General features: G+C 42.9%; 4 protein-coding genes and 3 pseudogenes across 4 annotated transcripts in view; 4 read left to right on the top strand and 3 right to left on the bottom strand.

Annotated features, from left to right (window-relative positions):
• Nucleotides 1-6939: 6939 nt before the first annotated feature.
• On the top strand, nt 6940-11110 carry LOC128046926 (GTPase IMAP family member 4-like). The gene is made up of 2 exons (XM_052639118.1): nt 6940-6979; nt 10254-11110. The coding sequence occupies exons 1-2, from the start codon at nt 6940-6942 to the stop codon at nt 11108-11110; spliced, it is 897 nt and encodes a 298-aa protein (XP_052495078.1).
• Nucleotides 11111-35372: 24262 nt separating this feature from the next.
• LOC128047008 (GTPase IMAP family member 6-like) lies at nt 35373-40555 on the bottom strand. The gene is made up of 3 exons (XM_052639193.1): nt 40394-40555; nt 38353-38437; nt 35373-36022 (listed from the first exon to the last, which is right to left on the bottom strand). Exons 1-3 carry the CDS (start codon nt 40553-40555, stop codon nt 35373-35375), a joined length of 897 nt encoding a protein of 298 aa, XP_052495153.1.
• A 4036-nt stretch (nt 40556-44591) lies between these two features.
• Nucleotides 44592-50324, top strand: LOC128046355 (GTPase IMAP family member 7-like; annotated as a pseudogene).
• Nucleotides 50325-74118: 23794 nt separating this feature from the next.
• On the bottom strand, nt 74119-90170 carry LOC128046354 (uncharacterized; annotated as a pseudogene).
• Nucleotides 90171-105864: 15694 nt separating this feature from the next.
• LOC128046560 (GTPase IMAP family member 4-like) lies at nt 105865-110841 on the top strand. The gene is given in 4 exon segments (XM_052638685.1): nt 105865-105889; nt 105892-105954; nt 107262-107315; nt 109922-110841. Coding segments are annotated over 4 exon segments (1062 nt in total).
• A 20613-nt stretch (nt 110842-131454) lies between these two features.
• Nucleotides 131455-132699, top strand: LOC128046352 (asparagine synthetase domain-containing protein 1-like; annotated as a pseudogene).
• A 2884-nt stretch (nt 132700-135583) lies between these two features.
• LOC128046351 (GTPase IMAP family member 8-like) overlaps nt 135584-144179 on the bottom strand; it is a 13520-nt gene continuing 4924 nt past the window's right edge. Inside the window, exons 4-6 of the mRNA XM_052638432.1 lie at nt 141875-142526; nt 139403-139442; nt 135584-135592 (exon numbers count right to left, since the gene is read on the bottom strand). Of these exons, the coding sequence (XP_052494392.1) occupies nt 135584-135592; nt 139403-139442; nt 141875-142526 (701 nt within the window). The remainder of the gene's footprint in view (nt 135593-139402; nt 139443-141874; nt 142527-144179) is intronic.

Below are 144179 nucleotides of genomic sequence, written 5' to 3'. Positions count from 1 at the left end.
GATGCTTGCTATGGGTTTGTCATTGTTGTCATTTAGTCACTAAGTCATGTCCAACTCTTTTGGGACCCTGAAGACTGTAGCTATCAGGCTCTTCTGTCTGTGGGACTTACCAGGCAAGAATACCAGAGTGGGTAGCCATTCCCTTCTCCAAAAGATCTTCCCCACACAGAGATCAAACCCACATCTCTTGCATAGGCAGGCAGTCTCTTTCCCACTGAGCCACCAGGGAAGCCCATGGGTTTGTCATTTATGACCTTTATTGTGTTGAGCTAAGTTCCCTTTGTGGCCCCTTTCTGCAGATTTTTTATTATAAATGAATGCTGAATTTTATCAAAAACTTTTTCTACATCTATTTAGATAATTGGATTTTTTTTTTTATTCTTCAATTTGTTAACATGGTATGTCACACTGATTGGTTTGCAGAAATCGAAAAATCCTCATATCCCTGGGATAAATCCCACTTGGTCATGGTATATGACCCTTTTAACATATTATTAGATTTGTTTGCAATTTTTTAAAATTTTACTATTCATAAGACTGAAGAGAAAGAGCAAATATTGGTTACAAACAATGAACAAAAGACAAATACAAACAGTAGCTAACATTTCTGAATTTCTAGACTTAAGTTCTAAAAGGATATCAACACTCAGGACACTATGACATATAATCATGATGTCAATCCCCTCAAAACAGAAATCTAGCTCATGAGAATTTTTTTAATAACAGAAAGGCATTTTAATAACAGAAGGGTATTTTTCATGATGGGCAGAGCTCTGCCAAAAGAAATGCAACAGTTGCTATTTATGGAGCCAACAAGAAAGATATTTCAAAAATGTCCCACTCCTTAATCAGCTATACTCCAATACAAAATATAAACATTTTTTTTAAAGTATTCCACTCCGATAGATGCTCTACTCATAAGTTTTGCTTTTCATAGATACTTTAACTTTTTAGAATGTTGCTGTTGTTCAATAGTGGTGTCTGTCCCTTTGCAACCCTATGGACTGCAGCATGCCAGGCTTCCCTGTCCATCACCCACTCCCAGAGCTTGCTCAAACTCATGTACATTGAGTTGGTGATGCCACCCAACCATCTCATCCTCTCTCTTCCCCTTCTCCTCCTGCTTTCAATCTTTTCCAGCATCCGGGTCTTTCTCAATGAGTTAGCTCTTTGCATCAGGTAGCCAAAGTATTGGAACTTCAGCCTCAGTATCAGTATGTCTCATAACTATTCAGAATTGATTTCTTTTAGGACTGACTTGTTTGATCTTGCAGTCCAAGGAACTCTCAAGAGTCTTCTCTAACACTACAGCTCAAAAACATCAGTTCTTTGGCACTCAGCCTTCTTTATGGTCCAGCTCTCACATCTGTACATGACTACTGGAAAAACCAGTAGTCATTTTAGAATGAGAGTGGGTTAAAAATGATTTTGCATTTTTGCTATTTTTATCTCATTTGTTTAAAATAATATGCTACTTATTTTCACATAAACTAGTTTCCTAGTCCTAAGTTTGGAAAATCTGTTTATTTCCTTTATCCATAAAAGTCCAGATACAGAACTTTAAGCTTCCAATGTTGGACATACTTGTTTTTGAAGAGGAAATATTACTATGCCACAAACTGTGATCAGCTATCATAAATAATTCACCAACAGAATCTGGGTTGTATGAATGTAATGTTTCTAAATCCTCTTGCATAGTAGTTTTAGATGATCCAAAGAGCCTGTAATGCAGGAGACCTGAGTTCTATCCCTGGGTTGGACATCTTCCACCATAGCGGGACTGAGGGGTTAAGGTGGTGTGGGCAGAGGCACTCACCTCCAGGCCAGCGTCCCTTTAACCTATCGACCCCTTGCCCACCCATTTCCTGGCCCCTGTAAGAGGAGGGCCCAGCCAGACAGGGCAGGGGAGTGGCACACAGGCACTGTCTGGGAGGTACAGAGTGAAAGCCCAGCATGGTTTGTCAATATTTTGTTGAGGACTTTTGCATATGTTTGTCACTGATATTGGCCTTACTTTTATTTTTTGTGTTATCTTTTCTGATTTTGATATCAGAGTGATGCTGGCCTCATACAATGAGTTCAGAAGTATTTCTTTCTCTGCAAATTTTTGAAATCATTTGAGAAGGATAGCTGTTAACATTTTAATAAATGTTTGGTAGAATTCACTTGTGAAGCCCTCTGGTTCTGGACTTTTCTTTCTTGGACAAATAACACATTTAGTTTCATGACTAGTTATTGTGAAAGCAAAAGTCGCTATGTGTCCACCTCTTTGTGAGCCCATGGACTATACAGTCCATGGAATTCTCCAGACCAGAATACTGGAGTGGGTAGCCTTTCCTGTCTCCAGGAGATCTTCTCGACCCAGGGATTGAACCCAGGTCTCCTGCATTGCAGGTGGATTCCTTACCAGTCTCCCCACCTGTCAAGGGGGAGACTAGGTTAGATTTCCCAATGGGAAGACTATACAACTGGTTATTGGTCTATTCATATATTTGATTTTTTCCTGGTTCACTGTTGGGAGATTGTACCTTTCTAAGAATTTGTCCACATTTTCTTTGTTGTTCATTTTATTACCAAGATTGTTTTGGCTATCCACAGTAATTTGTGTCCCCATAAAAATAGTAAAATGTTGTGTTCTAATTCTGTGAGAAATGCTATTGGTTATTTGATAGAAATTGCATACAGTCTGTAGATTAGCTTGGATAGTATAGAAAAATATCATGTCAGACATTTTCACTATATTGATTCTTCCAATCCAAGAATATATATATATATATGTGTGTATATATATATATATGTGTGTGTGTGTGTGTGTATATATATATATGTGTGTGTGTATATATATATATATATGTATATATATACAGTTGCCTTGTGCCTTTCTGAGCAGCTCTCCAAGATCACCAAGTGGGTATCCCTCAGGCACTTGTCTTATCACTGTTTCTGGTTCGGAACTCAGCATGTGAGAATTTCTCCATGCCCCGTTAAGGTGCGGTTTCTGATTCCCAAGCCTTCTTACTCACACATGTAGGCCCTGTAGCCTTCAGAGTCACATGTCTTCAGGCTTCTCAGGTGGCTCAGTCATAAAGACAATGCCTGCAATGCAGAACACCTGTGTTCTATTCCTGAATGAGGAAGATCAACTACAGAAGGCAATGGTTACCCACTAGAGTATTCTGGCCTGAAAAATCCTATGCACAGAGGAGACAGGCCGGATACAGTCCATGGGGTTAAAAGGAGACAGAAAAAAGAGCATCAACAAAAGAAAGTCAGATATTTTGCCTGTATGCTAAGTAGGGATTCTTAATAGCACAGCTTTAGGACCCCTGCAATCCGAAACCTCGGATTCCGGGGGTTCTGGAGAACAAATTCAAGAACAGATGGAGGAAATGAATTTGTATGAAAACAATAGGTGATGAGGAAGAGAAACAATCAATAAAAAGGAAAAACAAGAGCCAGAAGGATGATGGAAGTCAAGAACAGATCTTTCTCACTCGACCAACTGCACCCTTGGTCGAGCCCCCTCCTTTCAATCCTGAAACACCTTGGGATGATGGAGTTGCTTTTAAACCACAGATACCTGTGCCTAATAAAACGTCGCCTGTACAAAAGGGAGTTCTATGGTAGAGTTGCAGGGGGATGAAGACCCTGTTTCTTCCTGTGGCTGTAATTCAAATCCCACCAGATCCTCAATTCTCCTGAGGAGGAATGCACTATGATTATAATGCCATACCTTTTAAAACCATAGAGGGAGACGAAACAGGCATGTACCCAATATGGAACTAACCCACCTTATAGCATGGGACTAGCTCAGGGACTTTCACAAGCTCAACGGTTAATTCCTTGTGATTGGGAAATGATAGCCAGAACCTGGTATCCACCTCAGAATTTTTACAATTTAGGACCTGGTGGCAGGATGAGGCAAATCAACAAACTCACAGAAATGCGACAGCCAACCCGCCAGTTGATATAACACTTGATCAATTGACGGGTAGCGGGGCACATTTTGGCATTCAAGCTCAGTAACAATTTGATCATCAATTACTCACTCAAGTGAGAATGATATGTTTAAAAGCCTGGGAGAGAATAAATCCACCCGGACAAGCCTCGATTTCATTTAGCCAAATTAATCAATCAAATGGGGAACCTTATGTAGGTTTCTTTGCCTGGCTACGGCAAAATTTAAATAACACAGTTTCACGATCTGGGTTGAGAGGTTTGCTGATGCCAGTTCCTGCTTATGACAGTGCTACCTCACAGTGTAAAAAGGTGATTCGGCCTCTCAGAGCTCAGGGGGCCCCTCTAGAAGAATATCTTAAACTTTGCCAGGATAGTGGGTCAGAACCATATAAAATGCAACCTCTGGCTCAAGCATTGTCTAAAAGCTAGTAGAAAGACTTTTACCTTTTGGTGAGACGTCACCAATGTGGAAAACTAGGACACATTGAAATAGGCTGTAAAGGAAGAAGAAGGTAGTCAGCTGATAAATTATACTATTGGCTCTGATGCCGCTCCTATTTGTATTGGTCTTGGAAGTATACGTCTTAAAACAGGATATCAGAAATGGCCGTCAGCTGTCAAGGAATCAAATGAGGATAAGACTGCCCTCTATCTGTTAACTGGTCTTACGTTTTTAGAAAAAGAGGAACCTTCCAGCATGATGAAACCACCTGACCTTCCTGGTTGTGTTGCTGAATTTAGCCATGGTATTGAAAATTGGTTAAGATGGGAGTTATGTAAAGGATCAGAAGGTCACTTACTATTAAATGTTGCAGAAGGCCCCATTTTTGACTGGGGACCCTGAGGAACCCCTAAACTTATAGACTCTAAAGTGTGTTTCCCACGGGTATAGCATGACAAGGCAATTAGTACTTATGGTAGTCAACCCCTCATATGGCATGGGGTGGGGGTAGCTCCTCTGTGCCTCGTTTAGATCATTATCTTGTTCATGATGACACACGGAAAATGCCCATGGCATTGAAAGAACCAATCGCTTGGAAGGGACGATATACTGACTATATTTTAAGCGACCCAAAAGCTACCTTTAATTTTACAAAAAAACTCTACCCACACTATTCAGACTTGTGTAAGAATTCCTTTGGTTTTCATGATCGGAACAGCAAAATATGACCCCAATTTGGGATTAGCAACATGTATTCACTGTTCATTTTATACATGGGTAAATAATTCCATTCCTCTTGATGAAAGTTGGCAGAGTATTTACGTTCTTAAAACCAGAATGATTCCAGTTGAATGGGTTCCAGTTGATTCACGACGACCTTGGCAAGAAAGCCCTACATCATATGTTATTGAAGCAATACTGAAAAATCTTAAACGTGTTAAACGCTTTCGGGCGTTGTTCATTGCTGCCACCTTAGGCATGATCGCTATTGCCACTACAGCAGCTGTGGCCAGAATGGCTCTTCATAAATCTATACAAAGAGTTCATTTTGTACAAGAATGGCATACAGATGCCGATGTCTTTGGACCACTCCAGAAAAAAACTGATGGAAAGGTGGCCTCCCAAGTGGCCGACCTTCAACAATCTTTATTTTATGAGGAGATCCATTAGTCAGTTTACACAAACGGGTGAGACCAAGATGTGATTGGAACTGTACTTCCTTTTGTGTAATGGCTTTCAGATATAAGGAGACACAATTCAATTGGGATAAAGTTAAACGCCACCTATTGAACCCAGGTAATATTTCTGTAGATTTTCATGACCTACAACAAGATATACTGAAAGGTTTTAATAAACATCTTGATGTAATTTCTGGATCAGACTTTCTTGATACTGTTGCTGATCATCTTTCTTCTCTTAATCCCTTAAAACAGATCAAGACATTTGGGTACAGAATTGCTCTGGTTGTGGGAGTGCTATTAATTTTGCGTTTGTGCTTCTCTATAGTCTGGAGAAGAACGGTCAAGAGACAACGAAGCCAACAACAGCAACTAGCATTTCTCACCATTTCTCATCACGTGCAAAATCAGAAAGGGCACGATGTAGGAGCCGGGGAGACTGAAAGAAAAGCAGGCCCTGGCAAGGGCCGCAAGAGAAATTTATAACTATTGATAAACTGGATGCTATAAGGCGTGAGACTCTTGGAACAAGTCCAGAGGGAACGGTTCTTGTTCTTGAAACAGGAAGGAGGTGGGCAGGTGTTCAAGTGGGAGTGAACATGGGGTACCTATGACTTATTCATGTTGATGTTTGATAGAAACCAATAGAATACTGTGAAGTAATTATCCTTGAAGTATAAATTTTATAAAAGCATCTGACTCTTGAGGAGAGGAATGATTGAATATACAGTATCATTTGGGAGCCTACTACATTGCAATGAAATGATAGTGGTTTGGATTCACATGGAGATGGGGAGAAATGGATAATTTTTCATTTAGGAAACTAAAATCTATAGTATTTAGTAATGGACTGAGAACAAGTGAGGCAGAAGTGTTTTAGAGATGACCCCAAGATTCTCCATGAGCCATTTCATGATGTCATTTACTGAAATGAGAAGCAGGCTGGGAATGGTTGTCAGGGTTTCATTTTGTCCAAATCAGTTTGAGGTGCCCACAAAATTGCCAGTTGGAGAATTTGAGTGGGATAGAACAGGTTGGAACTCTGAGAACAGTCCAGGCTGCAGACTACATATAAATGGCATTCAAAGCAACAATTCACTGAATAGAAGCGGGAAGGGCACCCAGAACCAGTGCCAAGGAATCACTTGAAGCACTTACATCTGTGTAAAGAAAACTGACAGTCTGAAAATGAGACTGAGAGCAGAATTAAGAACTATTGAGAAAGAGAGGAGAGATCAGGTAGCAAGTTTATGAAGAAAGGGAAAGTGTTGTTTACAGGAGGACAATGTTTCCAGTTTATTCTGCATGTCCCTGTAATAACATAGTTCTGTCTCTTTATTCTCAGGAATCCAAACCACAATGGCTGCCCAGTACCACAGCAAACCCAGGACCAGCCACAGTGAGAGGCTGCTTGGGGAGGGCTGCCAGGATTGGGGGGAGGCCTGGGACTCTCCTGCCCTGTCATCCAGCCAACCTGTACAAGAGCAAAACATCTTCAACCACATTTCTCAGTTTTCCTTCATTTGCTCTGCTCTCTCATTCTCTCCAGCCTCTCTGCATCCTCCTTGTGATACAGTTTAACAGCAAGCAGGAGGAGAGTTCCAATACCCTGACTGCTCCCGGGCTTGATGAGGTTTCTTCTTTGCTACTTCCTAACATGTGGTTCAGAGAAGACAATGGCAACCCACTCCAGTACTCTTGCCTGGAAAATCCCATGGACGGAGGAGCCTGGTAGGCTGCAGCCCATGGGGTCGCGAAGAGTCAGACACGACTAAGCAACTTCACGTTCACTTCTCATTTTCATGCACTGGAGAACGAAATGGCAACCCACTCCAGTGTTCTTGCCTGGAGAATCTCAGGGACGGTGAAGCCTGGTGGGCTGCCATCTATGGGGTCGCACAGAGTCAGCCACAACTGAAGCAACTTAGCAGCAGCAGCAACAACAACATGTGGCCACACCGGATCAGGGGTTGTGGCCTCCCAGGTGGTTTCTCTGCCTGTCTTTTCAGCCCGAGAGGACTGGAAAGGAGGAACATGGGGGTGATCAATGCCTCATTCAGGCCCCTAATTTCCCTGCTCCCAGTGCCCTCACTCTAAGCAATACACTCAACAGATTGATCACTCCGTTTCCCATATAACTCTCCCTCTACCCCTTTATCCTAGGAATAGATTCTATCATTTGAGCTTTTGCTGGTTTATCAAAATACCCCACAATTTAGGAACCTAAAACAGCAACCATTTAGGTGGCTCTTAATTTTGAGGGTCACTCACTTGGGCCGTGCTTGGGTCTGGACCAACCTGGCTAATCTCAGCCAGACTGACTCATGTGTGGGTGCTCAGCTGGTGGTTCAGGATGCAACACAATAATCTTGGATAGCCTCACAGACGTGTCTAGTGGTCAGCAAGCTCTGGGTCAACCAGGCAGACAGAGATAAGAGGGCCTTGTGTCCCTCAAGTAGGCTAGTCCAGGGCAGGTGTAGGGTTCCAAAAATCAGAAAGAGAAGGCAAAGCACAATGTGTCAGTCCTTTTGGATTCTCTGCTTAACCAAGTTTTCATGACCCTATGATCCAAAGCAAGTCACATGGCCCAGTCAGACTGAAGGGTTGGAGAAACAGACCCAGCATCCTGATGAGAGGAGCTGAGAATCCACCTTCCCAAGAGACATGAGTGCAGAGATGGACTCCTTCATGTCTATGGCTGCCATCTTCAGAGGTTGCCATCCATTCATTATCAGCATTGGCCAATAGTTGCTGTGTTGGCACTGGCCTTGGTGCCTTTTTACTGCTGGGCCATGAATTTCCTACAGCCTGTCTCTAAAGCCAACCAATGCCCTGGGATCTCCTTAGGTTGGAGCTTCTATTGTGAGGCCAACTATTAAGAATACTCTGAATTCTTATGTATATTTTTTCTTAGATAAATCTTAGCCATCCCATATCCAGTATTTGTAGCACTGGGAAATTTATTTCTTTTATCCTGGGATTCTGGTTCTCAAATGAGGAAAACTCTGCCTCAGGGATTCAGGGATCAGCAAACACTTCACCAGAAAGTGTGTGGGAGATGGAGGATAACTACAGATTTTATGGACATCATAGGAGGGGTTTCTGCAAGTTCGTGGTTCTGTTCGATTGACATTTTTTAAAGATTAGCCCACCTCACAGAATAGACTGAAAGGGACAAATAAGAAGTGGAGACACCTGTTAGGAGACTGCTGAGGCAGGGGTGGTGATGGAATCTGGACTGGAATGATGATCTTCAAAACAGAGACAGGCGAACAGATTTGGAGCCAAGAGAATATGCTGATGGGTTGGGTCTGGAAAGTGGGGAAAGAGAGGAGTCAAGGGCGACTCCTAGCTTTCTAGTCTGAGGACCTGGGTGAATGGTGATGGCTCTGAAAATAACCTGGAGTTGGTAACAGTGTCTATGATGTTGTACGTGGGATAATGTAGGCATTGTCTCAAAGCAGAAATGGGTAGATATAACATAGGATTCCTGATGCAGGAATCAGACCCTTAAGCTCAAGGGTCACCCAGCAAGGTCTGCCTTCTCAGAAAACAGGCTTACACTTGTGATTGTCAATTGCCTTCCCTCTGGTCCTGGGTCTATGCTTGACAAATCCAGAGGACTTTGACTTTATAGACACATTACAGAGATATGCAGAGACTTGCGGAATACCAGCACAGAAAGAGCTGGTAGATGATTTGATGTTTAAATTCAGGTTTCAATTGTTGTGCTCTACTGCTCTGATATTAACTTTCAGCTTTCCTAGGAAGTTGAATATGCATAGTCAATTTTGTGTTACCTCCTATCTTATGAAGAACAGCTATTGGTAGCAACCTAGCGTCTTCTTCTGAATCACATTGTTTCCTCCTCTATGAGCTGTTTGCTTCCACAAGGTCAGAGTAAAAAGCTGAAAGGGATCCTGAAAAATATCTGTTGTTATTGTTGTTCAGTTGCTAAGTCATGCCCATGGAGTGCAGCTTGCCAGGTTCCTCTGTCCTCCACTCTCTCCTGGAGTTTGTGCAAATTCATGCCCATTGAAGAATTGATGCTTTTGACGTGTGGTGTTGGAGAAGACTCTTGAGAGTCCCTTGGACTGCAAGGAGATCCAACCAGTCCATTCTGAAGATCAGCCCTGGGATTTCTTTGGAAGGAATGATGCTAAAGCTGAAACTCCAGTACTTTGGCCAACTCATGTGAAGAGTTGACTCATTGGAAAAGACTCTGATGCTGGGAGGGATTGGGGGCAGGAGGAGAAGGGGACAACAGAGGATGAGATGGCTGGATGGCATCACTGACTCAATGGATGTGAGCCTGAATGAACTCCGGGAGTTGGTGATGGACAGGGAGGCCTGACATGCTGCAATTCATGGGGTCACAAAGAGTCGGACATGACTGAGCAACTGAACTGAACTGAACTGATGTTGTGATGCTGTCTAGCCATTTTATTCTCTGCCACCCCCTTCTTTTGCCTTCAACCTTTCCCAGCATCAGAATCTTCTCCAGTGAGTCTGCTCTTTGCATCAAGGTGGCCAAAGTATTGGAGCTTCAGCCTCAGCATCAGTCCTTCCAATGAATATTCAGGGTTGAATACTTATTCAGTGGGTGGGAGCATTGCAGGGAAGACAGCTGAAGTTCATTCTAACACTGGGTCTTCTGTTTCCTGATGTTCCAGGGCTTGCAAACCCTGGAGATTCCCAGCTGAGACTTGTCTTAGTGGGTAAGACTGGGGCAGGAAAAAGCGCAACAGGAAACAGCTTCCTCAGAGAGAAAGTGTTTCTGTCTAGCTTTTCAGCTGTATCCATCACCAAGCACTGTAACAAAGGAAGCAGCACTTGGAAGGGGAGAGATGTTGTCATCGTGGACTCACCTGGCCTCTTTGACATGAAGGTCTCAGATGCTGAGACTCACAAGGAGATTACCCGCTGCATGGTGCTGACCTCCCCGGGGCTTCACGCTCTGCTCCTGGTCATCCCACTCGTCCGTTACGTGCCCAAAGACCAGAAAGCCACAGAGAAGATCGTGGCAATGTTTGGAGAGAGAGCTAAGGAACACATGATTGCCTTATTCAAAGATGACTTAGCCGGCATGGATTTCCGTGATTACTTAAAGCATGCTGCTACAACCATCCGAGAGCTGATTCGTGAGTTCAGAGATCGCTACTGTGTTGTCAACAACAAGGCCACAGGAGCTGAGCAGGAAAACCAGAGGGAGCAGCTGCTGGCCCTGGCCCAGGATGTGGTGAACAAGTGCAAGGGGAGATACTACACAAATAGCCTGTATCAGAAGACCGAGGAGGAGATTCAGGAACAAACCCAAGCATTACAAGAAAATTACAGAGAAGAGCTCGAAAGAGCAAAAGCTCAAATAAAACAGGAGTTCAAAGAGGAAATCAGAAAGCTGAAGGATGAACTAGAACAGCAAGAGCAGAAGGCGGAAATGGAAAGGCGATTGGCAGCAATGGAGGCTCACCGGGTTTCAAGGCAGCAAACAGCCAGGGATGATGTTTTGAGTCAGAATAAGATACTTTAAATCATCTTCATCTTGTTAGAGGCTGCTTCCTTTGTCTTCTCTCTGTTTAAGGATTAAACGTCATGAGAATCTGTCTATATTCCCTGCATATTTTGGGGTGGTCCTTCCCCATGTAACTCAGAGCATTCTCCTTTTTCTCTGAGACTCTCAGGGCTAAGGAGAGTAAGTTCACTATTGATAATTGGTATATGTTTGATTGATTTAACAGGGAAGGGATAAATTCTCAACTTGTGAAACTCCAAAGCAGAAAGTATTAGGGAGCAGAAAGATGCTCCCTAATTTGTGAATTCTTTCTCAGAGACACCAAGACAGGGAATGCAGGAGACCAAAGAAGATGACCCCGAGCTTTCTCTCTTTATCCCTAGACGAGATTTCTCCTCTAGATTCTTTCTAGATTGGTGGGTGATCTTCCCCTACAGTTTTTTCTCACTTATTTTGTCTTTAGATGGCACTGATCATCTTACCCTTATAGTTTATTAGAAAGATCAATTCTTTCCATTAGTTAAGCTTACAGGAGATACTGATAGAAATCTTTCTAGATGAATGGAAATTTGTTCACTTATAATTTTACTGAAGGCCTCAAATTTTTTCTTATCAACTGACCATTATGAACAAAGAGTTCTGTGACAAATAGATCTTTCAGAACTCAACTACCTAAAATGCCAAAAGGCACAAAAGATATTCAACAGATAAGAGAATAATGCTTGGTGAATTCTGATGTATCTGTAGGAAATCTTTGACCAGTAACAACCAGTTTGCTGAATAACCAGTTCTCTCTCTCCTTTTCCTGTGAAACTAATAGCTGCCCCATGCAGATGAATTGTTTGTTTATTGTTATTTTATTAAAACTTTTCTGTTTTCTCATATTTGTGCAAATTGAAATCTGTTATCCCCCCGCCCGCCCCCCCCCCCCCGCCCCCCAGCTTGGAAAGCACCACTACTCCTTCTAAGAACACAGGGATGAATTTCAGTTTTTTGAAAAAGTTCAAGATGATTTTGGTGTAGACTTGGTCCACCGTCTATACATCTCCCATTCCCTTTTTCCCCCGGAAGGTTTGAGCCACATTCTCAACCCCTCTGTCAATCAAAGTCTACATTCTTTTTGGATTCATCATTATGTACTGGTAGAAATTATGTGTAACTGAGGTTTCTGAGACCTTTGTGGCTTTCCTGCTGCAAAAATTCTTTAAAATCTATGGATGAAAATAGAGACATCCCTGTCCATTTTCTCCTCTTTTAATGGGTCCTCTTCACCTAGTAATGTGTAGGCTTTCACCAAGCACATTCCCATGTTCTTCCAACAAGGTCTGGAGGTCACATGTGACCTATGCCAACTCTCCTTGCTTGGTCATCTTAAAATCATCTTCTCCAGGCCCTAACCCATTCTGTCCGAAAGAGGATATATGTTTTGCCCTGATCTTCCCCAAAAACACAGGACTGTACCTTTAACACAGCTGCTATCTATTTATAGCTGACTCACGTGGTTCAGATGGTAAAGCGTCTGCCTGCAATGCGGGAGACCCGGGTTTGATTCCTGGGTCGGGAAGATCCCCTGGAGAAGGAAATGACAATCCACTGCAGCACTCTTGCCTGAAAAATCCCATGGACGGAGAAGCCTGATAGGCTACAGTCCATGGGGTCGCAAAAAAGTGAAAGTGAATTCGTCCAGTCATGTCCAACTCTTTGCGACCCCATGGACTGTAGCCTACCACACTCCTCTGTCCATGGGATTTTCCAGGCAAGAGTACTGGAATGGGTTGCCATTTCCTTCCCCAGAGGATCTTCTCGACCCAGGGATCGAACCCAGGACTCCCACATTGTAGGCAGACACTTTACCATCTGAGCCACCAGGGAAGTTAGCAAAGGCTCAAGAATATGAGAAGCACCTGGCAAAGAAGCACAGGACTCCAGCAGAGGTGATCACTCTGAGCAGACAGATTCAGTTTCACTCTGCAGAATGTGGGAGGACTTGGTCTCTATGGTTTTCATCATCAGCGTCTCAGTCAAAATTCTTAGGTATGAATTTAACATGCTATTGTATTACAATTTATTGTATTACAATAGATACAATATTGCATTATTAATAATATAATATTATAATGTAAATTATAATTGTAAATTAATTATAGAATATTGTATTTATTTTGTTACAATACAACACAAGCAAATATTCAACCAAAGAACCACATATACCCTTCAAAGAAAATTAAATTCATGCTTGAGATGAAAAAAGAAAAAGAAACAAGCTAGCTGCAGTGGTAATTTTCAGTATAAATACATTCAATTATTCTTTTTCTTTCATCCTAGGTTAATGCTGTAGATGAGACAAAGAAAATCATTCTGCTATTAATTTCCCATCTCATTACTTTAATCATTTCATGAAAATAATCTAAACATGGGTACATGAATACTTGGTTTGTTATAAGAATGTGCAGTTTAAAAGTCCCTGAGACACATCCAAGAATGGATTGGCATGTATTCAATGTAATTATTCACCATACTTTGTTACTGGCTCTCTTTGGGATTGGAATGAAAACTGACCTTTCCCAATCCTGTGGCGATTGCTGAGTTTTCCAGATTTGCTGGCCCACTGAGTGCAGCACTTTAACACCATCATCTTTCAGGATTTTAAAGAGTTCAGCTGGAATTCCATCCCCTTCACTAGCTTTACTAATTACCAGGGACTTGGCTCCCTTCCCTGATACTTAAAGAATGTGACTTTTAAAAAAGATATGCATGATATATATATAGACATATATAATATATGTATAATAATATTTACAGTTTTCCATGCTGGGTTTACAAAAAGCAGAGAAACCAGATATCAAATGGCCAACCTCCGTTGGATCATAGAGAAAGCAAGGGAATTCAAGAAAAACATCTAATTCTGCTTCATTGACTATGGTGAAGCCTTTGACTGTGTGGATCATAACAAACTGTGATCTTCAAGAGATGGGAATATCAGATGTCCTCACCTGTCTCCTGAGAAATCTGTTTGCGGGTCAAGAAGCAGCAGTTAGAACCTTGCATGGAATAATAGACTGGTTCAAAATTGGAAAAGGAGTACGACAAGGCTGTATATTGTCACCTTGTTTACTTAACTTATATGCAGAGTATATCATGAGGAATGCCAGGCTGGATGAAGCTGGAATCAAGACTGCCAGGAAAATATCAATCACCTCAGATACGCAGATGATGCCACCCTTTTGCCAGAAATTGAACAGGAACTAAAGAGCCTCTTGATGAGGGTAAAAGAGGAGAGTGAAAAACCTGGCTTAAAATTCAACATTCAAAAACAAAGGTCATGGCATCTGGTTCCATCACTTCATTGCAAGCAGAAAGGGAAAAAGTAGTAACAGTGACAGATTTTCTTTTCTTGGGCTCCAAAATTACTGTGGATGATGACTGCAGCCGTGAAATTAGAAGATGCTTGCTCCATGGAAGGAAAGGTATGACAAATCTAGACAGTGTATTAAACAGCAAAGATATTGCTTTGCCAACAAAGGTCTGTATACTGAAAGCTATGGGTTTTCCAGTAATCATGTGTGGATGTGAGAGTTGGACTATAAAGAAGGCTGATCACTGAAGAATTGATGCTTTTGAGCTGTGGTGTTATAGAAGACTCTTGAGAGACCCTTGGGCTACACAGAGATCACATCAGTAAAACCTTAAGGAAAACAGCCTGAATATTCTTTGGAAAGACTGATGCTGAAGCTGAAGGCCAATAATTTGGTCACCTGTTGTGAAGATCTGACTCATTAGAAAAGACCCTGATGCTGGGAAAGTTTGAAGGCAGGAGGAGAAGGGAACAACAAAGAATGAGATGGTTGAATGGCATCACTCACTCAATGGACATGAGTTTGAGCAAGCTCTAGGAGAAGGTGAAGGACAGGGAAGCCTGGCGTGCTGCAGTCCATGGGGTGGCAAAGAGTCGGACATGATTGAGTGACTGAACAACTAAATACACACACACACACACACACACACACACACACACACATATGTGCTTAGTTGCTCAGTCATGTCTGACTCCTTGGGACCCTATAGCCCATCAGCTCCTCTGTCCATGAAGATTTTTCTGGCAAGAATACTAGAGTGGGTGGCCATGGCCCTCTCCAATATATACAAACACACATATATAAATATATAAATATAAATATAATAATATGTATATTATTAATGCTGCAAAAGAGTCTCTCTCTCAAGTGTCCGGTTTTTTGTTTCGTTTTGTTTCACCAATTTACTGATGCTCTGTAGTAAGTCATTTCCAGAATATAAAGAAGTCATTCAACCTGGTCAGCTCAGTTCAGTTGCTCAGTCATCTCCAACTATTTGCAATCCCATGGACTGCAGCATGTCAAGTTTCCCTGTTCATCACCAACCTCTGAAGTTTGCCCAAACTCATGTCCATAGAGTCGGTAATGCCATCCAACCATCTCATCCTCTGTCGTCTTCTTCTTCATCTGCCTTCAATCTTTCCCAGCAACAGGGTCTTTTCCAATGAGTCAGTTCTTCGCTGACTCAGGTGGCCAAGGTATTCGAGTTTCAGCTTTAGCATCAGGTGTTCCAATGAATATTCAGGACTGATTTCCTTTAGGTTGGACTCGTTGGATCTCCTTGCAGTCCAAGAGACTCTCAAGAGACTTCTCCAACACCACAGTTCAAAAACATCAATTCTTCAGCACTCAGCTTTCTTTACAGTCCAACTCTCACATCCATACATGACTACTTGAAAAACCAAAGCTTTCACTAGATGGACATTTGTCGGCAAAGTAATGTCTCTGCTTTTTAATATGCCATCCAGGTTGGTCATAACTTTTCTTCCAAGGAGCAAGCATCTCTTAATTTCATGGCTACAGTCACCATCTGCAATGATTTTGGAGCCCCAAAATAAAGTCTGTCACTCTTTCCATTGTTTCCCCATCTATTTGCCTGAACTGATGGGACTGGATGCAATGATCTTAGTTTTCTGAATGGTAAGTTTAGGCCAACTTTTTCACTCTCCTCTTTCACTTTCATCAAGAGGCTCTTTAGTTCTTCACTTTGGGCCATAAATGTGGTGTCATCTGCATATCTGAAGTTATTGATATTTCTCCCAGAAATCTTGATTCCAGCCTGTGCTTCATCCAGCCCAGAATTTCTCATGATGTACTCTGCATAGAAGTTAAATAAGCGCAGTGACAGTATACATCCTTGAGGTACTTCTTTTCCTATTTGGAACCAGTCTATTGTTCCATGCCCAGTTCTAGATTTCAAGAGGCAGGTTAGGTGGTCTGGCATTCCCATTTCTTGGAGAATTTTCCACAGTTTGTTCTGATCCACACAATCAAAGACTTTGGTGTAGTCAATAGGGTAGAAGTAGATGTTTTTCTGGAACCCTCTTGCTCTTTTGATGATCTGATGAATGTTGGCAATTTGATCTCTTGTTCCTCTGCCTTTTCTAAAGCTAGCTTGAACATCTGGAAGTTCACAGTTCGCATACTGTTGAAGCCTCACTTGGAGGATTTTGAGCATTACTTTACTAGCATGTGAGATAAGTGCAATTGTGCAGTACTGTGAACATTCTTTGGCATCACCTCTCTTTGGGATTGGGATGAAAATCGACTTTTTCCATCCTGTGACCACTGCTGAGTTTTCCAAATTTGCTGACATATTGAGTGTAGCACTTTCAAAGCATTATCTTTTAGGAGTTGAAATAGCTCAACTGAAATCCCATCACCTCCAAAGCAAAAACACATAATTGTGGATGTGACTGGTGATGGAAGTAAAGTCCGATGCTGTAAAGAGCAATATTTCATAGGAACGTGGAATGTTAGATCCATGAATCAAGAAATATTAGAAGTGGTCAAACAGGAGATTGCAACAGAGAACATCGACATTTTAGGAATCACTGAACCAAAATGGCCTGGAATGGGTGAATTTAACTCAGATGACCATTATAACTACTAATGTGGACAAGAATCCCTAGAAGAAATGGAGTAGCCATCATAGCCAAAAAAAAAAAAAAAAAGAGTCCAAAATGCAGTACTTGGATGCCATCTCAAAAATGACAGAATGATCTGTTTGTTTCCTTAACAAACCATTCAATATCACAGTAATCCAAGTCTATGCTCCGACCAGTAACACTGAAGAAGCTGAAGTTGAATGGTTCTATGAAGACCTCCAAGACCTTCTAGAATTAACACCCCAGAAAGATGTCATTTTCATTATAGGGGACTGGAATGCAAAAGTAGTAAGTCAAAAGATAATTGGAGTAACAGGCAAATTTGGCCTTAGAATACAAAATGAAGCAGGTAAAGGCTAACAGAGTTGTTCCAAGAGTACACACTGGTCATAGCAAACACCCTCTTCCAACAACACAAGAGAAGACTCTACACATGGACGTCATGAAATGGTCAATCCTGAAATCAGATTGATTATATTCTTTGCAGCCAAAGATGGAGAAACTTTATACAGTCAGCAAAAACAAGACTGGGAGCTGACTGTGGCTCAGATCATGAACTCCTTATTGGCAAATTCAGGCTTAAATTGAAGAAAGTAGGGAAAACCACTAGAGACCATTCAGGCAGGTAAATAAGTTCTTTAAGTCCCAGGATGCCAGTTAGTAGAACAAGAACTGTAGAACTGGAAGCTCTCTAGAGAAGATGTCCAACCCCCTCATTTTGCAGCTCAAGTGACAGAGGCTTAAAGCAGTCATGACTTGCACAAGCATGGTTGGTTCTGCCCCTCTTACTTTAACCTCTGGCAAGTCCTTAACCACATCTGGATTTCTGATCCCTCCTCTGTAAAATGAACTTATGATCATCACAGCTAACAACTTCCAGCTGCTTGCTGTGTGCCCAACACTGTCCTGAATACTTTAAGTGCCTTTTCTAATTCTCCCAACTTTCCAGAAATTATTTATGAGCATTTACCTTCTAATATATAGAGGGGAATATCAAAACATAGAAAGCTTAAATAACTTGCCCAAGATAAGACAATTAGGACATTTTGCAAAGCTGATCTAGTAACCCAGGAAGAACTGCCTCCCAAATCCTCAAATTCCAATTCTTAAAGTTCTTCTAAGAAAACAGGTTGTGCTCTTGAGCATCACGGAGAAGAGGAGCCCATGTGACATATCCTGAGAGCAGTAGTGCCCATTGCCTCCCAGAGTAGAAGGCAGACAGATTAATACTATGCACTGTGATTAGTACAATAGAAGAATGAAGCTTATTCCTTCTCTCAAGAGTTTTGGAAGTTTGTGCCTGTTCATCTATTTATTGACATTGATTGGTTGTTTGCACTGGCTGGTAGATTTTATACCAGACACTGAGAATCTAGAGATAAGGAAAACAAACTCCCTTTTGAGACTGATGTCATTCTCTTAGCATAATGATTTGGGGAATCATTCAAGTTGTATGTGCCAAGAGCTTGTTCTCCTTTATTGCTGAGTAGTATTCCATCTTACGGATGTATCCCAGCTTCTCACTTCTCCTTCATTTATGATGTAGAAGGTGCCATGGTCCGGGTGTGGAATGGAAAAGAATTTCCAGACATGAGAAAGAATGAGAGGGAAATAAAGTTTATTAGAGTGGGAGACACTGTTAGAACAGCAGGCCAGCTCGAGGGAGAACTGATGTTAAACAGATGTCCTTAGTTTGCTTTTATACCCAGAGTGCAAGGGGTGGAATAGGGGTCTTGTGGGTCATTTGCTGACTGGATGAGTCAGGTATACTGGGTGGGGGGGAAGAGTAAGGCAAATGTCTTCTCCCCATGGGGTAGGAGGGGAGACAGGTTTTGGGGACTGCTGTCCCAAAATCCATTAATATTTACAACACAGGGGAGGGAAGGATGATAAGGGTCTGGTTTTTCTGTTCCTGCATTCCAAGACCCGCCTTGGTTTTATCTGCTCTGTTGTCCTTGGGTCACCACAGAAGGCTCAGCTTCTCTGTACACCAGTGCTGAGTCAAATCTTGGAGACAGAGTTTTGGGTAGAAAAGGAGCGTTTCATCGCTTTGCCAGGCAAAAGGGGACACAGCAGGCTCATGCCCTCAAAGCCCTCTATCCCCACTTGGGGAAGACAGTGAGAAGTTTTACTGTCCAAAGAGGGCATAATCAGCTCTTGGACAATCTTCTGATGGGTTGCAGGTGAGGTTAGCAGGAGTCAGCATCATCAACCTTCAGGTCCAACTGGTCTAGGGTCTACACGCTGTGGGCAGCATACCATGGTTAATCGTTAACTTCTGCCACCAGGAGGGGTTTCAGTATCTGTAAACAAGCACAAAGGCTTACTGCGTGTATCCTTTGATGGGGAAGCAAGACCTAACCCCAATGCTCCTCTTGACTATTTCTCTGGTTTCCCAATTCCTTCCTTCCCTAATTAACAGCCGCTTGAATCTGCCTTTTGGAGCTCAAGGAATGTCATGGAGGCTGAGTGAAGGCTGTTTCCTGTCATCAGAGAAAGAGGGGACACAAAGGCCTTGGGCCCAGGAGCCCCACAGAGCCATGCATGCCTCCATGTATTCTTATGCCCCTAATTGATTGCTTTTTGTTTGCTAAAACCTCCATTATAGTGTTGAATAGTAGTGGGTGGGAATGCTTGCTTTCTTCCTGGAAATATCTTCATTTGTGCATGCATGCATGTCCACTCAATTGAGACAGACTCTTTGAAACCCTATGGACTGCAGCCCACCAGGCTCCTCTGTCCATGGAATTTTCCAGGCAAGCACATTTTTGTGGGTTGTCATTTTCTACTCCAAAGGATCTTCCCGACCAAGGGATTGAACCCACCCTGAGTGTTTCCCCATTAGGCAAGTAAGATAGCAGCTGAACTACAGCAGGGTATTTCAAGTATGTGTGTGTGTGTGTGTGTGTGTGTGTGTGTGTGTGTGTGTGGTGTGAGAGCCAGCCGACGCGCTACGCGCGGCCGAGAGGAGCTACCCCACCTCCGAGGTCAGGGGCGGCCGGGAGGAGACACCCCGTGTCCGAGGTCAGGGGCGGTGACCCTGAGAAGTCACCACGAGCCCGACGCTAGGGGCGGCAGCTGGGAGGATCCACCCACGCCCAAGCCAGGGCCAGCGGCCAGGAGGAGCAACCTGAAGAGCTGTGGCTGTGCAGGTGCAGGAGGACCTAGAGGAGCTATCCCATGTTGAAGGTCAGGAATGGTGGTGGTGGGGAGATACCCCTCATCCAAGGTAAGGAGCAGCAGCTGTGCTTTGCTGGAGCGGCCGTGAAGAGATACCCCACGCCCAAGGTAAGAGAAACCCAAATAAGATGGTAGATGTTGCAAGAAAGTATCAGAGGGCAGACACACAGAAACCATAATCACAGAAAACTAGTCAATCTAATCACACTAGGACCACAGCCTTGTCTAACTCAAGGAAACCAAACCATGCCTGCGGGGCAAACCAAGACCAGGTGGTCATGGTGGAGAGGTCTGACAGAACGTGGTCCACTGGAGAAAGGAATGGCAAGCCACTTCAGTATTCTTGCCTTGAGAACCCCATGAGTAGTATGAAAAGGCAAAATGATAGAATACTGAAAGAGGAACTCCCCAGGTCGGTAGGTGCCCAATATGCTACTGGAGATCAGTGGAGAAATAACTCCAGAAAGAATGAAGGGATGGAGCCAAAGCAAAAACAATACCCAATTGTGGATGTGACTGGTGATAGAAGCAAGATCCAATGCTGTAAAGAGCAATATTGCATAGGAACCTGGAATGTCAGGTCCATGAATCAAGGCAAACTGGAAGTGGTCAAACAAGAGATGGCAAGGGTGAACGTCGACATTCTAGGAATCAGCAAACTAAAATGGACTGGAATGGGTGAATTTAACTCAGATGACCATTACATCTACTACTGCAGGCAGGAATCCCTCGGAAGAAATGGAGTAGCCATCATGGTCAACAAAAGAGTCCGAGATGCAGTACTTGGATGCAATCTCAAAAACGACAGAATGATCTCTGTTCATCTCCAAGGCAAACCATTCAGTGTCACAGTTATCCAAGTCTATGCCCCAACCAGTAACATTGAAGAAGCTGAAGTTGAATGGTTTTATGAAGACCTACAAGACCTTGTAGAACTAACACCCAAAAAAGATGTCCTTTTCATTATAGGGGACTGGAATGCTAAAGTAGGAAGTCAAGAAACACCTGGAGTAACAGGCAAATTTGGCCTTGGGATGTGGAATGAAGCAGAGCAAAGACTAATAGAGTTTTGCCAAGAAAATGCACTGGTCATAGCAAACACCCAGTTCCAACAACACAACAGAAGACTCTACACATGGACATCACCAGATGGTCAACACCGAAACCAGATTATCTTCTATGCAGCCAAAGATGGAGAAGCTCTATAAAGTCAACAAAAACAAGACCAGGAGCTGACTGTGGCTCAGATCATGAACTCCTTATTACCAAATTCAGACTTAAATTGAAGAAAGTAGGGAAAACTGATAGACCATTCAGGTATGACCTAAATCAAATCCCTTATGATTTTACAGTGGAAGTGAGAAATAGATTTAAGGGCCTAGATCTGAAAGAGTGCCTGATGAACTATGGAATGAGGTTCGTGACATTGTACAGGAGACAGGAATCAAGACCATCCCCATGGAAAAGAAATGCAAAAAAGCAAAATGGCTGTCTGGGGAGGCCTTACAAATAGCTGTGAAAAGAAGAGAGGCGGAAAGCAAAAGAGAAAAAGAAAGATATAAACATCTGAATGCAGAGTTCCACAGAATAGCAAGAAGAGATAAGAAAGCCTTCTTCAACTATCAATGCAAAGAAATAGAGGAAAAGAACAGAATGGGAAAGACTAGAGATCTCTTCAAGAACATTAGAGATACCAAGGGAAATTTCATGCAAAGATGGGCTCGATAAAGGACGGCAATGGTATGGACCTGATGGAAGCAGAAGATATTAAGAAGAGGTGGCAAGAATACACGGAAGAACCGTACAAAAAAGATCTTCACGACCCAGATAATCATGATGATATGATCACTAATCTAGAGCCAGACATCTTGGAATGTGAAGTCAAGTGGGCCTTAGCAAGCATCACTATGAACAAAGCTAATGGAGGTGATGGAATTCCAGTTGAGCTGTTTCAAATCCTGAAAGATCATGCTGTGAAAGTGCTGCACTCAATATGCCACCAAATTTGGAAAACTCAGCAGTGCCCACAGGACTGGAAAAGGTCAGTTTTCATTCCAGTCCCAAAGAAAGGCAATGCCAAAGAATGCTGAAACTACCACACAATTGCACTCATCTCACATGCTAGTAAAGTAATGCTCAAAATTCCCCAAGCCAGGCTTCAGCAATACGTGAACCATGAACTCCCTGATGTTCAAGCTGGTTTTAGAAAAGGCAGAGGAACCAGAGGCCAAATTGCCAACATCCACTGGATCATGGAGAAAGCAAGAGAGTTCCAGAAAAACATCTATTTCTGCTTTATTGACTATGCCAAAGCCTTTGACTGTGTGGATCACAATAAACTGTGGAAAATTCTGAAAAGATGGGAATACCAGACCACCTAACCTTCCTCTTGAGAAATCTGTATGCCAGTGAGGAAGCAACAGTTAGAACTGGACATGGAACAACAGACTGGTTCCAAATAGGAAAAGGAGTATGTCAAGGCTGTTCACTATCACCCTGCTTATCTAACTTATATGCAGAGTACATCATGTGAAATGTCAGGTTGGATGAAGCATAAGCTGGAATCAAGATTGCCAGGAGAAAAATCAATAATCTCAGATATGCAGATGACACCACCCTTATGGCAGAGAGTGAAGAGGAGCTAAAAAGCCTCTTGATGAAATTGAAAGAGGAGAGTGAAAAAGTTGGCTTACAGCTCAACATTCAGAAAACGAAGATCATGGCATCCAGTCCCATCACTTCATGGGAAATAGATGGGGAAACAGTAGAAGCAGTGTCAGACTTTATTTTTGGGGGGTCCAAAATCACTGCAGATGGTGACTGCAGCCTTGAAATTAAAAGACACTTACTCCTTTGAAGAAAAGTTTTGACCAACCTAGATAGTATATTCAAAAGCAGAGACATTACTTTGCTGACTAAGGTCCGTCTAGTCAAGGCTATGGTTTTTCCTGTGGTCATGTATGGATGTGAGAGTTGGACTGTGATGAAGGCTGAGCACCAAAGAATTTATGCTTTTGAACTGTGGTGTTGGAGAAGACTCTTGAGAGTCCCTTGGACTGCAAGGAGATCCAACCAGTCCATTCTGAAGGAGATCAACACTGGGATTTCTTTGGGAGGAATGATGCTGAAGCTGAAACTCCAGTACCTTGGCCACCTCATGCGAAGAGTTGACTCATTGGAAAAGACTCTGATGCTGGGAGGGATTCGGGGCAGGAGAAGAAGGGTATGACCGAGGATGAGATGCCTGGATGGCATCACTGACTCGATGGACGTGAGTCTGAGTGAACTCCGGGAGATGGTGATGAACAGGGAGTCCTGGCCTGCTGCTATTCATGGGGTGGCAAAGAGTCAGACACGACTGAGCGACTGAATGAATGAATGTGGTGTGTAATCATATTAAGCAAGTATACCCCAATCACTATTTTCTTGGGGGTTTTATCTTGAATGGCTATTAAGTTTTATTAAGAACTTAAAAAATCATCCATCAAAATAGTTGAATGAATGACATTAACAGATTTCCCAATATTCAACCAACCTCTTTGTTTTCTATCCCTCTTGGTCATGAAGTATCACATTCTTAATGGTAGTGTTGGCACCTATTTGCTAATACATAAAGTTTTGTCTTTTGTACTTGTTCAGTTCAGCTCAGTCACTCAGTCGTATCCGACTCTTTGCGACCCCATGAATTGCAGCACGCCAGGCCTCCCTGTCCATCACCAACTCCCAGAGTTTACTCACACTCACATCCATTGAGTCAGTGATACAATCCAGCCATCTCATCCTCTGTCGTCCCCTTCTCGTCCTGCCCTAATGAGTCAACTCTTCGCATGAGGTGGCCAAAGTACTGGAGTTTCAGCTTTAGCATCATTCCTTCCAATGAACACCCAGGACTGATCTCCTTTAGAATGGACTAGTTGGATCTCCTTGCAGTCCAAGGGACTCTCAAGAGTCTTCTCCAACACCACAGTTCAAAAGCATCAGTTCTTCGGTGCTCAGCTTTCTTCACAGTCTAACTCTCACATGCATACATGACTACTGGAAAAACCATAGTCTTGACTAGACCGACCTTTGTTGGCAAAGTAATGTCTCTGCTTTTCAATATGCTATCTAGGTTGATCATAACTTTGCACTTGTACTTGCTTTTAATTTACCTTACTTCACTTTTTCCAGTTTTTTTTTTTTTTTTAGTGAGATTGATTTTCCTTCTTTAGAAAGTGAAAGTGAAAGTAGCTCACTCATATCCAACTGTTTCCAACCCCATGGACTGTATAGCCCATGGAATTCTCCAGGCCAGAATACTGAAGTGAGTAGCCTTTCCCTTCTCCAGGGCATCTTCCCAACCCCGGGATTGAACCCAGGTCTCCCAACATTGCATGCAGATTCTTTACCAGCTGAGCCACTTTCTTTCACTTTTATTGAAAAAGATTTTGGCACAATGCATTTTACTCTGGTCACTACTTTCAGTGAAGCCTACAGCTTCTGATATTTAATGTTTTCATTATTATGATCTTTAAGAAACTCTAAAGACTCAGTTTGTATTTTTGTTTTCAACCAGAGTTGTTTAATACAATGCGCCATTTCAGTTTCCAGATGGAAGCACATTTTCCCAGAAGTAATTTCTGGTTTTATGTCATTATGATCAGAAAATAAAGAAGAACTAAAGAGCCTCTTGATGAAAAGTGAAAGAGGAAAGGAAAAAGGTTGGCTTAAAACTTAACCTCCTAAAAACTAAGATCATGGCAACCAGTCCCATCACTTCATGGCAAATAGGTGGGGAAACAGTGACAGACATTATTTTTAGGGGCTTCAAAATCACTGCAGATGGTGACTGCAGCCATGAAATTAAGAGACACTTGGTCCTTGGAAGAAAGGTTATGACCAACCTAGACAGTGTATTAAAAAGCAGAGACATTACTTTGCCAACAAAGGTCCGTCTAATCAAAGCTATGGTTTTTCCAGTAGTCATGTATGGATGTGAGATTTGGACTATAAAGAAAGCTGAGTGCCAAAGAATTGATGCTTTTGAACTGTAGTGTTGGAGAAGACTCTTGAGAGTCTCTTCAATTACAAGGAGATCAAACCAGTCAGTCCTAAAGAAAATCAGTCCTGAATATTCATTGGAAGGACTGGTGCTGAAGCTGAAATGCCAATACTTTGGCCACTTGATGCAAAGAATTGACTCGTTTGAAAGACCCTGATGGTGGGAAAAATTGAAGGCAGGAGGAGAAGGGGATGACAGAGGATGAGATGGTTGGATGGCATCATCAACTCGATGGACATGAGTTTGAGCAAACTTCAGGAGTTGGTGATGGACAGGGAAGCCTGGCATGCTACAGTCCATGGAGTCGCAAAGAGTTGGACACGACTGAGCAACTGAACTGAAATGAATTTTTCTTAAGCTTTGTATTGTTGATATAGGATTTGTGAGAAAAGATAATGATATGAGAAAATGTTGTTTATATTTAATTCCTCTTGAGGTAATAGTTACCTTTACAGACTTAAAGTTTTGAACAAGTGTACGGAAATGAGTCCTCTGAGACTATAAGTCAGTCACGCCCTACAGAACAATTTTGAATCCACTGGAAATGCCATCTGTGCCAAAATTAAACATGTACTACATTTAGGGAATAGAGAGAAAAGGTATATGTTTACATTGTCTAAAATTTCATAATCTTTCCTAGGTCTTATCCATTATTTCCAGAGAAAACTCAGAATTAAATGTCTGCTCTCATGTAAAAACCAGTCCAATCTGACGTGTTAAAGAGCCCCATTAGGGACTTCCCTGGTGGTCCAGTTGATAAGACTTTGCCTTCCAATGCAGGTGGTGCTGGTTTGATCCCTAGCCGCGACCTAAAGATCCCACATGACTTGCAGCCAAAAAATCAAAACATAAATGAAAAATGATACTGTAACAAATTCAGTTAAGACTTAGGGGGGAAAAAAAGAAAGAATCTCTTTAGATAGTGTTCAGTCTGCATGTAGGTGACTCAGACACTTTCTGCAACCGTTGTATTTATTTCCTCCCATGGACTTTGGATGCCTTACTGGACACTGGTTTCAGGAGAAAGATGGCTTTCTCCAGGCTTCCCAGGTGGTGCCGGTGTTAAAGAATCTGCCTGTCAATGCAGGAGACACAGATTCGATCCCTGGGTTGGGAAGATCCCCTGAAGAAGGAAATGGAAACCCACTCTAGTATTCTTACCTGGAAAATTCCATGGATGGAGGGCTACAGTCCACAGAGTCACAAAGAGTCGGACACAACTGAGCACGCACACATGCCGTACATATGGGGTCTCCAGCCTCAGCCTCTGTCTCCCCTACTTGCTGGGTGATGTCTCATGTCTGTCAAGCCTCTGAAGGCCGGCTATCCCCAACAAGAAAGTCGACAAGCTGGTGTAAAGGCACCGAGTGAGTTGATTTCTGATCCAGGAAGTGCCCTTTCAGGGGCTCCTCAACTGACTTGACCACAGCTTCAGATGGTCTACGTTCTCTGTGGCTGGTCAGGCAGTGGCTCTCATTCAGCCCTGGAATACCAGCTAGAGGGTGATATTTCACGTGGTTGCAGGAAATACAACTTCGCCAAAGTAGCTTAACAAAGGTTTCAATTTTAATACAAGGAGTTTACGGCTGGTACTCCAGAGCTGATGTAACTATCCAAAGAACTTGATTTTTTTCTTCCACCGGTTCTGGTATCTTTTTTCCCCAGAGTGGCAAGATGGCCGCTTCAGCTTCTGCCTCATGTCAGAATTGCAGGCAGAAAGAACAGACACAAGAAGGAAGACAGGATGGCACTTCTATTGCAAAAGCAAAGCCAACCCACAGGGCTTCTTCTACCACCTCTTGGTCATATGTTTACCTCACCTACAAGAAACAATTCATACTGAGTACAATCCAGTATTTCACACGGTTCCATTGCTGTGGTAAGCAAAACTGTAGTTTTGTTAGTAATGAGGAGGAGACAAATGCTAGTGAGCTGATGTCCAGCTGCACCTGCCATATGAGCTGGGGTGAATTTGCCGCACACTTCTCACTCTAGAGAGACCTCATTTTCAACAGTATGGTGAATTCTTTAGACAATTCCCAACCAAACTTATCTACAGTCCTAAACTCTTGCTCATTCTACACATGAACCAAGGAAAGGACAAGAAAATAGAACCACAGTGCTCGAGTCTGGTTCCAAAAATGAACAGAGTCTTGTCATGCAAGTGTATGTTCCTCGATTCTTTGTCTTATCACAACAATGATTTGGTTGACGGACATTAAAGCCCCCTTGGCATGTCACAGCTCTCAGGTCTTGGATAGACTGTGTTATAGCTCTCAGGTCTCCAATGGACCATGTTCTAGCTCTTAGACAAATCAGTGTTACAGCTCAGTGTTACAGCTCTATTTTATTTAGAAGATAGCAGGAAAATCCATCTTTGAGCCGTGAGGGCACATCAATCTAAAGACACAAGGAGAAGAGCGCCCCAACACGTGGGAGAGAGAGAGAGCTAGCTTTGGCTCCTTTATTTATATGTTTATCTCTCCCTGGGCCTGTCCTATGTAAATTGGGCCAGCCAGGAGTGTTGTTTGTTTTACCTGAGGTCCTCACTCCAGTCCTCTGACCTTCTTTTGTTCCATTTTCACAGGCTTTTCCCTTCCTTGTCTTGTAGCCACCACCATTTTGGACTCCTTTTCCCTGTTCTACCTACCTAACAGTCTTATAAGATATTAAATATCCTACCGATAAACTTTGGAATAAACTACAAAGAACAAATACTAGAAAGTACTGGGGAGCCACCAAAGCAGATAGAAACGGAAAGTATTTCCATCCTTGAAACAAGGACCACATAAAGTGACATCCATGTTTGAAAGGATTTTTTCCAGAGGGCACTCCCCAGACCAAAATGCAAGAAGTGACCAGAACTTCACTATCTAATATACCTCTTGTTTCCTGAACCTGGAGAGAAAAATTTAGGACCATATGTGATTGCTTTATTCTTCTGCCTTCTTGTTTCCCTTCCCCTAGGAGAGGAAAGACTGTTCTCAACTCTAATTAGCTGGACTACTACTGTGTAAAATGTTATTGTCTAGTGACTAAATCTTTTTCTGAAAATTGGAGAAGTGATAGGATATGGACAATCCATTGGTTGACAAGGCTGTCATCTTTTGAAAAAAATCTATTAATATTTTTTAAAATATTGGAATCTGACTATTCAGATTTTCCCATATTTTGTGAAGCATTAGCTTGCATCAGAGTCACCTGGAAGACTTGTTAACATACAAAGTTACTGAGTGAGTAGACCTGAGAATTTGCACTCCTAACAGTTCCCTGGCATTGCCAATGTGGCTGGTCCTAGACAGTGATTTGACAGTGATTACACTGGAGCAAATATCCTGTGTTTGACAAAGAAAAGGATAGTGGCTTCAATTTTTTCAGGGCATTTCCTCTGCTCCAAGTATTACCAGCTAGATCCAGGGTGCCAAAAACCCTTCTCCTTTCCAGGATTCTGAAGGAAAAGTATACACAGACAATTGAATCTAATAAAGCAAACCATCATATTGTTAACAGTATGCTAGGACTCCCTAGTAAAGATGAAGTGAAGACATAACAGGAACCAGAAACCACAGTTAGGAGTCCTCCTTCTCCTGGAAATGGAAGAGAGCCCCATCCAGTTCAGTTCTGCCACTCAGTCATGTCCAGCTCTTTGCAACCCCATGGACTGCAGCACACCAGGCATCCCTGTCCATCACCAATATCCAGAGTTTGCTCAAACTTATGTCCATTAAGTCTGTGATGCCATCCAACCATCTCATCTTCTGTCATCTCCTTCTCCTGCCTTCAATCTTTCCCAGCTTCAGGCTCTTTTCCAAAGAGTCAGTTCTTCACATCAGGTGGCCAAAATGTTGGAGTTTCAGCTTCAGGATCAGCCCTTCCAATGAACACCTAGGACTGATCTCCTTTAGGATGGACTGGTTGGATCTCCTTGCAGTCCAAGGGGCTCTCAAGAGTCTTCTCCAACACCACAGTTCAAAAGCATCAATTCTTTGGTGCTCAGCTTTCTTCATGGGCCAACTCTCACATCCATACATGACCACAGGAAAAACCATAGCTTTGACTAGATGGACCTTTGTTGGCAAAGTAATGTTTCTCCTTTTCAATATCCTATCTAGGTTGGTCATAACTTTTCTTCCAAGGAGTAAACGTCTTTTAATTTCATGGCTGCAGTCACCATCTGCAGTAATTTTGGAGCCCCAAAAAATAAAGTCTGTCACTGTTTCCACTGTTTCCCCATCTATTTGCCTTGAAGTTATGGGACCAGATGCCATGATCTTAGTTTTCTGAATGTTGAGCTTTAAGCCAACTTTTTCACTCTCCTCTTTCACTTTCATCAAGAGGCTCTTAAGTTCTTCGCTTTCTGCCTTAAGGTTGGTGTCATCTGCATATCTGAGGTTATTGATATTTCCCCTGGCAATCTTGAAGCAACAGTTAGAACTGGACATAGAACTACAGACTGGTTCCAAATTGGGAAAGGAGTACGTCAAGGCTGCCTATTTAACCTATATGCAGAGTACATCATGCGAAATGCTGGGAACTAAGCACAAGCTAAAAGAAGAGCTCATTGATGCAATCAGGCAAGAACTGAGCAAGTCAAATACTGCATAGAGAAGCAAACTAAGGAGAGATTGGACTTTCATCTGGGGAAAGAAGAAAAAAAAGAACCTACAAAGAACTACTCTTAACAACAACAAGACCCTTACATTTTGTGAGCTGTAAGAAGAAAATAGAGAGAGACATGCAGTTGGAAGGAGGGGAAAAGCAACATACTTTGAAACCCTTCAAACATTACTACTCTGGGGATAAACTATTTCCCTCCCAGTTTGCTGCTTTTTTCTGACATTTAAAACAGGATGGAGGATAGCCTATAGGAGTTCATGTATCAGTTATGCAGAAAATATTAAACCCATCAGGCAAGATCACCATACATTGAAAATATTTTCATGTCAAGAGAAAATCACACATTTCCACCCATTGCTAAAATAGGAGGGGAAAGGCTTTAAAAAATAAAGACATACTCAAAGTGTCATGTCTATTGTGTCTAAAGTCACAATTCTCATTAGGTCTAAAGAAAAAGAATTGCAATTTTTTAAATTTTAAGTCCATTAATCTTTGGTATTATTTTAAAAGTCTTTTCTCCTCTGGGCAATTATTTGGTAGAAGGTTTTTCACGTTTAGTATACATTAGAATTTTTAGTTTTTTCTTTAAACATTTACAAGAAAACTTTCCATAACCAAAGTAATAATATTGTCATCATCTCTCCAATTGAATTTTTTTTTAATCCAATAATCCAAGCTGTTTTATAGCTGGCCAAAGTTGCATGTCCTGAGTCTGTTAAAGATGTCCAGAGTGTTTTTTGTTGTCCATTCAATTCTGGCTTCCATTACTAGTTTTGTCAAGTCTGTTTTTGATGGCTAAGAGGAAACATTTTATCAAACCCTGTATGTATTTACTGAAAAGATCTCTAACACCTTTTTTGTTTGTTTCTTTTTTCTTGGTTTCATTGCACTGCAGCCCACTGCAATTACCATTCATCCTGAATGTTGTAAAACATCTTCCAGGCTTTTTCTCTCTTTTGTTCCAGTTTTAGTACCTGCTTTGTCATCTCCATTCATTCTGCATCAATATCATGCCTTCATTTTGAAGCTTAAATTTTCTCCATGCTTATTTTTAACTAAAACTTAATCTGAATCTATTATAAGTAAAATAATCACCAGGATTGAAATTTAATAACTAACTAAATGTAGCTCTGTATCACTGTCATCCATGCTGTCTAGATAAAGTATTCATAAAAGTACCACAACACTCATTAGGAAGATTGTTCAAAGGGAATCAGTCTTCGGACAGTGACTAAATCAGTGATGATGTGCTCATGTTCTGACACTAGAAACAATAAATGTGCCCAAGGTTTGCATTGCAATACAACAATAATATGTGATAAAACAGTTAGAGTGAAGTGTATTTCTACCCAAACAACAGAACTGTGTTTCATAGTAAAATATTTTACAGTGCCTCAGTGTTTAAATTTAAATTAAAACAAATTATCATGAAATAAAAGTTCAGTTTTCCAGGTATAGCTATATTTGAAAATGCTCAATAACCACATATGGTTAGTGTCTACCATATTGCATAGTGCAATTTTGAGAATATACTCAAATATTTGGAAATTAAATACATTCTCCATGAGTGAAAAGAGATATCACAAAGAAAATGCAAAATATAAACTGAGTGATAGTGAAAAGAGAACACACAAAACATTATGAGATGCAGAAAAACATGTGTTGAGGGAAGCTTTATAACTTTCTACCTTCATGTTAGAAAAAAAGAATTTTTAGTAGTTTACCAGATAGTCTCCATAGCATGTTGTAGAGACTCGGGATATTACTATGCTCTTCTGAAAGATCCTGGGTTTGCTCCAGCAGGCACTGAAATTACTGGCCCATGCCTTTGAACTTAACTTTGGAAGGCTTAATATCGTTCAGTTCAGCTCAGTTCAGTTCAGTTCAGTTCAGTTCAGTTCAGTCGCTCAGTCTTTGTGACCCCATGAATCGCAGCACGCCAGGCCTCCCTGTCCATCACCAACTCCGGAGTCTACTGAAACTCACATCCATTAAGTCGGTGATGCCATCCAGCCATCTCATCCTCTGTCATCCCCTTCTCATCCTGCCCCCAATCCCTCCCAGCATCAGGGTCTTTTCCAATGAGTCAACTCCTCTCATGAGGTGGCCAAAGTATTGGAATTTCAGCTCTAGCATCACTCCTTCCACTGATCCCCTTTAGGATGGACTGGTTGGACCCCCTTGCAGTCCAAGGGAATCTCAAGAGTCTTCGTTAGCAAGGAGCTGTTCCGGTTTTGCTCTTTCAGGGCAGGCCCCTTAGTCCTGAGGTAATCTTTACTCCCACTAGTATTTCAGTGGAATACTTGTGGACTAGAATCTAAAATTCTGTCTTTGCTGTTAAGGGCAACTCTGAAATCTCTGACCAGCTTATTCATCCTTCTAAGTTATTTCCCCTGGACCCTTTAGAGATCACAATTCCTGGGTCATCCAAAGATTTGAAGGGAGTTTTTATGCAGAATTTCTCATGCTCCCACCCATGCCCTCTGTGGGCATCTCCATCAATATCTACCCTCTCTGGCTGCTCCCAAACTCCATCCTCTTACTCTCAGGTCCCTGTGAATTTCTGCTTGAGTGACATCCTTGGATAAGCAGGTTGGAGACGTGCTCTCGGGGGGAAGCACATACATGGGACGGCCACGTGGCCCCTGAGTGAAGTGTCAAGTTCCCCATAGCCTCTCCCTGTACTTGGTCACTCTCACTGTCTTCCAACAGTTGTTTAAAAACTCTCATTCTTTTGAATTTTCTACAGAGTGTGTGAAAGTTATTACAGGAGAATTCAGAGCTGGAACACTTCCCTGAGGTTTCTAGCCACTGCTTTGACCCACCAAGGAGCAAGCAGCCAGTGGACTCACTGGTCACTTTGGATTCTCCAAATCTCTCTCGTGCTTTGCTCCAGTGTAGGGATTTTTTTTTTTTTGAGAATAATTAATTCCAAAGGTCACTATTTTCACAGCTTTGGCCAAGACAAACCCCTCTCCTCCCACTACCCATGACCTCATCCACAAAAGCTCTCTTTCTGGTACACAGACCATGGGACTTCCAGAATAAACTGACAACGCCTTCCCTGTTCTCTGATGCTCAAGAAGTGATGGTGTGAAGCAACAACTCCCCTTCCTTTTGAAATGTCATGGGAGGGATTTTCCTTGATTTTTAGAAATAAAGGAGAGAAAACCCCATATTCTGTAAAATTTTAAGCAATTCCTTTAGAATTTTTAATGAATGATGTGACTTGCCATTTGCCGTTTAGTGACTTGACGTTTGTGAGTGACAGTGCCTGTCATTTGGTCAATACTTGTATTTTCTAGGAAGAGATCAATTAAGCCAACAGGGTTAAAATGAAAGTACCTTAGTTAAGGATATTTATCTTCTTATCTTAAAGGAAATGTGAATGATTTTACCTGTTAATTCAGTGGCTATGAAGTAATGGGTCTATTCACTTAGAAACCAAATGAGCTTACTTCACTTATCCTTGAAGCATTTACAGAGTCTCCCAGTTATTTTTTTTTTTAATGTTTCAGATTTTTTGATGAGACTTTAAATTTGTTTTCACATTGTGTAAATTTAAGGTGTGCTGAGTGTTACTTTGGCAGACTTGTGTATCATAATACGGTGCCGTTTTAACAATGTTTAGCACATCACATACTTATACCACAATATTATTGTCTACATTCAGTATACTGCACTTTAGACCTCTATGGTTTTTCAGTGCTTGTGACAAGTCTGTGCCTAAAACACCATCAATCTTATCCCCTGTGCCCCCACTTCTTGGTAACCACTATTCTCTTCCTTTTTTAAACAGGTTTGACTTTTTCGATTCCACATATTACACAGTACTTGTCCTTCTCTGTCTGACTTATCTTGCTTCCAATTCTCCCAAATTCAATACATAAACATAAGACAACTACAACTGGAATACCAACAATGTTCTTTTTAGAAAATTCAACAAGTAATTTTAATTTTCACACAGAAGAAATGATGCCTGAAAATAACAAAAGAAATACAAAAATGGTGGCTGGGGAGGAAATCTGGGGTGGGGAGGGAGAGCTCACATTACAATCAAAGCCAAGGAATCAAGCCAATATTTTATTCATATAGGAGTTGAGAAGATGGAAGACAAGAAGAGAGGCAAAAATTCTCACGGAAATCATAGGGAATGTGAAAATTTACCATATGATAACTGCTGTTTCAGTTCAGCAGGAGATGGATCACCTACTTAGTAAATGGCCTGGCACAAAGGCTATCTTAAGCATATTCCGATATGTCTCTGTTCTGACTTGAGACCCTTTTAGCTAAAGACCTGCCCCAGCTTTCTCAGGGGTCCTCTGGATGAGGACGAGATGACACCTCAAGGTGCAGGACTCTCCGAGGCCCGTAGGCTGCTCCCGAGGACATTCACATGGTCTCCTGCTTCTTTCTTTGCAGCTTCCCTTTCTTCCTCCCTCCTTCCATTCTACACCCCCAAACACCTGGCTGGGGAACCCCCCTACAGGCCCAGATGCCCCTTGCTTTCCCCCTTCTCTCAGGAGAAGGGAAGGGGTTGCAGGTCAGGCAGAGGCGGGGCTGGAAGTCTCTTCTACTCTCATGCAGAAGGGTGCGCATCATGGGGGTGGGCATCATGGGGTGCAGTGCCAGGTGTGTGACCTCCCTTGTCCAAGCCTCCCAGGGAAGAGCTCCTCCACTGTCCAAGTCCACTTGGACCTCCAGGGTGGGTCTGTGTCCTGCAGCCAGGTCTAGGCCCCATTTCCTGAGTAGACCTGGCCCCAGGATACCCCTGCCCTGCTCTGCTCCTCCCCATGGGGCTCCTTTGCTGCGGGTCGTGGCCTCTTTCAAAAGTGAGTCAAGAGCAGCTTCTTGACGCCCTCCCCTGTTTCTATTTGCCTTCTCCTCCCCAGCCTAGAGCCTGTCCTGCCCCACATGGCGCTGGGCCTTAAAAGCCATCATGTCTGCCCTCTTAATGGGCAAGGACACAACTCTCCGAAAGACGCAGAGTTGCCTGGTCGACATTCCATGCTGATCTGCTGCATCAAGTTTTAAGCCAAGACTCCAGTGGCTGGGATGTTGCCAGGGTTCCACGGCAGAAGGGAGCACAGGCCCTCCTCAGGAGGCTTGGCTTCTCTTAGAGTTCTGTTGAGAGGGACTGCCAGAGAAGTGAGGATGGGCTGCGGGTGCAGAGCAGGAGGCCCTCTGTGTTCTGGAAGGTGTGATGACCGACCTGAGAACTCAGGAGCCCAGCCACCTCCTCTCACCTGACCAGAGGCTGCCCTGGACACAGCGGGGGCCAGGGACCCCTGGGATGGAGCGGGCAAGTGAGGGGCCTGGGAGCCGGACTCCAGACCTAGGAAGACAGGCTAGAAGCCACGGAGGCCTGCACCTCAGATGGGCGCGCTTGCTCGGGCTCCTTCAGGATGTGGCGCAGGCCCCGCAGCCAGGCCTGGTCCCTGCGCCCTTCCTTGGCACCCAGCCACTGGAGGCCTCAGCTCTCATGGGGTGCTGGCACAGAGGTGAGGGGCGGCCGGGGGGCTGTAGGCACGGCCCTCATGCTCCCACAGGACCCCTTCAACGTGCCGCAAGAGCTCCCTCAGCTGGGCCTCCTGCTCGGCTCCATCCCCCTTGTTGTTGAAGCCGCAGTGTCGCCTTGAGCAGACCACGTCCAGCTCGGCCAGCGCCCGGTTGTCGGTCTCCCGCAGGTACCTTTCCAAGGAGCCACCATCCAGGTCTTCGTTCCGTGTGAACACCAGGACGGTGCGGGCCAGGATGCCCTCCCCAAACACCTCCTGGAGGCGCCCAGCCACCCGCTGGTCCTCTTCAGTGAAGCGGCCGAGCTGAGTCACCAGGAGCACCGCGTGCAGCCCTGGCCAGGAACGGGCGCCAGCCTCGCCAATGCCCTGAGCAGTACCCCACGGCGCCGCCCAGCGGGACAGGATGTCGGGGGTGTCGATGACCTGCAGCTCCCTCCCCGCCCACGCGCGGCGCCCCTCCTGGAAGGCCTGGGTCACCGGGCGAGCGCTGAGCTTGGACTCGAACACTCTCCTCCCGAGGATGCTGTTTCCCGTGGCGCTTTTCCCGCTCCCGGATTTTCCCACCAGGATGAGCCTCAGCGTCTGTGGGGTCCCTTCATCCCCCCGCAGCCCTGGAAGCATCAAGAGAAGGTGGGGGGCCGAGGTTAGAGCCCCTCCCCCGCTTTAGCCTCCGCGGGGGCAGACGGTCCGGGTGTGGGCAGGACAAAGGAAGCCCAGTGTCTGCATGTGAGATATGCCCTAGGTTCACATGCTTTCCTTCCTTTTCTCCTTTTTTCACTTTTGGGGAAAACATTACGGTAGAAAATAAATAACATATAATGTACTGTTTGAACCCTGTTTATGTGTAGCCTTTGGTACATTCACATTGCTGGGCAGTCATCACTTGGGCATCTCAAGATCTTTCCATCTTTCCGAATGACACCCTGTCCCCAGTAAACACTCACTCTCCATCCTGCCTCCCCCAACACGCGATGTCCACTGCTCTTTCTGTCTCCATGTGTTTGACTGTTCTAAGGACCTCACATTACTGGGATCAGGCAATTTTTGCCCTACTGTGTCTGGCTTATTCACTTTGCATAATGTGTGCAAGCTTCATCCATGTTGGAGCAAGTGTCAGAATTGCCTTCCTTTTTAAGGCTGAATAATATTCCACTGTAGGTGTAGGTGTATATATGAATGTAGGTGTATATGTGAATCCATATTCAGATATATATGGAGTTGGGGGACTGTTTCCACTTTTTGCTATTGTGAATAATGCTACTATGCACCTCAGTGCACATATATTCACAATCTGTTTAAACTCTATGGGGTATATTCCCCAGAAGTGGAATTGTGGGATCATATGGTAGAATGCCACGTTTCATGCTTCTGTTTTGAAACTTCTTCTCGGGCCACCTATTCCCACCAAGTGGGATCATCCCCTCATGAACTGGGAGCCTGAGCTTCTCGAGCACCTCTGGTTGGAGACCCTTTCCAGGAAGAGGGTGAAGTTGGAAGCACAAGCCTCTGTGTCTGTCCTCTCGCTGCCATGATCGAACACACCACATTGCCTTCAATTTTCCCAACAAGGAGTGTTGTGAGGGTGGGGACCTTTCAGCCAGACTCCCAGCTCCACAGCACAACTCACACTGGGGTCACAGTCCTAAGCTCCACCGTTGAAGTTTGGGCTGGACACCCTTACCCAGGAGAATATCAGAACCATCAGCTGCGAGTAGATGTTTCATGCCCATCTAATACTGAGGATCCCATGTCCAGATTTTAGAAATGACTGTGGCTGGAAGGCATGAAGGGAGTTCCCTTCTCCTGGCCTTGCAGGTCCCAGGACCCACAGCACATAGAGAAGCACGAAACCCTAACTGATTCCCAGTCTGTTCCCAGCGAAGACATTGCTGTGTCTCAGTGCAGAGCCCTCAGCCTCTTGAGGCCAGGACTGGCACCATCTTCTTCCAGCTCTGCCCAGCAGGGATGTGTTTCTCCTGCCTTTCTGCCTTGGTGGGCTGACCCACCCACCAACTCTGACTGGAAGATATGGGCTCCCTCCAGCTTCTGCTGGTCACCTGAGTGAATGACTGGGAGTTCCACAGAAGCAGGGAAGGACAATGTCCATCTGTACTCAAATGCAAAGCTGGAGGAAGACAGTGGTTTCCCATCTGGGCAAGCCTGAAGACCCTGATGCCACATCTTTGGACTTAAAAGCCAAATACATCGAGCACAGAAGAGGAATTTTAAAGTAATACTGAGCCCCGATTGCTGCAAAAAGGATAAATCAGGCGTGAACACTGAGATTGTGGCTTTCTTACCCAGCTTAATATTATGGGTTTCTCCCAATGGCTCAGGCCACTGAAGTTCGTCTAATAAAAACACAGGTACATGGAACTCCATAATAAATTGCCAATCAATTCCTTTATCCAGGAAAGTAATGGATTTCCAGCTTTCCTAAATTCCTAAGTTCTGTCTCCCCAGGTTAGATGTCAAGTTGAACCCATGAAAGTGAAGCCCCTGACTCTGATGAAACAGCTTTTGGGGAGAGGGAGCCCCTTGGGAAGACAGAGCCCAGACCTGTGGGCCCTTGATTGCATCCTATGTGTTCACTAGTGCTTTGCAGCCCCCGTGGTCCTGAGAGTCTCACAGTGAGCCAGCACGACACCCACCAGGGGCCTGGGGCAAGTAGTCTGTCACACCCACAAACACATCCTTCCTGACACTCAGTGAAGGGGCAGTGGCTGTGGTCTGTCACCCCCTTTGACCCACGGCACCATCGGGGCCCTCCCCTCTGGCTGGGTGGGGTAAAGGAAGGCCCAACCCAAACGCCCAGTGATGGCCACCCCGGTGGGCGAATCTCTGACAGCGGGGACTCCGGCTGCCCCCCCAGCACACCACCTGCCCTTCAGGCCCCAGCCCCACCTCTCTCAAGTTCATGTCTGCTAGAAAGTTGTTTTACCTCCTGACCCGTCTGGAGAAGGATCCTGGGATGCACCTTCTTCAGGTTCCTCCAGGAGAGGGATTTCGAATTCTTCTTCCTCCATCTAGCAAAAACTCATCATGTGTCTTACTGATGTTTCCTCCAAGCTTTCAGGGGCTCCTGACTTTTGCCTTTCTCTTGCCCATGGAAGCTGTTTGTATCGGTTTGTAGGCATGGGACGGGGTGAGGGGGCATCTGAGACACCCGCTACTTCCTTTAGGGACCCTGTTTCCCCCTTCCTTCCCCTGCACATGGTCTCCACTTGGGTGGGGTGGATTCTGTGATGGGGAGAAATGACCAGAGACTCATCCTGACAGACACTGTCCTGGGAGCAGTGGCCAGTGTGCTGGGTGAATGTGAGGAGGACATTGCTGGAGGGGCTGGTGAGGGGCTCATGGGGCCAGGACGATCTGTGGGGGAAGCCTGGCAGTGAGGGCCACAGAGGCCGAGTGCTGGGTGGTGAGGAGGGCGGCAGACAAGCACAGGCTTCCTCTCCCTGTGGGGTCCATTCCTGCCAGGAGCCTCGGGTCCTCGGCACTCAGCTCCAGGCCACCGACTCAGGTGGTCGTGCTGCCGGGGCCTCCGTGTCCCTGGAGATGTGGATGCTGAGTCCAAACTACACATTCCTGAGATCTTGTCCCCCTGGAAGTTTCCAGGACATTGCACAATATTTTCTAGAGCAATTCCCAGTCCTCTTTGCCAAGGAGGGCATTGTCGCCCACCAGGAACTCCTGTCATCCACTCTCAAGCCCAGAGAGCTGTCTGCCCAGCCCCCGGCCGCCTCACCCCAGACCCTGCCCGACGGGACATCACCACACGTGGGCCACATGCCAGTGTTTGTCTCCAACATGGAGCAGATATGCCACCTTGTGAGGTTTCACAGGAGAAAAGTGAGACTCACAGAGCGTCCTGCCCAAGGTTAAGCGGGGAGTGCCAGGCAGAGCCCAAAGGCTGCAAGGTCCTCCTGATTCCCCTGGCTCCTCCCATTGCTCCTGAAACAGGTGCACACACACAGACACTCTCACCTCTCACAAACACACACTCACAAACATACAAGCAAAAGATACACACAAACACAGCACATACACTACTTACACACATACACATACAAAAGTACAAACATAACACACACATACGACACACATGAACACACATTTACTCACAAACATATGAACATACATACACAGCACACAAACACAAACATAAGACACAGAGACCATTCACACACACCTATTCACAACAACCCATACACAGAAATACAACACACACCATTGATGCATATGCTCACAAACATACAAACACACGTAGAAACATACATATGACACAAACAACACACATGGAAAACACACATATATTCATCTATACACAAATTGACACACACCATTCACATACACACAAACATAACACACACACATATACATACACATATACACACAAACACACTATGCACAGCACCCCTGCAACACATTCTCAAGCACAATACACACACACACAGACTCACACACACTCACAAACATACAAACAAAAGATACACACAAACACAACACATACACTACTTACACACATACACATACAAAAGTACAAACATAGCACACACATACAAAAGTACAAACATAGCACACACATACAACATACATGAACACACATTTACTCACAAACATATGAACATACATACATGGCACACAAACACAAACATACGACACAGAGACCACTCACATGCATATATTCACAACATAGACATACAAATATACACACACACAACATTCCACTCACACACACAAACATACAAACAAACATATAAACATACATGCAACACATGCAAACATAACACACACGGAAAACACACATATACTCATTCATACACAAATAGACACACACAAAACACATATATCACACCAACACAACACACACACGTATACACACAAACACACTATGCACCGCACCCCCACAACACACTCTCAAGCACAACACACACACACAGACTCACACACAGGCAGGGTCACCTCGGCCTTGGACTTACCGCCATGGTGTCTGTGGGGCAGGAGGAATGCCCATGTCTTGCGTCTTCTGGGGCCGTGTGCTCTCCTGAACTCTCTGTGTCTCCTTTGAGAGTTAACAAACTGCAGGCTGAATGGAGGAGATCAGAGACAGTGCCCCAGACGTACCCACACATAGAGGACATGGCGGATAGTTTTTCAGTATTACGTGATCCGGAAGCTCAGCTCCAGAACTGCCCTTGAGAGTTCAGCTGTCAGCTGTGAGAAGAGGGAAGAGGGAGTGGGCGGAGCCCTCCGGCCAGGCCCACCCCCGCCCCCCACGCAGAAAGTTCTGCCGGCTGTGCTTGTCTGTGGCCCTGGTGGCAACCCCCTGCAGTGTTCTCACCTGGAAAACCCCGTGGACAGAGGAGCCTGGCAGGCTGCAGTCCATGCGGGCGCAGAGAGTGGGATACGACAGAGTGACTTCACTGGTAACGTCAACAGGGGAAACAGGAACACGAACGTTATTACTTTGATCCTGCATTAGGACAAGTAGAACTCAGAGGCTTAAACCAAAGCAGCAGATCTCTCGGAAAATGTTTAACACTGAATTCAGTATCTTACATCAAGTTTCCAGGAATGAAATGTAGTCTTCTTTTTCCTAAAGAGTTAGATTTTTGAGGGGGTTATTTTTCCCATTTCAGAGAAACTACTGGATTATGCTTCCTCGGTTTTATTTATTGATTTGTCAACTTCAGCAACATCAATCCTTTCTAAGTAAGATTTGTTGTTGTTCCTACTCACATTTTAGTCGTTCTCTAACTGTTGAATCTTCTCGTGTTTGAGATTTTCATTTGTTGTGAAAGGCTTTCCTATTAATAAGACATTTACTTTTGAATTATATCTTTTCCTACCTCTTTGCTTCTAACTCATTTATGGGTCCTGAAATGATTACACTTTTTATCTTCACTTTGTTTCTCTGAGCCTGCATTTTCTTCTCATTCTTCCTTCTAACATCTCCTCTTGGGAATTTTGTTTTTGAGTTTGTATTCTTATTATAGTGTTTCATAGTCTAAAGCACATGAGGAAATATTCTTTACATTGGGTTACATTCTCTTATGATTTGATTCCATTTTTATGTATCATATTCATTTATGTGTAGAGAAATAGTGCAGAAACATTTTTGTTTAACTTCTTCCTTTTTCATTTTTTAAGTGGTGTTTGCTCAGCTGATGCATTGGGTTTGTGTTTTTTTTTTTTTTAATTTGCTTTGATAACTCTGTTTTCTGCTGCTGCTACTGCTAAGTCACTTCAGTCGTGTCCGACTCTATGCGACCCCACAGACGGCAGCCCACCAGGCTCCCCCGTCCCTGGGATTCTCCAGGCAAGAACACTGGAGTAGGTTGCCATTTCCTTCTCCAATGCATGGACGTGAAAAGTGAACGTGAAGTCGCTCAGTCATGTCAGACTCCCAGCGACCCCATGGACTGCAGCCTACCAGGCTCCTCCCTCCATGGGATTTGCCAGGCAAGAGTACTGGAGTGGGTTGCCATTGCCTTCTCCATCTGTTTTCTAATAATATAATATTGTGATCTGTTCCCCCTCTCAGTCCAATGGTCCTATACTCATTGCTATAACTACCACATTACTCATAGTTTTAATTTTTTAACTTTATTATGATAAGAACACTTAAGATGAGATCTAACCATAAAACAGTCTGGAGGCGTCTCAAAAAATGAAAAACAGAGGTACTAAATGATCCTGCAATTTTACTTCTGGGCATTGATTCAAAAAATTGAAATCAGAATCTTAAAGAAACACTAGCATTTCCACATTTATTAGAGCACTATTCCCAATATTCAAGAGGTGGAAACAGCCTGAATATCCATCAACAGATGAGTGGATTAAAAGAAAAGCATACAGTGGAATATTATTCAACCTTAAAAAAGAAAAATCATACCATATGAGACAATACAAGTAAAATATGAGAACAGTGTACTAAATGAAACAAGGCAGTCATAGAAAGACAGATACTGTGTGATTCCATTTATATACAAAATAGTCAAAGTCATAGAATCAGTGAGTGGAATGGTGGTTGCTAGAGGCTGGAACATAGGTAATATACACTTACTCTTTCATTAGGTGGGGCTGAGCTTGTCTTCATAGTGTACTTTTTAGCCAGTGTATGTTGTGATAATATTACCTGGAAACCTGTTGTTTTCCTTCAGTACAGGTTAGTGACTCCAAGGCAGACCTTCAGAACTGGAAAGCCATTTGGACAGCATTCCATTAAACCTACTCTAATTATCTTTATTCACTGAAAAGAGAACCAAATACCAGAGAACTGGTGACTCTGCAAGGCTCAAAGAGGTTGACAAGAAAAGATTAGAACCTTGCCTACTGACTTCTCATCTAGATTCCTACACTTCACTAGAAGGTGGCTGCAAATATTTTAAGATGCATATCTAAAAAAGAAAGACTATATTCTAAAAAATATAACCACAATATCAAAGGTAGTATAAATTTTTAATTTTATCACATATCCTTTCATTAGATTTCATGGATTATCTCATAATTTATTTATAGTTTACTTTGTTTGCATCAGGATGCAAAAAAAAACAAAAAAAGTCCAGTAAAATGATCCAAGTTCATTTTATACATTTCCTGCCTCAGATTTTAAATCAGTCATTTCTCCAAGAGACCCTGGATTATTTGCACAGAAACTGATCCTGAAGACTATAATCTGGGCTGGTCTAATTAGCTCATCCAAGGCATTCTTCTTTTCTGTTACACTATTTTTGATCTCGAACATTTATTTTTGATTCTTAGGATTTCATGTCTCTGCTTACATGGCCCGTCTATTCTTACATTAGAGCCCTAGGACATTCATCTTAGTTGTTTTAAATTCCTGGTCTAATCATTCCAAGATCCCTGGGTAGACAAATAAATCTTGCCTGCCATTTCAATAAGTAATGAATGTTGCCCATTATCAAGTCATCAGCATTTCAGCCCCAGACAGTGTGCCCTGAGGGGAATTCAGATTGGAGAAAAACAGGATACTGGCCCTAAATAGCTAAGATGCATATCAAAGGAATGGTTTCAATGAGCCCAGACTCTTGCATCTTCCCATATGTAGAAAAGGACTATAATCATTAATTTGAGTGTCTGGCTTTTTGTGATTAGAAGCAATCTTTTGATGCTTGACCATACATTTTGTTTTCTTTTGTTTTGTTTTCAATGAAGGTTCCTATATATCCTGTCTCCTCCACTACCTCTTTGGAACAGTTCCTCAGAGCCATCTGAGAGAGTGTCTCCCAAGCTATAGTCTTCAGTACTTCCTCAAATACAATATCATTCTCAACTTTTAGGTTGTGAATTTTTGTTCAGTTGACACCTGCCATGTCTAGTACTGATGCTTGGTCTGTCTTTTCAAATTATATTTTTTACTCTTTAGTATGTCTGCTCGTTTTTCTCATCAGCTGGACACGATGACCTGGGTAAACAAAACTGCTATTGTAAAGAAGCCTTTAGCACTGTGGTGCTGGGGTGAGGGAGGGGACATAGTCTATTGTCTATGAGCACATCACAGTTCTAGTGAGCCTTTGCCTCTGGACTGTGAGCCTCACAAGTGTTTTTCTCCCCCACCCCAGGTTCGAGCATTTGAGTGGACTGGAGGTGGCTATTTCCCTTTTCCTATATGAATGGCTTAGAACTGACTGTAGTAGTATATTTCTCTTTCTCTAAGTGAGTTAGGCTTTGATAAAACCCCAGCAGGTCAGGCTCTGGTTAACTGCTTTCCTCCGAGGGCAGGCCTTGTTGAGAAGAACAAGATGCTTTGCCCCATTTCAAAATGATTTCTTTTCCCCTCCCCTGCAGGGAGAAGGCAATGGCAACCCACTCCAGTACTCTCACCTGGAAAATCCCATGGAGGGAGGAGCCTGGTAGGCTGCAGTCCATGGGGTCGCTAAGAGTCAAACGTGACTGAGCGACTTCACTTTCACTTTCCACTTTCATGCATTGGAGAAGGAAATGACAACCCACTCCAATGTTCTTGCCTGGAGAATTTCAGGGACGGGGGAGCCTGATGGGCTGCCATCTGTGGGGTCGCATAGAGTCGGACACAACTGAAGCGATTTCACAGCAGCAGCAGCAGCAGGAAGCACTAGGGGATTTTTTGGATATTTACTATCAGAACCTGGTGGGGCTCCCAGAAGTAAAACTCACAAAAGTGTGGGTCGTTCAATGACAGGATCCTCCTGGAATTTTAACTCCACACTGACCATCGAGCAAATGGTCAGTCCCAGTCTTGCTGCCCCAGCACTGGTGCCCACGCTGAGTCTCTGCTCTCCTGAGCCATGGCTCCCTGTATTTCCCTGTCTGTTCTCCAGTCTTGGGGACAGCACCTTGCCCTGTCTCCTCAAAGCAACCTCTGAAGTATTCGAGAAAAGTTGATTTTTCAGTCCATTCAACTTTCACTTACTCTTAGGATGGAGTAGTGACTTCCAAGCTTCTGACATGTAACCAGAAACTTAAAGTCAGATTTATCAATTGGATTCCATATTGTATCTGTATTTTGGGCTCAGTTTAGAAATGTTTTCCTCACTCTTGTGTTTTGAAAGTATTTGTTTGCTTTCTTCCAATAGCATATAGTTTTTAACAAATACTTGATGAATTTGGGATACTTCTTACATTGATATGAGGACTGAATCCAATTTTATACTTTTTCAAATGGTTATTCAATTATTTCAATACTTCTCATTACAATGTCCATCTTCTCTCCATTGATATGGAATGTTGCCTTTATTATATACTAAATTTCCCTATGCAAATGAGCATTTGTAGAGATTTTCTGTTGTTGTTTTTTTCCCCCCTACTGGCCTATTTGTGCACCAATTCTCTAAGAGGCTTTATGATGTTATTTACTATCCGGCCTCTCCTTTTTTCTTTTTCTAATTCTCATTCCTATAATCACTTTCTTTTCTATTTGCATTGATGGATATCGCAAATACCATTGGAAAGTGAGGTGGCATGATTATAGTTTTAGTGAGAAAGTATTTCTCCATTGAGTAAGTTGCTGGCTTTTGGGATGAGTAGAGAAATAGATAAGGAAGTATGTGTCAATTCATATTTTATGAAACGTTTTTACTATAAAAGGCTATCTTAATATCAGTGATTTTCCTCTTATTGAACCTGCACCCCTCACTCTAGTGTTCCAGAGAAAATCCCATGCAGTTATGATGTAGCCCTTTTTAAAATGTCAGATTCTGAGGATGTCCCTGGTAGTCCACCCTCCCAATGTACAGGCCCCAGATTCATTTTGGTGAGGGAAATATATCTCACATATCACAATTAAGAGTTCAATTGCAACAACTAAAGATCCTACAAGCTGCATTTAAAAAAGATGTCACAATGAAGATTGAAGATCCATGTGCTGGTGTGGCCAAATAGATAAATAAATATTTAAAATAACTTTTTAAATGTCAGATTCTGTTTTCATTAATACATGATTAGGATTTTGTATTGATATTCATACATGAGATTCAACTGTAGCTTTCTATTTGATAAAATCTTTGTCAACTTTGTGGCTCAAAGTTACCTTTACTTCTTAGAATTTTAAGGTTTACTTTATTTTCCTATATTCTGGAATAATTTAAGAAAAATTGGGATTCTCAGGAATCAAGTGCCCATGATTGCTAAGGGTTTCATGGAATTCTCCTGTGAAACCATGTGAGAGCTGATGCTATCTTGCGAGGAGTTTTCCACTACTTTCTCTATTCTTCCTTCCAGGAATCCTGTTCTACTTCAGTGTTCTGTCTCTGTTGTGTTTTTCACTTGCTAAGTTGTGTCCAACTCTTTGTGACCCTATGAACTGCAGCCTGCCAGGCTTCCTTGTCCTTCACTATCTCCCAGAGTTTCCTCAAACTCATGTCCACTGAGCTGGTGATGCCACCAACCATCTCATCCTCTGTCACCACCTTCTTGCCCTCAATCTTTCCCAGCATCAGGGTCTTTTCCAATGAGTTGGCTCTTCCCAAAGTACTAGTCCAAAGTACTAGAGCATCAGCTTCAGCATCAGTGGCCAAAGTATTGGAGCTTCAGCTTCAGTATTAGTCCTTCCAGTGAATATTCAGAGGGTTGATTTCCTTTAGGATTGACTGGTTAAATCTCCTTGCTGGCCAAGGGACTCTCAAGTCTTCCCCATCACCACAGTTCAAAAGCATCAATTCTTCAGTGCTCAGCCTTATTTATGGTCCAACTCTCACATCCATACATGACTACTGGAGAAACCACAGCTTTGACTATATAGACTTTTGTCAGCAAGGTGATGTTTCTGCTTTTTAATATGCTGTCTAGGTGTGTCATAGCTTTTCTTTCAAGGAGCAAGTGTCTTTTAATTTTGTGGCTTCAGTCAATATCCACAGTGATTTTGGAGTCCACCAAAATAAAATCTGGCACTGTTTCCACTTTTTCCCCATCTATTTGCCATGAAGTGATGGGACCAGATGCCATGATCTTAGTTTTCTGAATGTTGAGCTTTAAGACAACTTTTTCACTCTCCTCTTTCACCCTCATCAAGAGGCTCTTTAGTTCATCTTCACTTTCTGCGATTAAAGTGGCATCATCTGCATACCTGAGGTTGTTGGTGTTTCTGTCAGAAATCTTGATTGCAGCTTGTGATTCCTTCAGCCCAGCATTTCACATGATGTACTCTACGTTGAAGTTAAATAAGCAGAGTGGCAATATATAGCCTTGAGGTACTCCTTTCCCAGTTTTGAACCAGTCCATTTTTCCATGTCTGATTCTAATTGTTGCCTCTTGACCAGTTAGAACCAGAGACATGTAAGGTGGCCTTGTATTCCTATCTCTTTAAGAGTTTTCCAGTTTGTTGTGATCCACATTCAAAGGCTTTACTCTAGTCAAAGAAGCAGCAGGAGATGTTTTTCTGGAATTCTCTTGATCCAGTGTTGTTGGCAGTTTGATCCCTGGTTTCTCTGCCTTTTCTAAATCCAGCTTGTACATCTGGAAGTTTTTGCTTCATGTACTGTTGAAGCCTAGCTTGAAGGATTTTGAGCATTACCTTGCTAGCATGTGAAATGAGCACAATCGTACAGTAGTTTGAACATTCTTTGGTGTTGCCTTTCTTTGGGATTGGAATGAAAATTTTTCCACTCCTGTGGCCACTGCTGAGTTTCCCAAATTTGCCAGCATACTGAGTGCAAGACTTCAACAGCATCATCTTTTAGAATTTTAAATAGCTCAGCTGAAATCCCATCACCTCCACTAGCTTTGCTCATAATAATTCTTCCTAAGGCCCACTTGAGTTCACACTCCAGGATATCTGGCTCCAGGTGACTGACCCCATGTGATTATCTGGGTCATTAAAACCTTTTTTGTATAGTTCTTCTGTGTATTCTTGTCACCTTTTCTTAATCTCTTCTGCTTCTGTTAGATCCTTGCCCTATCTTCCCTCTATTTTGCCCGACTTTGCATGAAATATTCCCTTGTGAGTAAAAGTTGTTCAGTCATGTCCAACTCTTTGCAACCCCAGGACTGTAGTCCACTGTAACCCACTAGGCTCCTCTGCTCATAGAATTCTCCAGGCAAGAATATTGGAGTGGGTAGCCATTTCTTTTTCCAGGGAATCTTCCTGACCCAGGGATTAAATCTTGGTCTCCTGAATTGCAGGCAGGTTCTTTACTGTCTGAGCCACCAGGGAAGCCCAGTTATCTTAAAAAGATCTCTAGTCTTTCCCATTCTATTGTTTTCCTCTAGTTCTTTGCATTATTCACTCAAGAAGGCTTTCTTCTTTCTCCTTGCTATTCTCTGGAACTCTGCATTCAGTTGGGTATATATTTTGTTTGTCCTTTGCCTTTTGGTGCTCTACTTTTCTTATTTATTTGTATGGCCTCCTCAGACAACCACTTTGCCTGCTTACATTTCTTCTTCCTGGGGATGGTTTCAGTTATCACCTCATGTACACTGCTACAAACCTCTGTCCACAGTTCTTCAGGCACTCTGTGTACCGAACCTACTCCCTTGAATCTATTCTTCACCGCCTCTGTTTAATCATAAAGGGATTTAATTTAGGTCAAACCTGAATGATCTAGTGGTTTTCCCTAATTTCTTCAATTTAAGCCTGAATTTTGCAATAAGGAGCTCATGACCACAGTGAGCTTCAGGTCTTATTTTTCCTGACTGTATAAAGCTTGTCCATCTTCAGCTGTAAGGGATATAATCAATCTGATTTCAGTATTGACCATCTGGTGAGGGTCAATATTGATAAGCTCTATTTATCCACAATAGGTGTATGTCATTTAAAATTTCAACAATAGCAGATCTGTTTTCTCAGTCACTGCAGGATTATTGTCTCACCTATGTAGCCAGATGACCATCAGACCCACTTCAAACATTTTATTTTATGATAAATCATAAGGCACCCATTATTGCTTCTAAATATTAGAGTACTTTTACAATAAGAACATCAAATTTATCTTCCTTCATGCAACTTGACAAATAAGACTAGGTTAGTTCTATGTGGCATGTGCAAATTTCAGGACAGTTTTCACATGTCTCACCATGTGGTTGTTTTCCTTCCATATTGAGAGTCTCCATGTGGGACTATTGTCTCTCCTCCATCCATGCTTTCTTTCTGTTTGAGTCTGGATTGTTAGTGCTTTTTAATGAGCACTCTTTCATGGCATAGGATGCTAACTACTGCCACCAGGATTCCTCAGATTCAATTTTTAAACCTGAACTTTTTCAAAAACAAAATGTATATATTATTTTGTTAAATGGAAAAAAAACTTACAGTAAAAAACATTTAAACATGCAAACGCTACTTTCATCACAGCAACACAGGCGAGGCATTTAGTGGGAATTAGAATAATAAATAGAAGATATCAAAGAACAAATCCTCTGTGAAAATACTTCACCTGGCTTAGAAGACTTGATTTATATATTCAGTAGAGTAAGAAATCAGGGTTGGGAATGGTTTCAACTTAATCTGAACATTATTTTTCTTTCCTTTGTAAACTATAGCTGACTTGCCTACTCTCCACAGCCTCTGATGTGGACACCGCTGCTGTTCAGGATATCAGTCTGAGGATCATGCTGGTCGAGAAGACCACAAGTGGAAAAAGTGTGACTGCAAACACCATCCTCAGGGAAAAAGTATTTGACTCTAGGATTTCTGCTGAAGCTGTTACCAAAACTTGTCAGAAAGCATCCCGGAAATGGAAGGGATGGAAGGGGAGAGACCTGGTTGTTGACACTCCAGGGCTCTTCAACACCCAGAAGACCCAAATGGCCACCTGCAAGGAAATCAGCCAATGCGTCCTCGCCTCCTGTCCTGGGCCTCACTCCATCGTCTTGGTCCTGAGGCTGGGCCGCTACACACAGGAAGAGCAGGCAACTGTGGTGTTGGTCAAGAATCTCTTTGGGAAAGCAGCCATGAAGTATATGATCATCTTATTCACTTGCAGAGATGAACTGGGGGACCAGAGCCTGAGCGACTTTTTGAAGGATGTAGATGTAAACCTATGAAGCCTCCTCCAGGAGTGTGGACACTGCTGCTATGCCATCAGTAACAGCAGAAACACAGAGCAGGCTGAGAAGGAAGCTCAGGTGCAGGAGCTGGTGGAGCTGATAGACAAGATGGTGCAGAACAACCAAGGGGCTTACTTTTCTGACCCCAGATACAAGGGCACATTGGAAAGCCTGAGAAAGCTGGAGGAAGTCTTGAATAAAAGATATGCTGATTAATTAGAAATAGAAATCCAAAAAGTGGAAAAGGAGTGTGCTCAAGTATGCAAGAAGATTATACAGGAAAAATAGGGGAAAATTAAATTACCCAAGATGAAATATGAAGAGAAACTAGGAAACATTAGGAAGGAGGCTCAGGACAATATATTTAGCTATGTATTTGATGAAATTATGAAGCTGCTTTCAAGAATATTTCCTTTGTTCAAGAAGTAACAATTTTTTTCAAAGTTTACTATGGTTAGCAAAGCATCTCTCCAGCTCACTCCCTATTGCTCTTCATGCCTCCCTCCCCTCCAACAAATACCAACTACAAAATTGCTTAGTTTGAGGTCTGGTTCATTGGACTTGGTTCAAAGACTCAAATGAAAGGAATTACAAGACTGAAATGCATTTTGCATTGAGCATTAGCACTACCTGTGAAACACATTACACAGGCCCCTTGTGAATATTGTGTAAATATCAGCAAAGCTTCCAGTCTCCCCCCAGCAGCAGTGTTCTCTGGTTCCTGAGAGATGAGATGATAAATGTTTGTTGTTTTTAGCCACTAAGTTTGGGGTTATTTGTTACACAGCAGTAGATAACAAGTACAAGACATAATGTATGTTTATGCATATATACAAAATATTTATTTAAATATTGGCCACTCTGCTCGCCACTGGGGAAATGAATTTCAGATTCCAGGAATCAGGGGTGGGAGGAAACTTACTTTTTACTATAGACCCTTTGATTTATTTCAGTATATTTTTTTCCAACAAATGAACAAAAAGATAAATAATAACATTTGTAATAGCCTCAAATAAACAATAATTCCAAAGGCCCATTTCAAAAACAGTTGTCTTATTTGTCTCTGCTTTCCTTTTCTAGGTGTTGGCCTAAAGTTCTTCTGCCTATAAATTCAGATCGCTCTGTGCCAGAGTGTTCCATTTCCCCCTGCAGATCCACTGTCTTCCCTTTTTGGTCCTTTGGCCCTGCCAGGAACCACATCCTGGGGTGCAATGTTCTCTGACTCTCTCTCAGACACCACCAGTGAGGAGGCCAACAGAGGATCCATGGCAGCCAGAAAATGAGATGGGGACATTTGTCTCCTGGATCCCTCTCTGCCCAGTCCTATCTGACCAGCTGTCACCTCCAACCAAAGGTCCAGCCACAGGCATTGGGGGCTCTCAGGTCTGACCAGTAAAATACACCTGTGTAGGAGTCCTGTCCTGCCAAGCCTGTGGTGTGTCTGCAGCAAAACTCCTGACTGTTTACAGGGATCACAGCTTGACCTGAGAATTAATTTTAATTTTCAAAAATGCCCAACCTGGTTAGGGTCAATGGTAAAGCTGTAAGTTTAGTTCATTTTAGTTCAGTCACTCAGTCATGTCCGACTCTTTGCAACCCCATGAATTGCAGCATGCCAGGCCTCCCGGTCCATCACCAACTCCCAGAGTTCACCCAAACTAATGTCCATCGCGTTGGTGATGCCATCCAGCCATCTCAAAGCTGTAAGAGGTAGCCATAAAATAAAAAGACTAATTCTCTTTTAGGATCCCTAACTCTAAAGTCAATGTTTCTGGAAAAGTTTCCAATGTGTTGTGAGAATTGGAAAGAGGGTTAGAACACAGGCTATAGCTCAAAGGGGACAAGTTTGAGGGATGGTAATAATTTGACAAAAACAAAAGAAAGCCTTGCTTTAAAAAAAATAATTGTTGCAAATGCATGCATAATCTCTAGTATGTTTCTCAACACATTGGTCTTGTTTACCATTAGTTTGTCTAGATTTCTAGAAAAATTTAAAAGAACTAGATATTTTAAAGATACAATTTGGGAAATATCAAGAAAGTATTTCTTCCCATGCAATTAATAATCCCATTGCTTTCTTTGCTACCTGAAATTCTATAGCGTGTTTATTTTCAGATTTATTTCCATAAAAATTTATGGCACAGAATTCTCTTTAAAAATGTTTAAATCTCCTTTGACTATATAGCTGTAATCATTTTTATGATGCTTACTATTTTTATTATGTTCACTGTCCTTTTTATTTCAATCAGTATTAGCAGAATTTTGTCAGTCGTTCCAAAGAATTAACTTTAGTTTTCAAATTTTGATATGCTTGTTTGTGCTGTCTCTTTTTTGTGTGTGTGCTGTCTTATATTTCATTAATTTCTGTTCCTTTCTTTATTGTATCCTTTCTTCTGAGCTCATTGGTTTTACTCTGCTCTTCTTTTTAATTGCAGATTCATGTATACATATTGAAGATTATGAATTTTCATTTAAATACTGCTGTTGTTGTTGTTGAGTTGCCAACTCATGTCTGCCTCTTTGAGTCCCCATGGACAGGAGCATGCCAGGCTTCCCTGTCCCTCACCATCACTCAGAGTTTGCCCAAGTTCACATCCATGGTGTCGGGGATGCCATCCAACCATCTCACCCTCTGTTGCCCTCTTCTGCTTCTGCCTCAGTCTTTCATAGCATCTGGGTCTTTTCCAATGAGTTGGCTGTTTACACCAGGTGGCCAAAGTATTGAGCTTCAGCTTCAGCATCAGTCCTTCCAATGAGTATTCAGAATTTATTTCCCTTAGGATTGAGTGACTTGAATTTCTCGTTTCCAAAGGACTCTCAAGAGTCTTCTCCAACACCACAGTTCAAAAGTATCAATTATTCGGCACTCTGCCTTCTTTAATGGTCCAACTCTCACAGCTGTACATGACTACTGGAAAGACCACAGCCTTAACTATACAGATCCTTGTCAGCAAAGAGATATCTTTGCTTTTTAACACACTGTCTGTAGCTTAGTCCAAAAGTTTTATTTCATTGTTATTCAGTTCTCCATGTAGTTGTATTCACTAAGGGAATTACATACAAACTGCTCTGATTTCTAATAAAACATGCATTCCCTCTACTCCATTTTCACTTATATCTTTAAAATTTCAGTGAGAAGTGTATCAGTGAGCAGGAGATATAAAGGTAGTTTAAGGACATCCACAAGGGATGAAGGGGGGCAGGCAGAGAATGGGGTGGGAGCCCTGGTTTATCCACACACGACACTGACTTGAACTTCACACCTGTTCTAACTGGGTGGTCTTCCTTCAGCCTTCCCTGCAGGACCAGGGCAGAGTGATGTGCAGAGAAGCAGAAAAGAGAGGGTGGGGTGGGATTCAAGTCTGAGATTCTCAGAACCCTCAGCAGGGTCCTACTCTCTGAAGAACTATCAACTGCCTTTTCACCTCGTCGGTCCCCATGACACAGGCCGGCTTCCTGCTGGCTCTTCTCCCCTAGCACCTGACTTCTGTTTCATTCATTCTGGGTCCCACACAAATCGCTGGTTTATTTTACCCTCTATTTATGTCCTGTGGATGAGATTCTCCTCCCAACTAGGCTGAGATCTCCTCTTATAAATGCTACTGCACAGAGCTGACCACACTGAAGGTGCGCAGTGGATACTGGTGTGAAGGAATGCGATAAAATGGAACAAAATGGAAAGGCGAGGGAAGGGTGGGATGGACAGAGCCTGTCCAGTCCATGAGCAGAGGCGGGACTTTCCACCAACTCCTGCAGGGAGCCCCTTGCTCATGAGGACTCTGGTGCAGACACCATGCCCTGCATGTCCCTTATGAGATATAAACTTGCTGACAAAGAGTAGCCATGGGCAAAAAAATGTGAGAAATGTGGGTCTTGAGTGTGGATCCTGTTCTTTGGGCTGCCCCCACTGCACCCACCCCCCATCCCTCCCACCTTACAGTCTAACCAGGACCCCTTCCCCGACAAACATCCCCCGGACCCCCACTCCTCTGATTGCTTCAGGTCCCCAGGGCTTCTTGAGCTGAGGTTTGAGTGATGCATTAAGGTCCCTTCTTGTCCTCCGTATCCAGGTTTTTCTGGCCAAAGCCGCAGGACCTCCTGCCAGGCTCCCTCTGTCTTCCAGAGCCAGATCACCTAGAAGGGCTACCTGAGGTGTGCCAAGAAGACACCAGCAATGGTTTCCACACCCTCTCTCTTTGGGAACCAAGACACCAAAAGGGAGCTTGTGAGCTCTGGGTTTGCAGGGGTGAAGACTGGGAGATGAGGCCTTGCCCTCGGGAATAGAGTCTCACACAGGAGGATGAGAAGATAAGTCAGATGTTCTAGAGAATTCACCCACGGCTTTTCCTGGTCACAGATCAAGATACGGGTGTTCTCATCACAGAGTGATAGCAGGCAGTTTGCAATGCCCTATCCCGAAAGCTAGTGCCTCTGCTCGACTCTTTGGGACCCTCAGACTCATCAGTTCTGGAATCGGTTGGGACCCAAAACCAGAACCGAAGGAAACAGTATTCTCATAGGGTTGGGTATTTCAGACTCCCTGATGTAGTGAGGCAAGGAACTGAAGTCAAGAGTGTTAAAAAAAGATATAGTGTGAACCTAAATGTCCATCAACAGGTGAATGGATAAATATGTCAATTCCAGCCAAGAAGTATGATCTGTGACATATAGTGGGAGTCTCTTGAGCAACAGACATGGAATAAAGCTAAGCTGCATAATCTTGATTTGGTAAGTGGTGATTAAAGAAGCAAATTAGGGACAAGAGGGAACTTACCATCTATCCACATAAACTGCTTTTCTCTCACTTCCCCATTATTTTTCCTTACTCTGCCCACTCCTCTTCCCTTGTTCAGTAAAGATTTACTGAGGAATGCCCTGTCCATCAGAACAAGACTCAGTTTCCCCCAAAGTCAGTCTCTCCCATTAGGAAGCTTCCATAAGCTCTTATCCTTATTTTTCAGAGGGCAGACAAAATGAAAACCACAATCACAGAAAACTAATCAAACTGATCACATGGACCAAAGACTTGTCTAACTCAATGAAACTATGAGCCATGCTGTGTAGGGCCACCCAAGACGGACAGGTCATGGTGGAGAGTTCTGACAAAACATGATCCACTTGAGAAGGGAGTGACAAACCACATAAGGATTCTTACTTTGACAACCACAGGAACAGTATGAAAAGGCAAAATATATGACACAGAAAGATAAAGTCCCCGGGTCAGTAGGTGCCCAATGTGCTACTGGAGAAGAGTGGAGAAATAACTACAGAAAGAATGAAGAGATGGAGCCAAAGTGAAAACAACATCCAGTTGTGGATGTGACTGGTGGTGGAAGTAAAGTCCAATGCTGTAAAGAGCAATATTGCATAGGAACCTGGAATGTTAGGCCCATGAATCAGAGCAAATTGAAAGTGGTCAAACAGGAGATGACAAGAGTCAACATTCAAATTCTAGCAATCAGTTGAACTAAAATGGACTGCAATGGGTGAACTTAACTCAGATAACCATTATATCTACTACTGTGGGGAAGAATCCCTTAGAAGAAATGGAGTAGCCCTCATAGTTAAAAAAAGAGTTCAAAATGCAATACTTGGGTGCAATCTCAAGAATGACAGAATGATCTCTGTTCGTTTCCAAGGCAAACCATTCAATATCACAGTTATCCAAGAAAAGCTATGACCAACCTGCTGCTGCTGCTATTTTGCTTCAGTCGTGTCTGACTCTGTGCTATCCCATAGACAGCAAGCCACCAGTCTACCCTATCCCTAGGATTATCCAGGCAATAACATAGGAGTGGGTTGCCATTTCCTTCTCCAATACACGAAAGTGAAAAGGGAAAGTGAAGTCGCTCAGTCGTGTCTGACTCTTAACGACCTCATGGATTGCAGCCTACCAGGCTCCTCCATCCATGGGTTTTTCCAGGCAAGAGTAGACAGCATATTAAAAAGCAGAGATATTACTTTGCCAACAAAAGTCCATCTAGTCAAAGTTATGGCTTTTCAGTAGTCATATATGGATGTGAGAGTTGGACAATAAAGAAAGCTGAGCAGAGAAGAATTGATGGTTTCGAACTGTTGTGTTGGAGAAGACTGTTGAGAGTCCCTTGGACTGCAGGGAGATCCAACCAGTCCATCCTAAAGGAAACAGTCCTGAATATTCATTGGATGGACTGATGCTAAAGATGAAACTCCAGTACTTTGGCCACCTGATGTGAAGAACTGACTCATTGGAAAAGACCCTGATGCTGGGAAAGGTTAAAGGAGGGAGGAAAAGGGGCTGACAGGATGAGATGGTTGGATGGCATCATTGACTCAATGGACTTGAGTTTGAGCAAGCTCCAGGAGTTAGTAATGAATTGGGAACCCTGGGGTGCTGCAGTCCGTGGGGTCACAAAGAGTTGGACATGACTGAGCAACTGAACTGAACTGAATTGCCCAAACTTGTGTTACCCAGTATCAATCTGGGCCTCTCTTCCACTTTCTATCCTATCTTTGTGGCACAATGTCTTAAAAAAAAAAAAAACTGAAGTATAGTTGATTTACAGTGTTGTCCTATTTTCAGATGCACAGCAGAGTGATTCAGTTGATTCTTTTCCATTATAGGTTATTACAAGATGCAGAATATAGTTGTGGTACATGTATACAAAGGAATACTATTCAATCATAAAAAAGAATGAAATACTGCCATTTTGAACAACACAGATAGACCTAGTGATTATCATACTAAGTGAAGTAAGTCAGAGAGAGAAAGCCAAGTATTATACAATATTGCTTATATGTGGAATCTACACACACAAAAAATACAAATGTGCTCATTTGCAAAGCAGAAGAAGACTCACAGACACAGAAACAAACATTGCTACCAAAAGGAAAAGGGGGGGAGGATAAATTGGAAATTTGGTGTGAACAGATACACACCAGTGTATGTAAGATAGATTACCATAATAAAATAGACTGTGTAGCACAAGAAACTACATTCTGCTTCTTGTAATAACCTATAATGGAAAAGAATCAACTAACTCACTTTGCAGCACACCCACCTGAAACTAGATAACATTGTAAATCAACTATACTTCAGGGTTTGTTTTTTTTTTTAAGACATTGTGCAAGAAAGTGAGGAGAGAAAGTGGAAGAGGGGTCTGACTGACACTGGGTAACCCAGGAATGGGCAGAAAAAGAGAAAATATGGGGAAGGGAGAGAGAAACAGGAGTTTATGTGATAGATGGTAACTTCCCACTTATCCCCATTTTGCTTCTTTAATCTCCACTTACCAAATCAAGATTAGGCAACTCAGTTTTATCCCATGTCTATTGCTCAAGATCCCCCACTATATGTCTCAGGTCATACTTTTTGGCTGGAATTGACAGATTTACATCAGTCTGCAAACTTTCTTCACAGCCCCAATTCCTTCCATTTGGCTCTCTTGTAAAACATCCAGTGATAGGCCTGGGGTCCTGAAAGTCCCCTTCCAGGCTCTGGCCCCACATTCATTCTCTAAGTTGTTCAAGTTATTCACTTTTCTGATTGTTTTTACTTATTTAGATTTGGAGATAATAATCTCTTCTTCCCAGTATGGCTAAGTGAGAAGAAGCTATAAGACACGCATTTGCTCCTGCTCCTGCTCATTTGCTAAGTCGTGCCCAACTCTTTGAGACCCATGGACTGTAGCCCACCAGGCTGCTCTGTCCATAGGATTAGAATACTGGAGTGGGTTGCCTTTTCCTCCTCCAAGGGATCTTCTTGATCCATGGATCAAACTTGCATCTCCTGCATTGGCAAGCAGATTCTTTACCACTGTGCCACCTGGGAAGACCAAAGCACAGTGCTTAGCCCAAAGGAAATATATTGCACTGGTGTCTGTTTCACCTAGTTCACTTGTGCTCTTTTTCTCACCTGTGCAATGCTTCTACCTTCAAACCATCATTCATACCATTTCCTCCCACCTGTTTCAGTTCAGTTCACTCAGTCATGTCTGACTCTTTGTGACCCCATGGACCACAGCACGCCAGGCCTCCCTGTCCATCACCAACTCCCAGAGTTTACCCAAACTCATGTCGGTTCTTGTCTCCTCATCAATATATGAGGACACCTATAGAAGTGAACCCAGATTGGTTTCTTCTTTTTTCCATTACATCATCCTCTAACACATTAGAGGGACATCAGAGACATCAGAATCTATTCATAGGTTATGTGAATGGCTACCTACTCCGATGGTTCCCAGAGTCATGGAAACTGCTACCATCAGCTACTTTGCAGACTTCCTGTGTACTAGACCAGTGTTTCTCAATGTGCGGGCCTTGGATCAGGAGCATCAGCATGAACTGGAAACTCGTTAGAAATGCAAAGTTTTGAGCTTCATCCCAAACTTACCAGAAACGCTGGGAGTAGAATGCAGCTATCTGTGTTTTCAGAAACCTTCCAAATGAGTCTGATGCAAGGTAAAAATCTGAGCACCACAGGGCTCAGGCACATTCTTTAGAAGGTCCTTCCACCTCGGATTAAATCAGCTACCTGGAAATCCTAAAGGAGACAGACAAAGTGCAAGTGAAATGTAAAAGGCTTTGGTTGAGAAAGTCAGCACTGGACCCTCTCATCTAGGATGAACTTCAAAGAAAGAAAATGTAGTAGTACTTTGGGCAATCAGGAAATGTCCTACTGTGCTATATAGGGAGAAAGCCAGAAACTGAAGGTGCCTCAAAGATAGACCTCCTACTTCTGCTCATAGTTGTGTCCAGGGCACAAGACGGCAACCCATCTTCAACAATGCAACTGATGACCCTGCCCTAGGGCAGTTGTCCTCAAAGCATTCCCACTTTCCAATTCCACCCAGGATAAAGGACAGGGCTTTCGAAAGCATTCTTCACACAACTCACAAAACTGGGGCTGCGACGCTACAGTCTCACGTCTGTTAGTGAGTAAGTTTCTATTGTTTTGCAAAACTACACTCAGGATGCAAACTTAACAAATTCCTGTCTTGATCTCCAGCCTCATTTCTACACAATCTGTGCTTCTGGTTTCTAGCCAGCCTTGCTTCCTTTAAATACCTGAGAGGTCCATGTAGTTACTTGCCTTGAAATATGCTGCTACTTCTTCCTAGAAACACCTTCAATCCCCGTGTCTCACTTATCAACTTCAGCTCAAACAATGTTACTTTTTCTCAGAAGTCTTTCGGGACTACCCTCTCCCATCAGCTTACCTTAGACTTTTTACATTATACACTCTGACAATTTCCTTAATAACATTTCCTATGCTGTAGTCTTTGCCTAATGCCAGGCTTGCCTAGGAAACGAAGAGGTGATGGGGAAAGGTGGTGATGGTAAAAATTTTATTTTCTTAAAAGATAGAACCAGAATTCCTCTGGAATGCAAGTAGCTATTCAAGAAAAACACCATGGTTGATATGTTTGGAAGGAAAATGAGATCCCAAAACCAGATACAGCCAGAAACAGAGCAATCAAAAGGAAAAGAATTTCTTTGTTTTAGAATTGAATAAGATCATTCTTGAAGAAATGCAAAATTTTTCAATTTTTTATTATCAAATAGAATCTAGCAAAATCTTAGATGATAAAGATTTTCCCCAAGTATACCAAGAAGGTTGACTATCAGGAAATGTTGCTTAGTCACTAAGGCATATCCAACTCTTCTGCAACCCCATGGACCATAGCCCACCTGGCTCCTCCATCCATGGGATTTCCCAGGCAAGAACACTGGAGTTGGTTGCCATTTCCTTCCCCAGGTCTTCCAGATCCAGGATCAAGCCAGTGCCTCCTGCATTGGCAGATGGATTCTTTACTGCTTAGCCACCCAGGAAGCCCATATATCAGGAAATATTTTCACATAATTTAAGGTATTATAAAGCTATGGAGCAACATAACCAATCATGGCCATATCTGTTGGAAGGTAATGTAGTACAAATTCAGCATCTAATAATTGGTTAACTTTTTACCAAAAATAAAAATTTACAACTCAGCATCAAAGCCTGCACTTTATTTAAGTGGAAGCATTTAGATTCTGTCACAAAAGTCAGAAACAAGGAGGGCTACCAAATTGGGATTGTTGAACATTCTTCTAGATACTAGCCACAATGTATTAGCAGTGAACACATATATACGTTTGTTTTTTTTTTTTAAGACATCCAAGAGGAGGAGGGAAAATGATCATTTTTGGTTGCATAAAGAACTTCTACAAATCAATATCAAACCAGTTAGAAACAGAATTTAAATGTGAGTAACAAATACAACACTTTAAATCATATGGACTGGAGTGGGTTGTCATTTCCTCCTCTAGGGGATCCTTCCAACCCAGGGATCAAACCAGGGTCTCCCACATTGGCAGGCAGATTCTTTACCATCTAAGCCACCAAGGAAGCCCCAACAAATATCTGCATGTTAAGTCACTTCAGTCATGGCTGACTACTTACAACCCTATGGACTGTAGCCCACCAGGCTCCTCTGTCCACAGAATTCTCCAGGCAAGAATACTAGAATGGGTTGCCATGCCTTCCTCCAGGGGATCTTCCCCACCTAGGGATCCAACCTGAGACTCTTATGTCTCCTGCATTGGCAGGTGGGTTCTTTACCACTAGAGCCACCTGGGAAACCCTAGATACCAATTAAAAAGACACAGTTCTTTAACATATGAAAAATAATTTGACTACATTCATATTGAGTAATGTGTATAAAAAAGACAGGAACACAATTTTTCATTGATCAGGTTGGCAAATAAAATCATTAACAAGCATATGGGGAAATTGACAAAATGCTGATATAATTAGTTTGGTTAAAATTTTTATTGTGGACAATCCAATAATGTCTATCAAAATTATAAATGCATCCACCAATCATGTAGCAATTCCATGTCTAAGAATCTATCCAGGTGGTCCAATAATCTATTGCTAAATAACAAATCACTCCAAAACAGTGGCAAAAAGCAAGTTTTGCTCATGATCTTACATGTCTGCTTGTACATCAAGCAGAGCACAGAAGGTGTCACTTGCCTCTGCTCCTTGCAGACTGGGGCTTCACTTGGTGGCTCAAATGGCTGCAAAGCTGGGACACTGGCCTAGCGCCACACCTCACACCTCTGTGCCTCCCTGGTGGTCAACTGTGTTCATTGGTTCCTCTCCCTGTTGCATCTGCTGGGGCTGAAATGTTCCAGATGGCCTCTTTGCTCCATCACCAAAGTGATAGTAATTTACTCCTGGTGGTTTTGATTCCCTAAGTCACCATAATAGTGTAAAGTCAAAGGAATTTAAAGGGATTATTGGTCAGCTTTGTCCACTGAACGAGAATGCAGATCAAAGAGCACTCACTGAGGCTACAGAGTGAGGGTGACATGTGGGAATGAACTGGTGAAGGGCTGGTTAGAAGAGACCACATTGAAGGATGCTGCTGCTGCTGCTAAGTTGCTTCAGTCGTGTCCGACTCTGTGCGACCCCAGAGACGGCAGCCCACCAGGCTCCCCCGTCCCTGGGATTCTCCAGACAAGAACACTGGAGTGGGTTGCCATTTCCTTCTCCAATGCATGAAAGTGAAAAGGGAAAGTGAAGTCACTCAGTCGTGTCCAACTCTTAGCGACCCCATGGACTGCAGCCTACCAGCCTCCTCCATCCCTGGGATTTTCCAGGCAAGAGTACCGGAGTGGGTTGTGAGGTATGCCCATGTCCAATTCCGAGGAGCTGACAGCTATCACCACATCATGCTCTGGATGCTTCCGAAGGAGATGATTGTGAGCCATCATCTGAAACCATAGACAAAGCAATGTGATGTAAGAAAACTCAAAGTGGAGTTCCTCTCTTCCCTCACTTGCTGATATGCCCCCTCTTGTAATAATGTAACCTTGTTGGTAGCTGCATCTTAGTGGAATTCTTCTGTTGATGTCTTTTGTTTGATGGGAAATGTTTTTAAAACTTTTTAATTAAAATTTTTAATTATCTGGAGTAACAGGTAAATTTGGTCTTAGAGTACAAAATAAAGCAGGACAAAGGCTAACAGAGTTTCGCCAAGAGAACACACTGGTCATAGCAAACACTCTCTTCCAACAACACAAGAGAAGACTCTACACATGGACATCACCAGATAATCAACACGGAAATCAGATTGATTATATTCCTTGCAGCAAAGACAGAGAAGCTCTATACAGTCAGCAAAAACAAGAGCAGGAGCTGGCTCAGATCATGAACTCCTTATTGCCAAATTCAGACTTAAATTGAAAAAAGTAAGGATAACCACTAGACCATTCAGGTATGACCTGAATCAAATCCCTTGTGAGGATACAGTGGAACTGAGAAATAGATTCAAGGGATTAGATCTGATAGAGTGCCTGAAGAACTATGGACAGAAGTTCCTAACTTTGTACAGGCTGCAGTGATCAAGACCACCCCCAAGAAAAAGAAATGAAAACAGGCAAAATGATCATCTGAGGAGGCCTTACAAATAGCTGAGAAAAGAAGAGAAGCTAAAGGCAAAGGACAAAAGGAAAGATATATCCATCTGAATGCAGAATTCCAAAGAATAGCAAGGAGAGATAAGAAAGCCTTCCTCAGTGATCAATGCATAGTAATAGAGGAAAATAATTGAATGGGAAAGACTATAGACATCTTTTGAAGAAAATTAAAGATACCAAAGGAACATTTCACACAAATATGGGCACAATAAAGGATAGAAATGGTATGGACCTAACAGAAGCAGAAGATATTAAGAACAGGTAGCAAGAATACACAGAAGAACGATACAGAAAAGATCTTCATGACCCAGATAATCATGATGGTGTGATCACTCACTTAGAGCCAGGCACCCTGGAATGTGGAGTCAAGTGGGCCTTAGGAAGCATCACTACGAACAAAGCTAGTGGAGGTGATGGAATTCCAGTTGAGCTATTTCAAACCCTGAAAGATGATGCTGTGAAAGTGCTGCACTCAATATGCCAGCAAGTTTGGAAAACTCAGCAGTGGCCACAGGACTGGAAAAGGTCAGTTTTCATTCCAGTTCCAAAGAAAAGCAATGCCAAAGAGTGTTAAAACTACCACACAATTGCACTCATCTCACATGCTAGCAAAGTTATGCTCAAAATTCTTCAAGCCAGGCTTCAACAGTACATGAACCATGAACTTCTAGATGTTCAAGCTGGATTTAGAAAAGGCAGAGGAACCAGAGATCAAATTGCCAACATCCACTGGATCATAGAAAAAGCAAGAGAGTTCCAGAAAAACACCTACTTCTGCACCACTGACTATGCCAAAGCTTTTGACTGTGTTCATCACAACAAATTGTGGACAATTCCTCATGAGATGGGAATACCAGACTACCTGACCTGCCTCCTGAGAAATCTGTATGCAGGTCAAGAAGCAACAGTTAGAACTGAACATGGAACAACAGACTGACTCCAAATTGGGAAAGGAGTACATCTAGGCTGTATACTATCACCCTGCTTATTTACCTTATATGCAGAGTACATCATGTGAAATGTCAGGTTGGATGAAGCACAAGCTGGAATCAAGATTGCCAGGAGAAAACTCAATAACCTCAGATATGCAGATGACACCACCATAACGGCAGAAAGCAAACAAGAACTAGAGAGCCTCTTGATGAAAGTGAAAAAGGTGAGGGAAAAATCTGGCTTAGAACTCAACATTCATAAAACAAAGATCGTGGCATCTGGACCCCCATCACGTCATGGAAAGTAGATGGGGAAACAATGAAAACAGTGAGAGACTTTCTTTTCTTGGTCTCCAAAATCACTGCAGATGGTGACTGCAGCCATGAAATTAAAAGATGCTTGCTCCTTGGAAGAAAAGCTATGACCAACTTAGACAGCATATTAAAAAGCAGAGACATTACTTTGTCAACAAAGGTCAGTCTAGTCAAAGCTATGGTTTTTCCAGCGGTCATGTTTGGATGTGAGAGTTGGACTAGAAAGAGAGCTGAGTGCCGAAGAATTGATGCTTTGGAACTGTGTTGTTGGAGAAGACTCTTGAGAGTCCCTTGGACTGCAAGGAGATCCAACCAGTCCATCCTAAAGGAAAGCAGTCCTGAATGTTCATTGGTAGGACTGATGCTGAAGCTGAAACTCCAATACTTTGGCCACCTGATGTGAAGAACTGACTCATTGGAAAAGACCCTGATGCTGGGAAAGATTGAAGGAGGGAGGAAAAGGGGACGACAGAGGATGAGGTGGTTGGATGGTATCACCCACTCGACAATGGACATGAGTTCGAGCAAGCTCCGGGAGTTGACGATGGACAGGGAAGACTGGCGTGCTGCATTCCATGGGGTCACAAAGAGTTGGACATGACTGAGCGACTGAACTGAACTGAGCTGAATTAAAATTTTAGCTAGTAAGCTTTACAGTTATTCCATGAGATTGACCTTTCTTACAATTCTCAGCATTCTTCGTTTGTTCACTGAGTTTTGCTTTGTTTTGCTTTGCACCCATAATTTCAGTGAAACTATGGAATTCAGGCTTCCTTCTTTCCTTCCCTCCTTTACCAACTCACCCCACACACTTTGACCCCCAATGAACAGCCCTCCACCCTCCACCAAACCTCTTTTCTTTTTCTTTTCTTCTATTTTAAAATTGAAGTACACTTGATTTACAACATTATATTAGTTTCAGGTGTAGGACACAGTGATTCAAAATTTTTGCACATTATTTTACTAACATTATAAAGTCTTTTAAAATAAAATGTAAAAGTCTATTCTGATTTTGTTTCTGATTTCTTCTTATACTCATTTTGGTACCTTGTGTTTTTCAAGGAATTTCCCCACTAGACTTAAGTAGTTGGATTTATTTGCAGGAACAAAATAGTTTATCATCCCTTTGATATGATTAGGAACTATAGTAATAATTCCTCTTTGAATTCTGATATTGTCTATTTATTATTATTTCTTTTTGTTTGATCAACCTGGTTAGAGATTTAACTTCACAAATTTTACAAAAATCTAATTTTGATTTTCTACTTCATATTTTCTATGTTCTGTTTTATTGCACATTTTTTAAAAAATGCCTTTTGCACAGCAAACGTTTTTAATTTCAAAAGAGTTCAACTTATCAATTGTTTCTTTCATAAATCATGCTCTCAGTTTTGTATCTAAAATACCATCACCAAATCCAAGGTCACCTAGATTTCCTCCAATATTATCTTCTAAGAGTTTTACAGTTGTACATCTTTATCTATGATCTCTTTTGAATTGATTCATGTGAAAGGTACGAGGTCTGTGACTATGCTCTTTTCTCTTCTTTATTGCATGTGCATGTCAAGCATCATTTATTGAAAAGTCTATGCTTTTAGACAGACTCACAGATATAAAATATAAAGTAGTGGATACATGGGGAGAGAGAGAAGAAGGGGGAAAGAGGGGTATCTCTTACATATGGGATTAAAAGATACAAAATATTATGAAGCAAATAAATAAGCAACAAAGATATATCATACAGCACAGGGAATTACAGCCATTATTTTGTAATAACCTTCAAGGGAATATAATCTATAAAAAAAGACTGATTCATTATGCTGTATACTCGAAACTAATATAATATTGTAAATCAAGTATACTTCAATTTAAAAGGCAAAAATGAATAAAAGTTTTGAAAAGACTACGGTTTTTCTATCAGATTATCTTTGGTTTTTTGTCAAAGATAAATTACATTTAAAATAACTATCATTATGTTTGGATTTAGATATAGTTTTTTTTTTAATATTTATTTATTTGGCTGCACTGGGATCTATAATTGGAGCATGCAGGCATGCAAGATCTTTAGTTGTGGCATGCGAACTCTTAATTGTGGCATGTGGGATCTAGTTCTCTGACCAGAGACTGTGTCCAGGCCCCTGCATTGAGAGCGGGATTTACAGCTACCTTTACCCTCTTGCTTCTGCTCTCTGTTTGCCCCATATTTTCACTGTTACTCTTTTCTTCATTCTTGTGTGTTGATCTCTTCAAAAGTATTCCATTTTCTTTCCTCTTTTGGTGTTTTCTCCTAGTGGCTGCTCTAGAAACTGAAGTATTTATCCTTAATGTATTATTCTCTACCTTGAATTCATAGTGGACCACTTCAAAGAAGATATAAGAACCTTATGAACGTGTACTTCCATTTAGCCCCTACCCTTCCTTTGTCACCGTCATGTTTTGCTTCTTTGTGGGTTGGAAACTCACAACAGGTCATTATTGTTTTTGCCTTAGTCAGTTTCATTTTTTTAAGAAACTAAGCAATGATCAAAATAGTAGTCTTCTCATATTTCTCACGTCTTTAAAATTTCCAGAAACACTTATTCTTTCCTGTTGACCCAGAGTTCTATCTGGTATCATTCTCTTTAATCCTGAAGAATTTCTTTAACATTTCTTATATCTCAAGTCCTACTAGGGGAGAGAAGGGGGGTGGAGGGGACAAATTCTCTCTGGTTTTCTATCTTAAAATGTCTTTCTTCAATCTTCATTTGTGATGGGTAGTTTTTCTGGGCCTATCTTTTATGTTTCTTCACCATCTAAAACTTACTCCAGTGCTTTCTGGCTCATGTGAGCTCTTATAAGAAAGTAGCCATTTTTCCTATATTGTCCCCCTGTGTGTAATGTAGCTTTCCCCCTCCTCTAGTTGATTTTAAATTATTCTCTCCTGTCTCTCTATTTCTTTTTCTTAGTTTTCTGTAATTTGACTCCAAAGTGCCAGGATTTTGTTTTTCTTTCTATTTCCCACATAAAGCTCAGATTTTTGGATTTATGACTTGAAATTTTTCATCAAAATTTAAAAATTTTTGTCTTTATATCTTCAAATATTGTTTTTCCTCCCAGTTGAGTCTGTTCATCTCTTTCTGGGGTTCTAATTACATTAGATGGCTTGATATTATCCCACTGATCACTAGTGCTGTGCTTGTCTATTTTTCATATTTTTCTTTTATGCTTTAGTATCAGTTTCTCATGATCTGTCTTCAAGTTGACAGACTCTTTCTTCAATGTCAATATTCTATGAGGTTCATAGAGATTATAGTGCTAAAATTAATACTTCTGAGTTTATATTTCTCTCATGAACTCTTAGTCAATTATATTTATTTTTCTATAAATCCTTTAGCACTTTTATAACAGCTAAAGTCCTCAGTTCCAATGAATGAGTCATCTGTAGTTCTGCTTCTACTCTTTAATCTTTTGATTATGAGCCATATTTTCCTGACTGTTCATATATCATATAAATTTATATTACAGACAATAAAACTGAAGTCTATCAAGCACCAGCGGCTGCGACACCGCACAAGCACGGCCAAGTGGAGCAACCCCACGCCCAAGGTCAGGGGTGGCGGCCAGGAGGAGCTACCCGACGCCCGAGGTCATGGGCAGGAGGAGCTACTCCATGTCCAAGGTACAAAGCAGCGGCTGTGCTTTGCTGGAGCAGCCATGAAGAGATACTCCACATCCAAGGTAAGAGAAAACCAAGTAAGATGGTAGGCACTGAGAGAGGGCATCAGAGGGCAGACAGACTGAAACCAGATCACAGACAACTAGCCAATCTGATCACACGGACCACAGCCTTGTCTAACTCAATGAAACTAAGTCATGCTGTATGGGGCCACCCAAGATGGACGGGTCAGGGTGGAGAGGTCTGACAGAATGCAGTCCACTGGAGAAGGGAATGGCAACCCACTTCAGTATTCTTACCTTGAGAACCCCATCAACAGTATGAAAAGGCAAAAAATAGGGCACTGAAAGAGAAATTCCCCAGGCCGGTAGGTGCCCAATATGCTACTGGTGATCAGTGGAGAAATACCTCCAGAAGGAATGAAGGGATGGACCCAAAGCAAAAACAACACCCAGTTGTGAATGGGACTGGTGATAGAAGCAAGGTTCGATGCTGTAAAGAGCAATATTGCATAGGAACCTGGAATGTTAGGTCCATGAATTGAGGCAAATTGGAAGTGGTCAAACAGGAGATGATAAGAGTGAACATCAACATTCTAGGAATCAGCGAACTAAGATGGACTGGAATGGGTGAATTTAACTCAAATGACCATTATATCTACTATTGTGGGTAGGAATCTCTTAGAAGAAATGGAGTAGCCATCATAGTCAACAAAAGAGTCTAAAATGCAGTACTTGGATGCAATCCCAAACATGACAGAATGATCTCCATTCGTTTCCAAGGCCAACCATTCAATATCATGGTAATCCAAGTCTATGACCCAACCAGAAATGCTGAAGAAGCTGAAGTTGAACAGTTCTATGAAGACCTACAAGACCTTCCAGAACTAACACCCCAAAAAGATGTCCTTTTCATTACAGGGGAATGGAAGGCAAAAGCAGGAGGTCAAGAAACACCTGGAGTAACAGGCAAATTTGGCCTTAGAGTACAGAATGAAGCAGGGCAAAGGCTAATATAATTCTGCCAAGAGAATGCACTGGTCATAGCAAACACCCTCTTCCAACAACACAAGAGAAGACTCTACACGTGGACATCACCAGATGCTTGACACCGAAATCAGATTGATTATATTTTTTGCAGTCAAAGAAGGAAAAGCTCTATACAATCAGCAAAAACAAGAAAGGGAGCTGACTGTGGCTCAGATCATGAACTCCTTATTGCCTAATTCAGACTGAAATTTCATCTCTAATTTTTCAGAGCCTCCAATTAACACTTGCAATGAGACATTAGAAGACTTGATACCTCATTTCTCTCATATCTCTTCAGCCCTTTCAATAACCCGGATCCTACTTGATATCTCTATTCCTCTTAACAACCAAAACTTCCGAAAAGCACTAATCCACAACCGATCCAAACAAGCAATTCAATTCATTCTCTTGTTGATAAGCTTAGGAAGAGTGGTGGGGATTGGAACAGGGACTGCAGGGCTCATTACCTCTTTGCACTATCACAGCCTCTCTAAGAAACTTACTGAGAGCCTAGAAGTAGCTGTTGGCCTTATCACTCTCCAGGGCCAACTAGATTCCCTGACAGATGTGGTCCTTCCAACCAGAAGAGGATTAGACCATCTCACAGCAGAAAAAGGAAGCCTTTGTCTTTTTCTAGATGAAGCCTGCTGCTTCTACGCCAATAAATAGGGTGCTGCAAAACAGGCAGCAAGGAATCTGATAAATAGGGCCTCAAGAATACATCAACATCTTAGTAAATCATGAGAAAACTGGTTAAGCAATTGGGATTGGATGCCATGGGTCCTACCTGTATTGGGCCCCCTTCTCATATTAAGCCTTATTCTGACTTTTGGCCCCTGTCTAATGTGTCTTTTCTCAAAGTTCCTGTAGGGCTGCCTATGAGCCTTCACCAGCCAGACTGTTCATGAGCTACTTCTAACTCGCTCTGATTATCACAAGCCTCGAGCCCACTCTGACTTCCCTTAAACCACATTCCAGCCTATTCTTATCTTACCCCATGACAACGCCCCAAACTGTTGCAGGAGGGGGACCCCTTCCAGGGCCCGAAACCGGGCTCTTGTCTAACACTCAGAAATGATTTTCCGAGGAGAGACGTGCTGACAAAGCAAGAGATTTTATTGGAAAGGGTACCCGGGTGGAGAGCAACAGGGTAAGGGAACCCAGGAGAACAGCTCTGCCACATGGCTTGCTGTCTTGGGTTTTATGATGATGGGATTAGTTTCTGGGTTGTCTTTAGCCAATCCTTCAGACTCAGAGTCCTTCCTGGTGGTGCATGTCTTGTTCAGCCAAGATGGGTGCCAGAGAGAAGGATTCTGGGAGGTGGTTGGAAATGTAGTGTCTCCTTTTGACCTTTCTGAACTCTTCTGGTTGGTGGAGGCTTATTAGTTCCATGTTCCTTACTAGGAACTCCTGTTGTAAAATAACTCATGCAAATGGTTACTATGGTGCCTGGCCAGGGTGGGTGGTTTTAATCAGTGTGCTTCCTGTGACAAAACCAGCACAAAGCAGATACAGAAGCCTGACCTTCAGCCCTTACCCTATATCAAAAAGGCTGCAATGTTAGGGTTCACAATGGGCTCATGGCATATAGTTAAAAGATGGCTCATTGTGGTGCCCTGACAAACAAGAGATGAAGTCACAGTGGCCACATTGCCCTGGTGGGCATCCTGTTTTCCCTGAAGGCAATATCCTGTTTCTCCCTGCTGGTGCCAGTTTCTCAAGACTATGTGACCACCTAACTGTGAGATCCCTTCAACTACATGACCAAAAGACCCCAGCTGCGGGCTAAAAATAAACTAAAGCCCCCTCCCTTTGAGGCATGATTACCCATCAAAAAGTATAAGATGGGTTGTCTGTAAAGGGAGGGCACTGATTTTTCTCTAAAGCCAGTTTCTTTCTTTCTTTCTTTCTTTCTTTCTTTCTTTCTTTCTTTCTTTCTTCCTATAATGAATCTTTTTCTGCCTGAATGCCTGGCTTACTTTCTTTTTCTCCAAGGCCACCTTACCCAACACTTCAAAGCCGAGCAGAGTAATGGAATCAACCGTAGCTCCTGAATCAACCAGCCCTGAAGCCCACCCCATCTCTGATTTCTGATTTAGTTAGTTAGTTAGTTCAGTCACTCAGTCGTGTCCAACTCTCTGCCACCCCATGAATCGCAACACGCCAGGCCTCCCTGTCCATCACCAACTCCCGGAGTTCACTCAGACTCACGTCCATCAAGTCAGTGATGCCATCCAGCCATCTCGTCCTCGGTCGTCCCCTTCTTCTCCTCCTCCCAATCCCTCCCAGCATCAAAGTCTTTTCCAATGAGTCAACTCTTCGCATGAGGTGGCCAAAGTACTGGAGTTTCAGCTTTAGCATCATTCTTCCAAAGAAATCCCAGAGTTCATCTCCTTCAGAATGGACTGGTTGGATCTCCTTGCAGTCCAAGAAACTCTCAAGAGTCTTCTCCAACACCACAGTTCAAAAGCATCAATTCTTTGGCACTCAGCCTTCTTCACAGTCCAACTCTCACATCCATACATGACTACTGGAAAAACCATAGCCTTGACTAGACGGACCTTAGTCGGCAAAGTAATGTCTCTGATTTTGAATATGCTATCTAGGTTGGCCACAAATTTTCTTCCAAGGATTATGTCAGCCAATATATTCCCTTATTACTTAAGCCATTGGAGTTTGGGCTATCTTTTACCTGCATTTGAAAACATTTGAACTGATAAAGAGTTCTTCATATCTCTTTAAAAGAAATCCTGAGATTTATCAGAACACCTGTGTTTTCATGCTTCCTGCCAAAAAAGTGAATCGAGAATAAATAAATGAATTTCTCTTTTATCAGGTGACAGGGAGGACCTCTGCCTATATCTAAAGTTCCCACTTCAAGAAATGGAAATTCACTGCATCCCAAGAATGTGAAAAACCCCTGGAATGAATTATCCTGAAAATGACAATAGGAGGGTCAGAGGAAATGAGATGGCCCCCAGGTGGTTTTTTTCTGTGCTTCCTTTCCCTTTTGAGGGAGAATCAGTGCTCATGTTTGAACACTTTCCAAGAGATCATGTTGGGGAACATCCATGTGTGAGTCAAGGTGGAGCGCGACCCTGTCTCCTCCTATACTGCAAAATATTCTGGGGTTCACCCTCCAGCTTTACTCCCCTAGGAAGTCAGCAAAGGTGGAATGCCATCTGGCTCACTGAGAAATGCTGCTCCTTGGGCGAGAGATGCATTCTCATTATGGGGAGGCCTGGGAACTGACCATCTGCATCCCTGGAGGGAGGCCACCCTCCGGCAGCCCTGCTCCCAGATACTTTCTTTAGTGAGTTTCCCTGGTCCAGTGCCTTCCCTGGAGGGAGGGGGAGACCACCCATCACAGAGGGTCAAGGTCTACTCCACCAGATATGAAGTCTCCGCCTTCCTCTGCTCAGCCTAGTCTCCTCTGAGGGCCTTGAGCAGTGGAGGGAGCCAGGGCCCCCGGGAGGCCAAGACAGAAAGTTGGCTCCTTCCCAACCTTGATATTAGTACCACTCCGTGTCAATTTACCCCCTGTGTCCGCATTCCTGTCCTGTCTTCTCCATCCCCACACTTCCCATTACAGCTCAGGCCCTGATGGATGGCTGAGATGGAATTCTTTTCTTCTGAATGTGATGCCATGTTCCCAGGCTCACACTTACTTGGTCCAACTGCCACATTCCTGCAGTGTGATCTTCCTGAAATTCCTAACCTGCTTAAAAGCCTTGTGGAGAAAAGCCTTGAACCCGCCCAAGGCCCATCTCCCAGCCTGGGCCCTCAGCTGCTCCTCCAGTGATTCTCAATCTCCTGCCTGACCCAGCATTACCGGTTGGGGCACAGACTTCCATTACTGTGGGGCTGAATGGCTTGCCTGCTCACTCTGCCTGAAGTCAGTCCTGGAGGGAGGGGCCAGCAAGTTTCTAGAAGCCCCAGCCCCACCCTGGGCAGGGCGCCTCTGCCCCCGAGCCCTCACTCTCCTTCTGGTTGACATCCCACCATGAACAAATTTCTCTCACACCCATTTTTACTTTATTTTGTTCATTGGCCGCACTGGGTTTTCGTTGCTGCTCAGGCTTTCTCTAGTCATGACCAGCAAGGGCTACTCTGGCTTCCCTGTGTGGATGCTCACTTCTGGCTCACCCTCATTTTTATATGCCTTCCTCCCTCTACCACACAGGTGCCTTTGGCCTTACTTCTCTCAGATCCCTGGTGCCCAGCAGAGACCCCAACACTCAGCACTCAGCTATGTGTGGGTGGAGCGGGACAGGATGAAGTCAAGGAAGGGAGAGGCCAACTTGGGTCAGACAGTGTGGGAAGACCACATTGAGGAGGAGGTCCTTGGTCTGAGAACTCCGAGTTGCTTGGTGTTTCAAGGGTTTGAAGAGCTCACACTTAATACCCCTTGCACAAGATTGGAATTGTTTATGGGATAGCAATGTCGAGATCAACCGCACCTTTATCACCAGCAGGGACTTGGACAGTGAGCTTGGGCATCACAGAGAGTTCATCACTTACCCACCCAGTCACAGACTGTGCGACTGTGGGTCTCCCCAACAGGGTATGAAGGGACAGGCAACTATTCCATAGAAGAAGTTGGGAAGGGGTCACCCAGCCCCTTCCTCATCTGATTTCCTCTTTCCACTGATTTGGCGACCACCACTCAGACATCACCCCAGTGTCTGCCTGCTTCTCTTTTCTACCACTGAAATGTGCAATGCCACCCTTTCTCCAAATTTCTACAGGTATCACACACAATTTTGCTGACTTTGGGGTTCAAGATGTTCCACTACATCCCAGCTCAACCCATGATGGAAAATCTCCTCTAAGACGGGAGTAGGCAAACCACAGCCTGCAGAGCAAATCCAGGCTGAGGCCGGTTCTGTATAACCTGTGAGCTGAGGAGGGCTTTTACATTTTTTTAAAGGGTAAATAAATAAAAAGAAGCAGAATGTTTCATTGCCACATAGGAAAAGTTCATGCAATTCAAATTTCTAAACTTGTAGGGAATGCAGCTTTGCAGGTCACTTCCTTCTTGCCCAGGGTGGCTTTCATGCTCAAGAGGATGGTTGAGTGTTGAAGGAGACCAGATGTCCGGGTAAGCCTGCATTCCTACACTCACCATCTGGCTCTTATCCAGCCTTGCTCTAAGGATTTCCGGTTCTTTAATTTCCCAGTGGATGACTGTCAGAGATCTTCCTCTCCACCCTGTCTCCAGGGCCTTATTCCTTTCTCCCCCAGACTCTTCACACCCCAGAGACGTCCCAGAACATCCTAGTCGTTCTCTCCTGTGGAGTGTATAATTTTTTTTTTTTTTTTTTGTACAACCTACAAGGAAGTCAGAGTATGTTTCATATAAAATAAGCAATTTCAACTGTAGAAAGTAGGTCCCCAGTAAGATGCTCGCTCACACAGCGTGTCAGTCCACTCATTTTCCTTTATGCAAACTCCTCGATATTTCTTGATGGTGTGCATTTAGTTTATTATTTGCCTTCACCATTTTTAACACAACAGAAAGGGGAATTTTTTCTCCTTTGCATTTTATTTACCTAAAAAGCAACTGAAGAAAAGGGATGGCGTGTCTGATGCAAGGAAGTGAAATTGAAAGTGAAATTGAAAGTGAAATTATGTAAAAAGCAAATAAAGTTCCTGATCAACATAGATAGATATCAGTTTAGTTCAGTCCCTCAGTCATGTCCAACTCTGTGACCCCATGAACCGCAGCATGCCAGGCCTCCCTGTCCATCACCAACTCCCAGAGTCCACCCAAACCCATGTCCATTGAGTCGGTGATATACTGACTCTGAAAAAAATGGAAGCTGATGGCAGGTGATATCTGAAAGTGCTCAGCCTTGATGGATACTACACAAAATAATTACAATGGCAAGAAAAATCAAAAGGCATAGGACAAGAAGAACAAATATTTTGGTATGAGAAACGATCCAGGCTTTGAGTCGGAGGAGTGCCTTGAAGACACAGTTTCTCTCAGCCTCTTTCAAGTCTTGCTTTTGCTTTGCTACCTGCAGCCGTACCTTGTCCAGGTAGTGCCTCTGACCTTCCCCATGGGCGCCACCCCCCATCTGCTGGAGCATCTGTGCATCAAAGAAGAGATCGTTGGTGAGGAAGGCGCCCTGGTGCTCCCGCTCCAGCCCCTCGATCACGGCCATCAGCTGGGCCAGCTGCTCTCTCTGCTCATCCCCAGAGGCCCGATTGTTGAAGGCGCAGTACCTCCGCCCGACCTCCCGGACCAGGCTCCTCAGCCTGAGGTTATCTGTGTTTGCCACGTACTCATCCAAGGATGCCCCCGCCAAGTCCTCCTTGTGGGTGAAGAGGATAACCATGTATCTCTCGGCTCCTGCCCCAAAGACCTCCTTCACCCTGGTCACGGCCACCACATCCTGCTCAGTGAAGCGCCCCAGCTGGGTCACCAGCAGCAGCACGTGGGGCCCTGGCACCGACAGCAGATAGCAGGACCCAATGTTCTGGTACACCTCTTGATCCTGGGCCCCGGCCTCAAAGATGGGGGGTGTGTCCACCACCAGGATGGTCCTCCCATTCCACCTGCCTGTTGCCCTCTGACACTTCCTGGTCACCGACTGGGCCCCCAGCTTGGACTCAAAGACGGGCTGGCAGAGGATGCTGTTCCCAGTGGCACTTCTCCCGCTGCCTGTTTTTCCTACCAGGATGATCCTCAACGAGGAGGAGGGTTCAAAGCCCTGATGTTCTGTAAAAGAAAAAAAAAGAGAGAAAGAGAGAAAATTGTCTCGTTTTACTATACTAGTGATTCTTTTTTTTTTTTTTAATTTTAAATTTTTATTTACTCTTGGAGCAGATAACAAGCTGGCTGAAAACTCAATATTCAGAAAACTAAGATCATGGCACCAGTCCCAACATTTCATGGCAAATTGATGGGGAAACAATGGAAACAGTGAGAGAGTTTATTTTCTTGGGCTCCAAAAGCACTGCAGATGGTGACTTCAGACATGAAATTAAAAGATGTTTGCTCCTTGGAAGAAAAGTTATAACAAACCTAGACTGTGTATTAAAAAGCAGAGACATCACTATGCCAACAAAGATCTGTTTAGTCAAAACTATGGTTTTTCCAGTAGTCCTGTATAGATGTGAGAGTTGGACCATAAAGAAGTTTGAGCACCAAAGAATTGATGTTTTTGAACTATTCTCTCCAACTGTGTTGGAGAAGACTTTTGAGAGTCCTTTGGACTGCAAGGAAATCAAACCAGTCAATTCTAAAAGAAATCAACTCTGAATATTCACTGGAGGGACTGATACTGAAGCTGAAACTCCAATACTTTGGCCACCCGAAACAAAGAAGAGCTGACTCAGTAGAAAAGACCCTGATGCTGGGAAAGACTGGAGGCAGGAGGAGAAGAGGACAACAAAGGATGAGATGGTTGGATGGCATCATGGACTCAGCGGACGTGAGTCTGAGTAAAGTCCGGGAGATGGTGAAGGACAGGGAAGCCTGGTGTGCTGCAGCCCATGGGGTCTCAGAGGAGGACATGACTGAGCGACTGAGCAACAACAAGATGGTGAGCACTGTTGTTTCAGTTCCAGGTGTGCAGCAGAGTGAGTCAGTCATTCCTATGTGTGTATCTTTTCTTTTTCAAATTCTTTTCCTATTTAGATTATTTAGAATATTGAGCAGAGTTCTCTGTGCCATACCGTAGGTCTCTGTTGGTAAAGTTAGTGATTCATAAGATTTTTCTGTCACTGACTTTTCATGGTATCTCATGAAAGCTATGGACCTCTCTCTGCCAAACAGTGATACGAAAATCGTACAGATGTTTGCATACAACCTTGGGTGGCTCTTGACTGGTAGGAAGCCCACATTGGGAGCCCAAGCTTGGACCCATAGCCAAGAGCCAGAACAGCTACACTATGAAGGATGCTCCAAGGACTTCTTCAGGACCAACGAAAATACAGGTTTTCAGAAAGAAAAGTGATCCTTTGCTTTTCCCATGATGTTACTTAGGCCAGTTTCATGCTAATCTCAGGTGAAATTACAAGGAGGTGAGGATAAATCATAAACGAGAAAATATTATCATCTGCTTTTCACCCACCAGTTCCCAGGCACACAGACTGCTCATCACAGTCATCTGAACCCTGGGAGTAAAGGAAGTCTCAGATGTTAGAGTCTCAGTGACCTCCCACTGAGGACCAGCTGAATGTCCCTGGGTTTCTGCTCTTAGGGTAGAGATTTGAATATTGGGAAGGCTTGTGGTTTATGTCAGGGACAGAGTCTGACAGATGACCCTGGATGGGTGGCTGAAGAAGAGATGATAAGAATGTTAGAAATACATATTTTGGAAAGATCATTGCTGTGGCTGATAGAATTATAAGAAATTATAACAAAAGTGGTGTTGGCGAGGTCACTCTGTACCAAGAGCTAAGTCTTCTAGGGATGAAGAGAGTGAGAATGCAAGGATTTCTGGAGTTCTTATAAGCTCAAATGAATTAAATTCATTCTAGGCTCCTAAAATCTATTATTTTACTCCTTTTACTCCATGTTTACTCCCTTCTCCTTCCTGGAGAAGGGAAAGGACTATATAGTCCATGGAATTCTCCAGGCCAGAAAAATGGAGTGGCTAGCTATTCCTTTCTCCAGTGGATCTTCCCAACCCAGGGATCGAACCAAGCTCTCCCTCATTGCAGGTGGATTCTTTACCAGATGAACCACCAGGGAAGCCCAAAGAACACGATAGCTACCTTTTTCTTCTGCAGTTTAAAATAATTGGGTTTCTCTTCTGTCTTAATATTTGAGGTCAGGGAGTGGAGGAGGGAAGACAGTGATTTTCCCCTGGTGCCCAGAAAGTTTGAGAATTTGGAGGGTTTCTTACCTTCAGCCATGGTTCCGTATCTGCTCCTCTGAAGTCCTTCCATTCGCTTCTGGAATAAAAGGAAGAAAGGAATAAAAGCAAGTGTCCTTATAGGAGTTGGTAAGGCCTGAGAACACCTCCAATTTAGACAGCCAAAATAATTATCCTTACATGAGTCATTTCCATTGCTAACTTTCTAACTTATACTTTGCTTTCAAATATCCATATATAACTTTAAGCAAGGCGGGTGATGCTAGGTTATGTTAACACAGTGAACTCTTGCTTTTTTCTCATTCTACAGGAAAGCAAGAAATGTTTGAATACACATCAGTTGATTATCTCCCTTCAAGCTGAAAAGGTGTGAAATATAGAAAGCCTTCCTCTAGGAATGAGAAGCCGGGCTTTTATTATTTTATTATTATTATTATCAGAATCAGAGTAGGCAAACTTGCTAGACTAGAGAATAAAAGTTGCCTTACTGTAAATGAATAGTGCTTTGTTGAAGTACCAGGCATTTCCAGTCCCAGAAACTCTTTGTATCAGATGGATATTCCAGTGGCAAAGAGGAAAGTACAATGCACCTTCCAGCAGGAGTGTGGAATTGAGGTCTAGGGCTCCTTTGAGGATGGACATGAGAGGGAGAAGGGGAAGAGGCCTGAACATGGTCACCACCTCCTTCCCTCTGAGCAGCTGGAGGAAGAGAAACTGGTGCCCTGACTGAGAGACAGCAGAAACATTCGGGACAAATTCAGGATAAAGTCATTGCCTGCTCAGTTTTAAATCAAATGTCTTTAAATCAATAGCAACTTTAAAAAATCCCAGTCGATGTCACCATAAACTGGCAAAACCGTGGAGATAAAGGTTTCATTCAGCTGAGGCATGCTATTGTGTCGTTCTTCTTGGTGCTAGAGAAGATAAGCGTCCATTAGAAAAGGCAAGCCTGCAATGTGCAACTATAATTAAGATGAACTCTGAGCCTGTATTTTACTTCGTCAGTTTGAAAGATTATGCAGTCATGAAACAAACATTTTAAGGAGAGAAATACACAGAGGAATGAAATGAATGCCCACTATTTGCAATGAACAGATCTCAGTATTTTGGCATTGTTATTGCTGCTATTCTGTTGGACTGAAAACATTTAAAGAACATTACACATATAGCTCCATTTCTTTATTTTTTGACTCCTCCACTTCCCAGTCTCATTCTCACTCTTCCTTTCAGAGGTAATCAGTATTCCGAGATGTTTATGTCTCTTTCTCAATTGTGTATTTACACTTGTACACACATCGGTCTATAGTTAAGATATAGTACTTTTTGGTATTTTAATCTTTTATGGAAGTGACATTATTTATCTAACATTTTATCCAATTCTTTCTTACCAAACATTTGGAGTTCCAAATACATCCTTGCTACTACCAAAAGTGCTGCAGAAGAGTCCTGCACACATCTTGTGCACGTGACAATCTCTGGGATGGACAGCTTCCACCTGACTAGATGTTGCCAAGTCCCACTCCAGGACACTTCTGCTATCATGCTGGCAGCAGCCACATGTAAGCATCCCTTATATCTTCACTTACACTTAGTAATACTAGATTTTTAATTTTTTGGTTACCCTTTGGAGCATACATTAAAGTGTCTTATGTCTTAATTGGTTTAAACTTGCATTTTATTGATTAACATTGAATTCATAATTGTTTTCATAACTGATTTGCTTATTTAGCTTGATTCTGGTATTCCTACCTTTTCTACATTTTTCTATTCACTCCGTCGGGTTGCATAGAAATGGTCCCCATTAGGGAAACCATCCCTTGTCACACTGTCAGAATATATTAAGATAACTTCTTTTCTTTCCTTTTTCTCCCACACCTCTTTCCCTTCCTTCAGCCCCAGAAGAGCATTTTCCTCACCACCTTTTCCCACATGCTGTCCTTGCCTCTGATAAATTATACTCCAGCTTTTGCTAAAACTGCAAATTCTCTGACATCGTTTCTACCTCAGATGAGATTTTCTATATATTTGAATCAGCATATCAATGTGGTAAAGATGATGAAGATAGTGGTGACAATGTTGATCATTACCATCATAATAATCCTCTGTGCATTTATTTTAAATTTTAAAGTTTCTTTCATGTTCATTATTTTAATTGTTCTTCAAAATTCCCTATGATGTGACCAAGATAGGTATTAAAATTTCTATTAAAATATTGGGAAACTGAACCTTAACTGCTCTGCCCATGATCACACAACTGCCATGGGGCTAAGAGTGAAAAATGGCACATTTTGCCTGCATATTCTCCTAGATTCATCAGGGCAGAAAAGCGATTATAAAGTCAACCAGTCTCTTGGAACATCACATACTATGTTGCCATCCCTGGTCAAGACAAAACTGAAGCCAGCAGGCTGGAAGCTTGCCCTAAAACCAACAAAGAGAAGTGTATTGCGAAATTTGGGGTGCATTTTTTGTTTTTTAATTCAAACATAAAATTGCAGGGGACAGAAGTTGCTCAGAATGGAAGGATTTCAGTTTTAAACAATCTGGTGTTTTTCTGTGGCTTGATGATCAATGTGACCCAAATGGAGCTCTGTGGCTGCCACAACGCCATCAAATTTCCAGTTGGTGAGCAGAGGTGCAGCACCGTTCTCCTGAACCACCTTCTGAGAGGGTCAGGCCGCCAGGGAGACACAGCCTGTGAAGAACGGATTTTTGGGGGTGGATATTAACAAATACCAAAGTGTCCAGAGACTAGTCAGAAAGGATATTGACGGCGATGCCAAAATGACAGGATATTAAAAGGACTGAATCAAGCCTAGGAAGAGATCCGGAAGCATTGTAAACCCTGAGCAATGTGTCAATCGCAGTGTAAACAAAAGTGGGGGAATGAAGAATGAAGGCGGATTTCTTCTCCACAAAGAAAATCCTAATCCTCCCCAAACAGGATCAGGAATCATGAGAGAGATGGTGTGTGAGCAGAGATTATACAGGTATCTGACAGGAACAGCAGGAGGATCGAAGCAAATGAACATCGTGTACCTTCTGATCTTTAAATTGGACGAACCTGATGTTATCTTGACAATACATTATTCTATCAAACCATGGGAAAGCAGGCTCTCTCATGTATGCTGTTTTTGGAAAGGTAAAAATATTTTTCATTTTCCTCATTTATGAGTCTCTCCTTCCCGGTGTGCCCCTGTCCCTCAGTTTCCCAGCTGGTTTCACAGTTTAGCATCATAATTTCATAACACGGCGCTCATAGGGGGTTGACAGCAGACCAAGGGATGGCTCCTGTACACTCTGGGGTCCCTCTGCCATAGAATCGAGTTCTACATCATGTCGCAGGAAACGTGTGGTGTCTCTGGGGGAGAATGGGGTGGCTTTCAGAAGATCAAGGTCTTGGAACAATATCCACTTAGAGGTTTCATTGGGAACACGTGACTCAGTGAGGGTACTCATCCTGTGGAGCCCTAGGAATGGATTCCTGCACCCTGCCGTCTCTGGGAGGTGGTGCTGTTAGTGATTATTAGTGAAGCTCAATGAAACCCTGTGAAGCTTATGAAAATCAAAGGAGCTAAGAAGTAAGCCACAACACGGAAAAGATCGCAGCCCTGTGGAAAGCGATGGGCTGTGAACGCGGAGTGAGCGGTTCCCAAACCCGCTTCAGTCGCACTGGGAATCCGCTGTTGTCCATAACGCTCTCCATCGGTACCGGGTTTCATTGACAGGAAAGCCCAGAGGCATGGAACCGGTGTGAGGTCGCACCACAAGTCAGTAGCCCTGACTCAACTGCTGGCTCCAGACGCCCTCCCCAGCCCCAGCTCCCCTCCTGCTTTCTTCTCGCCGCCCACCCCCCACCCTCCTCCAGCCACCGCCGCCTCCCCAGAACCCCGGGATCCCCGCCAGGGTCCCCTTACCAGGCACGGCGCTGCGGGCTGGCTGCGGGCGGGTCAGCGGGAGCGCGCGGCCGAAGGTTGCAGGGCACGACTGTAGAGGAAGGTGGGGCTGACGGAGGGCGCCCCTTGTCCCCTCCGGGCGGCGAGAAACTGCTGCCGCCAAACCGAGAGCACTGGGTTCTAGGCGTGCGCGCGCCAACCCCGGCCCCGAACCTCCACCCCCAACCTCCGCCGCACTCAGGGATGCTTCCTGTCGAAGACCCCGAGCGCCTCGCCCCCCTCTCATTTCCTCTTTAAGACGTGAGAGAAGAAAAGAAGTGATGTTTGGATTGTGAGAGAGAAAAATATGGACCCCCACCCCAACTCCCCGTCCCTCATCCCCTCGTTGCTAAAGCCCACTGGTTGCCTCCGTGGGAGTGTTGGGTTTTCGCGGAGAACTTCTTTACCTTCTGTGCAAAGCTGGAGCAAGGTGCAGAACAGGATGGAATGGAACCCTCTTCCTTTCCAGAAACTCCGCAGAACTGGGAGGCAGAGAGCCACTGTCCTTGTCTTTTGTTTTTTGGGGTTAGAGTCTAAGTCTGTTCTTAGAGAGAGTGTATGTAATTTTTGAGGAGTGGTAGGCAGTTCTTTTTGACTATGTGGATCACAACAAACTCTGGAAAATTCTTCAAGAGATGAGAATACCAGACCAACTTATTTGTCTCCTGAAAACTGATGTTTTTGAACTGTAGTGCTGGTATGTGGGTCAAGAAGCAACAGTTAAAACTGGACATGAAACAACTGACTGGTTCAAAATCGGGAAAGGAGTAGTCAAGGCTGTATATTGTCACCCTGCTTATTTAACTTATTCGCAGAATGTGCTGTGCTTTGCTTAGTTGCTCTGTCCTGTCTGACGTTTTGCAACACCATGGACTGAAGCCCACCAGGCTCCTCTGTCCATGGGGATTTCCAGGCAGGAATACTGGAGTGGGTTGTCATGCCCTCCTCCAGGGGATTGTCCCAACCCAGGGACTGAGCCCAGTTCTCCCTCATTGCAGGTGGATTCTTTACCATCTGAACCACCAGGGAAGCCCAGGGATACTGGCATGGGCAACCTATCCCTTCTCCAGGGGAACTTCCTCAGCCAGGAATTGAACTGGTGTCTCCTGGGTTGCCATGGTAAAGAGTCTGCCTGCAATGTGGGAGACCCGAGTTCGATCCCTGGGTTGGAAAGATCCCCAGAAGAAAGGAATGGCAATCCACTCCAGTATTCTTGCCTGGAAAATCCCATGGATAGAGGAGCCTGGCAGACTACAGTCCACAGCATCGCAAAAAGTCGGACGTGACTGAGCAACTTCACTTTCACTTTCTCCTGCATTGCTGGCAGATTCTTTACTAGCTGAGCTACCTGGGAAGTTCTATAAGCAGAATGCTGCTGCTGCTGCTAAGTTGCTTCAGTCGTGTCCGACTCTGTGCGACCCCAGAGACGGCAGCCCACCAGGCTCCCCCATCCCTGGGATTCTTCAGGCAAGAACACTGGAGTGGGTTGCCATTTCCTTCTCCAATGCATGAACGTGAAAAGTGAAAGTGAAGTCGCTCAATCGTATCTGACTCTAAGCGACCCCATGGACTGCAGTCTACCAGACTCCTCCATCCATGGGATTTTCCAGGCAAGAGTACTGGAGTAGGTTGCCATTGCCTTCTCCGATAAGCAGAATACATCATGTGAAATGCTGGGTTGGATGAATCACAAGCTGGAATCAAGATTGCCAAGAGGAATATCAACAGCCTTAGATATGCAGATGATACTCTAATGGCACAAAGCCAAGAGGAACTAAAGAGCCTCTTGATGAGGGTGAAAGAGGAGAGTCAAAAATCTGGCCTAAAACTCAGCATTCAAAAAACTAAGATCATGGCATCTGGTCCCATCACTTCATGGCAAATATAATGGGAAAAAGTAGAAGCAGTGATAGATATTATTCTGGGGGGCTCAAATATCACTGCAGCCACAAAATTAAAGGATGCTTCCTCCTTGGAAGGAAAGCCATGACAAACCCAGACAGCATATTAAAAAGCAGAGACATCACTTTGTCATTAAAGGTTCATATAGTCAAAGCCATGGTTTTTCCAGTAGTCATGTGTGGATGTGAGAGTTGGACTGTAAAGAAGGCTGAGCACTAAAGAATTGATGCTTTTAAATTGTGGTGCTGCAGAAGACTCTTGAGAGTCCCTTGGACACCAAGGAGATCAAACCAGTTAATCCTAAAGGAAATCAACCCTGAATATACGTTGGAAGGACTGATGCTAAAGCTGAAGCTCCTATACTTTAGCCATTTGATGTTAAGAGCTCAGTCATTGGAAAAGACTCTGATACTGGGAGGGATTGGGGGCAGGAGGAGAAGGGGACAACAGAGGATGAGATGATTGGATGGCATCGCCAACTCAATGGACATGAGTTTGAGCAAGCTCTGGGAGTTGGTGATGGACAGGGAGGCCTGGCATGCTGCAGTCCATGGGGTCACAAAGAATTGACACGACTGAGCAACTGAACCGAGTTGAACTGAAACTTAATGGGGGTAAAGAGTGAAAAGAAATACAAAATAAGAATTGGGCCAAGAATGAGGTTGAATATCAGATATTCCCACATAGCTCAGTTGGTAAAGAATCCACCCTCAATGCAGGAGACCCCTGGTTGGATTCCTGGGTTGAGAAGATACACTGGAGAAGGGATAGGCTACCCACTCGAGTGGGTACCGCATGGACTATACTGGGGCTTCTCTTGTGGCTCAGCTGGTAAAGAAGCTGCCTGCAATGTGCAAGACCTGGGTTCGATCTGTTAGGTAGTTGAAATAGGAAAAAGGAGTCCAGAATGGTGGTGGCTAAACGACCAGGAAGGGAAAAGCCTGAGAAAAAAAGAACAAAGGAAGGTCTGAGGACTGGAGTGAGAACCTCAGGTAGAACAAACAGCACTCCTGGCTAGCCCAATTTACATAGCAGGCCCAGGGGAGGAAAAAAACAAAAAAGGGGAGCCAAAGGGTGGTGGGGGGCGGTTGGGGGGGAGTTGTCTCTCCCTTCCTCTCTCTCTCTCTCTCTTGCTCTCTCGCTCGCGCTCTCTCCTCTTTTTTGTTTTTTGGGTTGGCATGCCCTCATGAGGATGTATTTTCCTTTATTTTCTAAATAAAACTGAGCTGTAACACAGAGCTGTGACACTGATCTGTCCGAGAGCTGTAACACGGTCTCTCTGAGAGCTGAGACATGGTCTGTTAAAGTACTTTAACATCTAGTGCTTCAAATTTTTGTTGTGATGAGACAGAACCGAGGAAATTACACACTCCCAACAGATCCCTGGGTCGGAAAGATCCCCTGGAGAAGGGAAAAGTTACCCATTCTAGTATTTTGGCCTGGAGGATCTCATGGACTAGTCCATGGGATCACAAATCACAGGACACAACTGAGCGACTTTCACTTTCATAAGATATAAAAATACAACAAAACACTACATTATTTTGGAAGATAACTACTTTAAAAGAAAAAGTAAAAGACAAATTTAGAAAAAAAAATCAAAATATTTGTTGCTGAAATAAGCAAGCACAAATCCAGTTCCATAAGAAAAGGTATATCACTATCAGATGGAGGCTCCAGGGCAGGGAAAAAAAAGTCTTGGGTCATAGTCTAGCTCTGGCTTCCCTAAGGACTTATAAGAATTCCTCTTCTAGGGAATTCAGTCCACATGGTATTCTCTGGAAGGAGTAGTAGCATCTGTCCAGCCAGGCTGATGAATACTGGTTATTGTGCATAATTGTTGAATATTGTACAACACTGAATATGGTACAAGACTAGGTAAGAGGGTATGCATTGTTTGAAATCCCCTCGAAAACCTCATCATGGCCAAAAACAACTCTCAGAAGTAAGCCAAAGATGAACCTCTCTGTGTAAAATGACAGCTGATCCAGGCAATAGGGCATGAAAATAGGAAAGAAGCTGATCAACACAAGAACAAGGAATTTTTATGCGTGAAGAGATAAAAGGTGAGAAGAGATCCATGTAAATGATATGAATATACATTCACTTAGAGCATTTTTGAGAAGCTATAGTGTTTTGATCCTGTGTCTGGTTAAGGAAGCTCTTTTTATATGACAGTAAGCAATGATAATTTCAGGTTCTGATTTGCCACTTTTTGCCTTTAGAAAATCACTTGATTCTCAGTAGATTACTTTCCTCTGCAAATAAACGGTTCTTAATGATAATTATCCTTCATACTTTATGAGGTAGTTTTCATCATAAAATATTAAGCATTAAATTTTTATAGTATTCTCTCTACAATTATGTTTTCTATTTTATGATCAATCCTGCATTATTTTGCTTTATTTTCTATTTTGTATTCAGGTCAGTTCAGTTCAGTTGCTCAGTCGTGTCTGACTCTTTGCCACCCCATGAATCGCAGCATGCCAGGCCTCCCTGTTCATCACCATCTCCTGGAGTTCACTCAGACTCATGTCCATCGAGTCCATGATGCCATCCAGCCATCTCATCCTCAGTCATCCCCTTCTCCTCCTGCCCCCAGTCCCTCCCAGCATCAGAGTCTTTTCCAATGAGTCAACTCTTCACATGAGGTGGCCAAAGTACTGGAGTTTCAGCTTTAGCATCATTCCTTCCAAAGAAATCCCAGGGTTGATCTCCTTCAGAATGGACTGGTTGGATCTCCTTGCAGTTCAAGGGACTCTCAAGAGTCTTCTCCAACACCACAGTTCAAAAGCATCAATTCTTCGGCACTCAGCCTTCTTCACAGTCCAACTCTCACATACATACATGACCACAGGAAAAACCATAGCCTTGACTAGACGGACCTTAGTCGGCAAAGTAATGTCTCTGCTTTTGAATATACTATCTAGGTTGGTCAAAACTTTTCTTCCAAGGAGTAAGCATCTTTTAATTTCATGGCTGCAGTCACCATCTGCAGTTATTTTGGAGCCCAAAAAAATAAAGTCTGACACTGTTTCTACTGTTTCCCCATCTATTTCCCATGAAATGATGGGAACGGATGCCATGATCTTCGTTTTCTGAATGTTGAGCTTTAAACCAACTTTTTCGCTCTCCTCTTTTACATGTGTATTATTAAATTATATATATATTTAAACGCTTTTTGGCTGTGCTGTGTAGCATGTGAGATCTTAGTTCCCAGACTAGGGATTGAACCCATGCCCCCTGCAGTGGAAACAGGGAGTCTTAACCTCTGAGATGCCAGGGAAGTTCTTAAATTATTACACTTAAAAAACTAAAAATTGTGTCTTCCATTTACTTATGAGTCTGTGCTGTGCTTAGTCATTCGGTCTTGTCTGACTCTGCAACTCCATGGACTGTATCCTGCCAGGTTCCTCTGTCCATGAGGATTCTCCAGGCAAGAATATGGAGTGGGTTTCTGAGCCCTGCTCCAGGGGATCCTCCCAACCCAAGGGTCGAACCCAGGTCTCCTGCATTTCAGGCAGATTCTTTACTGTCTGAGCCACCAGTGATGTCCCGCTTATGAGTCTATATAGTTTTAAATCTAAGAATTAGAAACTAACAATATTTTAAAGAATAAGTATAACTTTGTACTTTGTAAATATATTTGATGACTAATCATACGGACCTTTTATTACTACTAGCACCCAACTCTGTGGAATAGAATAATGTGGAATGGTTATTATTAAAAATACTAAATGTGGAGTATTCACGAGTGTGAAATTTATGTATTTATGAGTATGAAATTTATTTATGAGGATTATTATGATGATGTTTCTGCTATACTTTTCATTTCTGTGTCATATTCTTATGGAATTTAACCTACAAAGTGCTTTCTCTTGCATTAATTCATCATACATATTAAGATTAATTTTAATATATACATCTCAAGAAAAGATGAAGCCCGTTGGCCACAAAGTCTCTGAGCAAATTCATAGGGATGAGTTTTGGTACACAAGCCCTCCTCACATCTCCTGCTCTTTCTGTTGTACCCCACAATGGTCCCACTGATACTTCAAACAGGGCATTTTACCCACAATGTCAAGCCTTCTTCTGATCCTATATATTTCTAGATGCTACAGTTTGCATGAGAATTTGATAACACTAACACTCATATTTGGCGCTCCCCTGATAGCTTAGATGGTAAAGAATCTGCCTGCAATGCAGGATACTCAAGTTCAATCCCTGGGTCAGGAAGATCCCCTAGAGAAGGGACTACAACCCACTCCAGTATTCTCACCAGGAGAATTCCATGGACAGAGGAGGCTGGCAGGCTGCAGTCCATCAGGTCGCAAAGAGTCGCACACAACTAAGCAACTAACACTCATATTTGTCTTAAAAAATCGTATTAACATTTACAAACAAGACAAATAATAAGTAATGATAGAAACTGGAGGGTATAGATGTACATTCGGATGTGAGAAAACGAAAAACTGAAAGAACAGCAGGTTAAATTCAGTCCTGTGGTAAGCAGTTTTGGCCCACAGTCCGTGCTCGTTCACACGTGGCCCTGGATGGGAAAGTTGCAAACCTGGCGGTCCCCGCTACATCAGCCCTTTCCTGGGCGCCTCAGGTTGTAGACGGATTTTCTCTCTGGCTGAGAGTCCCTGCATGGGCCCAGCAGGCAGCTAAGGAAGGAATTGATAATAATTTTTTTTTCCAGCTGAACTTCACTGAGTGTAAGTCACTGCCCTCAGGCCCCCAACTGCAGGCAGCCTTAAGGCCAGAGTCCACCCCAAGTCCCCAGAACTTTACTCTGAGGTGGCATTGAAGTGCATGTGCATACACTCCTGCTCCACAGAACTGGGATGGCCCTAGGGTGCCTGAGCACAACTTCACTTTCCCCCTGCCCTCCATTATCCCTCTGGCCTGCTCCAGGTCCCCCGCACATCAGCCTCCCCCTTAGCACACTTGAGCCTTGATAGTCTTGGGCTATCTGTGTCCTCCTGCATCCACACCTCCTAACTAGGGCGTGGCTGACAGAAAGGCTTCCCTTTGAAATGTTGTTTCAGAAATAAGGAAACGATAACGAGATAACGATTGTTTACACAACGTAATGATGGGGTTCAAGGACTTAGGTGGGTTGAAATTGTGTTATTTTCAGTATAATCACATTTAACTTCTTGGTTCTAAGCCATTGCACTGGTAAATAAACTGATGTATGTGTGCATGCTCAGTCGTGTCCAACTCTTTGCAGCCCCATGGACTGTAGCCCACCAGGCTCCTCTGTCCATAGCAACAATACTGGAGTGGGTTGCCATTCTCTGCTCCAGGGTATCTTCCTGACCCAGAGATCGATTACCCAGCTCGTGAATCTCCTGCATTGCTAGGTGGATTCTCTCTGTGGCTCAGCTGGTAAAGAATCTGCCTGCTATGCGGGAGATCTGGGTTTCGATCCCTAGGTTGGGAAGTTCCCCTGGAGAAGGGAAAGGCTGCCCACTCCAAAACTTCTGGCCTGGAGAATTCCATGGACTGTATAGTCCCTGGGGTTGGAAAGAGTTGGACAGGATTGAGCGATTTTCAGTGTCACCTGGAATTAAACATTAGCATGTTTGACTGTGACTTCTCTTTCCTTGATGATAATAAAAATCTGCAAGAACACTGAAGGGAGATAACTACCTGTAAGAACTAGAAAATATCAAGAAGAGTCTGTGTAGGCTATGGTCTGAATGTTTGTGTCTGCCCCCTCCCCCTCAACATTCACAGGTTGAAAACCTAGTCTGGAGAGGAGGGTGTTAGGAGGTGGTGTCATTGGGAGGGTCTTAGGTCAGAAGGGTATATTCCTCATGATTGGAATTAGTCCCTTGTTCTAATTGAGTGTGAGATCACAGTCAGAAGTTGGCCTTCTGCAGTCTCAGAGAGGACTCTCCTCCAAACCCAACCATGATCTTGGACTTCCAGCCTCCAGAATTGTGAGGAATAAATGTCTTGTTTTTAAGCCACCCAGATTCTCTCTCTTTCTGTTTAAAATAGCAGTCCAAAGAGAGAAAGGCAGTGTCTAAACAACCAAACCAGCAAACAGACACACACAAGCTCAAAATAAAAAGAGTGGGTTTTCCCTTTGCTAGGAATCCATTTTCTACTGAAAACTGCCAGTCATTTTACCATTTCTCATAGATGACCAGTACATCAAGATAACACATTTTAAGGATGTTTTCAAGTGGTACAACTTTATTTTAAAACTATGTGCTTGAGTAAACATGACATTTCTGAAAACTCTGATTCCTTTGAAATCTCCCTTCAGATCCAAGTGTCCAGGTCCTTTCTTGCCAAGTGACCTGCAAGACTGAAGCTCACACAGTCACCGCCTCGGGCAGGTGCCTGCAGAGAAGGCACAGCAGCAACAGAGGGCCCGGCAGGGCAGCCAGGCCCAGCTTGCACAGGGTCCCCGGAGCCGCCTTGGGAAACCGGCCAGTGGCCAGAGCTCCCGCTACCTCACCGCGCGGGCGGCCAGTCGCTCCGCCACCCTGCGCAGCCTCTCCTCGCGACTCAGCCCGCCCAGGGTCTGCACCAGGCGGTACACGTCGTTGGTGTAGGGGGGCCGCCGTGGTCCCTCATCAGCTCCTCCACCAGCCCCATCAGCTCCCCGACCTGCGCCTCCCGCTCCCCGTCGGCCGCACGGTTGTCGAAGCCGCAGCAGCGGCCCCCGCACTCGGCCACCAGCTCCCGGAGCGCGCGGTTGTCGGTGTCGCGCACGTACTGCTGCAGCGAGCCCCCCGCCAGGTCCTCCCTGCGGGTGAAGACCACGACGGTGCGCGCCGCGATGCTCGCCCCAAAGAGCGCCTTCACCCCTTGCCAGGCCCGCAGGTCCTGGGCGGTGAAGCGGCCGAGCTGGGTCACCAGGAGCACGGCGTGGGGCCCCGGGGCCGACAGCAGGTAGCAGCGGCCTCTCTCCTCGAAGCCCGGGTCTGCCTGGGCGACCTCGGGGCTGAAGAGGTCGGGGGTGTCGAGGACTTGCACGTCCCACGAGGCCCAGCGGCAGCTCCCCGTGGCGCAGGCCCTGGTCACCGCCGTGGCCGCGAGCCTGGAGAGGAAGTGCTTCCGCTGGAGGATGCTGTTGCCCGTGGCGCTCTTCCCGGTCCCTGACCTCCCGGCCAGGAGGAGGCGCAGCCTGCGCTCCTGCAGGGCGGACCTGAACTCCTGGAAACCTGTGGACACGAGTGGTCTGTAAGCTTTGGAACCTGAGAGCAACATGTCCCGATTTCGGGTCTCTTGGACGCCTTGCGAGCAAAGGAGAACAGAGCGCTTCCACGGTTGTGTTTGGGGCCAAACCATTACTGGATTCCCTTGTGGCTCAGCTGGTAAAGAATCTGCCTGCAGTGTGGGAGACATGGGTTCTATCCCTGGGTTGGAAAGATCCCCTGGAAAAGGGAAAGGCTGCCCACTCCAAAAATTCTGGCCTGGAGAATTCCATGGAGTGCATCGTCCATGGGGTCGCAGAGTCTGATATGACTGAGCGACTTTCCTTTTAACTTTATTGAGTGACCTGGTGTGAGATTTGGGCACTCCAAGGGGGTCACTACCCGTCTATTTCTCCCGTCTTTGCCTTCACACATGCACCGGTGCTCCAGCAGCTGCTGAACGTTTCTCTAGAAGATGCCCCTTTGTAATACAGGCCATTCAGTTCAGTTCAGTCACTCAGTCGTGTCCGACTCTTGGCGATCCCATAAATCGCAGCACACCAGGCCTCCCAGTTCATCCCTAACTCCCAGAGTTCACTCAAACTCAGGTCCATCGAGTCGGTGATGCCATCTAGCCATCTCATCCTCTGTCGTCCCCTCTCCTCCTGCCCCCAGTCCCTCCCAGAGTCAGAGTCTTCTCCAATGAGTCAACTCTTCGCATAAGGTGGCCAAGTTTGGAGTTTCAACTTTAGCGTCAGTCCTTCCAAAGAACACCCAAGACAGATTTCCTTTAGGATGGACTGGTTGGATCTCCTTGCAATCCAAGGGACTCTCAAGAGTCTTCTCCAACACCACAGTTCAAAACCATCAATTCTTCAGCACTTAGCTTTCTTCACAGTCCAACTCTCACATCCATATATGACTACTGGATAAACCATAGCCTTGACTAGACGAAACCATAGACTTGACTATTACTTTGTTGGCAAAGTAGTATCTCTGCTTTTGAATACACTATCTAGGTTGGTCATAACTTTTCTTCCAAGGAGTAAGCGTCTTTTAATTTCATGGCTGCAATCACCATCTGCAGTGATTTTGGAGCCCAAAAAAATAAAGTCTGACACCGTTTCCACTGTTTCCCCATCTATTTCCCATGAAGTGATGGGACCGGATGCCATGATCTTCATTTTCTGAACATTGAACTTTAAACCAACTTTTTCACTCTCCTCTTTCACTTTCAACAAGAGGCTTTTTACTTCCTCTTCACTTTGTGCCATAAGGGTGGTGTCATCTGCATGTCTGAGGTTATTGATATTTCTCCCAACAATCTTGATTTCAGCTTGTGCTTCCTCCATCCCAGAATTTCTCATGATGTACTCTGCATAGAAGTAAAATAAGCAGGGTGACAATATACAGCCTTGACGAACTCCTTTTCCTATTTGGAACCTGTCTGTTGGTCCATCTCCACTTCTAGCTGTTGCTTCCTGACCTGCATATAGGTTTCTCAGGAGGCAGGTCAGGTGATTTGGTATTCCCATCTCTTTCAGAATTTTCCACAGTTTCTTGTGATCCACACAGTCAAAGGCTTTGGCATAGTCAATAAAGCACAAATAGATGTTTTTCTGGAACTCTCTTGCTTTTTCGATGATTCAGCGGATGTTGGCAATTTGATCTCTGGTTCCACTGCCTTTTCTAAAACCAGCTTAAATATCTGGAAGTTCGTGGTTCACATATTGTTGAAGCCTGGCTAGGAGAATTTTAAGCACTACTTTACTATCGTGTGAGATAAGTTCAATTATGCAGTAGTTTGAGCATTCTTTGGCATTGCCTTTCTTTGGAATTAGAATGAAAACTGACCTTCTCCAGTCCTGTGGCCACTGCTGAGTTTTCCAAATTGGCTGGCATATTGAGTGCAGCACTTTCACACCATCATCATCCAGGATTTTAAATACGTCACCTGGAATTCCATCACCTCCACTAGCTTTGTTCATAGTGATGCTTTCGAAGGCCCACTTGACTTCACATTCCAGGATCACTCTAGGTGAGTGATCACACCATCATGATTATCTTGGTCATGAAGATTTTTTAGTACAGTTCTTCCATGTATTCTTGCACCTCTTCTTAATATCTTCTGCTTCTGTTAGGTCCATACCACTTCTGTCCTTTATTGAGCCTGTCTTTGCAAGAAATGTTTCCTTGGTGTCTCTAATTTTCTTGAAGAGATCTCTAGTCTTTCCCATTCTGTTGTTTTCCTCTATTTCTTTGCATTGATCACTGAGGAAACCTTTCTTATCTCTCCTTGCTATTCTTTGGAACTCTGCATTCAGATGCCTATATCTTTCCTTTTCTCCTTTGCTTTCAATTCTCTTCTTTCACAGCTATTTGTAAGGACTCCTCAGACAGCCATTTTGCATTTTTGCATTGCTTTTCCATAGGGATGATCTTGATCTCTGTCTCCTGTACAATGTCACAAACCTCAGTCCATAGTTCATCAGGCACTCTGTCTATCAGATCTAGGCCCTTAAATCTATTTCTCACTTCCACTGTATAATCATAAGGGATTTGATTTAGGTCATACCTGAATGGTCTAGCGGTTTTCCCTACTTTCTTCAATTTAAGTCTTAATTTGGCAATAAGGAGTTCATGATCTGAGCCACAGTCAGCTCCTGGTCTTGTTTTTGTTGACTGTATAGAGCTTCTCCATCTTTGGCCGCAAAGAATATAATCAATCTGATTTTGGTGTTGACCATCTGATGATGTCCATGTGTAGAGTCTTCTCTTGTGTTGTTGAAAGAGGGTGTTTGCTAGGACCAGTGTGTTCTCTTGGCAAAACTCTATTAGCCTTTGCCCTGGTTCATTCTGCATTCCAAGGCCAAATTTGCCTGTTACTCCAGGTGTTTCTTGACTTCCTACTTTAGCATTCCAGTCCCCTATGATGAAAAGGACATATTTTTTCGGTGTTAGTACCAAAAGGTCTTGTAGGTCTTCATAGAACCGATCAACTTCAGCTTCTTCAGCATTACTGGTTGGGGCATAGGCTTGGATTACTGTGTTATTGAATGGTTTGCCTTGGAAACAAACAGAGATCATTCTGTCGTCTTTGAAATTGCATCCAAGTACTGCATTTTAGACTCTTTTGTTGACCATGATGGCTACTCCATTTCTTCTAAGGGATTCCTGCCCACAGTAGTAGATATAATGGTCATCTGAGTTAAATTCACCAATTCCAGCCCATTTTAGTTCACTGATTCCCAGAATGTCAATGTTCACTCTTGCCATCTCCTGTTTGACCACTTCCAGTTTACCTTGATTCATGGACCTGACAGTCCAGGCTCCTATGCAATATTGCTCTTTACAGAATCGGATCTTCCTTCTATCACCAGTCACATCCACAACTGGGTATTGGTTTTGCTTTGGCTCCATCCCTTCATTCTTTCTGGAGTTATTTCTCCACTGATCTCCAGTAGCATATTGGGCACCTGCCAACCTGGGGAGTTCCTCTTTCAGTATCCTATCATTTTGCCTTTTCATACTGTTCATGGGGTTCTCAAGGCAAGAATACTGTGTGGTTTGCCATTCCCTTCTCCAGTGGACCACATTCAGTCAGACCTCTCCACCATGACCCACCCATCTTGGTGGCCCTACATGGCATGGCTTGGTTTCATTGAGTTAGACAAGGCTGTGGTCTGTGTGATTAGATTGACTAATTTTCTGTGATTCTGGTTTCAGTGTGTCTGCCCTCTGATGCCCTCTCAGAACATGTACCATCTTAGTTGGGTTTCTCTTACCTTGGATGCCAGGTATCACTTCAAAGCTGCTCCAGTAAAGCACAGCCACTTCTCCTTACTTTGGACGAGGGGTATCTCTTCACCACCACCCCTCCTGACCTTGAAAGTGGAGTAGCGCCTCTTGACCCTCCTGCACCCACACAGCCACTGCTCCATGGACGTGGAGTTGCTCCTCTTGGCCGCTGCCCCTGACCTTGGGCGTGGGGAAAATTCTGAAAGAGATGGGAATACCAGACCACATGACCTGCCTCCTGAGAAACCTATATGCAGGGCAGGAAGCAACAGCTAGAACTGGACATGGAACAACAGACTGGTTCCAAATAGGAAAAGGAGTTCGTCAAGGCTGTATATTGTCACCCTCCTTATTTAACTTATATGCAGAGTACATCATGAGAAACGCTGGGCTGGAAGAAGCACAAGCTGGAATCAAGATTGCTTGACTCCTGCTGTCTGCAAGGCCGTTCTGCCCCAGCTTCTGGTCCCTTCAGCCACCTTTTCTCTAAGTCCTTAAGAACTGCTCCCCAACCTCCTGGCCTCACTTCCTCCCACACTGCTGGCCCTCACCTGCCCCTGGCCTTGCCAGTAGGATCATCCTCCTGGCCCGGCTCCAGGGCCTCCTGCTCAGCCAGGGAGCAGATGCCAAGACACCACCTCCCCTGACATCAGCAATTATGCTGAGGGCCATTAGGCTCTCAGCATGGCTATTTTTAGAGACCCCATGTCCATCACGGAGACACTTTCCTGTGTGGAAACAGCCCCCCCTCCATGCAACCCCCCACCACCACCCCCTGCCACCCCCTGCACAGCTAGGGTTCCTTAATTAAAAGTGCACTGTTGGTTTAAAAACAAAAAAAGATTGCTTGAGAAATATCTAGAGAAATATCAATAACCTCAGATATGCAGATGACACCACCCTTATGGCAGAAAGTGTAGGGGAACTAAAAAGCCTCGTGATGAAAGTGAAAGAGGAGAGTGATAAAGTTGGCTTAAAGCTCAACATTCACAAAACTAAGATCATGGCATCTGGTCCCATCACTTCATGGAAAATAGATGGGGAAACAGTGGAAACTGTCAAACTTTATTTGGGGGGGCTCCAAAATTAAAAGACACTTACTCCTTGGAAGGAAAGTTATGACCAACCTAGATAGCATATTCACAAGCAGAGACATTACTTAACCAACAAAGGTCCATCTAGCCAAGGCTATGGTTTTTCCTGTGGTCATGTATGGATGTGGGAGTTGGACTGTGAAGAAAGCTGAGCGCCGAAGAATTGATGTTTTTGAACTGTGGTGTTGGAGAAGACTCTTGAGAGTCCCTTGGACTGCAAGGAGATCCAACCAGTCCATTCTGAAGGAGTTCAGTCCTGAGTGTTCTTTGGAAGGAATGATGCTAAAGCTGAAACTCCAGTATTTTGGCCACCTCATGGGAAGAGTTGACTCATTGGAAAAGACTCTGATGCTGGGAGGGATTGGGGGCAGGAGGAGAGGGGACGACCGAGGATGAGATGGCTGGATGGCATCACTGACTCGATGGACGTGAGTTTGAGTGAACTCCAGGAGTTGGGGATGGACAGGGAGGCATGGTGTGCTGCAATTCATGGGGTCGCAAAGAGTTGGACACGACTGAGTGACTAAACTTAACTGACTGAACATATTATTAGATTTGGTTTGCTTTTTAAAAATTTTACTATTCATAAGACTGAAAAGAAAGAGCAAATATTGGCCACAAACAATGAGCGAAAGACAAATACAAACAGCACCTAACATTTCTGAATTTCTTGACTTAAGTTCTAAAAGGATGTCAACACTCAGGACACTATGACATATAATCATGATGTCAATCACTTCAATAACAGATCTAGCTCATGAGAAACAGCTTTCTTTTAATAAAAGAAAGGCATTTTTCATGATGGGCAGAGCTCTCCCAAAAGAAAAGCAACACTTGCAATTTATGGAGCCAACAAGAAAGATATTTTAAAAGTGTCCCACTCCTTAATCAGCTATACTACAATGCAAAACATAAAAAAAATTTTTTTTACGTATCTCACTCCAACAGATGCTCTACTCATGAGTTTTGCTTTTCATAAATACTTTTAACTTTTTAAAATGTTGTTCTTGTTCAGTCGCTAAAGGTGTCTGACCCTTTGCAACCCTATGGACTGCAGCATGCCAGGCTTCCCTGTCCATCACCAATTCCCAGAGCTTGCTCAAACTCATTTCCATCGAGTTTGTGATGGCATCCGACCATCTCATCCTCTCTCTTCCCCTTCTCCTCCTGATTTCAACCTTTCTCAACATTAGGGTCTTTCTCAATGAGTTAGCTCTTTGCATTAGGTGGCCAAAGTATCTGAACTTCAATCTCAGTATCAGTTCCCCTCATGACTATTCAGAATTGATTTCCTTTAGGATTGACTTGCTGGATCATTGAAAAACCAAGAGAGTTACAGAAAAACATCTATTTCTGCTTTATTGACTATGCCAAAGCCTTTGACTGTGCGGATCACATATAACTGTGGAAAATTCTTAAAGAGATGGCAGTATCAGACCACCTGATCTGCCTCCTGAGAAATCTGTAGGCAGGTCAGGAAGCAACAGTCAGAACTGAACATGCAACAACAGACTGGTTCCAAATAGGAAAAGGAGTACCTCAAGGCTGTATATTGTCACCCTGCTTATTTAACTTATATGCAGACTACATCATGAAAAACACTGGGCTGAAGGAAGCACAAGCTGGAATCAAGATTGCTGGGAGAAATATCAATAACCTCAGATATGCAGATGGCACCACCCTTATGGCAGAAAGTGAAGAAGAACTAAAGAGCCTCTTGATGAAAGTGAAAGAGGAGAATGAAAAGGTTGGCTTAAAGCTCAACATTCAGAAAACTAAGATCATAGCATCTGGTCCCATCACTTCATGGGCAAATAGATGGGGAAACAGTGGAAACCATGACTGACTTTATTTTTCTGGGCTCCAAAATCACTGCACATGGTGATTACAGCCAAGAAGTTAAAAGATGCTTACTCCTTGGAAGGAAAGTTATGACCAACCTAGAAAGCATATTAAAAAGCAGAGACATTACTTTGGAAAAAGGTCTGTCTAGTCAAGGCTATGGTTTTTCCAGTGGTCATGCATGGATGTGAAAATTGCAGTATAAAGAAAGCTGAACATGAAAGAATTGATGCTTTTGAAGAGTGGTGTTGGAGAAGACTCTTGAGAGTCCCTTGGACTGCAAGGAGATCCAACAAGTCCATCCTAAAGGAGATCAGTCGTAGAGGTTCACTAGAAGGACTGATGTTGAAGCTGAAACTCCAATACTTTGGCCACCTGATGTGAAGGGCTGATTCATTTGAAAAGACCCTGATGCTGGGAAAGATTGAGGGCAGGAGGAGAAGAGGACGAAAGAGGATGAGATGGTTGGATGGCATCACCGACCCAATGCACATGGGTTTGGTGGACTCTGGGATTTGCTGATGGATGGTGAGGCCTGGCGTGCTGTGGTCTATGGAGTCGCAAAGAGTCAGACACGACTGAGTGACTGAACTGAACTGAACTGAACTGGGTGCTATAAGGCATGAGACTCTTGGAACAAGTCCAGAGGGAATAGTTCATAATCTTGAAAACAAGATATGATCCTGGGGTTGGAAAACCAACCCAAGACTGTTTCCCAACTGGCGTCTCAGAGTCGCATGTTTTACGTGTCTGGAAGAAAATCTAGATAAGAATATTAGTCTTAGTTACTGATCCGTTATTGATTATGGTTTCCTAATTGCTCCATGGTTAATGATCATTTTGTTCTTTGGCCCTGAAGACCACATGAGTTACAGTTTAACTCCGCGCATATTCCTTCATTTATGGCTGAAAGTCTAATAAAGCTGGCTTGGATTCAGTTTCGGCACCTCCACCTTGGAGTGGTGTTGGTCCCCTGATCCTTGCTTTTCTCTGAATGGGTAACAGTGGAGCAAAATCCTTCTAAGCATAGTGACTATATGCAAGTGTTAAAAACTTTGTTAAAAGGTTTAGGGGTTGAGATATCTCACACCTCTTTTAAAGAATTGTTTTCTGCCATTGAAAAATATTGCTACTGGCTAGATCCAGATAAAGGGACTTTGAGGCATGAGGAATGGCAAGAAGTTAACGTGTTGCCTGCGCCTTGCCTACCAAAGTGGCAAAAAGATTCCTATGCCTATGGCCAGTAGGGAATCTTAGCACAGCTTTAGGACCCCTGCAATCTGAAACCTCAGATTCAGGGGATTTTGGAGAACAATACAAGAACAAATGGAGGAAATGAATTTATATGAAAACATAGGTGATGAGGAAGAGAAACAACCAATAAAAATGGAAAACAAGAGCCAAAAAGATGATAGAAGTCAAGAACAGATCTTTCTCACTCAACCAACTGCTACTATGCTACCCTCCCCCCACCCCGCCCCGCTTTCAATCCTGAAAGCTCTTGGGATGATGGATTTGCTTTTAAACCACAGATAATTGTGTGTCATATTAAAATGATGACTGTACAAAACGGAGTTCTATGGCACAGTTGCAGGGGGATGAAGACCCTGTTTATTCCTGTGGCTGTAACTCAAATCCCACCAGATCCTCAATTCTCCCGAGGAGGAATGCGCTATGATTATAATGCCATACCTTTTAAAACCATAGAGGAGATGAAACAGGCATGTACCCAATATGGAACCAATCCTCCTTATACCATGGGACTAATTCAGGGACTTTCACAAGCTGAATGGTTAATTCCTTATGATTGGGAAATGATAGCCAGAACTTGGTATCCACCTCAGAATTTTTACAATTTAGGACCTGTTGGCAAGATGAGGCAAATCAACAAGCTCACAGAAATGTGACAACCAACCCGCCAGTTGATACAACACTTGATCAATTGACGGGTAGTGGGGCACATTTTGGCATTCAAGCTCAGTTACAATTTGATCATCAATTACTCACTCAAGTGAGAATGATATGTTTAAAATCCTGGGAGAGAATAAATCCACCCGGACAAGCCTCAATTTCATTTACCCAAATTAAACAATCAAATGGGGAACCTTATGTAGATTTTATTGCCAGGTTACATCAAAATTTACATAAAACAGTTTCACAACCTGGTTGGAGAGATTTGCTGATGCAAGTTCTTGCTTATGACAATGCTAACTCAGAATGCAAAAATGTAATTCAGCCTCTCAAAGCACAAGGTGACCCTGTAGAAGAATATCTTAAAGTTTGCCAGGATATTGGGTCAGAACCATATAAAATGCAACTTCTAGCTCAAGCATTGTCTAAAACTAATAAAAAGACAGCTATAAGATGTCACCAATGTGGAAAATCAGGACACATTAAAATAGACTGTAAAGGAAGAAGGTAGTCAATTGATATGTATACCATAGGCTCTGACTGCCACTCCTATTTGTATTGGTCTTGGAAGTATGTGTCTTAAAACAGGATATCAAAAATGGCTGTCAGTTCTCAAAGAATCAAATGAGGATAACACTTCCCTCTTTCTGGTAACTGCTCTTATGTTTTCAGAAAAAGAGGAAACTTCCAGCATGATGAATCCACCTGAGCTTCCTGGTTGTGTTGCAGAAGGTCACTTATTATTAAATGTTGCAGAAGGCTCCATTATCGATTGGGGACCCCAAGGAACTCCTAAACTTATAGAATCTAAAGTGTCTTACCCATGGGTAAATAATGATAAAGCAATTAGTACTTATGGTAGTCAACCCCTCATATGGCATGCAGTAGGATTAGCTCCCCCTGAGCCTCGTTTAGATCACTGTCCTATTTATGATGAAATATGGAAAATGCCCGTGGCATAAAAGAACTAATCACTTGGAAGGGACAATATACTGAATATATTTTAAATGACCCAAAAGCTACCTTTAATTTTACAAAAAGCTCTACCCACACTATTCAGACTTGTGTAAGAATTCCTGTTTGCATGATTGGACCAGCAAAATATGATCCCAATTTTGGATTAGTGTGTGGATCACAATAAACTGTGGAAAATTCTGAAAGAGATGGGAATACCAGACCACCTGACCTGCCTCTTGAGAAATCTGTATGCAGGTCAGGAAGCAACAGTTGGAACTGGACATGGAACAACAGACTGGTTCCAAATAAAAAAAGGAGTTCGTCAAGGCTGTGTATTGTCAGCCTCCTTATTTAACTTCTATGCAGAGTACATCATGAGAAATGCTGGACTGGAAGAAACACAAGCTGGAATCAAGATTGCCGGGAGAAATATCAATAACCTCAGATATGCAGATGACACCACCCTTATGGCAGAAAGCGAAGAGGAACTAAAAAGCCTCTTGATGAAAGTGAAAGTGGAGAGTGAAAAAGTTGGCGTAAAGCTCAACATTCAGAAAACAAAGATCATGGCATCCATTCCCATCACTTCATGGCAAATAGATGGGAAAACAGTGGAAACAGTATCAGACTTTATTTGTGGGGGCTCCAGAATCACTGTGGATGGTGACTGCAGCCATGAAATTAAAAGATGCTTACTCCTTGGAAGAAAAGTTATGATCAAACTAGATAGCATATTCAAAAGCAGAGACATTGCTTTGCCAACTAAGGTCCGTCTAGTCAAGGCTATGGTTTTTCCTGTGGTCATGTATGGATGTGAGAGTTGGACTGTGAAGAAAGCTGAGCACCGAAGAATTGATGCTTTTGAACTGTGGTGTTGGAGAAGACTCTTGAGAGTCCCTTGGACTGCAAGGAGATCCAACCAGTCCATTCTGAAGGAGATCAGCCCTGGGATTTCTTTGGAAGGGATGATGCTAAAGCTGAAACTCCAGTACTTTGGCCACCTCATGCGAAGCGTTGACTCATTGGAAAAGACTCTAATGCTGGGAGGGATTGGGGGCAGGGGGAGAAGGGGACGACAGAGGATGAGATGGCTGGATGGCATCACTGACTCTATGGACGTGAGTCTGAGTGAACTTTGGGAGTTGTTGATGGACAGGGAGGCCTGGCGTGCTGCGATTCATGGGGTCGCAAAGAGTCGGACATGACTGAGTGACTGAACTGAACTGAATGGAACATGTATTAACTGTTCATTTTATACATGTGTAAATAATACCGTTTCTTTTGATGAAAGTTGGCAAAGTATTTACATTCTTAAAACCAGAACTGGCATATGGGTTCCAGTTGATTTACAATGACCTTGGCAGGAAAGCCCTACATTATATGTTATTGAAGTAATATTGAATAATCTTAAACGTGTTAAACGTGTTTTGGGGTTGCTCATTGCTGCCATCTTAAGCATTATCGCTATTACCACTATGGCAGCCATAGCCAGAATGGCTCTTTATAAATCTATACAAACAGTTCATTTTGTACAAAAATGGCATAAAGATGCCAATGTCCTTTGGACCACTCAAGAAAAAATTGATGGAAAGTCAGCCTCCCAAGTGGCCAACCTTTAACAATCTGTTATTTTATTAGCAGGTCAATTCATCAGTTTACAAAAACAGGTGAGATTAAGATGTGATTGGAACTATACTTCCTTTTGTGTAATGGCTTTCAAATATAATAAGACACCATTCAACTGGGATAAAGTTAAACAACACCTATTGAACCAAGGTAATATTTCTGTAGATATTCAAGATCTACAAGATATACTAAAAGCTTTTAATAAACATCTTGATGTAATTTCTGGATTAGATTTTCTTGATACTGTTGCTGATAATCTTTCTTCTCTTAATCCCTTAAAACAGATCAAGACATTTGGATACAGAATTGCTCTGGTTATGGGAGTGCTATTAATTACGTGTCTGTGTTTCTGTATAGTCTGGAGAAGAATGATCAAGAGACAGCGAAGCCAACAACAGCAACTAGCATTCCTCGCCATTTCTTGCCACGTGCAAAATCATAAAGGGGGAGATGCAGGAGACGGGAAGAACAAAAGCAAAGCAGGCCCTGTCAAGGGCCATAAGAGAAATTTATAATTATTGATAAACTGGATGCTATAAGGCATGACTCTTGGAACAATCCAGAGGGAATAGTTCATAATCTTGAAAACATGATATGATCCTGGGGTTGGAAAATCGACCCCAGACTGTTTCCCAACTGCTGTCTCAGAGTCACATTTTTTACGTGTCTGGTGGGAAATCTATAGATAAGAATATTAGTCTTTAGTTCAGTTCTGTCACTCAGTAGTGTCCCACTCCTTGCAACCCCATGAACCACACCATGCCAGGCCTCCCTGTACATCACGAACTCCCAGAGTCCACCGAAACCCATGTCCATTGAGTCGGTGATGCTATCCAATCAATTCATCCTCTGTCATCCCTTTCTATTCCTGCCCTCAACCTTTCCCAGCATCAGGATATTTTCAAATGAGTCAGTTATTTCCATCAGGTGGCCAAAGTATTGGAGTTACAGCTTCAACATCAGTCGTACCAATGAACACCCAGGACTGATCTCCTTTAAGATGGACTGGTTGGGTCTCCTTGCAGTCCAAGGGACTCTCAAGAGTCTTCTCCAACACCACTCTTCAAAAGCATCAATTCTTCTGCACTCAGCTTTCTTTATAGACCAACTATCATATCCATACATGACCACTGGAAAACCCATAGCCTTGACTAAACAGACCTTCGTGGAAAAGTAATGTCTCTGCTTTTGAATATAATGTCTAGGTTGGTCATAACTTTCCTTCCAAGGAGTAAGCATCTTTAATTTCATGGCTGTAATCACCATCTGCAGTGATTTTGGAGCCCAGAAAAACAAAGTCAGCCACGGTTTCCACTGTTTCCCCATCTATTTGCCATGAAGTGATGGGACCAGATGCCATGATCTTCATTTTCTGAATGTTGAGCTTTAACCCAACTTTTTCACTCTTGTCTTTCACTTCCATCAAGAGGCTGTTTAGTTCTTCACTTTCTGCCATAAGGGTGGTGTCATCTGCATGTCTGAGGTTATTGATATTTCTCCAAGCAATCTTGATTCCAGCTTGTGCTTCCTCCAGCCCAGCATATCTCATGATGTAGTCTGCATAGACGTTAAATAAGTAGGGTGACAATATACAGCCCTGAAATACTGCTTTTCCTATTTGAAACCAGTCTGTTGTTCCATGTCCAGTTCTGACTGTTGCTTCCTGAACTGCATATAGGTTTCTCAAGGGGCACTTGAGAAACCTTCACTTTCACTTTTCACTTTCATGCATTGGAGAAGGAAATGGCAACCCACTCCAGTATTCTTGCCTGGAGAATCCCAGGAACGGGGGAGCCTGGTGGGCTGCCGTCTATGGGGTCGCACAGAGTTGGGCACGACTGAAGTGACTTAGCAGCAGCAGTCCCAGTTTCCAGCATGATGGGCCTTCCCCTGTGCTGGATTTTCTTCACCTTTCAGGTCAGGTGGTTTGGTATTCCCATCTCTTTCAGACTTTTCCACAGTTTATTGTGATCCTCACAGTCAAAGGCTTTGGCATAGTCAATAAAGCAGAAATCGATGTTTTTCTGGAATGCCTTTGCTTTTTTGATGATCCAGCAGATGTTGGCAGTTTGATCTCTTGTTCCTCTGCCTTTTCTAAAACCAGCTTGAACATCTGGAAGTTCACGGTTCACATATTGCTGAAGCCTGGCTTGGAGAATTTTGAGCATTACTTTACTAGTTTGTGAGATGAGTGCAACAGTGCGGTAGTTTGAGCATTCTCTGGCATTGTGTTTCTTTGGGATTGAAATGAAAAGTGACCTTTTCCAGTCCTGTAGCTGTGGTCTTATTTACAGACTGGAGCCTGGAGCACCAGAGTCAATGAAAAGAAAGAGGGAAAAGGAGAGAGAGTGAGAGCAGTCTCTCCAGGGTTATGTGGAAAACCAATAAAGCCTATGCACAGGATTTGTACCACTCACGAAGGCACAGTGAATCCTCTCAAGGAAGTCTTGAAAGCCCAGGTAAGAGAGTGAGCTTGGCAGATTTCCATGCTCCAAAGAGAATGAAGACAAGAAGGACATGGGGGACCCAAGTCTCTAGTGGAGCAAGAGTATTTTATTAGCAGAAATGAAGGACTATATATCTTTAGTAAAGTGATTACTCAGCCATTACAAAGGATGCAATTCCATCAATTGCAACAAAATGGATAGTCTAATACATACAAGGTTTCTGACACTGAAAAGAGTCACTGAAGGGAGCTACTGAAAGGAATCCAAGTAGGTACCCTTTCCCATGATCTCAGTCCTGAGAACTGTGTGCAGCTCTACTCATTCCCAGAATAGAACCTGATAAGAAACAGAGAATCCTGGCACACAAAGGAAGAAAAGTGTAACATATTGGACTCCTTAAAGTTAAACTTCCCCTGACATATAGCCACTGCTGAGTTTTCCAAATTTGCTGGCATATTGAGTGCAGCACTTTAACAGCATCATTTTCCAGGATTTGAAATAGCTCCACTGGAATTCCATCACCTCCACTAGCTTTGTCCGTAGTGATGCTTCCTAAGACCAACTTGACTTCACATTCTGGATGTCTGGCTCTAGGTGAGTGATCACACCATCATGATTATCTGGGTGGTGAAGATCTTTTTTGTAGTTCTTCTGTGTATTCTTTCACCTCTTCTTAATATCTCCTGATTCTGTTAGGTCCCTACCATTTCTGTTCTTTATTGAGGCCATCTTTGCATGAAATGTTCCCTTGGTATCTAGAATTTTCTTGAAGAGATCTCTAGTCTTTCCCATTCTATTGTTTTCCTCTATTTCTTTACATTGATCACTGAGGAAGACTTTCTTATCTCTCCTTGCAATTCTTTGGAACTCTGCTTTCAAATGGGTATATCTTTCCTTTTCACCTTTGCTTTTTGCTTAGCTTCTTTTCATAGCTATTTGTAAGGCCTCCTCAGACAGCCATTTTGCTCTTTTGAATTTCTTTATCTTGGTGATGATCTTGATTCCTGTCTCCAGTTCAATGTCACGAACCTCCATCCATAGTTGTTATTGGTTACTGTTTCCTAATTACTCAGTGGTTAATGATTATTTTGTTCTTTGGCCCTGAAGGCCACATGAGTTACAGTTTAACTCCCCACATATTCTTTCATTCATGTCTGAAAGTATAATTAAGCTGGCTTGGATTCAGTTCGGCACCTTCACCTTGGAGCCGTGTTGGTCCTTTGATCCTCGCTTTTCTCTGAATTCTTGCGTCTCGTTTCTCATTCTCTCGCCATATCACACTTTCCGAAACCCTGCTTGTTGAGCCGATCATGACAAGAAGCTTTTAGAAGACAGGAAGAGGAAGACACCAACCCATGTTACTGTCTACCATTCAGGAAAAGCAGGGGACCAACTGATGCTTGTTCCTTACAGTAGGAGGAGAATTCAGCCATCCAGTGTCAGTGTGTAGAGAAGGTCAGTCCTCTGGTTTTATATCTGAATTAGGATAAACAGAACTGCATTAAAGAATGCTGAACACAGAGTCCACAGACTGGACTGTAGACTTTAAGACATAACCCAAACCTTGTGTGCTACTTTTTCTGGTATCTTACTCCTTCTCCTAATGCTCACAACCAACATCAGCTTTGCGAACAAAGCTTATTCTTTAGAATTCTGTGATTTCACTTCCCAGTTTATAAGAAGCTATTTCCTACTCTTATTCCTAATCGACTTTCAACAGAAAGTGTTTCAATTTTTGTATTTGATGCATTCCTATCAGACCACTCTGTCTTTAACAAATAGCGTTTTCAGCCTGCTCTAGTTAAAATCTGCTCTGCTAAGAATTCTTCAAATGGCTTTCTCCGTTGCCCAACCTTAGTACGTAGTGATGGAAGAAAACATCTGAAATGTAATGCCATGTTTCAAGAGCAATGTGTTGTTACTAAGGAAAAGATAAATTTTTTCACAGCCAGAAGCAAGCAAGACATAAAGCTTAGTCACAGAGGAGGCAAGAAACAGTGGGGGGTTTTAATCAATTCATTTATTGAACAAATATTTTTTGAGATCCATGCTTTGTCAGATACTGTGCTTTTTTCCTAGGGCATAAGGGCATATGCAAGACACAGAAGGTTCACCATCACAAAGCTAGCAGTCTACAAGGATAGAGTAAAAAAAAAAAAAAATCAAACAACTTCCTATCTTGGTATGTATTCTATAGAAACTCTTGGGTATGGTTAGAACAAACTCCACACCAAACCTGTCTTCTTGGTTGGTGATGTGGGTGGAGAGACCCCTCTGGAGAAATAACAAAACACTGAGGCCTCAGGGCTGAACAGAAACCAGTTGGCCATTGGGTGGGGGTGGGAGTGCTCCAGAGAGGGGGAAGTGCTCCTCAAAGGTCTAGGAGCTGGGGGGAGCTTAGAGGATTCGGGAAACACTGAGGAGGCCAGTATGATGAAAACTTTTTGAAAGAGAGGGAGAAATTGATTGTACAAGGCCTTTGGGACAATTCCAAGGGCTTTCAACTATTTGAAAAACCAAAAACAAAGCAATTCATTAGAAGATCTAAACAAGAGGAAAAAAAACAAATATCAAAAAGGCATATGACTATGTACAGAGAGAGTAACATGGAAATATACATTACCATATGTAAAATAGGAAGCCAGTGGGACTTTGCTGTACAACTCAGGGACCTCAAACCGGGACTCAGTAACCACCTAGAGGGACGGGATGCAGAGGGAGGTGGGAGGGATGTTCAAGTTCGAGCGAGCATGGGTAAACCTATGACTGATTCATGGTGATGTTTGGTAGAAACGAACACAATACTGTAAAGCAATTATCCTTCCATTGTAAATTTTATAAAGGCATCTGACTATTGAGTAGAGGAGGGATTGAAGATACAGTATCATTTTGGAGCCTACTACATTGCAATCAAATGATAGCATTGGATTCACATGGAGATGGGAAGAAATGGATAATTTTTCATTTGGGGAACAAAAATCTATAGGATTTGGTGATGGACTGTGAGTGAGGACAGAAGTGTTTTAGAGATGACCCCAAGATTCTGCATGAGCCATTTCATGATGTCATTTACTGAAATGTGAACAAGGCTGGAGATGGAGGTCAGGGTTTCATTTTGTCCAAATCAGTTTGAGATGCCCACAAAATTGCCAAATGGAGAATTTGAATGGGATAGAAAAGGTTGGAACTGTGGGAAGGGTCCAGGCTGCAGACTACATATAAATGGCATTCAGAGCAATAATTCACTGAATAGAGGAGAAAAGGGCACCCAGAACCAGTGCCAAGAAAGCACTTAAAGCACTAACATCTGTGTAAAGAAGTTTGGCAGTCTGAAAATGAGACTGAGAGCAGGAATAAGTATTGAGAAAGAGAGGAGAGACCGAGTAGCAAGTTTATGAGGAAAGAGAAGGTGTTGTTTACAGGAGGTCGATGTTTCCCGTTTGTTCTGCATTTCCCTGACATAACATAGTTCTGTCTCTTTATTCCCAGGAATCCAAACCACAATGGCAGCCCAGTACCTCAGCAACCCCAGGACCAGCCACGGTGAGATGCTGCTTGGGGAGGGCAGCCAGGCTTGGTGGGGAGGGCTGGGACTCTCCTGCCCTGTCATCCAGCCAACATGTACAAGAGCAAAACGTCTTCAACCACATTTCTCAGTTTCCCTTCATTTGCTCTGCTCTCTCATTCTCTCCACCCTCTCTGCATCCTCCTTGTGAGGTAGCTTAACAGCGAGCAGGAGGAGAGTTCCAGTACCCTGGCTGCTCCCGGGCTTGATGAGGTTTCTTCTTTGCTACTTCCTACCATGTGGGCACACTAGATCAGGGGTTGTGGACTCCCAGGTGGTTTCTCTGCCCCTCTCTTCAGCCCGAGAGTACTGGGAAGAAGGAACATGGGGGTGATCAGCCTCACTCAGGCCCCTAATTTCCCTGCTCCCAGGGGCCTCACTCTAACCAACAAAGTCAACGGACTGATCACTCCGTTTCTCATCTAACCCTCCCTCTACCTCTTTATCCTAGGAATAGATTCTATCATTTGAGCTTTTGCTGTTTAGCAAATCATCCCACAATTTAGGAACTTAAAACAGCAACAATTTACGTGGCTCTTAATTTTGAGGGTCACTCATTTGGGCCATGCCTGGGTCTGGACCAACCTGGCTAATCTCAGCCAGACTGACTCATGTGTGGGTGCTCGGCTGGTGGTTCAGGATGCAACTCAAGAATCTTGGGTAGCCTCACAGACGTGTCTGGTGGTCAGCAAGCTCTGGGTCAACCAGGCAGACAGGGTAACAGGGCCTTGTGCCCCTCATCAAGTAGGCTAGTCCAGGGCAGGTGTAGGGTTCCAAAAATCAGAAAGAGAAGGCCAAGCACAATATGTCAGTCCTTTTGGATTCTCTGCTTAACCATGTTTCCATGATCCTATGATCCAAAGCAAGTCACATGGCCCAGTCAGACTGAAGGGTTGGAGAAACAGACTCAGCATCCTGATGAGAGGAGCTGAGAATCCACCTTCCCAAGAGGCACAAGTGCAGAGATGGACTCCTTCATGGCTATCGCTGCCATCTTCAGAGGTTGCCATCCATTCATTATCAGCATTGGCCAATGGTTATGGTGTTGCCACTGGCCTTGGTGCCCTTTTACTGCTGGGCCATGAATTTCCTACAGCCTGTCTCTAAAGCCAGCCAATGCCCTGGGATCTCCTTAGGTTGGAGCTTCTATTGTGAGGCCAACTATTAAGAATACTCTGAATTCTTATGTATATTTTTTCTTAGATAAATCTTAGCCATCCCATATCCAGTGTTTACAGCATTGGGAAATTTACTTTTTTTATCCTGGGATTCTAGTTCTCAAATGGGGAAAACTCTGCCTTAGGGATTCAGGGATCAGCAAACACTTCACCAGAAAGTGTGTGGGAGATAAATCTGTGTCCACAGATTTTATGGACATCATAGGAGGGGTTTCTGCAAGTTCCTGGTTCTGTTTGATTGATATTTTTTAAAGATTAGCCCACCTCACAGAATAGACTGAAAGGGACAAATAAGAAGTGGAGACACCTGTTAGGAGACTGCTGAGGCAGGGGTGGTGATGGAATCTGGACTGGAATGATGATCTTCAAAACAGAGACAGGCGAACAGATCTGGGGCCAAGAGAATATGCTGATGGGTTGGATCTGGAAAGTGGGGAAAGAAGGGAGTCAAGGGTGACTCCTAGCTTTCTAGTCTGAGGACCTGGGTGAATGGTGATGGCTCTGAAAATAACCTGGAGTTGGTAACATTGTCTATGATGTTGTATGTTCGATAATGTAGGCATTGTCTCAAAGCAGAAATGGGTAGATATAACATAGGATTCCTGATGCAGGAATCAGACCCTTAAGCTCAAGGGTCACCCAGCAAGGTCTGCCTTCTCAGAAAACAGGCTTACACTTGTGATTGTCAATTGCCCTCCCTCTGGTCCTGGGTCTATGCCTGACAAATCCAGAGGACTTTGACTTTATAGACACATTGTAGAGATATGCAGAGACTTACGGAATACCAGCACAGAAAGAGCTGGTAGATGATTTGGTGTTTAAATTCAGGTTTCAATTGCTGTGCTCTACTGTTCTGATATTAACTTTCAACTTTCCTAGGAAGTCAAATATGCATAGTCAATTTTGTGTTACCTCCTATCTTATGAAGAACAGCTACTGGTAGCAACTCAGAGTCCTCTTCTTAATCACATTGTTTCCTCCTCTATGAGCTGTTTGCTTCCACAAGGTCAGAGTAAGAAGCTGAAAGGGATCCTGAAAAATATCTGTTGTTATTGTTGTTCAGTTGCTAAGTCATGCCCATGGAGTGCAGCTTGCCAGGTTCCTCTGTCCTCCACTCTCTTCTGGAGTTTGCTCAAATTCATGTTCATTGATTTGGTGATGCTGTCTAGCCATTTTATCCTCTGCCACCCCCTTTTCCTTTTGCCTTTAACCTTTCCCAGCATCAGAATCTTTTCCAGTGAGTCTGCTCTTTGCATCAGGTGGCCAAAGTATTGGAGCTTCAGCTTCAGCATCAGTCCTTCCAATGAATATTCAGGGTTGAATATTTATTCAGTGGACAAGAGCCTTGCAGGGGAGATGGTTGAAGTTCATTCTAACACTGAGACTTTTGTTTCCTGATGTTCCAGGGCTTGCAAACCCTGGAGATTCCCAGCTGAGACTTATCTTAGTGGGTAAGACTGGGGCAGGAAAAAGCGCAACAGGAAACAGCATCCTCGGAGAGAAAGTGTTTCCATCTATCTTTTCTGCTGTATCCATCACCAAGCACTGTAAGAAAGGAAGCAGCACCTGGAAGGGGAGAGAAGTTGTCGTCGTGGACACACCTGGCCTCTTTGACACGGAGGCCCCAGATGCTGAGACTGTCAAGGAGATTACCCGCTGCATGGTGCTGACCTCCCCGGGGCCTCATGCTCTGCTCCTGGTCATCCCACTGGGCCGTTACACACCCGAAGGCCAGAAAGCCACAGAGAAGATCCTGACGATGTTTGGAGAGAGAGCTAGGGAACACATGATTCTCTTATTCACCCGGAAAGATGACTTAGATGGCATGGATTTCTGTGATTACTTAAATCATGCTCCTAGAGCCATCCAAGAGCTGATTCGCAAGTTCAGAGGTCGCTACTGTGTTTTCAACAACAAGGCCACAGGAGCTGAGCAGGAGGACCAGAGGGAGCAGCTGCTGGCCCTGGTCCAGGATGTGGTGAACAAGTGCAAGGGGAGATACTACACGAATAGCCGGTATCAGAAGACCGAGGAGGAGATTCAGAAGCAAACTCAAGTGTTAGAAGAAAATTACAGAGAAGAGCTCGAGAGAGCAAAAGCTCAGATAAAACAGGAGTTCGAAGAGGAAATCAGAAAGCTGAAGGATGAACTAGAACAGCAAAAGTGGAAGGTGAAAATGGAAAGGCAATTGGCAGAAAGGGAAGCTTACTGGGATTCAAGGCAGCAAACAGCCAGAGATGATGTTTTGAGTCAGAATGAGATACTTGAACTCATCTTTAAGTTGTTAGAGGCTGCTTCCCATGTCTTCTCTCTGTTTAAGGATTAAACTTCATGAAAATCTGTCTATATTTCCTACATATTTTCAGGTGGTCCTTCCTCATGTAACTCAGAGCATTCTCCTTTTTCTCTGAGACTGTCAGGGCTAAAGAGAGTAAGTTCACTATTGATAATTGGTATATGTTTGACTGATTTAACAGGGAAGGGATAAATTCTCAACTTGTGAAACTCCGAAGCAGAAAGTATTAGGGAGCAGAAAGATGCTCCCTAATTTGTGAATTCTTTCTCAGAGACACCAAGACAGGGAATGCAGGAGACCAAAGAAGATGACCCCGAGCTTTCTCTCTTTATCCCTAGATGAGATTTCTCCTCTAGATTCTTTCTAGATTGGTGGTTGATCTTCCCCTACAGGTTTTTCTCACTTATTTTGTCTTTAGATGGCGCTGATCATCTTACCCTTATAGTTTATTAGAAAGATCAATTCTTTCCATTAGTTAAGCTTACAGAAGTAGATACTGATAGAAATCTTTCTAGATGAATGGAAATTTGTTCACTTATAATTTTACTGAAGGCTTCAAAGTGTTCCTTATCAACTGACCATTATGAACAAAGAGTTCTCTGGCAAATAGATCTTTCAGAACTCAACTACCTGAAATGCCAAAAGGTTCAAAAGATATTCAACAGATAAGAGAATAATGCCTGGTGTATTCAGATGTATCTGTAGGAAAGCTTTGACCAATAACAACCAGTTTGCTGAATAATCAGTTCTCTTTCTCCTTTTCCTGTGAAACTAACAACTGCCCCATGCAGATATATTATTTGCTTATTGTTATTTTAATAAAACTTTTCTGTTCTCTCATATTTGTCCAAATTGGAATCTATTTTTCTTCTTGGAAAGCACCACTAGTCCTTCTAAGAACACAGGGATAAATATTGTAACGTAAAAAAATAATAATAATAAAATTAAATTTTAAAAAAATTATATTTTTTAAATAAAGAAGATTAAAATGTCAAAAAAAAAAAAAACACAGGGATGAATTTCAGTTTTTGTAAAAGTTCAAGATGATTTTGTTGTAGACTTGGTCCACCCTCCAGACATCTCCCCTCCCCTTTTTCCCCAGAAGGTTTGAGCAACATTTTCAACCCCTCTGTCAGTCAGTCTACATTCTCCTTGGATTCATCATTATGTACTGGTAGAAATTATGTGTAACCAAGGTTTCTGAGACCTTTGTGGCTTTCCTGCTGCAAAAATTCTTTTAAATCTATGGATAAAATAGAGACATCTCTGTCCCTTTTCTCCTCTTCCAATGGGTCCTCTTCACCTAGTAATGTGTAGGCTTTCCCCAAGCACATTTCCATGTTCTTCCAACATGATCTGGAGGTCACATGTGACCTATGCCAACTCTCCTTCCTTGGTCATCTTAAAATCATCTTCTTCATGCCCTCACCCATTCTGTCCAAAACAGGGACATGTGCCTTGCCCTGACTTCCCCCAAACATATAGGACTGGACCTTTAATATAGCTGCTATCTATCTATAGCTGCCTCACTTTGCTGTACAGTAGAAACTAACATACTATTGGAAAGAAACTATTGCTGTTGTTGTTCAGTCCCTAAAGTGAAGTGAAGTCACTCAGTCATGTCCGACTCTTTGTGACCCCATGGACTGTAGCCTACCACGTTTCTCCGTCCATGGGATTTTCCAGGCAAGAGTACTGGAGTGGGTTGCCATTTCCTTCTCCAGAGGATCTTCTCAACCCAGGGATTGAACCCAGGTCTCCCACATTGTAGGCAGACGCTTTACCCACTGAGCCACCAGGGAAGTTAGCAAAGGCCCAAGGATATGAGAAGCACCTGGCAAAGAAGCACAGGACTCCTGCAGAGGCGGTCACTCTGAGAGGACAGATTCCATTTCACTCTGCAGAATGTGGGAGGACTTGGTCTCTATAGTTTTCATCATCAGCATTTCAGTCAAAATTGTTATGTGTGAATTTAATATGCTTTGTATTACACCTTTCCACAAGCAAATATTCAACCAAAGAAGCACATATACTCCTCAAAGAAAATTAAATTCAGGCTTAAGATGAAAAAAAAAAAAGCTAGCTGCAGTGGTAATTTTCAGTATAAATACATTCAATTATTCTTATTCTTGCATCCCAGGTTAATGCTGTAAATGAGACAAAGAAAATCATTCTGCTATTTATTTCCCATCTCATTACTTTAATCATTTCATCAAAATAATCTGAACATGGGCATATGAATACTTGTTTTGTTATAAGAATGTGCCGTTTTAAAGTCCCTGAGACACATCCAAGACCAGATTGACATGTATTCAATGTAATTATTCACGATACTTTGGCACTGGCTTTCTTTGGGACTGGAATGAAAACTGACCTTTCCCAATCCTGTGGCAATTGCTGAATTTTCCACACTGGCACACTGAGTGCAGCACTTTAACAGCATCATCTTTCAGGATTTTAAAGAGTTCAGCTGGAATTCCATCACCTCCACTAGCTTTACTAATTACCAAGGACTTGGCTCCCTTCCCTGATACTTAAGGAATGTGACTTTTAAAAAACATATATATATAATAACATTTACAATTTCCATGCTGGGGTTACAAAAAGCAGAGGAACCAGATATTGAATTGCCAACATCCATTAGATCATAGAGAAAGCAAGGGAATTCAAGAAAAACATCTAATTCTGCTTCATTGACTATGGTGAAGCCTTTGACTGTATGGATCACAACAAACTGTGATCCTCAAGAGATGAGAATATGAGACATCCTCACCTGTCTCCTGAGAAATCTGTCTGTGGGTCAAGAAGCAGCAGTTAGAACCTTGCATGGAACAACAGACTGATTCAAAATTGGGAAACGAGTACGACAAGGCTGTATATTGTCACCCTGTTTACTTAACTTATATGCAGAGAACATCACGAGAAATGCCAGGCTGGATGAAGCACAAGCTGGAATCAAGATTACCAGGAGAAATATCAATCACCTCAGATACACAGATGATGCCACCCTTATGCCAGAAATCGAAGAGGAACTAAAGAGCCTCTTGATGAGGGTAAAAGAGGAGAGTGAAAAAGCTGGCTTAAAACTCAACATTCAAAAAACAAAGATCATGGTATCTGGTCCCATCACTTCATCACAATTAGAAAGGGAAAAAGTAGAAACAGTGACAGATTTTCTTTTCTTGGGCTCCAGAATTACTGTGGATGATGACTGCAGCCATGAAATTAGAAGATGCTTGCTCCATGGAAGGAAAGGTATGACAAATCTAGACAGTGTATTAAACAGCAAAGATATCACTTTGCCAGCCAAAGTCTGTATACTGAAAGCTATGGGTTTTTCAGTAGTCATGTATGGATGTGAGAGTTGGACTATAAAGAGGGCTGATTGCTGAAGAACTGATGCTTTTGAGCTGTGGTGTTGGAGAAGACTCTTGAGAGACCCTTGGACTGCACAGAGATCACATCAGTCAAACCTAAAGGAAAACAGCCTGAATATTCTTTGGAAGGACTGATGCTGAAGCTGAAGGTCCAATACTTTGGTTACCTGTTGTGAAGAACTGACTCATTAGAAAAGACCCTGATGCTGGGAAAGACTGAAGGCAGGAGGAGAAAGGAACAACAAATGATGAGATGGTTGGATGGCATCATTAACTCAATGGACATGAGTTTGAGCAAGCTCCAGGAGATGGTGAAGGACAGGAAAGCCTGGCATGCTGTAGTCCATGGGTGGCAAAGAGTCGGACATGACCGAGCAACTGAACAACTATATATGTATACACACACACACACACACACACCTGTATGTGTGTTTAGTCGCTCAGTCATGTCCGATTTCTCATTGGGACCCCATAGACCGTAGCCCATCAGGCTCCTCTGCCCATGAAGATTCTCCAGGCAAGAATACTGGAGTGGGTGGCCATGCCCCTGTCCAATATATACAAACACACGTATATAAATATGTATATGTATATATATATATATATATATATATATATATATATATATATATTATTAATGCTGCATAAGAGTCTCCCTCTCCGGTGTCTGACTTTTTCTTTTCTTTTTTTTTTTTTTTTTACCAATTTACTGATGCTGTGTAGTAAGTCATTTCCAGACTATAAACTAGGCATTCAGCCTGGTCATTTCAGTTCATTTGCTCAGTCGTCTCCAACTCTTTGCGATCCCATGTACTGCAGCCTGTCAGGCTTCCCTGTCCACCATCAACCTCTGACGTTTGCTCAAACTCATGTCCATCGCGTCGGTGATGCCATCCAACCATCTCATCCTCTGTCATCTCCTTCTCCTCCTGCCTTCAATCTTTCCCAGCAACAGGGTCTTTTCCAGTGAGTCAGTTCTTCACATCAAGTGGCCAGGTATTGGAGTTTCAGCTTCAGCATCAGCCCTTCCAATGAACACCTAGGACTGATCTCCTTTAGGATGGACTGGTTGGATCTCCTTGCAGTCCAAAGGACTCTCAAGGGTCTTCTCCAACACCTCAGTACAAAAGCATCAATTCTTCAGTGCTCAGCTTGCTTTACAATCCAACTCTCACATCCATACATGACCACTGGAAAAACCAAAGCTTTCACTAGATAGACCTTTGTCAGCAAAGTAATGTCTGCTTTTTAATATGCTGTCTAGGTTGGTTATCGCTTTTCTTTTTTTTAATTTTTTTTATTTTTTTACTTTACAATACTGTATTGGTTTTGCCATACATTAGCATGAATCCGCCACTGGTGTACATAAGTTCCCATTCCTGAATCCCCCTCCCACCTCCCTCCCGATACCATCCCTCTGGGTTATCCCAGTGTTATAGCTTTTCTTCCAAGGAGGAAGCATCTTTTAATTTCATGGCTGCAGCCACCATCTGCAGTGATTTTGGAGCCCAAAAAATAAATTCCATCACTGTTCTCATTGTTTCGCCATCTGTTTGCTGTAAAGTGATGGGACTGGATGCCATGAGCTTTGTTTTTTGAATGTTGAGTTTTAAACAAGTTTTTTAACTCTCCTCTTTCACTTTCATCAAGAGGCTCTTTAGTTCCTCTTCACTTTCTGCCATAAGGGTGGTGTCATCTGCATATCTGAGGTTATTGATATTGCTCCCAGCAATCTTGAAGCAACAGTTAGAACTGGACATGGAACAACAGACTGGTTCCAAATTGGGAAAGGAGTACATCAAGGCTGTATCTTGTCACCCTACTTATTTAACTGATATGCAGGGTACATACATCATGCAAAATGCTAGGTGGCTAACATCATGTGAAATGCTGGGTGACTAAGCATAGCTAAAAGAGCTCATTGACACAATCAGGCAAAAACTGAGCAAGTCAAATACTGCATAGAGAAGCAAACAAAGGAGATAGGACTTTCATCTGGGGAAAGAAAAAAAAAAAAAAAACCTACAAAGAATAACTCTTAACAACAACAAGACCCTTACATTTTGTGAGCTGTGAGAAGAAAATCACTTCAGATGGTGATTGCAGCCATGAAATTAAAAGATGCTTACTCCTTGGAAGGAAAGTTATGATCAACCTAGATAGCATATTGAAAAGCAGAGATATTACTTTGCCAACAAAGTTCCGTCTAGTCAAGGCTATGGTTTTTCCAGTGGTCACGTATGGATGTGAGAATTGGACTGTGAAGAAAGTTGCAAGGAAATCCAACCAGTCCATCGTAAAGGAGATCATCCCTGGGATTTCTTTGGAAGGAATGATGCTAAAGCTGAAACTCCAATACTTTGGCTACCTGATGCAAAGAGTTGACTCATTGGAAAACACCTTGATGCTGGGAGGGACTGGGGGCAGGAGGAGAAGGGGACGACAGAGGATGAGATGGATGGATGGATGGACATGAGTTTGAGTGAACTCCAGGAGTTGGTGATGGACAGGGAGGCCTGGCGTGCTATGATTCATAGGGTCACAAAGAGTTGAACACGACTGAGCAACTGAACTGAAATGAAGAAAATGGAGACATGCAGTTGGAAGGAGGGAAAAACCAACATACTTTGTAAGCCTTCAAACATTACTTCTCTAAGGATAAGCTATTTCCCTCCCAGTTTGCTGCTTTTTTCTGACTTTTAAAACAGGATGGAGGGGAATCATATAGGAGTTCCTGTATCAGTTATGCAGAAAATACTAAACCCATCAGGCAAGATCACCATGCATTGAAAATAGTTTCATGTCAAGAGAAAATCACACATTTCCATCCATGGCTAAAATAAAGAGGAGGAAAGCTTAAAAAAATAAAGGCATACTCATAGGGTTATATCGATAATGTCTAAAGTCACACTTCTCATGTAGCTCTGAAAAAAAGAATTGCAATTTTTAAAACTTTAAATCCATTGCTCTTTGATATTATTTTAAAGGTCTCTCTGGACAATTATTTGGTGGAAGGTCTTTCATGTTTTGTATACATTAGAATTTTTAGTTTTTTTCTTTTAAAATTTGCAAGAAAACTTTCCATAACCAGAATAATAATATTTTTCATCATCTCTCCGTTTGAAATTTTTCTTTCACCCAGTATTCCAAGCTGTTTTATAGCTGGCCCAAGTTCCAACTCCTGAGTCTGTTAAAACCAATCCAGAGTGTTTTTTGTTGGCCATTCAATTCTGGCTTCCATTACTAGTTTTGTCAAGTCTGTTTCTGATGGCCAAGAAGAACCCTTTCATCAAACCCTGTATGTATTTACTGAAAAGATCTCTGACACCTTTTTTTGTTTCTTTTTTCTTGGTTTCACTGCACTGCAGCACACTGCAATTACCATTCATGGTGAATGTTGTAAAATATCTTCCAGGCTTTTTCTCTCTCCTGTTCCAGTTTTAGTACCTGCTTTGTCATCTCCATTCATTCTGCATCAACTTCATCTGGAAGCTTAAATTTTCTCCATGCTTACTTTTAACTAAAACTTAATCTGAATCTAGTATAGGTAAAATAATCATCAGGATTTAAATTTATTAACAACTAAATGTAGCTCTGTATCACTGTTACCCATGCTGTCTACACAAAGTATTCATAAAAGTACCACAACACTCGTTAGGAAGATTGTTCAAAGGGACAAATGTCTTCGGACATTGACTAAATCAGTGATGATGTCCTTATGTTCTGACACTAGAAACGATAAATGTTCCCAAGGTTTACATTGCAATACAACAATAATATGTGATACAACCGTTTGAGTGAAGTGTGTTTCTATAGTAAAATATTTTACAGTGCTTCAGTGTTTAAATTTAAATTAAAACAAATTATCATGAAATAAAAGTTCAGTTTCCCAGGTATAGCTATATTTCAAATGTTCAGTAACCACATATTGCTAGTGTCTACCATGCTGGATACTGCAATTTCTGGAAAATCCTCAAATATTTTGAAATTAAATACATTCTCCTTAATAATCCATGAGTGATAAAAGATATCACAAAGAATATGCAAAATATCATAAACTGAGTGAGAGTGAAAAGAGAACACACAAAACATTATGAGATGCAGATAAACATGTATAGAGGGAAGTTTTATAACTTTCAATCTTTCTACCTTAGATAGCATATTAAAAAGCAGAGACATTGCTTTACCCACAAAGGTCCATCTAGCCAAGGCTATGATTTTTCCAGTGGTCATGTATGGATGTGAGAGTTGGACTGTTGGACTGAGAGTTGGACTGAGAGTTGGACTGAGAGTTGGACTGTGAAGAAAGCTGAGCACATTGATGCTTTTGAACTGTGGTTGTCGGAGAAGACTCTTGAGAGTCTCCTGGACTGGAAGGAGATCCAACCAGTCCATTCTAAAGGAGATCAGTCCTGGGTGTTCATTGGAAGGACTGATGCTAAAGCTGAAACTCCAATACTTTGGCCACCTCATGCAAAGAGTTGACTCATTGGAAAAGATCCTGATGTTGGGAAGGATTGGGGGCAGAAGGAGAAGGGAACGAGAGAGGATGAGATGCTGGATGGAATCACCAACTCGATGGACATGAGTTTGAGTAAACTCAGGGAGTTGGTGATGGACAGGAGGCCTGGTGTGCTGCGATTCACAGGGTCACAAAGAGTCAGACACAACTGAGCGAATGAACTGAACTGAACTGAACCTTCATGTTAAAAATAAGAACTTTTAATAGTTTACAGAATATTCTCCATAGCATGTTGTAGAGACTTGGGATATTATGCTCTTCTGAAGAGTACTGGGTTTGCCCCAGCAGGCACTTAAATTACTGGTCGATGCCTTTGAACTTAACTCAGGAAGGCTTAATGTCAAAACCAAGGAGCTGTTCCAGTTTTGCTCTTTCAGGGCAAGTCCCTTAGTCCTGAGGTGATCTTTACTCCCACTAGTATTTCAGTGGACTACTTGGTGGACTAGAATCTAAAATTCTGTCTTTGCTGCTGAGGGCAACTGCTGAAATCTCTGACCAGCTTATTCATCCTTCTAAAATGTTTTAGAGACCACAATTCCTGGGTCGTCCAAAGATTTGAAGGGAGTTTTTATGCAGAATTGCTCATGCTCCCACCCATGCCCCTCTGTGGGAGTTTTCCGTCAATATCTGCCCTCTCTGGCTGCCAACTCCATCCTGTGAATTTCTGCTTGAGCGACATCCCTGGATCAGCAGGATGGAGACCTGCTCTCAGGGGGAACTGTGGGGGGCGCTCCGCAGAAAAAGAGAGGCAGTGGAACTTCCCTCAGCAAAGCCAAGGGGTCCGGAGGAGAGGTGAACCTGCTGTCCACCAACCCAGCCCCTCCGCAAGCGAGAAACAATCAGATGGCACAGGGGTTCCGTCTAGCCAGTCCCGCTTTCTGCCACAAACTCTTGGTTTATATAGACAAGCAAGGGGGTTTTGCGAGAGACTTTCCATAGTTACACCAATCACGTTAAAGGTCAAATCATAATATGCCATAGTTGCACCAATCACGTTAAAAGTCCAATCATAATATGCCATAGTTACACCAATCACGTTAAAGGTCAAATCGTCATGTGCCTTCATTATAACAAGAGTCTATGGTGATCACGCACTGTCCACATACACAAAAATCAAGAGAGCCAATCAAAAATTATAACATAGACCACGCCCCTATCTCTTCCGCCAGGTGTCATCTTAGTTTTCGACCACAAAGCTAACCCATCTTTTTTAAGGTTTCCCATTTAGGGCCCCACAGGGAACCGCATACATGTGACGGCCACGTGGCCCCTGAGTGAAGTGTCAAGTTCCCCATAGCCTCTCCCTGTACTTGGTCACTCTCAGTGTCTTCCAACAGTTGTTTAAAAACTCTCATTATTTTTTAATTTTCTACAGAGTGTATGGAAGTTATTACAGGAGAATTCAGAGCTGGAAAACTTCCCTGAGGTTTCTAGCCACTGCTTTGACCCACCAAAGAGCAAGCAGCCAGTGGACTCACTGGTCACTTTGGATTCTCCAAATCTCTCTCGTGCTTTGCTCCAGTGTAGGGATTTTTTTTTTTTTTGAGAATAATTAATTCCAAAGGTCACTATTTTCACAGCTTTGGCCAAGACAACCCCCTCTCTTCCCCCTACACATGACCTCATCCACAGAACCTCTTTCTTTCATGGGATTTTCGGAATAAACCGACAATACCTTCCCTGTTCTCTGATGCTCAGGGAGTGATGGTGTGAAGCAACAATTCCCCTTCCTTCTGAAATGTCATGGGAGGGATTTTCCTTGAGTTTTAGTAATAAAGGAGAGAAAGCCCCATATTCCATAAAATTTTAAGCAATTCCTTTAGAATTTTTAATGAAAGATGTGCTTTGAGTGATTGCCATTTGCCATTTAGTGACGACGTTTTGTGAGTGACAGTGCCTGTCATTTGGTCAATACTTTTATTTTCTAGGATAAGATTAATTAAGCCAACAGTGTTAAAAAGAAAGTACCTAAGTGAAACATATTTATGTTCTTATCTTAAAGGACATGTGAATGAATTTAGCTATTAGTTTAGTGGCTATGAAGTAATGGGTCTATTCACTTAGAAACAAAATGACTTTATTTCACTTACCCTTGAAGAATTTACAGATTCTCCCAGAGGCTGCCCTGCAGACAGGAGGGGCCAGGGACCCCCTGGGATGGAGCAAGTGAGAGGCCTGGAGGTGCACTCCAGGCCAAGGGAGACAGGCAGGAAACCCCAGAGGCGTGCACTCAGAGTGGTCCCCCACAGCGCCGCCGAGCGGGACAGGATGTCTGGGGCGTCATGACCTGCAGCTCCCCCCCCCCCCCCCCCGCCCACGCACAGTGCCCCTGCTGGAAGGCCTGGGTCTCCGGGCAAGCGCTGAGCTTGGACTCTAACACTCTCCTCCCGAGGATACTGTTCCCCGTGGTGCTTTTCCCGCTCCCTGATTTTCCCACCAGGATGAGCTTCAGCGTCTGCAGGGTCCCTTCATCACCCCCGCAGCCCTGGAAGCATCAAGAGGAGGTAGGGGTCGGGGTTAGAGCCTGTCCCCCGCCTTAGCCTACCAGGGGGGCACACAGTTTGGGTGGGGGCAGGACAAAGGAAGACCAGTGTCTGCATCCGAGATATGCCCTAGGTTCACATGCTTTCCTTCCTTTTCTCTTTTCTGAATTTTTTTGGGGAAAATTAAGGTAGAAAATACATAACATAAAGTGTACTGTTTGAACCAAATTTAGGTGTAGCCTTCCGTACATTCACACTTGGGCAGTCATCACTTGGGCATCTCAAGATCTTTCCATCTTCCCGAATGACACCCTGTCCCCATTAAACACTCACTCCCCATCCTGCCTCCCCCAACACGCGACGTCCACTGCTCTTTCTCTCTCCATGTGTTTGTTCTAAGGACCTCACATTACTGGGATCAGGCAATTTTTGCCCTGCTGTGTCTGGCTTATTCACTTTGCATAATGTGTGCAAGCTTCATCCATGTTGGAGCAAGTGTCAGAATTGCCTTCCTTTTTAAGGCTGAATAATATTCCACTGTAGGTGTAGGTGTATATATGAATGTAGGTGTATATATGAATCCACATTCAGATATATATGGATTTGGGTGGTTGTTTCCACTTTTTGCTATTGTGAATAATGCTACTATGCACCTCAGTGCACGTATATTCACCATCTGTTTCAACTCTATGGGGTATAGTCCCCAGAAGTAGAATTGTGGGATCATATGGTAGAATGCCACGTTTTATGCTTTTGTTTTGAAACTTCTTCTCAGGCCACCTAGTCCCACCAGGTGGGATCATCCCCTCATGAACTGGGAGCCTGAGCTTCCTCGAGCACCTCTGGTTGGAGACCCTTTCCTGGAAGAGGATGAAGTTGGAAGCACAAGCCTCTGTGTCTGTCCTCTCCCTGCCATGATCGAACACGCCACATTACCTTCACTTTTCCCAACAAGGAGTGTTGTGAGGGTGGGGGCCTTTCAGCCAGACTCCCAGCTCCACAGCACAGCTCACACTGGGGTCACAGTCCTAAGTTCCACCAGTGAAGTTTGGGCTGGACACCCTCACCCAGAAGACTATCAGAACCATCAGCTGCGAGTAGATGTCTCATGCCCATCTAATACTGAGGACCCCATGTCCAAATTTTAGAAATGACTGCGGCTGGAGGACATGAAGGGAATTACCTTCTGGCCTTGCAGGTCCCAGGACCCACAGCACATAGAGAGGCACCAAACCCTAGCTGATTCCCAGTCTGTTCCCAGCAAAGACATTGCTGTGTCTCAGTGAAGAGCCCTCAGCCTCTTGAGGCCAGGATTGGCTCCATCTTCTTCCAGCTCTGCCCAGCAGGGATGTGTTTCTCCTGCCTTTCTGCCTTGGTGGGCTGACCCACCCACCAACTCCGACTGGAAGATATCGGCTCCCTCCAGCTTCTGCAGGTGGCTCCTGACTTTTGCCTTTCTCTTGCCCATGGAAGCTGTTTGTGTTGGTTTGTTGGCATGGGACTGGGTAGGGGGTGTCTGAGACACCCACTACCTCCTTTAGGGACCCTGTTTTCCCCTTCTTTCCCCTTCACGTGGTCTCGACTTGGGGGGGCGGTGATTCTGTGATGGGGAGAAATGACCAGAGACGCATCCTGACAGACACTGTCCTGGGAGCAGTGGCCAGGGTTCTGGGTGCACATGAGCAGAACGTTGCTGGAGGGGCTGGTGAGGGGCTCGTGGGGCCTGAACGATCTGTGGGGGGATCCTGGAAGTGAGGGCCACAGAGGCCGTAGGCTGGGCAGTGAGGAGAGCGACAGACATGCACAGGTTCCCTCTCCACATGAGGTCCAGTCCTGCCAGGAGCCCTGGGTCCTCGGCGCTCAGTTCCAGGCCACTGACTTGGGTGGTCATGCTGCCAGAGCCTCCATGTCCCTGGAGATGTAGATGCTGAGTCCAAACTACACATTCCTGATATCTTCTCCCCCTGAAAGATTCCAGGACATTTCACGATGTTTTCTAGAGCAATTCCCAGTCCTCTTTGCCAAGGAAGGTATGTAACCCACCAGGAATCCCAGTCATCCACTCTCAAGCCCAGAGAGCTATCTGCCCAGCCCCCGGCCGCCTCACCCTAGACCCTGCCCGACGGGGCATCACCACACGTGGGCCACGCGCCAGTGTTTGTCTCCAACGTGGAGCAGATCTGTTACCTTGTGAGGTTTCTCAGGAGAAACACACTCACAAACATACAAACAAAATATACACACAAACACAACACATACATTACTTACACACATACACGTACTAAAGTACAAACATAGCACACACATACAACACACATGAATACACATTTATTCACAGACATATGAGCATACATACACAGCACACAAACACAAACATAAGACGCAGAGACCACTCACACACATATATTCACAGCAACCCATACATAGAAACACAACACACACCATTCATGCATGTACTCACAAATATACAAACACACATATAAATGTACATATGATACAAACAAACATAACACACATATATTCATCTATACACAAATAGACACACACAACATTCACATACACACAAATATAACACACACACATATACATACACATATACACACAAACACAGTATGCACAGCACCCCTGCAACACATTCTCAAGCACAATACACACAGAAACAGACTCACACACACAGGCACAGTCACCACGGCCTTGGACTTACTGCCCCGCTGTCTGTGGGGCAGGAGGAATGCCCATGTCTTGTGTCTCCTGGGGCCATGTGCTCTCCTGAACTCTGTTTCTCCTTTGAGAGCTAACTCACTGCAGGCTGAATGGAGGAGATCAGTGACAGTGCCCCAGACATACACACACATAGAGGACATGGCAGATATTTTTTCTGTAATACGTGATCCAGAAGCTCAGCTCAAAACTACCCTTGAGAGTGCAGCCTTCAGCTATGAGAAGACCCCCGACGCAGAAAGTTCTGTGGGCTGCACTTGTCTGCAGCCCTGGTGGTGACCCCCTCCAGTGTTCTCACCTGGAAAACCCCACTGACAGAGGAGCCTGGCAGGCTGCAATCCATGGGGTCGCAGAGACTGGGACACAACTGAATGACTTCGCTAGTAACATCAACAGGGGAAACAGGAACACGAGTGTTGTTACTACTTTATCCTGCATTAGGACTAGTAGAATTCAGAGGCATAAACCAAAGCAGCAGATCTTTCAGAAAACGTGCTGCCAGCAGAGTGATTTTTTACTGATTTCCTCCCTTTTTGAGAATTCCCCTTCCTGCAGACGTCCTCTGTCTTCTCCATCATGATGCATACTCCCTGACTCTCTTCCTCCCCCAGCTGCTCCTTCAGCCGCTCCATTGGCTCCAGGGTCACCAGTTTGCTGACCCTAGATCTTGAGACTCGTCACCTCCATAATCCCATGAGCCACACCGGCCAATTCTTTACAATAAGTGTCTCTCTATACTTGGGTATATCCACACACATTCTGTGCCTGAACATTCCAAGATCTGTGTCACATCAGAGTCTGGGTCTAAGGTTTGCTTTCTGTGTTTTCTCCTGCCTTTAGCACATCCTGTAATGTTGTTGAAACTCGGACATGATAATATCAGATATGAGGAATTAAGGTGAACAGGCCTGCGGTGTGAGATTTTATGTTGACCTGGCTGGGAGCTGGGCTGTGTTTAATGTTTGCTGGAGCTTCATTCTCCTCTGGTGCCCTTGTTTGTTTGCCCCCATTGTCTGTGGGTTTCCCTAAAACCCCTCTTAGATAGAACTTGTATCCTGCTGTTCACTCCTCTTTATTCACTGTTTTCATCTTGTGTCTTGTGTTGTAGGGAGGAGTGAGGTGAGGAGGGAAGCATTACTTGGGGATTGAGTCTTACTCTCTCAGTGGGTCTGTGTTCCTGGGCTGTGGTCATCACAATGTTTTTTGTTTGTTTGTTTGTTTGTTTTCCTCCTCTCCTCTTTTCCCCCTTTAAGTGTTACTGGCCATGTCTGGTCACTTCTGAGCTTTTCCACCTTATTTTATCCTAAGATTTTCTTTTTTTTTTTTTTTTTTTTTTTTTTTTTTTTGATGCTCTGGCCTTCAAGAACATCTTTGGGTACTTGAATGCTTCATTCCCACCTTTATTCTCTGGAACTGCTGTGAAGAGCTGGTACTAAAAGGTTTTTCAGGGAGTGTATTCTATTAATAAAAAGATTTCAATAAAGATTTTGGAGCTTTAGTGGTTGTTTGGAGGATTAAAATGTTCACTATTAACACTATTTTAAACTTTTTTCTAGAGGAAATATATACTGAAACCATAAAAGACAAAGAAGCCACATGTATAAAAACATAAAGATGGATGTGAAACTATCATTATTTGTAGGTGCTTTGATTATATATCTGGGAGAAATCAAGAGAATAAACTAATAAACTATGCAAACAATAGAATTTAGTAAACTGATGGATGCCATTTTTTTTAATCATAAAAATTGTCTTACAAACAATAGCCAAGTACACATAACTTGTGATTTTTAAAACAACAGCAATAGAAAATAAAATCCCCTAGTCAGGAACAAGACAAGGGTGCCCACTCTCACCACTACTATTCAACATAGTTTTGGAAGTTTTGGCCACAGCAGTCAGAGAAGAAAAAGAAATAAAAGGAATCCAAATTGGAAAAGAAGAAGTAAAACTCTCATTGTTTGCAGATGGCATGATCCTCTACATAGAAAACCCTAAAGACTCCACCAGAAAACTACTAGAGCAAATCAATGAATATAGTAAAGTTGCAGGATATAAAATCAACACACAGAAATCCCTTGCATTCCTATACACTAATAATGAGAAAACAGAGAAATTAAGGAAACAATTCCATTCACCATTGCAACAAAAAGAACAAGATACTTAGGAATATATCTACTTAAAGAAACTAAATACCTATATATAGAAAACTATAAAATACTGGTGAAAGAAATCAAAGAGGACACTAATAGATGGAGAAATATACCATGTTCATGGATCAGAAGAATCAATATAGTGAAAATGAGTATACTAGCCAAAGCAATCTATAGATTCAGTGTAATCCCTATCAAGCTACCAATGGTATTTTTCACAGAGCTAGAACAAATAATTTCACCATTTGTATGGAAATAAAAAAAACCTCGAATAGGCAAAGCAATCTTGAGAAAGAAGAATGGAACTGGAGGAATCAACCTGCCTGACTTCAGACTTGGAGACTCTGTTCATCTCCAAGGCAAACCATTCATTATCATAGTTATCCAAGTCTATGCCCCAACCAGTAATGCTGAAGAAGCTGAAGTTGAACAGTTTTATGAAAACCTATAGGACGATTTAGAACTAACACCCAAAAAAGATGTCCTTTTCATTATAGGGGACTGGAATGAAAAAGTAGGAAGTCAAGAAACACCTGGAGTAACAGGCAAACTTGGCCTTGGAATGTGGAATGAAGCAGGGCAAAGGCTAATAGAGTTTTGCAAAGAAAACGCACTGGTCATAGCAAACACCCTCTTCCAACAACACAAGAGAAGACTCTACACACGGACATCACCAGATGGTCAACACTGAAATCAGATTGATTATATTCTCTGCAGCAAAAGATGGAGAAGCTCTATACAGTCAACAAAAACAAGACCAGGAGCTGACTGTGGCTCAGATCATGAACTCCTTATTGCCAAATTAAGACTTAAATTGAAGAAAGTAGGGAAAACCGCTAGACCATTCAGGTATGACCTAAATCAAATCCCTTATGATTATACAGTGGAAGTGAGAAATAGATTTAAGGGCCTAGATCTGATACATAGAGTGCCTGATGAACTATAGACTGAGGTTTGTGACATTGTACAGGAGACAGGGATCAAGATCATCCCCATGGAAAAGAAATGCAAAAAGCAAAATGGCTGTCTGGGGAGGTCTTACAAATAGCTGAGAAAGGAGAGAGGCAAAAAGCAAAGGAGAAAAGGAAAGATATAAGCATCTGAATGCAGAGTTCCAGAGAATAGCAAGAAGAGATAAGAAAGCCTTCTTCAGAAATCAATGCAAAGAAATCGAGGAAAACAACAAAATGGGAAAGACTAGCGATCTCTTCAAGAAAATTAGAGATACCAAGGGAACATTTCATGCAAAGATGGGCTCGATAAAGGACAGAAATGGTCTGGACCTAACAGAAGCAGAAGATATTAAGAAGACGTGGCAAGAATACATGGAAGAACTGTACAAAACAGATCTTCACGACCCAGATAATCATGATGATGTGATCACTCATCTAGAGTCAGACATCTTGGAATGTGAAATCAAGTGGGCCTTAGAAAGCATCACTACGAACAAAGCTAGTGGAGGTGATGGAATTCCAGTTGAGCTATTTCAAATCCTAAAAGATGATGCTGTGAAAGTGCTGCACTCAATATGCCAGCCAATTTGGAAAACTCAGCAGTGGCCACAGGACTGGAGAAGGTCAGTTTTCATTTCAATCCCAAAGAAAGGCAATGCCAAAGAATGCTCAAACTACCGCACAATTGCACTCATCTCACATGCTAGTAAAGTAATGCTCAAAATTCTCCAAGCCAGGCTTCAGCAATACATGAACCATGAACTCCTTTTCTAAAACTCCTTTTAGAAAAGGCATAGGAACCAGAGATCAAATTGCCAACATCCGCTGGATCATGGAAAAAGCAAGAGAGTTCCAGAAAAACATCTATTTCTGCTTTATTGACTATGCCAAAGCCTTTGATTGTGTGGATCACAATAAACTGCAGAAAATTCTTCAAGAGATGGGAATACCACACCACCTAACCTGCCTCTTGAGAAATCTGTATGCAGGTCAGGAAGCAACACTTAGAACTGGACATGGAACAACAGACTGGTTCCAAATAGGAAAAGGTGTACGTCAAGGCTGTATATTGTCACCCTGCTTATTTTACTTCTATGCAGAGTATATCATGAGAAATGCTGGACTGGAAGAAACACAAGCTGGAATCAAGATTGCTGGGAGAAATATCAATAACCTCAGATATGCAGATGACACCACCCTTATGGCAGAAAGTGAAGAGGAGCTAAACAGCCTCTTGATGAAAGTGAAAGAAGAGAGTGAAAAAGTTGGCTTAAAACTCAACATTCAGAAAACAAAGATCATGGCATCTGGTCCCATCACTTCATGGGAAATAGACGGGCAAACAGGGGAAACAGTGTCAGACTTTATTTTGGGGGGCTCCAAAATCACTGCAGATGGTGACTGCAGCCATGAAATTAAAAGATGCTTACTCCTTGGAAGAAAAGTTATGACCAACCTAGATAGTATATTCAAAAGCAGAGACATTACTTTGCCGACTAAGGTCCGTCTAGTCAAGGCTATGGTTTTTCCTGTGGTCATGTATGTATGTGAGAGTTGGACTGTGAAGAAGGCTGAGTGCCGAAGAATTGATGCTTTTGAACTGTGGTATTGGAGAAGACTCTTGAGAGTCCCTTGGACTGCAAGGAGATTCAACCAGTCCATTCTGAAGGAGATCAACCCTGGGATTTCTTTGGAGGGAATGATGCTGAAGCTGAAACTCCAGTACTTTGGCCACCTCATGCAAAGAGTTGACTCATTGGAAAAGACTCTGATGCTGGGAGGGATTGGGGGAAGGAGGAGAAAGGGACGACCGAGGATGAGATGGCTGGATGGCATCACTGACTCGATGGACATGAGTCTGAGTGAACTCCGGGTGATGGTGATAGACAGGGAGGCCTTGCGTGCTGCAATTCATGGGGTCGCAAAGAGTCGGACACGACTGAGTGACTGAACTGAACTGACTTCAGGCTCTACTACAAAGCCACAGTCATCAGGACAGTATGGTACTAGCACAAAGACAGAAATATATAGATCAATGGAACAAAATAGAGAGCCCAGAGATAAATCCACACACTTATGGACACCTTGACTTTAACAAAGGAGGCAAGAATATATGATGGAGAAAAGGCAATCTCTTTAACAAGTGGTGCTGGTAAAGCTGGTCAGCCACTTGTAAAAGAATGAAACTAGAACACTTTCTAACACCATACACAAAAATAAACTCAAAATGGATTAAAGATCTAAATGTAAGACCAGAAACTATAAAACTCCTAGAGGAGAACATAGGCAAACCACTCTCCGACATACATCACAGCAGGATCCTCTATGACCCACCTCCTAGAATATTGGAAATAAAAGTAAAAATAAACAAATGGAACCTAATTAAAATTAAAAGCTTCTGCACAACAAAGGAAACTCTAAACAAGGTGAAAAGACAGCCTTCAGAATTGGAGAAAATAATAGCAAATGAAGCAACTGACAAAGAACAAATCTCAAAACTATACAAGCAACCCCTGCAGCTCAATTCCAGAAAAATAAACGACCCAATCAAAAAATGGGCCAAAGAATTAAACAGACATTTCTCCAAGGAAGACATACAGATGGCTAACAAACACATGAAAAGATGCTCAACAATACTCATTATCAGAGAAATGCAAATCAAAACCACAAAATGGTACCTCATTGTGGTTTTGATTTGCATCAAAACCACAATGAGGTACCATTTCACGCCAGTCAGAATGGCTGCTATCCAAAGGTCTACAAGCAATAAATGCTGGAGAGGGTGTGGAGAAAAGGGAACCCTCTTACACTGGTGGTGGGAATGCAAACTAGTACAGCCACTATGGAGAACAGTGTGGAAATTCCTTTAAAAACTGGCAAGAGAACTGCCTTATGACCCAGCAATCCCACTGCTGGGCATACACACGGAGGAAAACCAGAATTGAAAGAGACACGTGTACCCCAATGTTCATTGCAGCACTGTTTGTAATAGCCAGGACAAGGAAGCAACCTAGAAGTCCATCAGTAGATGAATGGATAAGAAAGCTGTGGTACATATACACAATGGAGTATTACTCAGCCATTAAAATGAATACATTTGAATAAGTTCTAATGAGGTGGATGAAACTGGAGCCTATTATACAGAGTGAAGTAAGTCAGAAAGAAAAACACCAATATGGCATACTAACACATATATATGGAATTTAGAAAGATGGTAACGATAACCCTGGATGCAAGACAGCAAAAGAGACACAGATGTATAGAACAGTCTTTTGGACTCTGTGGGAGAGGGTGGGATGATTTGGGGAAATGGCATTGAAACATGTATAATATCATATATGAAACAAATCGCCAGTCCAGGGTCAATGCATTTTACAGGATGCTTGGGGCTGGTGCACCGGGATGACCCAGAGGGATGGTATGGGGAGGGAGGTGGGAGGGGGGTTCAGGATGGGGACACGTCTACACCCATGGTGGATTCATGTTGATGTAAGGCAAAAAACCAATACAATATTGTAAAGTAATTAGACTTCAATTCAAATAAATAAATTTATACTAAAAAATACAAAATAAAATAAAAAGCCCAAGAATAATTTTTAAATTGTGTTAAAAGTATAATAGAGAAAACTCTGAGAAACTTCTGAGACTATGAAGCAAACAGAACTCTCCCATGTTTAGTGAAAATATACATTAATTAGAGAACTTTCAGGTGTTCAAACTGGATTTAGAAAAGGCAGAGGAACCAGAGATCAAATTGCCAACATCCATTGGATCACACGAAAAGCAAGAGAATTCCAGAAAAACATCTACTTCTGCTTCATTGACCACACTAAAGCCTTTGACTGTTGTGTGGATCACAACAAACTGTGGAAAATTCTTAAAGAGATGGGAATACCAGACCACCTTACCTGCCGCCTGAGAAATTAGTATGCTGGTCAAGAAGCAACAGTTAGAACCGGACATGAAAACTGGTTCCAAATTGGGAAAGGAGTATGTCAAGGCTGTATATTGTCACCTTGCTTATTTAACTTATTTTCAGAGTACATCATGTGAAATGCCAGGCTAGATGTAGCACAAGCTTGAATCAAGATTGCTGGGAGAGTATTTGGTTCTCCGCAGAGATGCCCAGCCAGGGTGAGCAACCTGAGGACCTCGCTGGGCTGGTCCTTGCTGAAAGCTCGACCCTGCACAAGGAAGAGCTCAACAAAGATTAAAGAACAAAAAGTCGTTGTGGATGAACTTTCTAACCTGAAGAAGAACAGGAAAGTATATAGGCAGCAACAGAACAGCAACATATTCTTTCCTGCAGACCGAACAGAAATGCTTTCTGAAAGCAAAAATATATTCAATGAGCTAAGGAAAGAATATCAAGAAATGGAAAACTCAGAGAAGACCAAAATCAAGAAATAGCCAACTTGATTTTACATATCAACGTGTGGCATCTGTCGGGCAATAAGCTTTTCTGTTGAGCATTTTGCAAAGATTTGAAAGAGGATTTACTGTGTAATCTTAAACGACGGGGCCCAATAGAAGTAAACAGTTGTTAAGGCCCAATGTTAACTACCAGTGTTTATTCTCTGGCCGTGTCCTTCACTTAAGAGATGTGTTGACTGCCCAGCCTATGGAAGATGAAAGAAGCAATGTACTCCTGTGAAATAGAGAAGTCTTTAGTGGGATCAAGGTCCAAGCCGAAGAGAATGATATGCAAATCATGCTTCATTATCTTTCATCTTTTAAGAATGAATCTGATATTTTGTTGCTCTTCTCAAAAGTCCAAGGTCCTTGTCCTTTTAAATATTATCAAGCATCTAGCCATTCTTTATGGTTTGGTAGGGACTTTCTTGGTCGTTGTAGCTTGCTTTGGCATTTTAGGAACTTGGGCAAGAGTTTCTGCCTCTCTTCAGTTGGCACCCAAGCATCTGGAGTGGCCGGATCAGTGGCAGGAAGTTCCAGCATCTGGAATTTTCAGAATTGATCTCAAGTCTGTTTCCATTTCCAAATCTGTCGTTTTAAAGTTATACCCTTGGAAATACAATTCTGGGAGGGGGGATGATATTAGAGAATGTGTTAATATCCTGACTGAGATTTCAGCACACTTGCCAACATTTGTCTTGGTGGCAGCAAATGAAGCCAAACTATATCTTTAAGAATCTGTTGTCCCTTTAAATATGGCATTGCCACAAGCTGTGTTTGAGACCCATTGCAGCAGCATTTCCAGGAGTCCACTGACAAGACACCCTTCAGGTCTTTCTTACTGATGAACACATGAAAGAAGTAGTTCAGCAGTTCATTGGTGTTCTGAGTATCACAGTAAAGAGACGTGTCTTGTGTTTACCTAGGGATGAAAACCTGACACCAAGCGAAGTTTTGAAAGCTAGTAATAGGAAAGCAAATGTTCCAATTCTCTCTTCTGGAGGGATTGATTCCATGGTCATCACAGCCCTTGTTGACCATCATATTTCTTTAGAAGAATAAACTGATCTTCTTGAAGTACACCTGATTTACAACATTATATTAGTTTCAGGTGTAGGGCACAGTGATTCAAAATTTTTGCACATTATTCTACTAACATTATAATGTCTTTTTAAATCAAATGTAAAAGCCTATTCTGATTTTGTTTTTTATTTCTTCTTATACTCATTTTGGTACATTGTGTTTTTCAAGGAATTCTCCCACTAGACCTAAGTAGTTGAATTTATTTGCAGAAACAAAATAGTTTATCATCCTTTTGATATGATTAGGAACTATAGTAATAATTCCTCTGTGAACTCTGATATTGGCAATTTAATATTATTTCTTTTTGTTTGATCTACCTGTTTAGAGATGTAACTTCACAAATTTTACAGAAATCTAATTTTGATTTTCTACTTCATATTTTCTGTGTTGTTTTATTGCACATTTTTTTAAATGTCTTTTGCACAGCAAAAGTTTTCAATTTCAAAAGAGTTCAACTTATCAATTGTTTCTTTCATAAATCATGCTTTCAGTTTTGTATCTAAAATGCCATCACCACATACAAGGTCACCTAGATTTCCTCCAATATTATCTTCTAATAAGAGTTTTACAGTTGTACATCTTTCAGTTCAGTTCAGTCGCTCAGTCCTGTCAGACTCTTTGTGACCCCATGAATCGCAGCATCTCAGGCCTCCCTGTCTATCACCAACTCCCAGAGTTCCCACAAACTCATGTTCAATGAGTCGGTAATGCCATACAGCCATCTCATCCTCTGTGGTCCACTTCTCCTCTTACCCCCAATTCCTCCCAGCATCAGGGTCTTTTCCAATGAGTCAACTCTTCTCATGAGGTGGCCAAAGTATTGGAGTTTCAGGTTTAGCATCAGTTCTTCCAGTGAACACCCAGGACTGGTCTCCTTTAGGATGGACGGATTGGATCTCCTTGCAGTCCAAGGGACTCGCAAGAGTCTTCTCCAACACCACAGTTCAAAAGCATCAATTCTTCGGTGCTCAGCTTTCTTCACAGTCCAACTCTCACATCCATACATGACCACTGGAAAAACCATAGTCTTGACTAGACGGACCTTTGTTGGCAAAGTAATGTCTCTGCTTTTTAATGCGCTATCTAGGTCGGTCATAACTTTCCTTCCAAGGAGTGAGTGTCTTTTAATTTCATGGCTGCAGTCACCATCTGCAGTGATTTTGGAGCCCCCCAAAATAAAGTCTGACACTGTTTCCCCCGTTTGCCTGTCTATTTGCCATGAAGTGATGGGACCAGATGCCATGATCTTCGTTTTCTGAATGTTGAGCTTTAGGCCAACTTTTTCAGTCTCCTCTTTCACTTTCATCAAGAGGCTTTTTAGTCCCTCTTCACTTTCTGCCATAAGGGTAGTGTCATCTGCATATCTGAGGTTATTGATATTTCTCCCAGCAATCTTGATTCCAGCTTGTGCTTCCTCCAGCCCAGCATATCTCATGATGTACTCTGCATAGAAGTTAAATAAGCAGGGTGACAATATACAGCCTTGACATACTCCTTTTCCTATTTGAAACCAGTCGGTTGTTCCATGTCCAGTTCTAAGTGTTGCTTCTTGACCTGCATACAGATTTCTCAAGAGGCAAGTTAGTTGGTCGGTATTCCCATCTCTTTCATAATTTTCCAGTTTATTTTGATCCACACAGTCAAAGGCTTTGGCATAGTCAATAAAGCAGAAGTAGATGTTTTTCTGGAACCCTTGCTTTTTCCATGATCCAGTGGATGTTGGCAATTTGATCTCTGGTTCCTCTGCCTTTTCTAAAACCAGCTTGAACATCTGGAAGTTCATGGTTCACGTATTGCTGAAGCCTGGCTTGGAGAATTTTAAGCATTACTTTACTAGCGTGTGAGATGGGTGCAATTGTGTGGTAGTCTGAGCATTCTTTGGCATTACCTTTCTTTGGGATTGGAGTGAAAACTGACCTTTTCCAGTCCTGTGGCCACTGCTGAGTTTTCCAAATTGGCTGGCATATTGAGTGTGGCACTTACACAGCATCATGTTTCAGAATTTGAAACAGCTCAAGTGGAATCCCATTACCTCCACTAGTTTTGTTCGTAGTGATGCTTTCTAAGGCCCACTTGACATCACAATCCAGGATGTCTGGCTCTAGGTGAGTGATCACACCATCGTGATTATCTTGGTCATGAAGATCTTTTTTGTACAGTTCTTCTGTGTATTCTTGCCACCTCTTCTTAATATCTTCTGCTTCTGTTAGGTCCAGACCATTTCTGTCCTTTATCGAGCCCATCTTTGCATGAAATGTTCCCTTGGTATCTCTAATTTTCTTGAAGAGATCTCTAGTATTTCCCATTCTGTTGTTTGCCTCTATTTCTTTGCATTGATGGCTGAAGAAGGCTTTCTTATCTCTTCTTGCTATTCTTGGAACTCTGCATTCAGATGCTTATATCTTTCGTTTTCTCCTGTGCTTTTCGCTTCTCTTCTTTTCACAGCTATTTGTAAGGCCTCCTCGGACAGCCATTTTGCTTTTTTGCATTTCTTTTCCATGGGGATGGTCTTGATCCCTGTCTCCTGTACAATGTCACGAACCTCCGTCCATAGTTCATCAGGCACTCTATCTATCAGATCTAGTCCCTTAAATCTATTTCTCACTTCCACTGTATATTCATAAGGGATTTGATTTAGGTCATACCTGAATGGTCTAGTGGTTTTCCCTACTTTCTTCAATTTCAGCCATCAACTACAGAAATATGGCCACAGTATTAGTAGAAATTTTGGGGCATAGTATTTCCAGTGAAATCAGTAATTTACAAAGCAGTTCTAAGTGAAGTACCCAGTGAGGAGCCAAGATTGGAAAGACCTTAAGAAATCCAGCAGTAAGAAACAAACAAGTACTGTTCTCAAGCTGTATGAGAAACCACCCCAGAATATGAAGCCACAAGGAAGAAATAGTAAGCCTGATTATCATAAACAGCCCCTACAAAATAAAGGGCAAAGGAGGCCAAAATCTGTGAAACAGGAAGTGCATAATCAAGTATCAGTCAACAGCCAGAGACCCTGAGATAGAGGGGAAAATCAAGAACCTAGAGATGACACTTTCGGTGCTTTCAGCACTCATACAACCTGAAATAACAGGCAGCAAATGGCTGGAGGGGGAAAAAATGGAGAAAATTTAAAAGAGACAGATCTTCTCCAGGAGCTAAAAGATTTAGAATTGAGTCTTGTAAATATTCATAGAAAACAAGTTGCATACCAGAAATCAGTACAAATATATCTTCTTGTTAAATCTGATGGAGTGTTCTGAATATTCTTTGGCCCACATTTGTTGTTCACCTGCTATTTATTTAATATTCTGAATACACAGGAAAGGTTTTTTGTTCAATTAATTTTTTTCCAATGTGGGGAGGATGAGGAGTAAGATGTGTTGTTGTTTTTTCAACCAAAGCTTGTTGAACTAAAAGAGAGATATTACTATCTACTCAGGGACAGGATCTCATACATGAGTTAAAACATCTTAAAAAGATTTTGCAAATATTTGCTTATTTAGCTGTGTCGAGTCTTAGCTATGGTACACAGGATCTTTTTGCTCATGGGCTTAATTGCCTCAGGAAACATGGGATCTTTGTTACCTGACCAAGGATCAAAACCGCATCCCCTGCATTGGAAGGAGGTTTCCTAACCACTGGACCACCAAGGAAGTCCCTTTATTTGCTTTTTTTTTAAAGAGAAGAGAGCAAAGAAAAGTGAGTGACCAAAAAGGGAGAGGAATCCTGTGTGCTGACTCTTGTACACTGCAGAGTCTCTGGTAAATTGTCTAAAACTGAAAAAAGAAAGAAAAGGCTGAATATGAATAAATGTGTGTGAATGCTGGGTTTTTTTATAAAACAGTGAAAACTCTGAGTTAGAGTCATAGGCTGAAATAGAAAAAATGCATAATTTCATGGGAATGAGTAAACAGAAAAAGCTGAGGAAGAAGTAAAAAGAACTCAGAAATTGTGGGAAGGACTCTGAACTCTTACATTTGTGGTAATTACAGCCTAGACCAAATTTCACCAATTCATCAAAGAGTAGGGGATCTCAAGTGACATCTGAGTAATGAATCATAAATTGAGGGTCTTGGACATATTAAATATCAGGATATAATTCAAAACAGAGTCTTCTGTCACCAAGGATTTTACAATATACTTGGGGATACAGATAAGAAGTATTCATAGCAAGCCTGGTCTGGGTGTGCAATAAATGTGATAGAATCAAATAGGGGCACTTCAGTCAGTCTTGGGTGAGTCAGAAAACTTTCCTTTAGAATATGAGATGTAAGGAACTTCCCTGGTGGTCCAGGAGTTAAGACTCTATGCTTCCATTGCAGGGAGCACGGGTTCAATCCTTGGTAGAGGAACTAATATCTCATGTGACACATGGCAAGGACCAAAAAAAAAAAAAAAAGGTCGTAGTCATCCACAGCATGTGTGTGTATGTCTGGGAAGGTGGGGGGACTGGGAGAAGTGTGAGAGCTACTGTAGGAAGCAATGCAGGCAGAAGGGCAGGAGCCTCGGGTATGATTGCAGGAATAAGAATAGTGGAGATCTGAATGGATGCCCCACCATGAAGACCTTTGCTTAAAATACCAAGGAGTCTAGAATTTATAAATCAGTTGAGAAGCATACAAGGACAATAAGTGAAAGGATATCATGACTCTATTTCTTCCTAGTTTATAGAGTGTTTTTATCATTAAATGGGTCTTGGATTTTGTCAGACTTATTTCTGTATCTATTGAGATGATCATGTGATTTTTGCCCTTCATTCTACTGATATGGTGGAACACACTGACTGACATTCATATATTGAATCCATCTGGCTTTCCTGGGGTAAATCCAGGAATATACTTGCTCTTATAAGTTGCTGTACTCTATTAGTATTTTGTTGAGGGTTTTATGTCTATATTCATAAGGTTATTAGTCTGTAGTTTCCTTTTCTTGTAATATCTTTGTCTGGATAATACTGAGCTCATACAAAAGTAGTGAAGTACTTTCTCCTCTCACTTTTTGTTTGAGAAGTATTAGTGTTCAGTTAGTTCAGTTCAGTTGCTCACTCACGTCTGACTCTTTGTGACCCCATGGACTGCAGCACGCCAGGCCTCCCTGTCCATCACCAGCTCCCAAAGCTTGCTCAAACTCATGTCCATCGAGTCAGTGATGCTATCCAACCATCTCATCCTCTGTCATCCACTTCTCCTCCTGCCTTCAATCTTTCCCAGCATCAGGGTCTTTTCCAAGGAGTTAGTTCTTTGCATCAGGTGGCCAACGTATTGGAGTTTCAGCTTCAGCATCAGTCCTTCCAATGAATATTCAGAACTGATTTACTTTTGGATTGACTGGTTGAATCTTCTTGCAGTGCAAGGGACTCTCAAGAGTCTCCAATACCACAGTTCAAAAGCATCAATTCTTAGCCACTCAGCTTTCTTTATAGTCCAACTCTCACATCCATACACGACTACTGAAAAAAAGTACTGGTGTTAATTCTCCCTTTAAATGTTTAGTGGAATTCATCAGTGATCTGGTTTTCCTTTGGGGGTAGTTATTTTAATTGCTAATTTAATCTCTTACATGCAGGTTGTAGATATGTTCAGATTTTTTTCAATTTTACTCACATTCAGTAGCTTGTGTCTTTCTAGGAATTTGTCCATTTCACCCGTTATCTAATATGTCAGCATACAGTTGTCTTTGTTTTTCCTTATATCCTTTTTATTTCTGTAAGGTCAATAGCACTGTATTCTCTTTCATTTCTAATTTTAGTAATTTTAGCCTTCTATTTCTTGGTCAGACTAGCCACAAAATTTTTGTTGATTTTTTTTTTCCAAAGGATCAAGTTGTAGTTTCATTCATTTTCTTTATTGCTTTTCTATTGCCTGTTGCATTTATTTCTACTCAGCTTTATTGTTTTCTTTCTTCCACTTGCTTTATGTTTAGTGGCTCTTCTTTCTCTGATTTCTTAAGGTGGAAGACTACATTATTAATTTTTTAATAAAGGCATTTACAACTTTATATTTCCCTCTAAACATCCTTGTGTTAACTGCATCTCATAAGTTTTGGTATGTCTTCATTTTCATTCATCTCAAAATGTTGTCTAAATTTCCTTGTGATTTCCTCTTTGGCCCATTGGTTATTGAGGAATGTGCTGTTTAATGTCCACATATTCCTGTCAATAAGAATTCAACCCATTTTTTAATCAGATGGTTTGGTTGTGTATTTTTTCATATTAAGTTGTGTTAGTTCTTTATATATTTTAGGTAATAACTCCTTATCAAGCACATCATTTACAAATATCTTTTCCCATTTAGTATGTTGCTTTTTTGTTTTGTTGATTGTTCCTTAGCTGTGCAAAAGCTTTTAAACTTAAGTAGGTCCCATTTGTTTATTTTTGCATCTGTTACCTTTGCCTGAGGAGACAGATCCAAAAAGATATTACTAAGACATGTCAGAGTGTTCTAACTATGTTTTCTTCTAGAATTTTTAATGGTTTCCAGCCCTATATTTAGGGCTAGGCTTCTCTGGTGGCTTAGATGGTAAAGAATCTGCTGGCAATGCAGGAGACCCAGGCTCAGGTGAGGAAGAACCCCTGGAGAAGGAATGGCTACCCACTCCAGTATTCTTGCCTGGAGAATTCCATGGACAGAGGAGTCTGGTGGGTTACAGTCCATGGGGTCACAAAGAGTCAGACACGACTGAACAACTAACACTTCACTCACTTCACTTCACTTCAAGACATGTCAAAGAGTGTTATAACTATGTTTTCTTCTAAAATTTTTATGGTTTCCAGTCCTACATTTAGATGCTTAATCCATTTTGAGTTCATTTTCATGTGCCAGTACCATACTGTTTTGGTTAGTAAAGCTTTGTAGTATAATCTGAAGTCAGGGAACATGATACTTCCAGCTTTGTTCTTTTTTCTCAGGATCTTATCTTGAAGGGTAGTTCTGAAGTCAATAAATTCTTTCCACTTCTATCTGGGGATATTTTACATCTTAATTTTCAAAGAACAATTTTGCTGGATAAATACTGTGGGGTTGACAGTCTTTTCTTTCAGCACTTTGAATGTGCCATCCTATGGACCACTGACTTCTATGGTTTCTGATGAGAAATTAGCTGTTAATCTTGTTGAGGATTCCTTGAATGCAATGTCAATTCTTTCTTGCTGCCTTCAAGATTCTTTCTTTGTCTTTGTCTTTTTTAATTTAATTATAGTGGATATGAGTCTCTTTGAATTTATCCTACGTGAAGTTCACTGAGTTTCTTAAAAGTGTAGATTAATGTTTTTCATCAAATTTTGGAAGCTTGCAGCCATTATTTCTTCAAATATTCTTCCTGCCTCTTTCTCCTCTCCCCTGGCAATGTATATCATGTTGCTCAGCCCACACATTACCCACCTCATGTGGGTCCCCGATGTCACCTGCTCAATCATGGGTAGCACCTTGGGATTTGTCCCCACATTTAAGCCAAAGGGAAGCTGTGGCAAGAGGCACATAATGGCTTCTAGACTTTATTCCTCCTATGTACCTGCCTCTAATACCAGTTATTTTTGTTTGTCCTTGCTGTTGTGAAATGCTCAGAGTAGAAGATTCTTGAGTTGGCAGAGGCTAGTAAAGTGACTGTCACCCAGTTTAAAGGTCTTCATGCATCAAAGATGCACAAACTTCATCAGAGTCAAAGTATCTAAACATCATTTCCTCTCTATGGAAGCATGATCTTCCCCCACATCAGAAAAATAGGAATCATGAGGAGGACATGAATTCATAATAAATTTCATCTTTATTATTTTACTCAACTGAATATATTTACACACACCTTCCAGAATTTATTAAGGGCTATACAGAGTACAAAAGTATTAATGATGACAGTCCATGCTCTTATAAATGGGTTAATCTTGAGATAATCTGAAATTTTGAAATTTTAAAAAAGCAGATGACATAGATCATGTCCTCAAAACATATATAAAGAGGTTAGTATTGAAAACATCTGACCTTACACCTAACTGGCAGATTTCATAGTTCTCATTTATCACCCACACTAGGTAGCTCTCAACATAATCTGCCTAGCAGTAAATAGGAACCAAGAAGCAACCTTAAGTATGGAGACACCCATGCTAATGAGGGGCAGAAAGGCAGAAAGACACTGGAATGTCAGTGCTACACTGGCCCCAAACTGCTTACTCCTGGATTTCTTGACATAAGACATGCAATAAACCCTTAACTTGTTTAAGCCATTATTATTTGAGTTCCTAAGCCTTGGGGAGGGGATTCTCAGTTGGCTCAGTGGTAAAGAATCCATCTGCCAATGCAGGAGACACAGGAGACTTTGGTTCATTCTCTGGGTTGGGAAGATCCCTTGCAGGAAGAAATGGCAACCCACCCCAGTATTCTTGCCTGGAAAATCCCATGAACAGAGGAGCCTGTCCACAGTGGGCTATAGTCCGTGGGGTCATAAAGAGTTGACATGACTGAGCATGGATGCACAAGCCTCAGGGAATGGGATGGGGGTGGAGAGAAAGAGAAAGGGAGACGAAGAGAGAAAGGAATGCAAAGGAGTTTTCAGTAACTTTTTCTGAAAATTCTAGAGGAAATCTAGAATTTTACTTAGAATTTTAAATTTTACAAGATTATCTAATTAGCAACTTTACCACGCTTCTAATTTTTGTTCTAGTCTGTGTCACCATGAATGATTAGCAATAAAGTCTTTTGATACATCACAGATTCATGTCCATTTCCTCAGGGGGAGCAGAGGAGGGTAGACTGGGTCCCACTTTCCACTCCAGCTTGGAACAAGGAAAGAAGTAAGAAGTAACCACATGAGGAAAAGAAGGTCCTGAGAGCACCCCTGGGGGAGATGGGGAGCTCGGAGAACCTGGCAAGCAGTGCCCAGCAACAGAGAGGCTCACAGAAGTCCAACTTCTCCGTTCTGCCATGCCCAGGAGTTAGCAGGACATTGTCTTACTCCCGTGTAGCTGAATCCCCTGGTTCTCATGTGACTATCTGAATTCTGACCCCAAGCTCTCCTTGGCCTTAGTCCCAGTGTCTGTCCTGACTCCAGTCTACCTACACAGGTGAAGTGATTCTTGTGACTTGACTCTGATCCTTAATATCAGCCTAATGTCTGAAGCCCTTTAGCGGATTTCCCTACCTTATTTCTTCTTTCTCCTTTATTATTCCCTACTATATGCCCCGTCTGCCTACTTATTTACCTACAAAGAGCTGAAGCATCACAAGCTGAGATGCATTCATCTCTCAAGCTCTCAAAGTCATGGTCCCTCTTCCCATCCCCCTGCCATACCTCCCCCATGCTTGTAGCCTGAGGTTATCTTCAACTTAAAGAGACCCCATTTCATTTTCCTAGAACCTTTCCTTTAAATGACAGTAATTTGGAGAACTTTCCCTGAGTATTTTTCTTATTTTTGCTTACATCCAATTTATGGCAATTTTTATTCTGTCCCCTGCAATTTATCACTTTACTGGCCATTGTCAAAAGCTTTTCTGCCTGGTATTCCCTGGCTTGGCCAGTTTCTTTGTTATTAAAAGCACAATATCTCCCCTCACATTTTTTAATTATGCTCTTAAGATGCTTGTTATCTGTGTTATTGACATAATCATCAAGGTTCCCAGTCTCTAGCTCTTCCTTCCAGGTGAACAGCACGATCGTGTATTTCATAACTTCTGCTCCAAAGATGCGCTCTAGGTCCACCACTGCATTTCTGTCCTCTGTAGTGATCCGTCCCAGCTGTAACACCACAACCAGAACTGTACTCCCTTCTTTATAGTAGGACCTACAGTCGTCGACTGCCTTCTCGAGCTTGGATAGGTCCCCTTCAGCTCTGGACTCCTGACAGAGTGATGGAGTGTCCACAACCACAACATCCTGCCCGTTCCATGTCCTCCTGCCGACGTGGCAGCTCGTGGTGACCGGCTGTGCTTTCAGCTGAGAGTGGAACTCCGGGCTCCCGAGGATGGTGTTCCCAGTGGCACTCTTCCCAGTCCCGCTCTTCCCCACGAGGATAATGCGCAGGGGCTCTGTTGAAAAGAAAGCAGGAGACATTACCCTATAAATGAGATCAGAGATGCACAGAGCTCTTACAATACGTATTATTGGGGTTTTCCTTATGACTTCTCACTTGTACCACGATCTCAGTCTTCCATTCAGGCCTCAGAGTTCTCAATTGTGAATTTTACCAAGTTACTAATATCCACCTCAAAACAAAGATAGAAACCTATCTGATGCTCTTCTCTCCAGGAGAAATTATTGAATTATTTATCCTGAACCCACAATCTCATAGTTATACTTACAGGATTTTTAAAAAAATGTATATCTTAAGTCCCTCTCTCATACCCTGAGAGAGTGTGGGGTTACCACCTACCTCTACAATCTGGTCTCATGTCCCCCTTCCACATCTAGAGGTATGAGCCCTTCATCTCCATCAAGACCACGCCCCTTGGTTTCCTCACAAGTAGACGCTCAGTTCTACATCCTTCCTTCAAGTTGCTAGTGTACCCTCTGGAGCATTCTGCTCGGACACCTAAACTCTATCCACTTCCCAAAGCCTGTTTCAAGTCAGGCTTCCTCCACGCAGCTCCTCTGACTTTCCCACATGCCTGTGCTTTAAGGATCTCCATTTAGAATGTGAAAGGGCACACTGAACAGATATGCTCCTTTTGGTCTGATGTTCTTTTCAAGTGAGGATCTTTGAAGCAGAAGAGAATGGGATGAGTAGAACTAGGCTGGAAGAATCTCAGCTCAGGTCAATAGAACTTGTAGCACTGAGTAGATGGGGACTTTTGCTTAAGCTGTGGGTAGGGTAGTGTGGCTGGGTCAATCAAACCCATGTAGGGCCATGTGGGGTATGACCCTCGGGAGCACCCAGGCTCCCTGTGCTTGTCCAGTAAAATGGCCCCCCTTCTCCAACAGAGGGAAGAGTAAAGAGCCAGGAGGCAGTCCTGGATCCTTTGTTCTACTCTTCTCTTCTTCCTCCCCTCTCCTCTCCTCCCCTCCCTCTGCCTCTACCTTTCCCCTGCCTTGACCTCTTTATCCACTCTCTTGGTTCTCTACTGTTTCATCACCAGCACTAAGTGCTAAGCTCTGGGCAACAGATACACTGCAGGGAAGACAAGAGACTGGAAAAGGTCAACTTTTTCCCTCAAGATGTTCACCATCTAGTTGAAGGGATGGGAGAAGAGTCAGGAGAGAATTAGAGACCACGTCAGGACTTCCAGGTGGCTCAGATGGTAAAGAATCTGCCTGCAATGCAGGAGACCCAGATTTGATCCCTGGGTCAGGAAGATTCCCTGGAGAAGGGAATAGAAACCCACTCCAGTATTCTTGCCTGGAGAATCCCATGGACAGAGGAGCCTGTGGGCTACAGTCCATGGGGCCACAGAGTCAGACATGACTGAGTGACTAACACTTACTTACTCACAGGACAGTACATGGAAAGGCACATAAGTTTAGTAAAATGCAGGCTTCCCTAGAGGCTCAGTGGTAAAGAATCTGCCTGCCAATACAGGAGACACGGGTTCGATCCCTGATCTGGGAAGATCTCATATGCCACGATTACTGTGCTTGTGCTCTAGAGCCCAGGAGCCGAAACTACTGAGCCCACCACAATTAGAGAGTAGCCCCCGATCATTCTCTGAAACTAGAGAAAAGCCTTGGCAGCAACAAAGACCCAG

The sequence above is a fragment of the Budorcas taxicolor genome, chromosome 4 (assembly GCF_023091745.1).
Source record: "Budorcas taxicolor isolate Tak-1 chromosome 4, Takin1.1, whole genome shotgun sequence".
NCBI classification, from domain to species: domain Eukaryota; kingdom Metazoa; phylum Chordata; class Mammalia; order Artiodactyla; family Bovidae; genus Budorcas; species Budorcas taxicolor.
The sequence above is the reverse complement of the archived record's forward strand: the minus strand, read 5'-3'. Positions and strand labels throughout refer to the sequence as shown.

Coding starts and splice junctions, on each gene's coding strand:
- LOC128046926 (XM_052639118.1), top strand. CDS start 6,940: ATGGCTGCCCAGTACCACAGCAAACCCAGGACCAGCCACA. Junction 6,980..10,253: donor CAAACCCAGGACCAGCCACA/GTGAGAGGCTGC, acceptor CTGATGTTCCAG/GGCTTGCAAACCCTGGAGAT.
- LOC128047008 (XM_052639193.1), bottom strand. CDS start 40,555: ATGTCCTCTATGTGTGGGTACGTCTGGGGCACTGTCTCTGATCTCCTC. Junction 38,438..40,393: donor GCCCCACAGACACCATGGCG/GTAAGTCCAAGG, acceptor AGTTTTTGCTAG/ATGGAGGAAGAAGAATTCGA. Junction 36,023..38,352: donor TTCTCCAGACGGGTCAGGAG/GTAAAACAACTT, acceptor TGATGCTTCCAG/GGCTGCGGGGGGATGAAGGG.